This window comes from Macrotis lagotis, chromosome 2 (genome assembly GCF_037893015.1).
Source record: "Macrotis lagotis isolate mMagLag1 chromosome 2, bilby.v1.9.chrom.fasta, whole genome shotgun sequence".
Classification (NCBI taxonomy): domain Eukaryota; kingdom Metazoa; phylum Chordata; class Mammalia; order Peramelemorphia; family Peramelidae; genus Macrotis; species Macrotis lagotis.
In genome coordinates this window covers 252,400,860-252,542,973 of record NC_133659.1, presented here as the reverse complement: position 1 = coordinate 252,542,973, position 142,114 = coordinate 252,400,860, and the positions used below count along the sequence as shown (strand labels likewise).

The 142,114-nt window shown below is 44.8% G+C and overlaps 4 protein-coding genes across 10 annotated transcripts; 1 reads left to right on the top strand and 3 right to left on the bottom strand.

The window, feature by feature from the left end:
* Nucleotides 1-34,521: 34,521 nt before the first annotated feature.
* On the top strand, nt 34,522-56,001 carry COPZ1 (COPI coat complex subunit zeta 1). The gene is made up of 9 exons (XM_074225735.1): nt 34,522-34,732; nt 45,112-45,180; nt 46,604-46,685; nt 47,306-47,397; nt 48,851-48,906; nt 52,317-52,394; nt 52,544-52,595; nt 53,754-53,792; nt 54,563-56,001. Exons 1-9 carry the CDS (start codon nt 34,553-34,555, stop codon nt 54,608-54,610), a joined length of 696 nt encoding a protein of 231 aa, XP_074081836.1. The 5' UTR covers nt 34,522-34,552; the 3' UTR covers nt 54,611-56,001.
* A 10,886-nt stretch (nt 56,002-66,887) lies between these two features.
* Nucleotides 66,888-68,900, bottom strand: GPR84 (G protein-coupled receptor 84). Its single transcript, XM_074220727.1, has 2 exons — nt 68,763-68,900; nt 66,888-68,295 (listed from the first exon to the last, which is right to left on the bottom strand). The coding sequence occupies exon 2, from the start codon at nt 68,264-68,266 to the stop codon at nt 67,082-67,084; it is 1,185 nt and encodes a 394-aa protein (XP_074076828.1). The 5' UTR covers nt 68,267-68,295; nt 68,763-68,900; the 3' UTR covers nt 66,888-67,081.
* Nucleotides 68,901-72,537: 3,637 nt separating this feature from the next.
* On the bottom strand, nt 72,538-99,973 carry ZNF385A (zinc finger protein 385A). 6 transcript variants are annotated; one of them, XM_074225729.1, is made up of 9 exons: nt 99,906-99,973; nt 90,702-90,838; nt 81,849-81,959; nt 79,353-79,515; nt 76,711-76,743; nt 74,494-74,739; nt 73,882-74,051; nt 73,529-73,624; nt 72,538-73,399 (listed from the first exon to the last, which is right to left on the bottom strand). In XM_074225729.1, the coding sequence occupies exons 1-9, from the start codon at nt 99,913-99,915 to the stop codon at nt 73,169-73,171; spliced, it is 1,197 nt and encodes a 398-aa protein (XP_074081830.1). In that variant the 5' UTR covers nt 99,916-99,973; the 3' UTR covers nt 72,538-73,168. The 6 variants fall into 6 exon arrangements, with proteins under 6 accessions (XP_074081830.1, XP_074081831.1, XP_074081832.1 ...); XM_074225730.1 differs by lacking the exon at nt 76,711-76,743; XM_074225731.1 differs by lacking the exon at nt 81,849-81,959.
* Nucleotides 99,974-102,588: 2,615 nt separating this feature from the next.
* On the bottom strand, nt 102,589-141,766 carry ITGA5 (integrin subunit alpha 5). 2 transcript variants are annotated; one of them, XM_074225728.1, is made up of 30 exons: nt 141,375-141,766; nt 135,627-135,757; nt 133,419-133,531; nt 133,196-133,316; nt 132,796-132,857; nt 132,654-132,699; nt 132,371-132,496; nt 131,545-131,589; nt 131,371-131,414; nt 129,891-129,947; nt 129,683-129,735; nt 128,967-129,175; nt 128,366-128,557; nt 127,536-127,581; nt 127,242-127,343; nt 126,956-127,011; nt 124,488-124,642; nt 123,809-123,946; nt 122,750-122,817; nt 121,620-121,770; nt 121,407-121,499; nt 120,971-121,050; nt 120,738-120,818; nt 120,538-120,640; nt 117,767-117,910; nt 111,057-111,137; nt 110,783-110,896; nt 107,731-107,832; nt 107,442-107,564; nt 102,589-106,475 (listed from the first exon to the last, which is right to left on the bottom strand). In XM_074225728.1, exons 1-30 carry the CDS (start codon nt 141,764-141,766, stop codon nt 106,392-106,394), a joined length of 3,312 nt encoding a protein of 1,103 aa, XP_074081829.1. In that variant the 3' UTR covers nt 102,589-106,391. The 2 variants fall into 2 exon arrangements, with proteins under 2 accessions (XP_074081829.1, XP_074081828.1); XM_074225727.1 differs by having other exon boundaries at nt 102,590-106,475; nt 111,057-111,167.
* Between the last annotated feature and the right edge of the window lie 348 nt (nt 141,767-142,114).

The following is a 142,114-nucleotide window of genomic DNA, read 5'->3' as shown; positions in this document are numbered from 1 at the left end:
GAACTAAACAAGGCTTCAAGGCTTCTTCTCCCCTTTAATAACTCAGGATGTAAGGAGTCAAGTTAATTTTTTTTTTCAAAAAGATGATTTTATTTGATTTTCAGCATCAGAAATATTTATTGCAATGTTAAAATAGTTCAAGTTAGCAAATGGCATAAAATATCACAGATCATGGTAATACTGGGAGGTAATGCTAGACAGAGGTGTCTGCCAGACCTCCACTTCCTCCTGCCTTTTACCTAATTCAATTCTCCTTAGACCCTGGCTACCTGGCTAGGGACTAGAGTAGATCAGAAGCAGCAGAGAAGACAGGAGGGGGAAGGAAACAGAGAGAAAAGGGAGCTAGAGTGGCCCACATATGACAAAGGCAGGATTGTTATAGAATGAAGGGCTTGATAGAATATCCCCCTAATCTTCAATAAAGCAAGCTTGCGTTATGGGGCTTTGACAAAGCCCAAGGTGGCTAAAGGGGAGGGCAGTTTAGGCAGGATACAGATAGGTGACCATCACTATCCCCCCCCCCCATTCCCTTTTCTTTCCAAGTCACCTGCTTAAGTATATTGGGTCAGTAACATGTTTGTAATACATGAGAAAGTAGGGGTAGGTAAGCTCTTTCCGAAACACAGTATAAAGGCAGTGCTTGTCATCTTTATCTTCTGGGGGCTTTTCTCCAATTAGTACTTTGGCCAGCACTGTCAAATTTCCATATTTACTGGTATTTTCAGGATATAAAATTTTGGCCTTCAGAGAGAAAGAAAGTCCAGGGGTTTCATTCTTTCCTCTACTAGACAAGCCATTCATTGTCAGCTCCTCAAAGTTAATATTGCCCTGGTAGAAAAGATGGTGCTCCAGAGGACCAGGAAATCTAAACTTTTTTATCCAAATCTTCTCCCTGTGGGCAATAAAGATAGGGAAGATTTGACTTAAGTGTGTTATCTTCATTTCAACTCAATTTTCTACAAACTCTGCTGTTCCCATGGCTTTTCTTCATTTTTTCTATTTACTCTCTTTGGTAATATATCCCATTAAAACAAATATAGTCATTCCTTCCACATCATGATTTTCTCAATTTCAATATATCATGAGAAATTAAAGAAATTAAGATATTAAAATGGGAATTTTGGGGAAGTCATGCAGAAGCAACAGATGACATGTAAAGGCCAGCAAATGACACAGGAAAAAGTTCAGAAGCTCAGAAATGCACAAAATATGTATGTGTGTGTGTATATACATATATATATATATATATATATATATATATATATATATATATAGAGAGAGAGAGAGAGAGAGAGAGAAAGAGAGAATTATATATCTTACAACCAAATACTTAACCCAATTTTTGCAATAATTGTAAGAGGACAAGAAAAAGAAAAAAAATTCTATCATTCTTCTCTGGTACTAAGGGAGGGCTAAAAAAATTTAAGCAAATTTTCCAGATCCCAGGAGTGCAGCTCTAACCCCATGACATGGAAGGGATAACTATATGTAAATGTCTATATGCATATGTATATATTTATCTGTGTAGACATACATATTTTGTATGTCTACACCTCCCCCACTTCCGCAACAGACAACTCAATGCATAGAATCATACCATCTGACAGCGGGAAGACACCTAAGATAACTGAATCTAATCTCTACATACAAGGATCCTTGATCTGTATTGCTCCTATTCCTTCAATCCATTGTGACCCTGATGTCTCATCTGCCCCTCTCATTTCCTCCCACTTTGCACACACCTCCGATATACTTTCCACAAGGAAGGATTGTAGTATCGGTAGATTCTTAAAACCATGGTGGTCTCAGCAGGGATGAATGCATGGAAGAGTTCACAACAATGTTTATATGCAGGTTCTGAAGGTGCTATTTCCATCATTGAGAAGTGATTTTTCTCTATCTCTGTTCTCAAGGGACTACAGTATGGATAGGTCCCTAAAAAGGCATCTGTTGCTTCTTCACCCCACCACGAACAGGTTCGTGAACTGTCAGAAAACCATATCCTGGACAGAAAAAGTGGTCAAGAGGACACGAAATTGTCAGTAACATGGGAGATGGAGAGAAGACCATAGGAAAGAAAGATATCACATAAGTCATTCCCCTTATGCCTCTTCATTTTCCTTTCCCTTCTCTCAACAAAATATGTCTAAATATAAAAACAAATGTTTGAGAGATAAGAATAAACTTCAGGGGCAGCTAGGTGGCACAGTGGATAGAGCACTGGCCCTGAATCCTGAGTTCAAATTTGACCTTAGACACTTAATAATTACCTAGCTGTGTGACCTTGGGCAAGGTAACCCCATTGCCTTGCCAAAAAAAACCCCAATACCTCAGAAAATAAATTAAAAAAATAAACTTCAGAGCTTTTCTAGTGTCATAAAGGTTTGGAAAGTTCTATACTGTATTATCTCATTGAATTTCACAGCAGCTGTGAAAAGTAATAATTATCGTTATTGTGATCTCTGTTTTACAGACTAGGAAAATGGAATGAGGGCTAAGGATCTGGGGAAACTAATCTGTTCCTACTCATACAGCCATTCAGTTTTAGAGGCAGAACATACTTCCAGGTCTGCCTAACTCCTAATTTCATCCCAATAGCCTAATATCTTCCCATCTAACAGACATATAAGCATACATGCACATAAACGTGCAAAAGACATCAGATTTTTTTTTCTTGGACAATTTCCATTGGATTCCTAGTTTCCTTATTAATTTACATATATACATATATGTATATATGTATAACCATGGACAATCCATTTCAGTGGACCTCACCTTTCTTGTTTGTAAAATTAAGAGTCTGGGAATAGAAAATATTATCAGTAGCTTCTAGTCCTATCTTAAAAACTTTGCTCCTAAAGTAGCTGAGAATGAATGGGACTCTAAGATTCATTTTATATAGCACATGTCCAGAGTTTCCCAGGAAACTTTCTGGAATTCTAAAGACATGATGAATTTAGCATGGGTCTTTAGGGGAAGAATATCCTACTTCTGGCCATGTGGTGACCCAGTAGAGAAAAGTATTTGTGATTTTAGAATGATATTGAAATCCCTGAGTGGTCCCTTGCTCTATCTCCTCCTCATGTTAACAAGGAGGATTGTGTGAGCCTGTGTCTATTTCAAAAGAAAAAAAAAAGAAGAGAACAATTTCTGGCTTAGCTTTGTATATATGCTTTACTATGGAAGCGTTGATTATAGAATCATCTGAGTACAAAGTTTAGATGAGGCCCAGATTTCAATGTTGTCATAGCATGCAGATAAGATATACTGTACAGTACCTAAACCTAGACTTAGTTTCCACATTTGTAAAATAGACACAATTATATATTACATATCTCACAGAGATGATGTCAGGGAAACAGAATATTTCAAAGGACTCTGATATTGATTAATAATAATAGCTTTAAGAGTTGCAAATCATTTTATATGTTACCTTATTTATTTCTCACAACCTCACAACAATTGTCTCAATTTTACAAATAAGGAAACTGAGCAAGAGGGGAAGTGACTAACCCAAGGTCATACAGCTAAGAAATGATTCAGGTCTTTCTGACTCCAAGTCTAAAACTCAATCCACCGTACCATCTAATTGCCAATTAGGAATATGTTATAATTTTATCATTTCATCATCTCTAAGCCCCTTACTGGCTGTTTTCACATGGTTCTTTGTATTTATTGAATATCTCTGATATGCCCAATTCTGGCCTATGTCTTTTGGAGGTTACAAGAGAAGTCTATGCCAGCCTCTATATACCACTATTACCAATAATAATGATAGCTGGTAATACTCTAGTACTTTAAAGTTCATAAAGCTGTTAGAAAGATTGAATGAGATAAGGCTGGCAATGTACTGAGAAAAGGGCTTGACACGTGGTCATCACCGTATAAAAGGTAGCTATGGCTGTTATCCTAACAAATGTTAACTCATCTGATCCTCTGAGATTAGTTCTTTTATTGTCCCCGTTTTACAGATGGGAAAAGATTCTGAGGGTGGTGAATGACTTGCCGAGGGTCACCTAGTTAGTCCAAGTTGAGATTTGAACCCTAGCCTTTTTATCATCAGTTCTGTTCGCCATTGACCACATTACCTATCTATTTCTTCATAATTATTCATTTGGGGTAGATGAACTGAGGGGTAATTGAGTTAGAGTGGGAAAAGGAGGAGTGGGGCTGTGAGTAAATAATGTCAATATATCCAGAGGGAGACAAAGCATGCCTAGGTCCTCTATTGAGTAATGGAGCAGGAAAAAAAAGAAGAAATACAGAAGGATTTTTGAATAAAATCAAAGCAAGAGTTTATAAAAAAACATAGTCTGAGAAAGTGTGTTCAAGTGTTAGGGTAGATGACAATGGAACTGTAAACAATTATTTTCTATCAGATCTTGACTCTTTGCTGGAGACTCACTTTTCCTGATTCCTGACTCTACTTAGATTTTCTTAGCCCTACTCCCCTTTTGTGGGTCTCTCATTGCTTATCTTAGGTATCACCCATTTAGTAAGTGAAGCTGGATGTGAACTCGGGAAGATGAGTTTTCCTACTCCAGACCTGGCAGGACAGCACCACCTACCTGCTCCTCACATTAAAACTTGTCAAATGTTACAGAAGAAAAACAAGAAATATCACAAGACAATCTGTGACTAAGGGTCATATAAATGCTCCCTAAATTAGTTGCTATAGGAACTCAGTAAGGGAGTAGGGAAACAAGTCACTGTGGGTTGGGTGGGCTGTGAAAAAAAGAGGTAATGAATGAGGTAGAAGCCAAAGGAGAGGTGATGGGGCGGCTAGGTAGCGTAGTGGATAAAGCACTGGCCTTGGAGTCAGGAGTACCTGGGTTCAAATCCAGTCTCAGACACTTAATAATTACCTAGCTGTGTGGCCTTGGGCAAGCCACTTAACCCTGTTTGCCTTGCAAAAAACCTAAAAGAAAAACAAAAAACAAAGGAGAGGTGATATTTAGATGAGGGAAGAAGGCTGGAGGGGAGGCAACTTGAACAAAGATTCAGAGATAGGAACCAGGGTTATCTGAGGGACAATCAGAAAATCATCTGATTATTTTCCCACAAGAATCTTCTATGTTAAACTTAGTTTCAGAAAAGAGAAAGACCAGACTATGGAAAGCTTTGAATTCCATACTAAAGTATTTGGATTTTATCTTACTGATCATGGGGGGAAACATGGTTTTAGGGTTGTTTGAACATAAGGTAATATATAGTACTAAGAATGCTTAAATGAGAGTCTAACACCTTAGAGAATCAAGATTTATGTATTTGTTGTGTGCTCTGATCTCAGACCTTATTTTGGAATTTTATTTCCTTCTTTATAAAAGGTGAAGGTTCACTCTCTCTAAGTTACCATCCTAACATCTGATGGTTTTAAATGAAGGGAGATAGTATTGACAGAGGGAAAAACTGAGGTGTGTGATGGAAAAAGGACCAAACCTAGTTCATACAACAATATGAACCACAGGAGAAAGGACCTAACATGTGGCCACCATGGCTGGAGGAGCAATGAATGAGACTTGTGATTTGTAGATCAAGTTAAGGGGAACTTGAGCCTTGCCACTATTTCAGTGAATGCTACCAACAGCAGAGATGCCAATGGAAGGAATATGGTTTGCTCATCAGCTCCAAAAAACAGTAGCCTTCAGGAGTACGTTCATGGATTTGGCATCAGATGTGGCATCCAGAATCCAAAAATAGATTGTAGATATTACTAGCAGCTTTACTATTTTGGTACTCAGGGAAAATGACTTAGCTTTTTTCAAGCTCAGTTTTCCTCTTCCAAGAAAAAAAAATAGAAAGTTGGATTCAATGATCTTTAAGATCCCTTCAACCTATAATTAGGAAATCATGGAAAGAGTAGAAAGACCCCTCCAAGAGTAGAAAGCACCTATTACAAATAACATGTCCAAAATCAGCAATCCTTACTTGAGATTTCTTATAATTCGGTAAAGAGGAACATATTCAGGCCGACTAACTATTGAGGGAACTGATTCCTTTTGTTTCCTTTCCAGGAAATTCAATGATAGATCTGTGACTTCCTGGAGAAGAAAGAGAGATATTGCATTAACACTGAACTTCCAAGGACCACTTTCTATGCTGTCCTACCCCTATAGCAAGAATCCAAAAGACCCCCAAAGTCCAAGCTGATTAGCCCTCTTTCCCCAGTGCTTTGTCTGCCACCCAGCCACCCCTACTATTATTACTATTTTATTTTAGGTCTTATTTTTTCCTTTTTTTTGGTTTATGCAGGGCAGTGGGGTTGGGGTGACTTGCATGTCACACAGCTGGGTGATTGTTGGGTGTACAGGACCGGATATGGGCTTGGGTGCTCCTGGCTGCAGGGCTTGTGCTCCGTCTACTGCGCCACCTGGCCATACCTACAATTATTACTATTGTTTTTTTTTAATTTAAATTTAAATTTAAAATTTTTTTTCCTCTCTCCTTTACTTTTATCACTCCAAGTGAGTCTATATTTTTTGGGGGGAGGAGGTATTTTGTTTACTCTTAAACAAGAATATTTTATTAATGTATAAAAAATATTGTTTGTACAAAATGATAATAAATAAATATTAAATTATTAAAGATAAAAAAATACATGACTCACTGAGCTCTTTAGAAAAGAGGATCATATAAAAAAATGGATTTTTTTTTTAAAATTTAAGAATCTTAGATTCATGGACAGCCAAGTGGTGCGGTAGATAAAGAGTACCTGCCCCGGAGTCAGGAGAATCTGAGTTCAAACAAGGACTTGAGTTCTAACAGGCCATGATGAAACTGTACCAAAAGACATTCAACCTCTAAATATTAAATATTTTGGCCTTAATATCTAAATGTTTTCCTTTGGGGCTTTCTTTCAGGAAGTGACTTGTAGATTTTCTATTTGACTACCTCTATTTCTAAGAGTTTGGGGACATTTTCTTCTTAAAATTTGTAAAAATAGACTTTTTTTGATCATGGATTTCAGACAGTTTAAAGATTCTTAATTTTTGCTAACTGAAACCTGGGTTTGACATCCTATCTATCCTCTCCTTTAATGCTTTGCATAGGAACATTCCCTTGGCCCAGGGTGAAAACATTGCACCAATTATACATGGATAAAGTAACAATCCACCCTGTTATTTCTAGGCATTTAAGACAAAACTATCCCTTTATCTACTCAGCAGATCAAATCCTCAGACCATCAAAGAATATTTAATTCTCCTATGCAGCAGTCTAACTCTAAGAATTCCTGTTCTTTCCAGGATGTATTCCCCCCTCCCCCAATTCAAATTTTGTTATACTTTACCGGGCTGTAGGGAACCCACATCCAACCATTATACCAAAACAGGATATTGGATGGGGCAAAGATGATCTCATTTTTGCAGCAAAACCTTCGTGCTAAATCATATTGGTGGGAGTTCAGGATCTCCAATGACTCCATTTTGATTTTCCAGGTTTTATTAAAAGTCCTGGGAAAGGAAACAAAAACTACATGTAAATAATTCCCAAAACGGAGTCTTCTTTCACCAAGCTACCCTTTGGACATCTCATCCCTTCCCATCATTCAAACTCATTCACTATTTAGAATTTTTGGTTGTTTTTTTCCCCAATTGTTTCAGTAGTGGCCAACTCTCCTTGATGCCATTTTGGAATTTTCTTGGTGAAAATACTGAAATGGTTTGTCATTTCCTTTCTCAGCTCATTTTTTTGTTTTAGGTGTTTGCAAGGCAAATGGGGTTAAGTGGCTTGCCCAAGGCCACAGGGCTAAGTAATTCTTAAATGTCTGAGACCCGATTTGAATCCAGGTACTCCTGACTCCAAGGCCGGTGCTTTATCCACTACGCCACCTAGCCGCCCCTCTCAGATCATTTTACAGATGAGGAAGCTTAGGTTGCAACCTGCCCAGAGTCACACAGTTGGTAATTGTCTGAATCTAGAATTGAACTCTGGAAGAGAAATCTTCCTGACTCCAGAATCAGGGTTATATAGACTGTACCACCTGGTTGCCTTCTTTAGAATCTACACAATGAGAGGTGAAAGGGTTTGGTATTCTAAGACATGAATATTAGACATTTCTCAGGGAGAGTTTGGGTTGGCTCTTGGTGCTGGTGTGGGGTTCTCGGGTGATATGAGATCAAAGTCTTATTAACTATGTAATGTATCAGAAGAATACTGTATACAGTTTTAGGAAGTACATGTTCCATGTCCTAGCCCTGTCAGCAACTATTTTTGTGACTATAGTAAAATTACTAGACTTTCTTAGCCTGTTTCTTCATTTATGAAATGAGAGAACTATACTAGAATTTGTGCTCCATTCTACTTCTAAATATTAAATGTTTTGGCCTTAATATCTAAATATTTTACTTTGGGGCCTTCTTTTGGGAAGTGACTTACAGATTCTCTCTCTTTTTTTTTAATACATTTTTTTTTTCAAGGCAATGGGATTAAATGGCTTGCCCAAGGCCACACGGCTAGGTAATTATTAAGTGTCTGAGGCCAGATTTGAACTCAGGTACTCCTGACTCCAATGCTAGTGCTCTATCCACTGCGCCACCTAGCTGCCCCACAGACTTACAGATTTTCTATTTGACTTTCCCTCTGTTTCTAAAAGTTTGGGCAAATTTTCTTCTTAAAATTTCTTAGAGGGGGGGTGGCTAGGTGGCATAGTGGATAAAGCACCGGCCTTGGAGTCAGGAGTACCTGGGTTCAAATCTGGTCTCAGACACATAATAATTACCTAGCCGTGTGGCCTTGGGCAAGCCATTTAACTGTATTGCCTTGCAAAAAATAAAAAAATAAAATAAAATAAAAATCTTAGAGGGGGTGGCTAGGTGGTGCAGTGGATAGAGCACTGGCCCTGGAGTCAGGAGTACCTGAGTTCAAATGTGACCTCAGACACTTAATAATTACCTAGCCGTGTAGCCTTAGGCAAGCCACTTAACCCCATTTGCCTTGCAAACAAACAAAAAAAAAAACCTAAAAAAAATTTCTTAGAATAGACTCTTTTGATCATGGATTTCAGGCAGTTTAAAGATTCTTAATTTTTTTTCCCCTCCTCATTGTTTTCCAGATCAGCTTTTTTTTTTTAACTAGAAAATGCCTTTCATTTTCTTCTATTTTTTCCAATCTTTTGACTTTGTTTTAATTTTTCTTTCTGCTTCATAAAGTCACCATCTCCTATTTATTCCATAAAATGCTTGAACAAAGTTTGATACTTTTGTTCCAAGTTTTTAGTTCCCTTTCAAATTTTTCCATAGCTCTCATTTCTCTTCTATATTTTCCCTCCTAGCACTCATTTCATCAAGATTCTTGAATTTTTAAGTCTTGCTTCAACTCTTCTAGAAATTCTAGTTGAATTTGCATCCCAGCTGATTTTTCTTTGAGGTTCTATATGAAGGGGTCTTGAAATAACTAAACTTTTTGTTGTGGGGTTCTATTTTTGCTTGTTCATTCTTCTGGAATAACTTCAGACTTTGTTTGTGCCAGTCTATGTGTATTGCTGGCGGGGAGATTTAGGGTTCTCCTACTACTGCTTTCTGAGGTTCTGGAATATTGTATTATTCCAGTATCCATACAGCTTAGATTGTGGACCTGAAAGCTTGCAGTGTTTCAAAAATGTTCTATTCTACGGCAAAGTCTAAACACTGCCCACGTGGTTTGAGCTCTGAAGGTTTTTGATCTGGATTTGGGTACTTTAAAGCAGATTGCTACTTAACCCAGCAACCATTACTTAGATAGAAAGCTGTTATTTCAAGGGGATCGAATTACAGATTCTGTTTTGTTTCAGGATTTCTAACCCAGGTTATTTGTTGCAGGCTTCAGACTGCTCTAGGAGCTGGGACTGAGACCCCCCCATCTGTTCCCGGGATTTAATCCACAGTAGCGTCATTTGCTTATGTGCTTTCTCCTCATCTGGGACACAGACCAGGACAGAGGACTTCTGGGCTTAGTTCTTTACCTCAGTCTACGATGGATCTGATACCCAGATTTGAGTAGTAGGTGATAAAACTGCTATCTATCACCTGTTCTTGCCCTGATTCACCAAAGTGTCTCTGGTCCTTGCAATTCTCTGGGTAACCTTGTGCTCCTGTGCCTAATGTCTAGCTCCCTTTGTCAACCTGAATTGGAAAAGTTTTTCACCAGGACTTTTTTCTTAGACATTCCCATCAAATTTGAACTGATGCATATTTTTAGATCTCTTTGGAGCTTTTGGAAGAGGAGTAACAAAACTCACTACATTACTTCCTATCACTGCACCATCATGGTTCCCTATCCGAGAACAATTCAAATAAAAACAATTCTTAAGAAGTTCTTTTTTTTTTGAGGCAATTAGGATTAAGTAACTTGTCCAAGATCACATGACCAGTAAATGTTTGAGTTCACATTTGAACTCGGATCCTCCTGATTCCAGGGCCAGAACTCTATCTACTGTGCCACCTAGTTTTTCGAGTACTCCTGATTTCAGGTTCAGTGCTCTACCTACTCTGCCATCTGAGTTCAAATCCAGTCTCAAATGTTTACTAGCTGTGTGACCTTGGGCAAGTCACTTAACCCCAATTGCCTCACACCCAAGGCCATCTCTAGTCATTTTGATTCATATCTGACCACTGGACCCAGATGGTTCTGGAGGAGAAAGTGAGGTTGGTAATTTAGCACTCAAATCCCATTCACATGCTTATCATGGCATTACCTCCAGAATATCATAGTCTTCTTTGAGAATGAAAGACCAGCATCACCAACATCAAATTACTTCATTATACCATTGTGGCTTCCAATCCAAGAACAATCCAAAAAAAAAAATCCATTCTTAATAAGTTTTTTTTTTGAGACAAATTCTTTTAACTTGTTAACTGATGTTAAAATGTAAACAGGGCAGTTAGGTGGTTCAGTGAATAGAGCACTGACCCTGCAGTCAGGAGGACCCGAGTTCAAATCTAACCTCAAATACTTAATGATTGCTTAGCTGTGTGACCTTGGGCAAGTCACTTAACCCCATTGCCTTGCTAAAAAACCAAAAAACAAAAAGGTAAACAATTATACTTCAGAAACTTAGGGGAGGTTTTTTTGTGATTTGAGGATTAATATTGGTAGCAGAGCTATGAATTGATCTAAAATTTGATATTACTTGAAGAAAATCACTATATTTTAGCAAGAGCAGCTGGAAGAATATGTTAAAGCATTACTCCCACTAATAGAATAGATTGATACTACAAATGCAGAGATGGTTTAACTTTAGGAAGATGTATAATAGTAATTACAGACAATTTTAAAATCATAACTAGAGCAACAGAATCATAAAAAGTCTTTGATAAACTACAAGATACACTCATATAAATATTTAACAAAGCATAGAATAAGTAGACCCTTTCCACGATATGAGAAAATTATCAAAGTATCTGAAATAAAGAGTTAGGATTATTTGCAATATGGAAATACAAGAAAGATCAAGAGGATAAAGCAAGAATATCCATTGTCGCCATTATTACCTAACATAGATCTAGAAATATTAGCTCCAACAGTAAGCCTGCACAAAGAAGAGACAAAATTATCTTTATTTGCCGATATATGATTTACTTTGAAGAACAAGAATTTTGAAGGAAAAATAAATGCAAACAATAATTTCAGTAAAGTAGCAGAATAGAAAATAAACTTACAAAAATCATCACCTTTTCCATATTTTACTAAGAAAGCAGAAAGAGACAGAAAATGTTATTTCTAAATACCTACTAAAAGTATTGAATCTCTTGATATTAACTAATGAATACATATACAATATTTTCTTTACAGAAATAAAGAGAGGCTGAAATAATCAAGAAGATATTAATCATTTGTGGATGTCATGACAATATAATACAAACTTATCTTAGCTAATTTACAGAATTAGTGTCATACTAGTCAACTTTCCAAGGGTTAAATTTGTAGAACTAGGAAAAAATAAGATCAAAATTTCATCTGGGGGAATAAAAAAGGAAATTATTTCCTTGAAGAACAGACATCCTGCCCTTCCTCCCCAAATTTGAAACTAGAAAGGCTCCTTGCAGATCATGATCATCATTTCAAAGTGTTTCTACCAATATTCTGGGATCTCATACACCTTCCCACCCTAGGGCTTTTTTGGTTTGTTTTTTTATATCTCATTCCCTTTGAGGTTATTTCAAGGGAAATGAAAAAAAGGAAGGGAAAAAGCAGTGTTAGATTTCAAACTATACTACAAAGCATTAATCACCAAAATTATTTGATTTTGATTAAAAAGTAGAAAAACCAGGGGCAGCTAGGTGGCACAGTAGATAAAGCACAGACCCTGGAGTCAGGAGGATCTGAGTTCAAATTCGGCCTCAGACACTTAATTGCCTAACTGTGTGACCTTGGACAAGTCACACTTAACCCATTGCCTTAAATAAATAAAAGCTTTTTAAAAAATGTAGAAAAGCTGACCAAGAGAATATACTAAGTAAACAAGATTCAAAAACAATCAACCCAAACAATCTAGTGTCTGACAAAGCCAAGGACACCAACTACTGGGTGTCTCTTTGATTAAAAGCTACAAGGAAAACTATATAGTAGTCTGGTAGAAACTAAGTCATATATCATGTCATATACCATAGCAACTCCCTAAAGGACATATTACCTCAACATAGAAAGTTATATCATAAAACAAAAAAATAACAATAATGACAATAAAGGAGAAGAGGGGAAAAGGTTTATTTCATAACTATGGTTAAGGGAAAAATTAGCAAGGGACATTAATGATCATAGAAGATTAAAAAAAGAATGATTTTGATTATGTAAAATTGCTTTTGCAAACTGAACAAAATTAATACAGCTAGAATTAAAAGAGAAACCATCCTCTCAGGGAAGAGGGAAGGAATATTTTCATAAACAAATGTAATGTAAAAATAAAAGACATTTTTCAAAAAAATTTCAAAGTCTCAGAATTATTCAGTTACAAGTGACTCACTTGCTTTATTTTTTTAATTGTCCTTTCTGTGTAACAAGGAAAGGTAGGTCAATAAAAGGAATAGAAATAACTCATGTCAGAGGACCAAATTTCCTGAGTAGAGGACAGTATTTTCTCTTTGAAAATAGGGTAGAAGCTGTCACAGCAGCTATTTCAACTCTGTAGGCTTGGAAAAGCACAAAAGGATAGCTGCCTTGATATGAAACAACAGATTAAGAATCAAAAATGTTGCTGGATGACAACAAAGACCTCTCTAAAGTAAATGGACATGCAGTTTTAGCTTAGGACATCTTTTAGCCATGCCCCTCAGTACAGAGCAAGGACGGAGAAAATATAGAGGAAGGTTTTTCCAGGGTAGAAAATGGCAAGGTAGGGATGACAGAAGCTAGGGAGGGAAGGTGTATGAGATCCCAGAATGTTGGCAAAAACACTTTGAAATGATGATCATGATCTGCAAGGAGGCTTTCTAGTTTCAAATTTGGGGAGGAAGGGTAGGATGTCTGTTCCTCAAGGAAAAACATTTCAGTGAACTTTCTAGAAGTTCAGTACCCTGGTAAATTAAATATTTAAGTATATACCACCAAATCCAAAGGGCTTTTTTTTTAACCTCTCATTCCCTTTGAGGTTATAGGTCATCCTCCCCCTCTCTCCATTTACCCTCTTGTCTTTTGGATTTCAGGACAATGTGCTCTCTTTCTTCCTATACTGATATGGTTAACTGAAGTCTTTAATTTGAACTTTGAAATGAAAGAGTTAATTGCAATATTACAGCACCAAGCTTTGTGTAGAAAGAGGCCCCATTCAAAGAATTACTTACGTAAGCCTTTTTTTTTTTTTTTGTAAATTGAACCATACACATGAAACTCCAAGGATAGAACTCATCCTTTTTCCTTATCTCCCAAGGCCCCTTGTTCCCCTCTCCCTTCCTGAGAACTCTGTTTTAGGAACTTTGCAAATAGAAAATTCCCTAGCCTAGCTGAGAGTCAAGATTTTTCTTTTTAAAAAGTCCTCCTCTCCTTGACTCCCCCAAAGTCAATCAACTAGTTTTGTCCCAAGTTACTTCACCCTCTGACTTTTGACTTTAAAATGTTTGACTGAACCTGATCCCTGTCTATATTCTCTCACAATCATCTTCAAAGGGGAGTCTGTAGAACCCAAGTCCTTCCTCCAAACAATATTCAACCACTGCTTACTCTTCTTGCTTTTCCGTAAACTCCACATGTGGCCCTCATTTTTCTTAAGATTTAGTCCTGGGGGTGGATAGGTGGTACAGTGGATAGAGCACCAGCCCTGGAGTCAGGAGTACCTGAGTTCAAATCCGGCCTCAGACACTTAATAATTATGTAGCTGTGTGGTCTTGGGCAAGCCACTTAACCCCATTGCCTTGCAAAAAAAGAAAAAAAAAAAAAAAAAAAGATTTAGTCCTGAACTCTTTTCTCTCAACAATCCCACTCTTAGAGACCACAATTATTTGCATGGCTTTAGTTGTACTGAGATCTACATTTTTCCTTTAGTGTTCTCTCCCAAATGCCAGATATACATCTCTAATTGCTTGTGGAACATAATTGTCTGAATGTCCCACTATTTCTTCAAACTCTACTTACTAATCTTTGATTCAACTAATCTTCTTGCCTCTCTTTATTCTCTATCCTCAGAAACCACTACCCAAAACCAAATCCTGCTTTTCTTTCCTTATTTTTATACAAGATCACCCTTCTTCCAATTATATGGGATCAAAAAAAAAATCAGTGGCATCTTTGACATCTCCCTCTTCCCCCCCCCCATTTTTGTTATTAAGTTCAGTTAATAACCTCAGACACATTTGTAGCAGTTACCATTCTACCATTGAGATAGAATTCGGACCTGTGAATAACTCCGTGAATAACTGTGAATAACTATAACCTGTGAATAACTATGCTCTATCTATCCCTCCAGAGGTGGAGCCAAGATGGTGGAATGAAGGCAGGAAATCCCAGAGACTCTTCCCCAGATCACTCTAAATACCTTTAAATCATGACTCTAACCAAATTCTAAAGTGGTGAAACCCACAGAAAGACTGAGGGAAACAATTTTCCAGCCCAAAACAACTTCGAAGATCCCCAACACAGCCTGGGCCACACCTAAGTGAACCAGCTCCAGCCATCCAGGAACCCCACAGGGTATCTGGGTCCCTACAGGTGCTTGGGTCCAGGGAAGCAGGGGACCTGTCAGTCCAGGGATTGCCAAGGAAGACTTGTCGCACCAGCACAGACCTCACCAGAAGCAGGCCTGCAGAGCCACCTAACAGCTGCTTCTAGAGCTCTCAGCCCATGGACAGTAAGGGCTTCAGGGAAGACTGCAGAGGTCTCTTTTCTATCCTTGTTACTTTGCCCATATTCATATCCAGGTTGCAATCTGGGGCCCCATACTGCCATAGCAGAACAGGGGACCCTTCTCACAGTTCTAGGGCAGTGAAGAGTGCTTGTGGTCATCCACAGACCAGAACACTGGTCAGGAGAGCAGTCAGAGCCTCTCATAAGCCTTTGAAGGAATTGAGACGGAGGAGTGTCTGAAAATAACTGCAAAAACCCTCAAAAGCTTGGGGAATACATCCTCCACCCTGAAAGTAGAATCCGACCTTAACAAGGAGTTAAAATCAAGTCATAGACTAGAGAAATGAGCAAACAACAGAAGAAAAAGAATATGACCATAGACAATTACTTTGGTCCCGTGGAGATCAAAATATATACTCAGAAGAAAATAAAGTCAAAGCTTCTACATCCAAAGACTCCAGAAAATTGTGAATTGGTCTTAGGCTATGGAAGAGCTCAAAAAAATATTTTAGAAGTCAAGTAAGGGAGATAGAGGAAAAACTGGGAAGAGAAATGAGAGCAATGTGGAAAAATCATGAAAACCAAGTCAGCAGCTTGGTGGAGATACAATAAAGTATTGAAGAAAATAATACCTTAAAAGCCAGTTTAAGTCAAATGGAAAAAACAATCTAAAAGTCAAAATGAGGAAAGCCTAGAGGGATTTGCATGAACTGATGCTGAGTGAGATGAGCAGAAGCAGAAAAACACTGTACACCCTAACAGCAACATGGGAGTGATGATCAACCTTGAAGGACTCACTCATTCCAACAGTGCAACAATCGGGAGCAATTTTGGGCCGTCTGCAAAGGTGAGTGCCATCTGTATCCAGATAAGGAGCTGTGGAGTTTGAACAAAGTTCAAGGACTATTCCCTTTAATTTAGAAAAACACAGATATCTTATTGTCTTATCTTGTTACCTTTTAGACTTCTTGTCTCTTCCTCTAAGGATATGATTTCTCTCTCATCCCACCCAATTTGGATCAAGGTACCGCATGGAAACAAAGTAAAGAGACAGATTGCTTTCAGTGGGGGTGGGGGGGAGGAAAGTAAGATTGTGGGGGGGGAAATTGTAAAACTCAAATAGTATCTTTAATAAAAAATTAATTTAAAAAAAGAATTCTAACCCATTAGAAACTAAAAAAAAAAAGTCACGATGAGGTAAAGAATGCCTTAAAAAGCAGATGGAAAAAGAGATAAAAAGCTCTTTGAAGAAAATAATTCCTTCAAAAGTGGAATGGAAGCTGATGACTTTGTGAGAAATCAAGAAATAATAAAACAAAACCAAAGGAATGAAAAACTAGAAAAAATGTGAAATATCTTACCAGAAAAACAACTGATCTAGAAAACAGATCCAAGAGAAATAATTTAAAAATTATTGGGCTACAAAGGGCAACAAAAATGTACATACCCTTTGATCCAGGAATACCACTACTGGGTCTATACCCTGAGGAGATTATGAAAAACAGTAAAAAAACATCACTTGTACAAAAAATTCACAGCAGCCCTGTTTGTGGTGGCAAAAAATTAGAAATTAAGTGAATGTCCTTCAGTTGGGGAATGGCTTAACAAATTGTGGTATATGTATGTGATGGAACACTATTGTGCTATTAGAAACCAGGAGGGATGGGAATTCAGGGAAGCATGGAAGGATTTGCATGAACTGATGCTGAATGAAATGAGCAGAACCAGAAGAACATTGTACACCTAAGAACAACATAGGGGGTGATGATCAACCTTAATGGACTTGCTCATTCTATCAATGCAACAATCAAGCACAATTTGGGGGGTATCTACAATGGAGAATACCATCTATATCCAGAAAAAGAATTGTGGAGTTTGAAGACCTAAAACTATTACCTTTAATTAAAAAACACCTGTTAACTTAAAAATTATTGGGCTACCTGAAAGTTATAACCAGAAAAAGCATCTTCATTTTTCAAGAAATTCTCCAGGAAATTGCCCTAATATCCTAGAAGCAAAGGGTAAAAAAATAGAAATTGAGGGAATCTACCAATCACCTCCTGAAGGAGATACAAAAATAAAAGCTCCTAGGAATATTTCAGCCAAATTCCAGAACTCCCAAGTCAAGAAGAAAATATTACAAGCAATCAGAAAGAAACAATTCAAATATTGTAGAGCTACAGTCAGGATTACACAGGATTTTGCAGCATCTACATTAAGGGTTCATAGAGTTTGGAATATGATATTTTGGAATGCAAAAGAGTTTAGATTACAACTGAGAATCAACTACCCAACAAAACTGAACATTCTCTTTCAGGGAAAAAGGTGGACATTCAATGAAATAGGGGACTTTCAAACTTGCCTATTGAAATGAGCAGAATTGAAGAGACAGTTTAATCTTTAAGTATAGAACTTAGGTGAAACATAGAAAGGATGGATAAGAAGGACAAATTATGAGGGATTTAATGATGCTGAACTGCTTGTATTCTTGCCTGGGCAGATGATAACTCATAACCTTTTCAGGGGCAGCTAGGTGGTGCAGTAGATAGAGCACCAGCCCTGGAGTCAGGAGTACCTGAGTTCAAATCCAACCTCAGACAATTAACTAGCTGCGTGGCCTTGGGCAAGCCACTACCCCATTGCCTTGGAAAAAAAATCCCATAATAACCTTTTCATTTATTAGGGCAGTTAGGAGCATATATAGACAAGGCACAGGTGGGAACTGAATATGAAGGTATAATACATTATAAAGATGGAGTTAATAGACAAGATAAGAATGTACTGGGAGAAAGGGAAAGGAGAGGTAGAATGGGCTAAAATATTTCTTGTGAAAGACAAGAAAAAGCTTTTGCAATAGACTAGAAAGGGAGGAAGGTGAGGGAAATGAGTGAGTCTTCATTCTTGTCAGAAGTGACTCAGAGAGGGAATAATATACATTCTCAAAGGGGTATAAATATCTATCTTACCCTAGAGGGGAAAAAGGAGAAGAAAAGGATGGGAGAAAGGGAACCAGGGCAGAGGAGGTGTAGGTGATAGGAGAGGGAAGTCAGATACCACACACTTTTGAGGAGGGACAATGTAATAGGAGAAAGAATAGAATAAATGGGGGTGGGGAGGAATAAAATAGAGGGAAATATAGCTAGCAATAGTTGGGGGGGGGGGAACTGAAGCAACTTCTCTGACAGACTTATGATAAAGAATGTGATCCATTCCAGAACTGATGGTGTCTGGTTGGTTCTCGTCCTTCTTTATAGAAGACCAAAATGAAATCACTAATGTTTGAGATAAATTACAGTATCTCCTACTGTGGCCGATCAGACTAATAAGAGCTCAGAATGCTTTACCACAGGTTAGGCACAAATAGTCCATGTAGTCACCTGGAGTGGGTACCCTAAACATACAGATGTCATATTTTCTTTTTGCTCCTTTAATTCTACCTTCTTCATGGAGCACAGCATCCTCACTGATGAGGGCATGCCATGCTGAACAGTCCTATGCCAGTATCTCCCATGCTATACAATCAATTCTAAGGTTCTTCAATGAGACCTTCAGGGTGTCTCAATATCACTTCTTTGGACCCCCTTGTGAGCCCTGGCCCTTTATGAGTTCTCTATAAAAATAGTTTTTTTTTGGCAAGCATATGTCTGGCATTCTAGGAACATGTTCAGCCCATCATAGCTGCAATCTCTCTAGTATTGTTGGAATGCTAAGCAGTTGAGCTCAAGAAAGGAGTTCAGTTGTCTGGTATCTTCTCCTGTCAGGTGATCTTCAGAATCTTCCTAAGACAATTTAAATGAAAGCAATTTAGTTTCCTGACATGGCACTGGTAGACTGTCCAGGTTTCACAGGTATATAGCAATGAGGTCAGCATAAGGGCTCTTGCAGACCTTCAGTTTGGTAGTTAGTCAATACCTCTTTTCTCCTATACTTTCTTTCAGAGCCTCCCAAATACTGAGCTAGCTCTAGCAATACCTGTGTCAACCTTATTGTCAATGTGTACCTCCTTGGAAAGGATACTGCCAAAGTAAGTGAACTTGTCCACAGTACTCAAAAAGTCTCCATTTGCTGTATATGTAATCAATGGTTCTGCATATGAAACTGATTATCAGGAGCTGATAGAGCACCTGAATTTTCTTGGTGTTAATTATTAGACCAAAATTAGCACAAGCAGCAGAGAATTGATCCATACTTTGTTGCATCTCAGTTTCAGAGGCTGCATTGAGTACACAATCATCTGCAAACAGAAGATATGCACAAATACTCCCTCCACTTTGGTCTTGGCTTGTAGCCTTTTCAAGTTGAAGAATTTACCATGTGTTTAGGAGCTAACCATGATGCTGTGTTCATCCTCAGTGAAGGCATTTGATAACCTGGTTGAAAACATCATGCTTAAGTATGGGAGCAAAGACACATCCTTGTTTTACTCTATTGGTAACTGGGAAATCTCAAGAGCGTGCTGGGCAAGCATGCTGTCATGAAACTGATGTACAATACTGATGAACTTCTTTGGGCAACCAAATTTTAATATAATTTTCCAGAAACCCTCATGTCTGATGGTATCAAAGTCCTTGGTCAAATCTACAAATGTTGCATACAGACCTCTATTCTATTCCCAGCATTTTTCTTAGCCTTGTCAGGCAGCAAACACCATATTGACTGTACATTGACCCTTTCTGAAGCCATACTGGCTCTCAGGGAGGTAACCAACTTCCAGGTAAAGGATCAGTCTATTGATAAGGACTCTGGCAAGAATCTTAACAGCAATGACTAAAAGAGAAATACCCCTGTGATTATCACAGGACAATCTATTCCCTTTACCTTTATAGAGATGGACAATGGAGGCATCCTTGAATTCTTAAGGGATAACCTCTTTGTGCCATATAACCTGGAAAATTTCAATCAGTTTTTAGATGAGCAATGGACCCCCCACTTTGTAGATCTCAGCTGGAATTGAATCAGCACCATTTTCTTTGCCCCTTGAAGGGAGTCTAATGGCATTAAAAACCTTTTCTTCAGTTGGAACTTCAGCTTAGAGACAGATTGACTTCAACTTGAGGCAAATGGCGAGTGGCTTTTGCAAAGGCTGATGATAGTCTATTAAGAACACTAAGGAAGTGTTCAGCCCATCTCTCTAGGATCATGTTCCTATAGTTAATCAACGTGGATCCATCATCACTGAGTAGTTGAGATGTACCATGTCTTTGGCTCATAAATAACCTTCAGGGGATCATAAAAACATTTTGATTTGTTACTGTCTGCATAAAATTGAATTTCATCTGCCTTCCTACTGAGCCAAGTATCCTGCAGCTCTAAGCTTTGCTTGGATTTTACTTTTGATGGAATTAAATGCTGCCTTCTTAGAAATGAACTATCATACTGGTAAACCCTGTGGAATTCTCGTTTTTCTATTTATTAGCTTCTGTATTTCCCCATCATTTCCATCAAATCAATCTTGGTGTTTGCAAGTGTTCTGGCCCAGATGAGTAAATGCAGTACTGTACACCAGATCTCTGAAAGCTGCCCACTCCTTTTCTGTTCTACTGTTGCCAACTGTGTGTAGCTCAGTTTTCCCTGCAAGTTAGCAACAAACTCTTGTCCCTCAGAGAGACACTAATCTCTTGACATTAATTCTTCTAGTAATCATTTTGCCTTGGGGCCACTTCTTTGCTTGAATGTGAATATTTAGCTTAGAGAGGGAGTCTGTGATCAGTCTAGCACTCTGTACCACACATTGCCTTTGTCTGTCACTCTCACATCCTGTCTGTCACTCTCACATCCTGTCTGTCTGTTCTTACAATCACATAGTCTAATGGATGCCAATGTTTGCTATGATGGTGCATCCAGGAAGTTTCATTGCCTTTAGGTAAAGGGAAGACAACGTTTGTGATGAGAAGGTCATGAAATGCACAAGTCTTTAATAGAAGGTGACCATTGCTGTTGCTTTTCCCAACTTCATTCCTTCCAAGGACTCCCAGTCATATCTGATACCTGAGCCTAAAGTCACCTAGAATTATAAACTTGTCTTTTAGTACATTGATGAGAAGAGTGTCCAGGTCTTCATAAAATTTTTCTTAAACTTCATCAGTGTTCATCAAGGTGGAAACATAGGCCCTGATGAGGGTGGCATGGTGTTTTTCTAGAAGTGATAATCTCACATGTCTGTCATTCACTCCTTTTGGTAGACATTCAAGAATGTTGGCTAGGTAGTTTTGATTGCAAAACCTTCCCCAACTTTACAGTGTTCCTTTCACTGTGACCACTCCAGAAAAACATGTGTTTTTCTTCTCTGATTTCGGTAAGCTGGCCTTCATTTGCCGGTCTTGTTTCATTCAGGGCTGCTATGCTATTTGAATACCATACCTGCTGACTTCTCTCTCAACAAGGGCTGTTCGTCTTTCAGGACAATTGGATCTTATGTTGTCTGTGAGTGTGTGCACGTTCCATGCACTGATGGTGAGTGGAATCTTCTTTGAAGAAGTTTTTGTAGATTTTTTTTTGTCTTGACTGCCTTGTGGGATTGGGCCAGGGTTGGGTAAGCAGACAATTTTTAGGGCATTTTTTCTAATCCTTTCCTCACATCAGGAGGTGAGCAGTGCTATCCTTAAAAGGGCTGCTTAGTCACCCAGGGGCTGCTGAATCCCACTGCTGCTTTCAATGGAGAAATGACCCTGTGGCCTGAGCCACCTATGTTGCAGGTTGTGACTACAGCTCCCATTGTATCTGCTGTTTCATCACTAGTCTACCACCACAGGACTTTGAGGAATGGTTATAAGTGATATCTTTTGTTGTGTGCATAAATTGGATTTAAGTGAAATGGAGCTGCATGGAATCAACTGCCTCACTCTCTCTTCTAAAGTCATCATGATCCTACATAGCAAGACAGAGTCAAGACAACTGCTGATGAAGCCAGCTGAAGCAGGTGCTGTGGAGCACTTAGACTTTGGTTAGACATTGAAGATACCAAGGTCATCCACTACATCTAAAGACATCACCAGTTGTCTTGTTAGATCAGACTTGAAGTATACTTTATTTCCTCTCACTTTGTTTTTCTTGAGGTTTCTCTATCTTAGTGGGGACAGGGAGAGATTATGTTTACTTTTATAACAAGACTATTGTGGTAATGTGAAAATAAATAATTTTTTTTAAAAGGAAAAGAAACCACCATTATTATTCCCCCATTCTGTTGAAAGTCCTCTATGGGGGTGGCTAGGTGGTGCAGTGGATAGAGCACTGGCCCTGGAGTCAGGAGTACCTGAGTTCAAATCTAACCTCAGACACTTAATAATTACCTAGCTGTGTGGCCTTGGACAAGCCACTTAAACCCATTTGCCTTGCAAAAACCTTGAAAAAAAAAAGTCCTCTATGGCTCCCTATAACCTAGAAAATAAAAGCTATATCCTCAGTATTTCCCCCCATACCTGAATTTTCAATTTAGGCTAGACTGATCTACCTACTATCCATTCCTTTGCTCTGTGCTCCCTACTTGATATTCTCTTCTTTATTCAGTTCCTAGATAGTCTTTAACTTGCCCCAAGCCCAACTCAACTTCCTCTTCCAATTCAACATGGTCTCTCCTTTCCCTGAACTTACAGAATATTAGAACTCAAAGGGACCTTGATGACTATTTAACCCACTCCCCCAAGGAGAAAAACTATCATGTTCAAGGTCACATGGCCAATCAGTGATATCTTAACCAATATCTCCCACCACATACCACAATAACTCCTTAAAAGTCATATTACTCGAATATAGAAACATAGAAAAAGAAATGATAATAATAACGATAGAGGAGAAGTGGAAAAGTTTATTTTCACAATTATGACTAAAGGAAGAATTAGCAAGGAATAGGAATGATAACAAGACTGAAAGAATGATTTTGATTTTTACATGGACAAAATTGGTGCAGTTAGAAGAGAAAAGCAATACTCTCAATGAAGAAAGGAGGGGATATCTTCAAAAATAATGTGCAAATAAAAGGAATCATAGGACAGATGCCTGACTGTGAAGATAGAACTTGTATGCCACAATATTACATTGTAGTTTCCTCCATAAGCCATTGGCTAAACATCTATTATTCCCTGGTCTAGATTCTGAATGCATCTTTAGTCTGTAACACCACAATCAGTTACCCCATTAAAGAGAGAATACTTGAAACAGTACTTACAAGATTCTAGCAGTTTCAAAATTGGGATCAGAATAGATCATCTCCAAGTGCATTTGGACTCCTAGGGGAACACTGTGCCACAAGTCACTCTTCTTTTGATGAAACTGCCAGTGGAAGGGGAGCAAGGTATGATAGTAGGGGCAGTCCGAATCCTCCTGGCATGTCCCCATCAGGAAATCTGCACATACTTGCAGACATTCCCCTTCCTTAAAAAGTCCTGATGCAGTTACTGGAAAAACGTTCATAATAGATCCATTTCTTATGTTAAATTTTCTGACAGAATATAATTGAATCTTAGTCACTATACCTTGGGGATCCTCTGGACAGGGTATTTGGTCTCTAAGAAGTGATTCAGTTTTGTCTCTGGAACTTATCTGAAGATTGCCTCTTGAAGCAGCCCAGTTAGCCTCATTGAACTCCTGAGAGTCCTCCAAGTCTGTCTTATACAATCCCGGGAAGGGGGGACCCCTGGCTGCCCCACTGGGACCTGGGGAGGGCCCCCCACTGGCTGCCCCGCTGGGACCTGGGGACGGCCCCCCACTGGCTGCCCCGCTGGGACCTGGGGACGGCCCGCCACTGGCTGCCCCGCTGGGGACCTGGGGACGGCCCGCCACTGGCTGCCCCGCTGGGGACCTGGGGACGGCCCGCCACTGGCTGCCCCGCTGGGACCTGGGGGACGGGCCCGCCACTGGCTGCCCCGCTGGGACCTGGGGACGGCCCGCCACTGGCTGCCCCGCTGGGACCTGGGGACGGCCCGCCACTGGCTGCCCCGCTGGGACCTGGGGACGGCCCGCCACTGGCTGCCCCGCTGGGACCTGGGGGACGGCCCCCCACTGGCTGCCCCCGCTGGGACCTGGGGACGGCCCCCCCACTGGCTGTCCCCCAGAGACTCCAACAGGGCCCCCTGCCTGCCCCCCAGAGACTCCAACAGGGCCCCCTGGCTGCCCCGCTGGGACCCGGGGAGGGCTCCCTGGCTGCCCCCCAGGGACCCGGGGAGGGCTCCCTGGCTGCCCCCCAGGGACCCGGGGAGGGCTCCCTGGCTGCCCCCCAGGGACCCGGGGAGGGGCTCCCTGGCTGCCCCCCAGGGACCCGGGGAGGGCTCCCTGGCTGCCCCCCAGGGACCCGGGGAGGGCATCTCAGACTTCCCCATGGCCTCTAGTGAGGGCCCCCAGGCCCCCTGGCCCGACCCCCAGGCCCCCTGGCCCGACCCCCAGGCCCCCTGGCCCGACCCCCAGGCCCCCTGGCCCGACCCCCAGGGCCCCCTGGCCCGACCCCCAGGCCCCCTGGCCCGACCCCCAGGCCCCCTGGCCCGACCCCCAGGAGGGCCCCCATGTCCCCTCACTGGACCCCATAGAGGGCTCCCAGGCCTCCTCACTGGACCCCATAGAGGGCTCCCAGGCCTCCTCACTGGACCCCATAGAGGGCTCCCAGGCCTCCTCACTGGACCCCATAGTAGGCTCCCAGGCCCCCTCACTGGACCCCTGGGAAGATCTCAAGAGACTATGCCTTGGCTCTGCCACAGATGTCAAACTTCCCTGACCAGAACTGGCTATCATGGATATTGGACCAGATTTTACTATCCTTCCCACCACTGATTGTGTTGGCATCACCATGTATGCACCAGCTGCCTGAGATGGCCCCTCCACAGACGTCAAACTTGATTGAGGAGGAACAACCACGCTTGTTGAAGATTGTCCAGTTGGCCCTGCCATGGATACCAAAGGCTCTTGAATATGCTCAGCCATGGTGCCCCAGTCTGTGTGAGTTGTGCCAAAAGTAAACAAGATTCTCTATGTTATAGTAACGATGGGGGTCACAAGGAATGTCTTCCCTTACAGTATCTTCCAAAAAATAATCCAGTTGGGGCTTCCTTAGAAGTTGAGTCTTCTTTCACCTCTCATCTACCTCTCACCTCTCATCTACACAATCTACCAGCTGCCTGCAGAAACCCTCTGATTCTTAAGACCAACCATTGATGGCTAAAGCTTTTCACCTGGGCCCTCATTAGTGAAATAAGTATATCATTTAACTCTTTCCTTACACAACTTCCTCTCCCTCTCCCTCTCCCTCGTCAAATAAGTATATCATTTAATTCTTTCCTTACACCTTACACCTCTCTCTCTCTCTCTCTCTCTCTCTCTCTCTCTCTCTCTCTCTCTCTCTCTCTCTCTCTCTCTCTCTCTCTCTCTCTCTCTCTCTCTCTCTCTCTCTCTCTCTCTCTCTCATACTCAACCAGGATAAAGAAAAGTCTGCTTCTTCTAAAGTTATTGGATGCTATAGAAGAGAAAACAAACTAATCATTAACAAAACCTTGACATCAAGTGAGGTATGTCCTGAAGGCCTTGGCCTTGAAGGAATTTAAGCTTCAAAGACCTTTTTTAGGATCATTTAGGTTATTTTTTTTACTCCTCCATATATCTGTTGTCAATAATACTCTTCCTTGAAGGGGCAGCTAGGTGACAGAGTGGATAGAGCACTGGTCTTGGACTCAGGACTCTTACAAAAACCAAAAAAGGGGAAAGAGATCCACCTGTACAAAAAAACGCTTATAGCAGTTCTTTGAGGGGATGCCCATCAATTGGAGAATGACTGAATAGGCTGATACTGAGTGAAGTGACTAAAACCAAAACATTGTACACACTAAGAGCAACATTGTGTATGACGTATACAACTCCTCTCAGAAGTTCAGTGATCAAAGGCTATCCTTAGAAAAATGCCATTCACAACCAGAGGAAAAAAATGGATTTTGAATGGAGAGCAAAGCATACTATACTCACTTTTTAAAACTTCTTTTATGTTTTTACTTTTCTGTCTCATGTTTTACCCCCTTAGTTCTCATTCTTCTTTCACAACATGACTAAAATGGAAATATGTTAAAAATGATTGAACATGTACAATTTAGATTATTTGCTACCTTGTGGAGGGGAGGAGGGAAGGGAGGATGGTAGAAAAATATGGAACTCAAAAGCTTACAAAAAGGATTAATGTTGACTATTAGCTTTTAATATAATTGGGAAAAAATGTATAGAGTCATAGTAAACCTATTGGCCACTCTAAAACTGAGCAATGGTGGACATGATAGTTGTTTACTTGATACCTTAACAGACTGAACTGAGCAGAATTGAGCAGGTGTGGAAATGCTGGGGTTGGATGAACTCTACTCTGGGGTGGAGATTACTTTCTAAGGAAATGTAGCCCCGGTCTAGTTTGAAGATCTTTCTAATAGAAAACCTGAAGGCAGTGACCATGGAAAATTCACACTGGTAGTGAGGGCAGGCAGAGAAAGAAGGAAAAGGAACCAAACTTGGGCCCACTGAAGTTCTGAAACAGGTGTGATAATCTCCTTTTAGGGGATTAACTAGATCTTCTGAATAAGATACAATAGTCTACCTTCTCTGGAGGGGTGAGGGAGATATGCAGGTGGCAGCAAGTACCACTGACCCAAGGAAGGTCATACCCAACCAGGTAACTACTCTCTGTTGAGAAGTAGAGATGGATGGAGACCTGGAGTCATTGATGTGTATTAGGAGCTCAGTCTAGGAACATCTTATACAAAGAAAAGTTAAAGGTGCTCAAAGGTCCAAAAAAGAATAATTGGGGTAGGATTTGGGGGAGGTTCAAGATTGGTCTCTTCAAAGATAGGAAGCATTGTGTGGAAAACAGATCCAGAAGGGACAATTTTAAAATTATTAGGCTACCTGAAAGTCATGATCAGGAAAAAGAGCCTTGATTTCATTTTTAAAGAATTTCTACAAGAAAATTTCCCCGATATCCTAGAAGCAGAGGACAAAATAGAAATTGAGAGAATCCATGGATCTCCTCCTGAAAGATAGGAAGAATTCGCAGAAGAATTAAAAGGAGTACACTTGCTCTAATTGCTCTATTTGGTTTGAGAGAAGAGAATTGCTGAAAGTTACAGGAGTCAGCAGAATTCTTTGAGAGATTCCATTTATTGTCTTCTCAATGTGAAAAGGGTGCCATTTAGATGAAAAGAAGCATACCTGACTAGTGGAAGTGACCCAAATTGGTATGAGCTTCTTGGGGAGGCAGTAGATTCCCCCTCTCTGAAAGTATTTGAAGCTAAATGACTCTTCATCAGGGAGGTCATAAAGGGGATTCTCATCTCAGGTGTTGGTCAGACTAAATGATCCATCTCTAGAGAAGGCCCTTCTAGCTCTGAAATACTGAGACTATTTTGAGATGAAACCTCTTCCATTTTGAGCACTCTGATATTAGCACATTCTCCCTTAGATTGAACTGAAATTGGTTTCCCTATAATTTTGATCCATTGGTTCTCATTCTGCCCTATATTGCTTTGGTTCTCAAACTTGGTGCTTGGGGTGGATCCTTTCACTTAAAATAAAATTTTGATAAAACCATCATAATACACTTTTAATTATTTTTGAAAATGTTCACTCCTACTAACAACTAATATCAGGATAATATTAAAAGTAGCAAAATAAATTTTATTGGATAATAGAAGTCACCTTCTTGCCAGAAAGAACAAGCCTGTGTCTGTAAGATGCTGTGAATGACATGGTCCCTCCAAAGTTGTAATGTCTTCCTGAATGTGTGCCCTGCTGTTAAGAAGATTCGACCATGATTCATTCAAACTGCTGTCTTTTTGGCTTTATGACACCTCCCAAAGGACTTTGGAAGGTATGTTTGGGGTCAATGAAGTTTTGGGTAACAAACTGAAAGACTTTGCAACCTGGAATATTATGGATTGTATGTACATTCAGAAAGTTTGAATATGTTCATGACCTTGGGTAAGTCAATCCAACTTTGAATCTCACTTCCCTCAGCCACATACTCAATTAGCTGCCAACTCCTATCAGTTCTATACTACAACCTCTCACATCTGTTCCTTTTGCTCAATTTTCACTTTTAAATTTATTTTTTGAAATAAGTTTTGTTGATATATTTTGTTTTTTACATCACTGGTATCAGTTCCTTCAGAGAGGCATTCTACATAACAAATATTTTAAAAGAAATAAGGTAATGCAAAAGATGATGGTGGGAGGGGAGAAATCATCAAAATTGATTACTTCATCAAAAAATCTGAATATATATATATATATATACATATATATATACTGCTTCACACTTGAGGGCCTTCCATCTTTGCAAAGGATTGTGATGGAGATGTCTTCCCACATCTCTTCTTTGGGGTCAGTACTTCAGCTACATTTCCTACATTCTGCAGGAAATCTTCCTTGGTTTTAAAAATGAGTACCATCTAAGAGAATGTCCAATTTATCCAGTATATATTTTGTTCAATATAGATATTTACTCATCTCCTCTAATTATATGGTGGGGGAGGGGTCCTTAAGGGTAGGGATTTTTTTTTATTTTATTTGCATCCTCAGCCCAGTGTCTAGCATTTAGTAGGTAGGCACTTAAGAATACTTGATGATGACTTCATCAGAGGTTGTTCTTTCCACTTTTATTATTATAGTTATTGGCTAAATTGGTTTTTTTAGGCACCTTCACTCTGGATCAATTCATGCAAGTCTTTAAATGTTTTTAATACTTACTGTCTTCATATCATGTGTTTTTCATAGTGCCTGAATATTCAGTTACATGGTTAAGCTATTTTCCAATCCATAGACAACTACTTTTCCCTCAGGTGTTTGCTATAACAAAAAAAGTGTTGTCATAGATATTTTAGTTGATATGAGCATTTTCTTTTATCAATGACTGTCCAGAGGCATATAACTAATAATGTAATTTCTAAGTCAAGGCATATACAGGTAAATTTATTTACATAATTCCAAATTTACATTTAAGTCCCCAGATATGTAAGACCCCAATAGCAAAGGAGTTGGTAGGACAGTCTTGTGATGTTGTGTAACTGTAGAAAGATGTGAACCTGGACAGACTGTACTTCTGATCCCATGACTAGATATAATGAGAGGGAGAGAGAGAGAGAGACGAGAAAGGAGACAGGAGACAGATGAGAGGTAAGGTGAAAACTTTAAATGGTAGAAGAAAAACCTCACAGGAGTTCCCTATTTGTGGGGAAATTGGTCTCCCAACATGTTCTTTAATCCTCCAGAATCAACTATTCCAAGACACTGCTTAGAGAAATCATGATTAATGGTTAAACTGAGATCTGATCTTGATTCTGAATCAAATAGTCATTTATTCTTGTCATCTATGCTAATTTACATCCTGCTTGTATGGGAAAATTATGTGCTCATTCTTAGTGATTATCTTTCATGTAACAAGTACTTTGTGGGAAGAAGCTAAACTTACCCTTCTTGCAACTTTCTGCCCCAAACAATGAACCAGGAAATTTTATTCTAAACCTTAAAATAGAGACTTCTGAAGAAGTGTTACCCAAGAGGAAATACTTTGACCTGGGGAATCAAAGGGATGATGAGTGGCAATTAATTTATGTTCCCTTTAATTCCTGTTTCCACAGTCAGAGGTAGGAAGGACTGGGAATTGAGTATATGTGTTGTGGCATGGCTACTATGGTGAATACACACTAATCAGAAGCCCAGAGGTTTAGACCTTTAGTATATCCAATTTCCTCAAGTGATCTTTATCTGACAGACTCAGAAAGTGGTTTTCTTCCTATAAACACACTCCAACCTTAAACCAAGATACCCAAAGCTAAGCATGTGGGTTATGACAAAGGTAGCATGGGATTATCACCTCCATATTCCTAGAAGCTATTCAACTCTCCTAATGCTGCTATATGAGCTTTCTGGGAGACCACATTGGACTTCTGTCTTATTGCCCATTAAAACTCTCAGATCTTTTTTCAGAACTGTTGGCCAAGATACCAAAATAAACTCAGTGAGTACATTATTTAGACCTAAAGGGAGATATCATAAGTAAATTATGAAAGCATGGGAGAAAAATTATCTCTCAGATCTATGGATAAAGAAAGACTTCATAACCAAACAAAAAATAGAAAGGATCATGAAAAGTAAAATGGATAATTTTGATTATGCTAAATTTAAGTTACTTCACAAACAAAATCAATGCAGCCAAAATTAGAAGGAAAGTAGAAAACCAGGGAGAAATGTTATGGCAAGTTTCTCTGATAAAAATCTCAAATATATACAGGGAACTGAGTCAAATTTACAAAAATAAAAGCCATTCCTCAGTTGACAGATGGTCAAAGGATACAAAAGACAATTTCAGAAGAATAAATCATAGCTATCGCTATAACAATAAGCAGATTTGAAAATTGCTATTAAAGCAAATCTGAGACTCCAAATCATATCCATCAACCTGGCAAAGATGACAAAAGATGAAAATGTAAATGTAGGAGAGGCTATAGAAAAATAGACACACATGTAGTGTTGGTAGAATTGTGAATTGGTCTAGCCATTCTTTTTCTGTGCCCCAAAAGTTACCACACTATGCCTACTCTTTGATACAACTATACTATTATTTAGACCTGTGCCCCCAAAGAAATCAAAGAAAGAGGAAAAAGGATTTATGTGTAAAAAACTTTTCATAGCAATTCTCTTCATGATAACCAAAATTTGGAATCCTCCAGGGCTATCTTCCTATTGGGGAATGACCACACAAATTGAGGTTTATGAATTTAATGGAATGTTATTATGCGATAAGAAATTATTAAATGAACAACCTCAAGGGAAACTTAAATGATACATATTGAAATAAACAAAACAAGGAGAAAAATTTATACAATCATAACATTATTTTTTCAAAAACTTTGGAACTCATGAGCCCAAAAGAATGACAATGAAACTGTCCACTTAAACTTAAAATGCAGAAAGAGATATATATCTTTGGACAACTAATGGGGGAATTGTTTTGTTGGACTAACTGAGTAGCTATGCACTGAGAGACTTGTTTTTCAAGGTTTTTTAAATTTCACTCAATGGGTTTTGTGTGTGTGTATGTGTGTGTGTGTGAGAGAGAGAGAGAGAGAGAGAGACAGAGACAGAGACAGATAGACACAGTCAGAAAGAAAAGAAAGTGAAAGAGGAAAGAGAGAGAGAAAAGGGAGAGAAGGAGATGGGAAAAGAGACAGAGAAGGTGAGGAAGAGAAAAAGAGGGAGAAAGAGGGAAAGAGAAGAGTGGGTGATGGAAGGAGAGTAAGGGGGGGGTGGTAAAGGGACCTTGAGGTATTCCCTCCTTTTTACTTTTTTACTAAAAAAAAATAAGAAAGAAAAAGAAAAAAGAGAAATAGAAGAGTAGAAGGAGTAAGAGATGGCTTAGGTGATGACCAATTTCTAAGAGTAGCCCTCTGAGCATTTTTTATTAGTTAAATTATAACTTCTTTTTCTTTTTTTTTTAATATTTAAGTAGAAATCCTGGTTCTTGCCTTTCTCCTGGTCAATAGTTCAACACAGAAAAATAAAAGTTATGTTCAATTATTTCCATAGCAACCACCTCAGATGGATCTGCTTTCCCTTAAAGACTACCTTCATTTAAAGAGATTCTAGACCTGTCTAGCTGTTATTGCTTTAAAATATTGTACTAAGGCTAAATTAAGCTACTTTTTTAATAATAATTTTGACTATGATTTTTGATATAACTTTTTTTAGGTTTTTGCAAGGCAATGGGGTAAAGTGGCTTGCCCAAGGCCACACAGCTAGGTAATTATTAAGTGTCTGAGTTCAAATCCAGCCTCAGACACTTAATAATTACCTAGCTGTGTGGCCTTGGGCAAGCCACTTAACCCAACTGCCTTGCAAAAAAAAAATCCTAAAAAAAAAACCCCAAGACTAACAGACTGCCTTCTGGGGGGGGGGGGGGAGCGAGATTAGGGGGGAAATTGTACATTTCAAAATAAATAAATAAATACATTTTAAAAAAATAAAACTCAAGTTCCATGTTAGCATTGATTTAAATCTTAGGAGAGGGCCAAAACACCTCTCCAACACATTTCAGAACAGTTTCCTGGAGCTTAATATACTGCTGCTTATCCCCTCTGGAGAAAATATAAGCACAACTTATTTAAGTGAAGAAATGTAAGCTAACTTCACTCTTCCTGTTTTGAGTACAGTATCCTTTCCATATTTTGGGTATTAGGGGCAAAACCCTCCCTCCTTCTCCTCTCAGCAATCTGGGAAAATTGAATAAAATGTTTTTGGCTCTCTATTTGTCCCAAAGAAGTCTGAATTTTTCTTTTTCTTTTATGTGTGTTTTGAGTATCTTATTGTAAATTTGGGTTAAGTTTAATGTTCCTCTATGTGATTTTTTTTCTGTCCATCTTCTAGAATTTTATTCATCTCATTCTCCTCACTTGGAATCCTCTTTCCCTTCTTTGCCTGCCCAGTTCCTTTCAAAACTTTTAAAGCATAGCTCAAGTATCTCCTCTAGCTCAATGAGATCTCCCTCCTCTAAGTTCACAGGACTATTTTAAAAATCATGAAATGTTGAGAGGAAACATCATTTAGGCAGACTTCTTCATTTCTACCATTGAGGATGCTGAGGCCTTCCTTAATGAAATCATTCTCTCAAAACCACTTGGTTAATTAGTCACCTAGCTCAAATATCATGACCCTTAGTCCTGACATCTGTCTTACTACATGCCGATTGTTTTGTGTATTATAGCCAATCAGCCAGTGAAAAGGAATAGATCCAGGAGGCGGGATGATTTGTGTAAGTATAGCAAGAAAGCCAGTGTCTGTAGTATATAGAAGGGGGGGGGGGGGAGTAAAAGAAGCCCAAATAGATAGAGAGGGGCTTCTTGGAAGTAATTAGGGAATTACAGAATCAGGGAGTGAGATGATCAGACCTCTAGAAAGATCTTCAAAGATGGGGAAGAGACTCCATTTGTGGCAGGGAGATCAACTTGCAGTCTTTTGCATTCGTCCAGGAGTGAGCTGATGGAGGAGGACTTGTACCAGAATAGATGCTGTTTCAGAGGAGATAAGGCATATACAAGAGAATAATATTCCAATACTGACTATTTAATATAAATGAAATTTGCTCTATCATTCTGTGGTCATTTTGGTTTAGTGCAAAAATCACAGGACTTTCTGTTGACCTCAAAATTTACAGAAACTGAGTTCATTTTGAAGTTCTGCCAATTTATTACTGTTCAACATTTTTTTTTTGGACACAGAGATTGCTTTGTCAAATTGACTTATGATATGAGTTGGGGAAAAGAGCTAAAACAAGAAAGACAACACTGGGAAACATCCAGAAAGACTTTAATGAGAAGCGAATAGTTTAAATTTAAGTGACAAATGTAAAACCCTGAAACTTTAAAAATTTTTATCTTTGTCTTTTTAGCATATTACCAATATTCTTCCCTTTCCCACTGTCAGAGAATAACTCTGTATAACAATATTTTGAAGACAAAACAAATAAAAAATAATCAGCCTAAATGATCAATACATGGAAAATGCCTGATACCATGTGTTTGGCAATATACCCCACTTTTGCAGAGGGGTGAGGGTGAAGGAGTATCAGTATCCACACTTCCTTTTTTTAAATTGATATTTTGTTTTCCCAATTACAAGTTTTAGACATTCATCCACATGCATATGCATATTTTTAAGTTACATCATTTCCTTCCACCCTCCCTTCCCATCCCCCTCCCCACAGCTGCGAAGTCAGGTGGATGTTGTCCATACACATTTGTGTTAAACATGTTTACAGATTAGTCCTTTTCAGGATGAGGAATTGGGTTTAAAGGAAAAGAAAGAAATTCATGAGATAAGAAAGAAAAAAGATAAGAAAAATTTTGATAAGATGAAAGAAGCGATCAGATTCAGTAGGGGTTTTTATGGTTTTATTTTGTTTTGTTTTGTTTTTCTTCCTCCGATGGGGATAGCATGGTCCATAGCCAGTGTCCTAGGGTTGGCCTAGGTTTCTTTCCTGTTTGTTTGTTTGTTTGAAATCAGCAGACTAAGGTGGATTACGGCAGGTAAAACAACCAAAAAGAAAGGCTCAAAGAGTACTGCTCAGAAGCCACCTTAAAGAGGAAGAAGGAAGTATTAAAACTTCTCAAGTAAACGCCCCCAGGGCTGACTTGGAAGGAAATTGCGTCATGAAAATCACGTGCCGTTACTTCTTCCAATTGGAACTCAGCTGTCCCCGCTTCCCCTGATCCCCATGGAAACAATCACCGCCCCTTCTCGATCATCCCGCCCCCTCGATGATCGGCTTCGGCTGTGCTATTGACTCTTCTAGATGTCAATCAAGAACCGCGCTTGTTTTGGAAAGACTTGGCTGAAAGCCCTTCCTTCTCTGGGGAAATTGTGCCTTTCGATTCGCCAGCAGAACCGGGGCCTGGAACCAATCATCGGCCTCTTCGGCTCCGTGGCTCCACGTCGGCAGCAACTTCGGGGCAAGATGGAGGCGTTGATTCTGGTAGGAGTTGGGGAGGCACCTGGGACACTGGGGTCCCTCGGGAGGCCGGAGTCAAGGCCAGCCTTAAGCGTGGGGGGATCGGAGCGTCGGGGGGAAAGGGATAGTCGGGAACAGTCTCTAAGGGACCGGCCTCGCCGCGCGGAACGTGCGGCCTAGTCCTGGCCGAAGCCTCGGACTCGAGTAGAAGGCCCAGCCGGTAAGGGAGCGCGCTGTCAGTTGGGTCTGGCATGGTCAGGAGCCCTGATGCAGGAGGAGGCTCTGGAGCAGCCCGAGCCGGGGTTCCCCCACCCCTCCCCAGTAGCAGTTCTGAGCCCCGGGGTGTGAAGTTCCCAGAACCCCCTCCCCGGACTGGGAGGGAGCCGGAGCCTTGTCATCAGCTCAGGCTTCCCCTTGGCCTTCACGATCTTTCACCCTTGGACTCTGGCCCTGATTTCAGACTTTTTGTTCCTGCCTCAGCCCCTTTCTCTCCTTTGTGCCTCTTCTACTTGGAAATGACTCTTGGGCCCAAAGTGCAGTCAGGACAAATGGTCTAGACTTCCAGAGCTGTCCAGGCTTTCTCTCATTCCCCATTCTCCTGCTGTGGTTTGCAGACAGTTAACATCCTTCCTTTCCTGGAAGAGCTTGAGTATGTTATCACGTACATATGTTGGGAATTTTCCTTTTAGAGCTGAGTCTCCAACCGACATCCCTGAGCATCCAGCTATAATCTCCTAACAAATCTCTCGGATCATCCTCAGGTATCAGAACACCACGTTTCCACTCTTTTCTTCCCAAGATGATTAGTCCAGGGGATGCTTGTTTCTTTTCATGAATTTAGTTTAGAGTTGGAAGAGTCCAAGTGGAAAAATGTGAAAATTAAGCTGCTTTTTTTTTTTTTAAAGATTTTATGCTTTTTGAGATTTGAAGGAATCTTTGTTCTTAACTGGTGAATGGAATAACTTCTTTCATGGAGATCTTAAAAAATAGATACACATTTCCCTTTGTTTCTTTTTTCTTTTTCTTTCTTTTTTTTTTTTCAAGGCAATGGGGTTATGTGAGTTACCCAGGGTTATACAGTTAGGCAATTATTAAGTGTCTGGGACTGGATTTGAACTCAGGTCCTCCTGACTCCAGGGCTGGTGCTCTATCCACTGTGCCACCTAGCTGCCCCAAAGGTGTCTTTCTTGAAGCACGATTACTATAGACCCTTTCAAGAGTGGGTATGTAGTGGTTGAATAAGAAGGATGAAATTATTGGGGGGGGGAGATTTTTTTAACTTTGACTTTCTTTAGTTCCTCTCATTTTATTGTTGTTTTTTTTCTGATATAGCCCTCCTCCTGATCTGTACTTCAGATAGGTGCTAAGGAACACACTAAAAGTAAAATTATGAGTTAGACCAAAGTTTTACCAACACATCCTTCTCCTAAATCTGGATTTTTTCTTTCTTTGACTTCCATATGTCAACATCATCTTCCCAAAGCTTCAGTTCTTTTGGAGCTTATTATTAGAATGTGGTAGGGCAACTAGGTGGCACAATGGGTAGAGCATTGGCCTTGGAGTCAGAGGACAGTTCATATTCGGCCTCAGACATTTGACATAACTAGCTGTATGACCTTGGCCAAGTCATTTAACCCTGATGGCCTCAAATCCAGGTCCAATAGTCCTGATTCATATTTGGCCACTGGATCCAGATGACTCTATAGGAGAAAGAGACTAATGACTTAGCATAGCACCCCATCACTCAAATCCATTTCATGTGCTTGTCACAACATCACTTCCCTGATGTCATGGTCTTCTTCAAGAACGAAGGACAAACATTATTAACATGTGGTGCTTCTGGGGCACTGTTCATCTGAGTTCATCCATGTGAGTAGAAGGTCTCAGTTTCTTCAGTTTTACCAAATTTTCCTTCCCTTGAATTAGATCTTGCAATATGCACTGTTTGACCTCCCTTTGGAATATTTTCTCTCTCTTGGTCTCATCGACAAGGTTTTCCTCTCCTGTCAGGAAATCTCCTCTCTTTTTTGTCCTTAGTGATGCCATACACCTTCCAAAATAAATTCATTTTTTTCACTTCTGAATCCCTTTATCAGATTCTTTTGATGTTTGATTTAACTCAAGAAATATTTACCAGAGTAAAGCACTGGTTTTTGTTTTTCCACTGTCTCTAATGAGCAGTGCCTACTGGTCTTGAGAACTCTCTCCTTGTTCAATCTGTGGTGCTGAGCTTAAATAACTGTCTTATGTGGATAGTATTTAACAGTGCCCCCTTACCTGGAAAGAGCCAGTTGCTTTCCCAACTCCCTCTGTACCTTCCTTTTTTCACATTACTTCCTGGTTTGATTGTTGAGAGCCCTGATCCAACATCTGGAAAAATCTTTGGTGCTTAACTTAAGTATGTTGTTCTTTCTATACCCCCATTAGCACAGTTTTTATGTTGTTGTCAGTCGTTTCAATTGTGCTCAACTCTTCATGACCCATTGGGGGTTTTCTTGGCAAAAAGACTGGAATGGTTTGCCATTTCCATCTTCAGCTCATTTTACAGATGAGGAAACTGAGGCAAAGGGGCAAAGGGGTTGAAGTGAATAGTCTAGTGCTTTCTGACTCCAGACCCAGTGCTTTATCCACTGCACCACTTAAGCTGCCCTCCACAGTTGATATAGGGTTTGCTCGTATGGAAGGACTCTGGTTCTAGAATCAGCAAAGGTTATGGTTGTGGCAGTTTTTGAATTCCAATATGCTTCTCTATTATTTAGGATTCCATATTGTCTTTCCCTATTAGAATGTAAGGTTTTGAGAATAGGAACTATTGTATTCCCAGCATTTAGCCCAATGTCTGCACATAGTGAGCACTTAGTTGAAATTTTTCATTCACTCATTGTTTTTATTTGTGGAAATCTAGCTTTGTAGAGTCTTTGAATAATACAGTCCAACTTCTTCATTCTCTCCAGAAGTGTGTCTAACCTACACTAGATCACCTTAGGAAGGAAAATCCTCATTTTCTATTCTTAACAATTCTATTGATAAGTCAATCTTGTGATTACTCATTGCTTGTTCAGCTGCTAATGTCATCCTTTCCTTTTCTGATTGGAAGAAAGAATAGGTAACTACCTTCCACTGCCTTAAAGATGGCAGTTCAGTTTCTTCCTCCTTTCACCCTGCCCTTCTAAAACAATGAATCATCTTTCTTATGTAGGTTCTCCCTTGGATCATTGGTTTAGAGTGTGAAGGTATCTTAGTGGGCTTCTAGTCAAGTCCCTTCCATTTGCAAAACAGCAAACTGAGGTCCAAAGGACTTTGCTCTGATTTATACTGGTTAGTAGGTAGCAGAGCTAAGATTTGAACTTAATGTTGGATTGCAATCAGAGACCTTTCTTTTGCACCATTCTATCTTTTGGATTCTTGTATGTAATCCTCACTCTGCTCTTTTAGTATCAGTTGTCTAGACTTTCAGAGTTATTTACTTTTTCTCTCATTCCCCATAACACTGCTATAGTTTCCAAACAGTTAACAAAACTCAAGGTTCCAGACCTTGTTCAGAAAATTAGGCCATTTAAGGGTAGTGAAGATGTGTTATATAGGGAGGAGGGAAACTGAAAACAACCCAGTGAACCTAAGGTTTGATGTTAGTCTATGCCCCTTGGTTCCTGAATCATCTTAATGGGTTTTTTGTCTAATTCCTTTGGCACTAACAGCGGAGGTACTTGCCCTAGAATGCCCCTTCCCCTGATCCAGCAAAGATATCAATTACATTAAGCCCCTAAAGCATTCTCATCTAGTTCCAGGCAGCCCCCATACCCCTCTCCCAGCTGTGTCCTTGCTGCTGCCGGGCCTTTCCATTTAGTTAGGAGAAGTAATCTCCTTGCTCTCGCAACGTGGAGATATATTTCTTGACTGGGGCGAGAACGGTGCCAGCACTGCCCCCGGTGAGGTCCCTGGCAGCCATAAAAATTTTTATTGTGATTATGCTGGTGTCAGGGTGTCCATCTGGGTTATTGCACACCTAGTTTAATTGATTGAAGTTTAATTTATTGACACTTCAAATTAAATGATCAGAATAAACTGTGCTGTTACTCTGGCCGGCTTGTTTTAATGGTTGATTGCTGGAAGCAGACCTCAGCTTGAACTAAAGCCCCTGAAGAGCAATTGATGCAGCTTCTAACTCTCCTCATGCCTTGCCCTCTGAGAAGACCTCGTTATAGATTTCCGACGTATTTATATATTTTGTTCCCTTCTCCCTCACTGTGGTGGGAAGGAGCCAGTCCCTGGCAAGGTGTAAATTACCTCAAAGGTCCAAGGAAGTAGTCACATGGTCAAGAGAGAGAGAGAGAGAGAGAGACCTCTAGATTGGAGAAAAACAGACTCCTAAGAGGCCAGGTCTACTGGCTAGATAGAAGAGGCAATTATCTGGTTAATTAAAACAGTCAAATAGCTTTGCCTGAATTATCCAGGGTTGGTGGGAAAGGTAGTTGAGAGAGAACAGAGAAAGCAAAGAGAGAGAGAGAAGGTAATTAAGAAAACAACAGATTTGGGCTTGGAATTATCCCCATGCTCACTCCAGCTTTTCATTTTACTCCTCTTATGTAGATATAATCATTGAGAGTTCTGGTTTTTAACAAGGAAAGCTGGGGGGTGGTCAATGAAGCGGAATATTGATGAGTGACTCCAGAGAGATAATGAATCAACCCTTCCTATCTACCCATGTTAGTCTCCTGTCTCAAGTAGGAATGACAGAGAACTTAACAGAAGTTGCAATGTTGTCCCATAGGATAGTTGATGAAGATGGATTTGTGTCATGAATGCATGTCAGCCATCTCATCTTTGAGCTCATAGGGCCCCCCCCCCCCCAAATTGTCTTGTCTTCTCACCTGTAGGTACAACAAGCTTTTCTCTAGTTCTCTTATTTCTACTCCATTGTTGGACAGACTTTCCTTTCAGAAAATCTTTCTAAATCACCAAGTTATCCTACCTAAGTCATTCCTGCTGCAATTGAAACTAATTTTCTCCTACCTCTTCACCATTTTCTACCACTTGATTTTATGATTCTATACAAATTTATGATCATTGAGATGTTGCAGGTGATCTCACTTTATAGGTAGTCCTTAGCAAACAAGTTTTCAGAGAAAGGCTCTCTTAGAGCCCATGTCCCAATGAGAAGGGGAAACACGAAGTTCCCTCGCTCCTAGCTTGGTGTTCTCTGATTTGGATGTGGGGTTGGCTTTTACTCCCTCTGCTGGCTGGTCTTCCATTTAGTCCCTCAATCCTCTTGTCCCTTCTCTGAGCAAACACTGGCAACATAATTCACATTGTGTAACCCTTTAAAGTTTACAAAGTTTTATTCCTCACTCTACTGTTTTAGTATCAGCAGCCCTGGCATATGACTTGGTGGTGCATATAGTATTATCTTTTTTTTTTGTCTTCCACGAGGCTTGATGATGCATGTTACCTTGTTTTACTGCTCATCTTTATAGTAGCCAAAGCTCAGGTTTTCTGAGTCCCAGTCACCACAATGACTTTTCCACTATCTAATACAGTCTCTACAGTAATAAATAAAACATAGTCCCTTCTCCAAAAGAATTTATAATCTAATGGGATTGTTATTTTGGATGGAAAAGGGATCTTGTGTAGTCCAATCCCTCATCCTATTGGGGCTGATGTAAAGTGACTGGCTCTGGATCATAAACACAGTGAACAGCAGCACTGGAATTTTAACTCTTGTTTGTTTTTTGTTTTTTGTTTTTTTTTGCAAGGCAGTGGGGTTAAGTGGCTTGCCCAAGGCCACACAGCTAGGTAATTATTAAGTGTCTGAGGCTGGATTTGAACTCGGGTCCTCCTGAATCCAGGGGCAGTGCTCTATCCACTGTGCTACCTAGCCGCGCTGATTTTAACTCTTGAGAGCACCCTCTCTCCATAATATTCACTCAACAAATATTTGAATAATAAAAATATTTTTATGGTGCTTCTTTCTCCTGATTCTCTTCTGACATTGCTAGTTGCTCTTAGTCCCCTTTTCAGGATCTTCCTTGCTCCTCCTGGGCCTTTATCTATATCTTTCTCTCATTGTCTCTCTCCATTCAATCCTGTATCATACTCCATAAGTACTTGACAGCCCTTCCAGCCACCCAGATTTGTAGCCTCAGTCTTCTTTTTCCCTTCATGGCTCACCAATTGCTAAGGCTGTCATTTCTGCTTCTCTACTGAATCTTGCACATGTGTCCTCTCCTTTCATGCTTTCACCATCATAATTCAGATGCTTTTAATATTTCTTGCCTAGACTATGCAATAGCCTTCTAATTGCCCTCCTTGCCTCCATTCTCATTCTTCCTGATCCATCCTCCACAAAAGTACATCCCTGACCCTGTCAACCCTACTCAGATGGTTCCCTCTGGTTACTCTTCCTTCCCCCCCCCCCCCCCCCCCGCCCCCCAGCACACTTGGGCTTCAGCCACCCTATCCAAGGGATTGAGTAAGAGTGTAAATCTTTTACACTCTTACTCATTTATCCACAGGGTCTGCATACGTGTGTGTGTGTGTGTGCGCATACACTTGCACATTTACCCACACACACACACACCTCTCACCTCCCTGTTTTACAGAGTGTCTGCCATTCCTTGCTTTCTCAGCACTTCTCTCCTAGGCTCCCTATCTTCCTTTCAGGTGCCACCTCTTTTAGAAACTTTATCTTTGCCCTTTCCTGAAAATCATTTTGTTTGTATTTAACTTTATCTCCCACCCTGGCCCAAGAAATGCAATGTAAGTCCTTAAGACCAAGGACTCATTCATGGTTGTCTTTACCTCCTCCCTGACTAGCACAATGCTAGACTATGCTTACCAAGTGCTGTCTGGTAAGAACACTCTCAAGGTAGAGGGCCTGGGTTCAAATCCTGCCCCTCCTACTTATTTTTGGGCAAGTCATCTTATCTCTTGGTCCTCAGTTTCCTCAACTATATAATGAAAGGCTTGGACTAGATGTCCTCTGAGGTCCTTGGCAGTTCTCAGTCTGTCATTTGTAATAGAAATCAAATTTGGGGAGTGACTATCCACAACTTGCTCACAGTGTTTTCCCCAATGTCCATTCTCCTGCAGACCTTTCCTTCCTTTCCTTTTCTGGCCAGGTTTTGGTCTGATAAAAGTAGGTATCATTTGAGGAAGATTCATGAGGACTCCCATTTCTGGGATCCCAGTGTCTCAACAAGGTCTTAAGCCTTACTTTTCCTCTGCTGATGTTTAGACGGCTTCCCCACAGTTTTCAGCCCCTTCGTTTCATGGATAGATCAGTTAATTAGCTTCTCAGCTATTCCCATCCAAGTCCATCCTCAGAAGGACCTTCTGAAAACTTAGTATGAGGCTTGAGCGTGCAGCTGCCCAGCACTGTAGCATTAGGCAAGAGACCTCTCCTCTCAGGCTCACCTCATTGTCCCTTCAGATTTCTCTCATTATCTAACAGTGCTTGTGGTGGGCATCTTGTTGCTCACAGCTGTCTGCTCTTCTGCTTATTGAAGCCTGGCAAAGAGAGGCTTAAGAAGCGTGGCTGCAGATAGGTGGTGAGACCCCTAGGGGGCAGCATAGGCACCGTCTGACCCACCAGTGAGCAGGTTAGGAGACAGGCAGCCCCGAAGTTGAGGTGGGAGCCTTCCTTGCTCCTTCCTTCTGCTCTGTTAGAGAGCAGGTCCCAGAGCTTCCCTGAGAAGCCCCCTGTCTCCTGGGCTACCCCTCAGCTCCCTTCCACCCACCATTTTCCAGGCATCATTAGCATTTGAGGTGAAGTTCTGTTATACACTCAGACTGTGGCTCTCTGAAAGTCAGTGCATCACAGAACTTTGTCTCGAAAGCTTTCAAGCGGCTGTCTGTTTGGGGGGAGTGGAGCAGAAGGACAGACTTCTGAACCCTCCCAACACCTCCCCAGTCCAGTAGTCCTATCTTGGCAGCCATCTCTAGCCTCTGTTCAAAGGTCAAGCCTGGTCCATTGTTCAGGAAGTACAGTCTTTCCTGATAGCAGGCTGTTATTTATAAACCTGCCCTTTTGCAAAAATTTCATATGAAATGACATTATCAGTAATGACTTCCGGAGGCTTAGGCCAGTCTGTTTTATGGCTGGAGACCTCTGGGACCTTCTGCTGTTTGAGAGGTAAGGGCTTTGGGTGGAGGCAAAGGGAGACTCTGCCCTGAGAGCCCACCAGCAAAGAGTCAAAACAGGAGAAGGAACTTTTTGGGAAAGCTACTTGCTTCAGAGCAAAGTTGAGAATTAAGGTAGGGATTGAGTCATTAGGGAGGCCTTTTGCTGGAATTACCTGCAAATTCATATCCTTGCTTTAATTCAACCTCCAAACAATTTGAAAAAGCACACTACTTCTTCTTAGGACCTTCTTTCTTTCCAGAGCTTTGGAAAGTCTTTCTCCTTTGTTCTCTTTATCCTTCTCTTGTTTATAGTAGAACACAACAGGTCTAATTTCATATGTTACATTACTGAGACTTTCTAGTAAGTTTAAGAACAGAGCCAGGAGGAGAAACTTCTTGCTCTCTGCTGAGCCAGGTGAGCAGCTGGACTTAAGTATCCAGAAGCCATGAAAATTGTAGTTGCCCACAGCACTTCTCCTTCCCTTTTCTTTTGGCTCAGTTTCTTCATTTGCCATGGAGAAATAACCTCTTTTGGCTCTTTTTTTCCCCATAGTAGGCTATTTAGGTCATCAAGGTGAGTGGGGCAGGGCTGGAACCCACTAAATCACAGAGTTCCTTTGTTTCTTGTATTCTACTACCTCTGTTCAGGGAGGTTTGTTAGGGGTGTGTGCAGGAGTCGGGAGTAGTTGTCTTTTCTATATGATCAATATTGGGATTCGTTGGCAATTATTTAATTTACTTAGACAAATAGATCTTCTTAGAACGTTTATCTAAATTTGGAGATTTAGGTGTAGAAAGATTCTGTAGATGAGTTTTGATTTTTATCCCAGGGTTCTTACCACTTAAAGACTGGATTCTCTTTACTCTTCCCCCAAACCATTCCTATTCCCTGGGGTTGGACATGCTCCAGTGGTGACCCAAAGACCCTTGGAGGTCTATTTTGGCAATTTGCCTACTCCAAGGCATTTGACTCTTGGCTGTATCTTTTCCCCTCCCTTCCATTAGCTTATTGTTAGCCTCTGACAGGAGCCAGGCCTGTTGGAAGGATGAACCTGGCCCTTTCTAGTACTGGTGGAGGTTTTTTAGGCAAGAAGAGGCAATATCTTTTTTTCTTTTTAAACTTAAGGTTTTATTGAATCCTTTTGTTTTTGCCTCAGTCATTATTCGTTTCTTCATAAACACGGGAGTACCAATGAGAAAGTGTATTGATTAGAGAGTGAAGTCTTAGAAATCTAGGAGTCCCTTCCATGGGGATACTCTTTGCCCTGCCCCCAAAGAGTCTATTTCCTGAAAGCTTCAAAGGTGCGGGTCTTCATGGCTATGGAAAATTGTAGGGCCTGGGAAAGGGGTTGTATTATGTTTGCAGTAAAGGAAAGAGTGATTCCTTGGGTGCCTTCATCAAGGCCAACCTTCCTTCACAAAGAAACTGATGAACTCAAAGCTTGGCAGCTCAGAGGGAAAAGAAACTCCCCTTTTTACAGCTTCTGCCTTCCTTAGATAGGTCTCCTCCTTACTTTATAATCCCAGAAGTGCAAGGCAGTTTTGTACCTGCATTTTTTAGTAGTACTGATCAGGGGCCCCAGTTAAAAATTGAGATGGAAGGGAAGATCCAAGAGGCTGCCACAGGAATCCCAGGTAGCATTACAATAAGGGGGAACTACAGTGAGGAGAGAGACAGACAGAGACAGAGACAGACAGAGAGAGAGAACGAACAAGAGCATACAAACACCCCAGTTCCCTTCAGTTTGGAAAAGAAGTGGCTTTCTTAAAGGTTACTTTCCTCCTCTGCATTGCTGCCGCACTGGAGGTCTGCATTGCTGCTGCAGCCAGAGCATATTGAGTATGCTCCTCTGCAGCCCTTGTTAATCCCATAGCAAAGAATATTTCAGATTGACCTTTGGCAGTTTTAGATTGGATGCTGGGGAGGTCCTGAGCCTGGGGTTCAGCATGTTTCCTGAATAGGATTGCCTCTCTGACCTGTCTTGATCATTGCTCATTGGTGATTGACTCCTGCCCTGGGCTTTTCCCTGGAGTGATGTGCTTTTCTAATGCTTATTAAGAACTTCTTGCTAAAATGGGCCCCCATAATTCTTAACTCTGTAAGCATACCCTTCTGTCATGCTGGCCCCTTACCCACTGTGATCTGAGATGAACCTGGGAGAAGGGACTTACAAGGACACTCAAATCTTCCATCAACATCCCAGGTGGGGGAGAGGGCCGGGATCTGGGCTGGCAGCATTGGCAGGAACCCCTGCAACTAAAAGCAATCCCTGTCTCTTCAGGAACCTTCTCTGTACACAGTCAAAGCCATCCTGATCCTGGACAATGATGGAGAGCGGCTCTTTGCCAAGGTGAGAACTCAGACAGATTTATATACACTGAGAATGCTGCCCCTGCCATCTCCTTCCACTCCCTCAGGCAAGCAGAGCTTTTGAGCGTTTTCCCCTCCTTGCCTTGCAGCCCTCCAGATATTTCTTCCCAGTTACTCTTATTCCTCCTCAGTTTCTCTGTCTTTTAGTCCCTTCCTTTAACTTGTTTATTTTTCCTTTCACACTGGAGAGAATGCATGCTTTTTTTTCAAATGGAGACAAATATCACAATCTGAACAAGGAAATTCAAAGTGCCCAGAAGCTCCTGCCTCCCACCCTTCATCTGTGGGTCTCATGTATAGAATTACCATTAGCTCGATTACCCTTCAACCATCCCAAAGTAAAGCTTTGGATCTGATGAATGGGATGGGAAAGGATGCTGCTTCTCCTTCTCTTGTTCCACCCCAACCACCTTCTCCCCCTTCTGGAGAAATTCCTTCTGTCCCTGGTGTATTAACTCTGGGTGAGCACAGCATAAATCAATCAGCAGGTAGAGATTAGTTTAGAATTCACCAGCTGTTCCTCCCTGTAATTGGATGTAACTATGCAGGACACCTTTTGAAACAGTTATCCAGTTACTAAATGCCAGATCTGTCATAGGTCTTCAGTTGACTGCGACGGATTGGCCCCTAAAGAGCAGAACAATTTTAGCAGTCCGGGTCCCTGCCCCCTTGTCAGAGGGAGCCTAGAGTGGGCTCAGTAATGTGTCAAATTGGCTTCTGATTCAATTGCTTTTAGAAGTCAAGATCTGTAGAATGGAAAAGAAAAGGGAAAGAACTTGCTTTTCTTTTGGGAGGTTATCGAAGCCTTTCCCTAAGCCTTAGCTCCCTATAGTGAGGAGTAGGAACTCAGATCTGAGAGAGATGCATCACTATCTCCCAGGGTCTTTTGTGCCCGATAGTGACAAAGGCACAGTGTTTATTGAGTTCCCTGGAAATCAGAAGGGGCCAGGCTGACATTTCTGCCCAGTCTTGCAGCAGCTCCCAGGAAAAAACACTTGCCTGGATTGATCCCAGGAGTTTTTGCTTGAGCTGAGAAGGAGCCAAGCCTTTTCAACTGCCCTCTGAAATCATTGCTTGGTGGGACCTTTGGGTTGGGGGCTTTGTGGGAGAGTTCTTCTCCCTCTTCCCTTCAGCAAAAACTGTACAAGGTTACACTGCCTTTTCCTTACCCCTCCTTTTTTTGGTTAAGTATCTTTCTGTTTTCAGTATCCTCTCTTGGATTTGCTGCTCTCTACTTCTAAACTGGGGGAAGGGGGAGGTGACATAGGAGGAAGGTCAGATGTTAAAATGGACAAGACCAAGACCCCAGAGGCAAAGCAGTCAGCATTCAGTCACTCTTCCCTGGGTGCCCTACCCTCCTCCCCCAGTTTTTCTGACTGCCCCTTCTTCTTCTCTCCTGCCAGTACTATGATGATACCTACCCCAGTGTCAAGGAGCAGAAGGCTTTTGAGAAGAATATTTTCAACAAGACCCACCGGACTGACAGTAGGTCATTTCTTTCCCACCCCTTTGGAACCAGGACAGAAGTGGGGCAGAGGGATGGGGCTGCAGCTGCTGCTCAGCCTTCTGGTTTTTTCTTTCTCCTTTTCTCCCCCCCCCCCCCCCAATAATAAACTCTTCAGAAATGGAATGGGGAGGTGAGTGTCCCTCACTCGGGAATACTGTACTGGAAGGTTGGCTGTTAGCTACCTGTCTGCTTCCTGGATTTATGAGCCTCACTTGACAAATTTAACTGCAGCTCTGCTTATTGTACCGCATCCATTAGGGCAGGTAAATGGAAGTCTGGAAAGGTGACCGCTCTGCATTTTCACCTCCAAAGAATTGACTGGTTTCCCACCTCATCCACAAGGAAGGAAATATGGGAAGGCAGGGGGAGAATTCTGGCTGAACTCCCCTGGGCTCCATCCTCCCACCCCTACTCTCTGTCTCCAAAGGGAAGAAAAACTTGACTTTAGGAATTTGTTCCCCTTGCCTTATTCAAGCCCTTGGAGATAACTGTACACCAAAGCATCTTTAAGTAGTTGGGGTCTCTGCATGAGGAACCCCTCTTAGTTCCTCCTTTCATTGCCCCAGGCCCTCAGATCATCCCTCTTTCTGTTTTCCAGGTGAGATTGCCCTCTTGGAAGGCCTGACTGTGGTGTACAAAGGCAGCATTGACCTTTACTTCTACGTGATTGGCAGCTCCTATGAAAATGAGGTAAATTCCCTCAAGCTCTGGCTTGTTAATCCTGAGTCCACCTGTTGGACCATCCCTCTTTTCCCTTCTCAACCCAGAAAACAATTTGGAAATCTTTCAGGACCCTGTCTACTTTTAGCAGGACCAATGAAGTCAATATTCACACCCAGTCACTTAGTTTCCGAGGTGAAGGTACTTTTTACCAGTTGACAGTTTTGCCCCTCCCCACCTTTTTAGCAGAAGTGTCTAGGTCCAGGGAACAGAGCTTAGCTTGGAGGCTGGAGACCTTGAAGCTGTCCTGAACCAAGTCATTAGCTGTGGAATCCAAAGCAGACCCCTTAACCTCCCTGAGCATCAGTTTCCTCATCTGTGAAATGGAGATCCTAATATTAACACAGCCTACCTCACTGGATTGTTGAGGAAAACCAGTTTGGTAAACCTGTAGAGGACCATAGAAATGGGAGCTCTTTCTTCTCTTAACGGCTTCTGTCTGATCTTCTTTAGTTGCCATGGCCAACCTTCTGATAAAGAGCCTCCCCAGATTTAAGTAACCAGGTCTTGGATGACAGTCCATCAAACTAGCCCAAATGCAAAAATTTCCAGTCTAGTAGGAAAGCTACACCTCCCCCCTGCCCCAGTTTGTGTTCTAGTAGCATAATCTTTGGGGGGTCACCTCCACACCAGAATGAGACATTGCAGTGGGCCTTTATTACTATGTCAGCTTGAAGTTTATAAAGTACTTTATATTCATTCTCTTATTTGATCCATGGGAGATAAGGATGCAAGTAGTATTTTCTCCATTTTACAGAAGAAGAAACTGAACTCAGAGATCATATAGCTAATGAATGGCAGTCAGGATGTGAACCCATGTCTTCTGATTTCTGGTCTGGTGCTTTTTTTCATTATGCCACATTAATAGAAGTTAGCCTCAGAAAACAAATCATACAGAAAGGTCTTCCCAAAATAATCTATCACCTCCAAGTAGAAAGCATTGACTGTATTAACCATTTACTTCTGTGTATAAAACACAAGCTCTTTGATGGTGAGTGGCCATCAGCATGCATTATCAGAATTAGAAATATAAACTTTGAAATGGATCACATTTGCTGTAATCTGGGTCAGTTTGTTCATTCCTTGGTTCATGCTAGTGATGAAACCTCCTCCCCCTCTCATTTCAGCATGATGTTTCATCTTACTTATCATCTCATGAGTGGAGAGAATATGGAAAGGATAATTAATTATTCCCCACTGGCTGAGGTCAGACCTTCTGTCCAGTGACCCCAGTTGAGGGCCCCCACAGAGGCTATGACTAGACATTCTGAGTAAAAGTAGCTAAAAGTGACAGAATCTTCTCCCTCTAATCCTCTTTCCACAGTCCCCATGCTTTGGGGCTTCTCTATGTGGACCATTTCTCTCTTTCAACAACATTAGAGAATTTAGTCAAACCTCTGCCTTCCTCTGTTTGCTCTCACAGTTGATGCTAATGGCTGTTCTGAACTGCCTCTTTGACTCTCTGAGCCAGATGCTGAGGTAAGCCAGGCCATTGTGGGGGGGGGGGGGGCAACATGTGACCACCCTTTAGGACCCAGTGGGGAATTGTTTCAGCTGAAGTTCCTAAGGAGGAAGCAGATCTGCCCCTTCAATTTAGTTTGTGACAGAATGCCATCTCTTATGAAGATAGTCTTCCATTTAAAGATAGGAAAATGGCACTGAGCCGAATCGGCATCATCTTTTGTATGTCCCAATCAGAGCTACTAGTAACTTGAAGAATAATGGCCCACATTTCTGTAGTGCTTTGCACTTTACACAGTATTTTACATACATTCTCATTCCCTGACACTCTAATGAGGTAATCTAATTAGTATCTCTATTTTACAAACAAGGAAAAAATAAGGCTTAGGTTATAGGATTTACTCATTATCCCAGATCCTGGTCTCTGAATCCAGATCAACTCAGTTTTCTTTGCATTACCTGCTGCCTCCTCTTCCCCCGTGCATGTCTGGAGGGGGGAAAAATTGTCACAGAAAAGTCATTTGTGGATGAGGGTTTATTACTTTGAACCTTGGTTTAATTTGGCTGTGTCATTTCTGCCTTCTGATACTCAGTTTTCCCCTTTAGTGGAATAGGGATGCCCTTTACCCTACTCTTCTTGCCTAGCTGAATTCATGTGGAAGCTATGAATCTAAACAGGGATACAAGAAGCCTTTTTTTTTTAGGGTTTTTTTTTTTGCAAGGCAAATGGGGTTAAGCGGCTTGCCCAAGGCCACACAGCTAGGTAATTAAGTGTCTGAGACCGGTTTTGAACCCAGGTACAAGAAGCCTCTTAAAGAAAGGCAGTGGTGGGGCGGCTAGGTGGTGCAGTGGATAGAACACTGGCCCTGGAGTCAGGAGCACTTGAGTTCAAATCCAGCCTCAGACACTTAATAATTACCTAGCTGTGTGGCCTTGGGCAAGCCACTTAACCCCATTTGCCTTGCAAAAACAAAAAAAAAAAAAAAAAAGGCAGTAGTTTTTTTTGGGGGGGGGGGTAGTAAAGTAAAAACTCCAGGATTTTTGAGGAGAGGGTGGCAGTGACCTGATTAGAACCCACTATGGTTCTCTCTCCTCCATAGATAGCTTCCATTTCCTTTCAGCCCCAGGTTATCAAGCTATCTCCTTTACAGAGGGTACAGATAGACATTGGCTTCTTTTCTTAAAATCTTGGGGGCAGCTAAGTGGTGCAGTGAATAGAGCACTGGCCCTGGAGTCAGGAGGACCTGAGTTCAAAAAAAAAAAAAGATCTCAGTTGCTGTATTTGTCCATTAAAGACTAAGTAGGGAGGTGGATAACTCCCTTTTGTTCGGGAAGGTATTGATTCCAGATGAAAGAGTAGTTAGGGAGAGGGCTGTCCCCAGCACCAAATTCAGTTCAGACTGGGAGTGTCCTTGGCTTAGGTTTCCCCTGGAGGCCCTCCATACCTTGCAGGAATGTAGCCAAGGTTTTGAGATCCTGCTTTTAAACGAGGTCTTTGGGGAGCTACATGTGGGAAGTAGGGTAAATAGATTACTGTATTCCCCATTCAAATTGGATCTCCTTTTATTTCCCCTCTATGTCCACTTAGGGTTTTAGATCATTGCAAATTCACTATGACTCCACAATGTGGCCTGGCAGCTAAAAAGTTTAACATGGGGGTGTCTAGGTGGTGCAGTGGATACAGCACTGGCCCTGGAGTCAGGAGGACCTGAGTTCAAATGTAGCCTCAGACACTTTTTATTTCTTAGCTGTATGTCCTTGGGCAAGTCACTCAACTCCCCATTGCCTTGCAAAACAAACAAACAAAAGATTAGCACAGTTATAGATGATGGTTACAAAAATATCAAATCCAGAACAAGGGAATTTCAGAACCTCCTTGGTCTTCCCTAATTAAGTTGTATCTAGAGCATTGTGTTTGGTTCTGACGGTCATATTCTGAGAAGGATGCTGTCAAACTGGAGTATGTAATTAGGGGAGGGTCATCAGGATGAATATGAATCTCATAATCCTGTTTTAAGAAGATAATTTGATGCCCTGGAAGTGTTTTGACTAGAAAAGGGATGTCCCTTTTCATGTCCCATGAAAAGGTATTTTTGGTAGCTTAGAGCAAGACTGTTCAACCTTACTTTTAAAAGTTTTTATTGAGACAATAGATAATATATTTTGATTTGCCATTTTAGTGGGAACTTTGCAGTAGCTCAGCTTCCTTTACTAAAGTATTTAGTGAAGCCACAGGCCACAGCTGAATTTTGAACAGCCCTGGCTTAGAGGACAGAAGTGGGATTAGTGAATAGAAGTAGGGAGACAGATTTGGGGGTGGTATTTAAGAAATTCGAATAACAGGAGCTGAAATTATCTAGGCTGCCTCAAGCTCTTAGAATGTTCAAGCAGAAACCAAACAACCTTCTTTCAAAAACATCCTAGAGATAAGATTTCTCTTTCATCACACTCAGTTTGGATCAGTGTACAATATGGAAACAATGTAAAAAGACTGACAAATTGCTTTCTGGGTGGGGGTGAGATTGGGGGAAAAATTGTAAAACTCAAAATAAATAAAATCTTTAAAGATAAAAAATCCTAGAAGGGATTTCAAGTGATGTCAGTGGTTCGGCGGCATAGAGGGAAGAAACAAGAGGTGGGACTGCTCAGGAATCAATCTTGTCTTAGTCACTGGCAAGACCCTTAACCTTTCTAATCATCAGGTTCCTCTTGTTAAACTGGGGATAATAACAGCATCTACTTCATAAAGCTAATGAGATGACACTTGTTAAGCCCCTAAATGCTGGCTGTTATTATATAAGGATATGATATTGGGCAAGTTGGGTTACCTTCCCTTGGCCTCAGTTTCCTTATCTGAAAAATGAAGTGGTCTATAACTCAATTGAATTAGAATAAGAGCCTTTTGATAAATGAATAAAAGATATGAGTAGGGAGTTAATCTCTCTAGCCATAGGAAAAAGAATGCCCCAGATCACCAGTAATTAGAGAAATGCCAGTGAGACAACTCTGAGGTTCCATCTTACTCTCATCAATCTGGCAAACTGACAAAAAGGGAAAAGAAAACTTGTTGGAGGGGCTTCAGGAAAATGAGCCTTTCAAAGTACAGCTGGTGGAGCCTTGAATTGGTGCAGCCATCCTAGGAAGCAGTTGGAGCTTTGCCCCAAGTGTGGGGCTTCAATTGAATGATCATTAAAGCCCTTCTCAGCTCTAAGTCAAGATCTGGGTCTCTGAGGAAGGACAAGGCCCTGGTTTACTCTGCTGTGAGAGGGTGCATTCTCTTTTTCTCCTTGCCCCATTCCCCCTCTGGGTAGGGGGTGGATGAGGGGTTCTTTGATTTTCTTGGAAAGATTGTGAAGAACTCGCCAGCCTAGTACCCTCAGATTCCTCCTTCCAACCACCTGGCTTCTTTTTTCTTCTTTTGCACCCAGGAAGAATGTTGAGAAGCGAGCCTTACTAGAGAACATGGAGGGACTCTTTCTGGCTGTAGATGAGATCGTAGATGGAGGGTGAGTCTTATGGCCAGGCTGTGGTTTGGGGGGGGGGGTTGGGAGATTGCTCTGACAGAAGGCATTGTGTTAGGGGAGAAACCTCTGTTCTTCCTAAGTGGGTCTTGTCCTGGCCACAGTGGGTGGAAGTTTGCTGTTTATCTCCACAGGGTAATTCTCGAGAGTGACCCCCAGCAAGTGGTACACAGAGTGGCATTACGGGTAAGTGCCTTCCTGTCTTGCTGGGCCAGACTCATTCCACACCTGAACACTTTCTGATTTAACCCTATTTGAGAGACTAGATGCAAAAAACCCATCCCTTCCTACAGTTCAGTTCCCCTCTCCTTTGGTGTCACATAGAAAGGGAAAGGAAGGAGTTTCTCTTTAATACTTATCAGGACTAAGGCACCTTACACATAATAGCTGCTCAATGAATATTTAAATGAATGAGTGACTCTATAGATACATAGAGCTTTGGAGCTAAAAAGAAACTTGACAGGTAATCTCATTATTCAGAGATGGGAGAGCACCCCAAATGTCTTCTGAGTTGGATTCAGAGTCACCTACCGAGTTACCTTTCCTGACCTTTCTAGCCAGAAGTCTTTCTTTCCATCTTTCCTTTTGCTAGAAATCCTAAAAAGGAGACACTTAGGGTATGGGAAGGAATGGAGGGGCTAGGGAGACAAATTTGAAACCCCATTCTTGGAATGTCCCGACTCTGACCTCCACCAAGCAGAAGCCGATAGTGCTGGGTAATGGGAAATGTCTTCTCCCTTAACTGCCATAGGCTCCATTTGCATAGTTTAATCTTCTTCTCTAACATATGTCTCCATGTGGAAAAAGGGAGGGGCTTCCCCACCCCACCCTCGCTCCCCCCCTTCCTTCTTGGGCTGCTGTTGCAGCAGTTTATTCAAATTAACATGCTGTTGTTACCCATTAGGCTTTGCAGGATCCGTTAAACTACCTCTCCCTCACTCCTCCCAGCCCTCCTTTAATCCTGTCCCCAAGTGAGATGGATATTCATGGAAAAAATTTTCTCTAACTGGGGGAGTCAGTACCCCCCCTTCCACTATAGGTTGAGATCAGAGAACCCAGTTGGACTGGGTCTTTTATAAGATCATCCTGCCCCTAAAGCAGGGGGATGGGTGAAATAAGTTCCTTTAATCAGATTCGGCCCTGTCAAAAGGTGCAGCCTGTTCTATGCCCCTTTCTCTGGGATGGGGTGGGGAGACACAGAGTCAAAGTCATCTATGTTCCAATTAGACTTCAGTATGAGGATAGTCTTTTTTCTCCACTAAAGGGAAGCCTGTTTGACTTCTTCCCCCCCCCCCCAGGAGTTTTGCTGTAGCTTTGTACTCTGACTGCTTGTCTCTGTTATAGGGTGAAGATGTCCCCCTCACGGAGCAGACTGTGTCTCAGGTATGTTCCTGACTTCCTTCCTTTACCTTGACCTTCCACTTAACAGTAGAAATGGGAGATGAAGGAATCTCTGCCTTACACTAAGACAGCCTCCATTCTTCTCTAAGCCCCCACCATTGCAGAGACCTGAATCATGCTTTCCACTGGGATTGTCCAATCTCCTTCCCCACAACCTGCACCCCAGTTTTCTGTGATCGATGGCTCTCAACCTTTCCCTGTACCCTTCAAACCCTCCCAGCCTGCAGCCTCACCCTGTGATTTACTCCCCAGCAGAGGCTTGCCTTAAGCAGATGGTCTTTGTGCTAGCGCTCTCTTATTATTCAAATGAGGACAAAGCTGGGAATGCACATTCCAGAATGTGCAGGTTTGACAGATCCATCCTTCCTTGGTTTCAGCTATCACTTGTCTTACCTGATACAGGAGAGGGACTTTGTTTTCTGCCTGATGGGAATTCTTACCAAGAAAATTTTACCTCTGAGCCCATTTTTCTTGACTTTTTCCTATGTTCCCTGCTTACATGTTCTTTTTCCTCAAGTTTTTTTTTTTAATGGAGGGTTCAGAAAACTAATAGGCTATCCGTATCTGCTCTGCATCTTAGATTTGGATATGGCTTCCCATGATCACCATAACATTTTTAATATCCCTTCATAAACTTAAGACAATTAGACTTTGGAGGGAGGTAAAGAGAATAGAAAACTCAACCCAAGAAAATTGGTCACACCCCCCATTTCCCCACCAGTTCTTACTATGGGATACTCCTATGCCTGCAGGTATTACAGTCAGCAAAGGAACAGATCAAGTGGTCACTGCTTCGGTGAAGACTCCATCCCCTGCCCCCGTCGTTCCTCCCCAAGCTATTTGTCTACTGTGATGCCCCCACCCCTCTCACACTGCACTGATGATCTCAGGGCCAGTTTAGGAGAATGATAGGGGCCTTCTCTTCTTGCCTCTATTCTTTACCTTCTCTTCTGTTTTTTTCTGCTTTTCCCAAAATTATCCTGAAAACCATAAACTAGGTGATATCCTTCCAGCTTTCTCATCTCTCCTATCATTCAAACAGTAAGCTTCCTGGAAATGGCCCAGGCATAGAGCTGGGAACAGAACAGGGGGACCGGATGGCACTGCCAGATTAAAACTTTAGGAAAAATAGTCTGTTTTCCTCTTCTGATCTCACCCTGCTTGGGCCTTGGCCCCATTCCCAAAACAGGGAGAAGAGGAATAGTTCTTTCCAGAGGCCCTAGATTTTATCAGCTACTCATGTATTTCCTCTTATTCCTGCTGAGAAAGGAGGCAAACAGCTTAGGGAGAGAAAGGCAAGCAGACAGTGGCTGACAACTCTTTGAAATAGGATGAGGTTGGGAGAAAAGGGTGGCAAGTAGACCCTCAGTTATTTGCTATACCTCTCCCTAACCCCAATTCCAGGCCTTATTTATAGGCCTAAACTTCTGTGGCCTCTGGGAGAGAGCATCTTGGGGGTCTCTGTAACCTACTCAGCCCCCCATAAATCTCTACTCTTTCCACAAAGAGTAGAAACACCATGTTCCCCAGTCTGAGACAGCCAGACTCCTGTAGGAGAAACCTCGGGCTCCAATCTGGAAGATGGGTTCTCTGCTTAGCATTTGGGTGAGGGTTAGATTTATGTCTCTCATCCTCTGGGTTCCTTCAGCCCCCTCATGATCTTGTACGTTTGAGATATATATTTCAACCTTGTATCTGTAGACCCTTTCCCCATCTTGCTGGCCTTTTCTCAGGCCTGCTGGGCACCAGGAGGTGGAGGCAAGGAGAAAGTTAGAGTCATCCTTATGAGACTCAGGTTGGGGTAAAATGAAGATTAATCTTCAAAGGACACCAGAGGGGGCTGGTTTGGAGCTTTGTGTTCCCATTGTGAAGCCTCTGTGTGATGTAGTCACCTTGGGTTAAATCAGTGAGCTTTGAGGTTCCCAGGGAAGTAGAAGATGAAACCACCACGCTTTGGTGTGACCTTGCTCCTGGACATCAGCTCCCCTTAAGAAACAGGCCTCTGGTCCCTCTTGTGCTATTGCCCTAAGTCTGAGGCCTTGACCGCTGCCCACCCTGGCTTGACCACATTTCAACAGAAAAGAAGACCCGGAGGAAGAGATGGGGACAGGGCAGGCTCTGGGAGACAGAGGCCCCTGCCCAGGATCCTATTCTGCACAAAAGACTGGGAATAAAGCATTCCCCCCCCCAATTGCTTCTGGTGTGTTTTTGGGGGGAGGTGCTTCTTTTTTGCCAACTACTGTGCTCCCATTAACCATTTATCACTTCTTCCTCCCATCTCAGGAATTCCCCCTTACCCCTTTCTCTAGACATAATTTTCAAGGATTTTTTCCCTCAGCATCCCTCTGTCTTTCCCCTAGAAATGCCTGCCAGGGGTGGGGTGGAGAGGAGATGGCATTTTCCTCTGTCTGGGACCCAGAGAACTGAATTCTTCCTCCCATCTTCCTTTCTCCTCCACCTCCTCCGACCCCCCCACCCCTCAGCTGCCTCCTTCCTGTGCCATCAGTAACCAGGAGACACACACCTGCACCACGGGGGCTGCTACAGCAGACAGCCTCCCCTTCCTGCACCCGAGCCCACTGCCCCCCCTAAAACGGTGCTGAGCGGGTTATTTATCGGAGCCAGCGCTGCTCCAGAAGGTCAGGACGGCGGTGTAAATAACCTCTTCTCACAAGCTCCCCTGTGCCTCCTGAGCCCTGCTTCCCCCTCCTTCCCCTTCCTCCCCCCTTCCTCGGCAGCCCCCTCCCCCACCTTTATTTCGCACAAATGAATGTGGCTTGGGCTGGCGCAGAGCCTGGCCCTGCATGTTAATGGGGCGGTGAGCTCACCAGATAGATTTAGCCGGAGCTTTTATGGTTGCCTCGGTGACAGAGTAAGCTTTGTTTCTCTCCCCACTCCTATTCTTCCTCTAATCTGTTTTGGGGGGCAACCACCCCCCTATAGTACTAATCCCCACATAAGAACTAGGAAACTGACTTTGATGGTAAATAAGGCCGACTGGATATAGGGTTTGGGGCTCTTTGTGAATCCAGTGAAGGTGGGGAGCAGAAATTGGGGGACCCCGGGCAAGGTTGGCTTCGGGTGCTTATGACTTTCTGGGCAGTTGACTCTGCTCCTCCTGAAGGCTCACAGCTGGGCTAGGGGCAAGCTAAGAAAGTCTTGGGAATTAGACTAGCTCCCAATACCTTCCCTACCCCTCCTGCATCTAAAATACGGGGTTCAAGATGGGGTAGGCGCCACTTCATGGGTCTGATGGTTAGCTACCAGTGCCCTCTCCTGTCTGAGCTTAGGAAATGCAACTCTTCCCTCCGAACCCCTTCAACTCCACTCTTGATTTGCCCTGTAGGTTAGGAGCTCCACCTTCTACCCCCACCCACCCACCCCGTCTTCCAAAGCCTTACACGCATGACTATAGAAGAACAGATCTGGAAGCCTAGAAATGTGGGGCCTGCTCAGACCTATCCTTCCATATTTTTCTAGCCTAATCAAATCTTGTCTGTCTTCCTTCCTGTCTCCCCTCCCTCCCCAGGATTAAAACCCCAGAATTGTAGCACCCTTATCTATCATCTGCCACTATTCCCCCCAAAAGCTCTGTCCACAGTGGATTGAGGAAGGAGACTAGAAAACGGAATGCTCCATTTCCTACTCTCTAAATGACTTTCATCCAGAGTTTGTCTTTGTCTGCCTCTGTCATTTTTTTTCTCCGTCTCACTGCATCTCTTTGCCTGTCTCTGTGTATGTCTTCTCATCCCTCCCCAATTCAGCTTTATAAACTTAGCCTCCATCAACCCTGAGGGAACTCTGGCAGGTCCTCTCCCCACCCCCCAGCTTTTTTGGCTGGGAAATCAACTGCAGATTTAATTGTGCCAAACACCTGCCTGCCAGATGTGGCAATTCCCCCATTCATCTCCTCTCCCCCCCAATTCTGCCCTTTCCCCACCCTACTGAGCACAGACAGGGTGATCCCCCCCACAGGGTGATTTAGTGCTCCCTAAATCCCTTAGATCTCTTTCCTCAAGTTCTCCTGCAGTCCCTACCCCTCTCCCCACAGTGTCCCTTAGCCCTAGGCCCCCTGCCTCCAGTGCTGCAGGCCCCTCTTCCTCTCTTCCATTGTCCCCCAAGGGCTCCCAAGTCCCTGCTCTTCTCCCTGGTGAGGTCTTTGCCTTTAGTCCACCCCAGTGATGTGTCAGTGATGTGTGAGCCAGTGGGCCATTGGGGCCAGAAGCAGCCAAAGCTGATGTCATTGGGGTGGGGAGAGGGAAGAGGGCAAGGGGGAAAGTCTGGGAGGGGACAGACAGCTTTAGTTTCTGTCTGCAGAGAAGACAAGGGTGTCTGGAGTTTAGCCAGACCCAGCCAAAACCTGCCTCTTCAGACCTGGCATCTGGCTTCTAGCAGAGTCTGGGTTTGTGTCTCTATTTGTGTTTGTCTACCTAAGTCTCAGTCTGGCTCAGAGGATATCTTTCAGCCACTATCTCCAGGGGACCAACACCCCCACCACCCCCACCACCAACCTCCTGCCTCGGCTTCATCTTTTATCCTCTTTCTTATCTTTGTTTTACCCCCTTTAATATTAGCTTTCAGTCTCTTTCCTCCCTTCCTTGCTACATTAGCCTCTTCTACTTGGACAGGCATTTTTTTTCAAGATTTTATTTATTTTGAGTTTTACAATTTTTCCCCTAATCTTACTTCCCCCCCCCCCAGAAGGCAATTTGTCGGTCTTTACCTTGTTTCCATAGTATACATTGATCCAAATTGAGTGTGATGAGAGAGAAATCATATCCTTAAGGAAGAAACAAAATATAAGAGCAAGATCAGACAATAAAATATCAGGTTTTTTTCCCTAAATTTTTCTAAATTTAAGGTAATAGTCCTTGGTCTTTGTTCAAACGCCACAGTTATTTCTCTGGATACAGATGTACTCTCCATTGCAGACAGCCCCAAATTGTCCACGATTGTTGCACTGATGGGACGAGCATGTCCATCCAGATTGATCATCGCCCCCATGTTGCTGTTAGGATGTATGGTGTTTTTTTGGTTCTGCTCATCTCTCTCAGCATCAGTTCATGCAAATCCCTCCAGGCTTCCCTGAATCACCGTCCCTAATAGAACAGTAGTGTTCCATGACATACATATACCACAGTTTGCTAAGGTATTCCCCAATTGAAGGACATTTACTTAATTTCCAATTCTTTGCTACCACAAACAGGGAAGCTATGAATATTTTTGTACAAAAGATGTTTTTACCCCTTTTCCTCATCTCTTCAGGGTATAGACCCAGTAGTGGTATTGCTGGATCAAGGGGTATGCATATTTTTGTTGCTCTTTGGGCATAATTCCAAATTTCTCTCCAGAAAGGTTGGATGAGTTCACAGCTCCACCAGCAATGTAATAGTTTGGACAGGCATTCTTAACGTAGGGTCCAAGTTACATTTTCCTTTTCAGTATCCTCTGATACTTAGCATTTTCTTCAATTGTTTGAAAACATTCTGAGAAAGGCCCATTGATTTCACCAGACCAACACACAAAGAATGGTTAAGATTCTCAGATCTAGCCTCTACTGACCTTATATGACTCAAACATGAAAGTTCTCCCACAATACCTGATTCTTGGGGTTTTTCTGAACCTGTAGACACTAGAATAGGGAAGAGGGGAAGGGAAGTCTGAAAGGGGATAAGAATGGAGGAAGAGGTTAGTGGGATGGTTTGAGTAAGGAAGAAGCAGACTACCAGATGGAGAAACAGGAAGAAAGGGGGGAGAGGGAAGAGAAAAAAATACAAAAGAGATTGAGAAAGGAACAGATTGAGAAGGCATAGGGTAGAGAGAAACACCAAAGAAAGGGGAAGTCTGAGAAAGGTAACAGAAAATATACCATTAAAGAAGGGCTTGAAGGCCCAGTAGGAAGGCTGGCTTTCCTGGAGCAGGCTAGTTCTGATGGCCCATAAATCCTATGTGTATTTTGGGGGAAGGGGCAGCACATTCCCACAGTATTCCCATTATCTGATGACCTTCCTTAGTTTTTTTTTTGCCTCAAGCCCACCCCTCTCCCCCATCTTCCTGGCATTCCTCATGCTGTGGGGGCCATTCCTACGTTTTCCCATCTCTTCCCAGAAATTTCAGGCTGCTCTTTTGGAATGTTGGCAGGCCAAATGCTGCAGCCTGAATCAATGAGGGAGAGAGGCCCCCTTCCCCCTGGGAGGGGGTGCACTTCCCTTTCCCCCTCTCCTCCTTAGCCCCTCAGTGCCTGCCCACCAGCTGTTCCTGACCATCTCTCCCTCCTGTCCCCCCTTCCTTCTTGTGCTTCTGTTTCTCCTACACACACTGATCCCTCCCCCTTCACACACACACACTCGCTCCCAACCTCTGACCCCTAGCCTACCGGGCAGCGGGAGAGGAAGACAAAGGCAGGATTTATTGTTGGGGGGTTGGGGAAGTGGACTGGAGGAAAGGGTTGGGGGCAGTGACCCTGACTGGGGTTGGGGAAACTGGTCGGGGAAACTGGCAGACTAGATGCCTCCCTTGGAAGAGCTCATTCCTTCCTGTCTCCTTCCTTTCTCTCCCTCCCTCCCTTGCTATTGAAGTCTGGGGGAGCAGGGTGGGGAGAGTACTTAGTGATGTACAAAAAGCCAGACTAGAAAGCCAAAGGGGCTAGAGAGACTTCAGACCCGGGGTGGCGGAATGGAAGGAGAGAGTTTCATGATCATGACAGCTTCTGGCTTTCCAAAGCATGGCACCAGTGGGATGAGACAAGGAGATACTCTTCTCCATCCCCAACCAGGGCCGGGCAAAAGAAATTGGACTAATACAGCAGGGGGAGAGACAGAAGTGAGTCGGGGGAGAAGGGGGTCCTTCGCAAAATCTTTTCAGCAACAGGAGTGGGCAGCATGAGACAATGAAAGAACAACAACCTCCCCAGAAACTCTAAAAGCTGAGATGGGCCTGCCTAGAGACTGGGAGAGCACTGGGGCCAAACCTTAGTCCCCTTGAAGTAATCCACAAACACCCGGCCCCCCCCAGATCCTAGGCAAGTGGGAAGGAGTTGCTGGGGTGTCTGTGCCTTTACAGTAAATAGATTGTTGGCTTGAATATTCTCTTGTCAGCAGGATGGGTGGGAGGTGTGGGGGTGGGAGTGGGAATGGGAATGGGTCCGGGAGGAGGGAGATGGGTTGGTCTGGGAGTTTCCAAGAAACTGGACCATATATCTCTCTCTGGACGGCTCACGCCTTTTCCCGAGCTGGCTCCCAAATCAAGCCAGCCTCTAGAGTCCCTCCCACACCCTCCAAAACTGGAGAATGGAGATGTAACACACAGGCATACACATCCATGCACATGCATCTTTTACACACACATATATCTTTTCCCTCCTTACACACACAGACATATACATGAATATACATCTTATCTACACACACCCCTTTTCCCTCCTTTACACACACACACACCCACCTTTTCCTCCACTTCACTATACTATTGCCTTTTGTGATTGAGCAGATCTGAGGCTCTCTACCCTCTGTGTCCATAGTCAGCTTCCTGAAGACTCCTCTCCTTTTCCTCAGCCCTTGAACTTGGAGGCCAGGCCATTTTTTTCTCTAGCCACCATAGTGGAGGCATGGGGGGGGGGGGGCGGGTGGACAGGCCTTATTCTGACCCACACAAAATGGCCTGGGGAGAAAGCCTTGGGAAACTGAATTCAGCTTCCTCTTCTCAGAGAAAAAAATTATCCTCACCTCCCCTTTCATCTTGCTGCAGACTTGCTATGGCCCAGTTCTCCCAGCTGTCTACCTCAAACCTGTCTACTGTATATGTACCCTTCACTTAGAGTCTGGAAATTTCAATGGAAATAGGATTGAATATGGATGCGTGTGTGTGTTAGTGGAAAAGGTTGGGAAAAGACAAAGGAAGTGGAGGGGAAGAGGGGAGGAGGATAGGAAAGGAAAGGGAGAAGGGAGAGGGAGAGGGCCACGTGTCTGGTCCCCTCCCCAATCTAGGCAGCAGATTTACAGCCCTGGTTTGCAGTGGGGGGGGGGGGAGGGGGGAGCCTAAGGAAGACAAATCTGCAGTTCTGCCCTTAGAGTGTCTGGGTACTTAGCTTTAGCTCCCCCATTAGCATCAATCCCCATCTTGCTGCCCATCTATCTTCTGACATCAGCTCCTTCCCTTCCCTGTAGCCCAGGCTCTCTGACCCTAAGTGGCTCTTAAAGGGCCAGCCCAGATCCCAACTTGCTTTTTCCATTCCCCTGTAACCCAGTTTTCTTGTGTATAATGCCTGCCTCAGGGAGTGAGGAGGTTAGGATTAGGGGTGAGTATGATCATTTTCTGGAACAGTAGCTTTTTATAGGACCTGTCTGAGTAAGATGCTAGACATGTCCAAAAACATTGGTAGTGGGTCACCCCTACCTCTCTCTCCCTCTGTTCTCTTTGTATCTTTTCTCACTGATTTGTTTCCCCAATCCCAGGACAAGCCCTACATGGGTATGAGAGGGCTGATTGAGAGAATTGGGAATACCTGGGCACAGAAACAGGTGGGGATGTGAATATGACTTGAGCTAGGGCTGAGGAAACAGCTCTCTGGTGTACTGGGATCCATAGAAAGACCTTTTTTTTCCATCTCTCAGACAGCAGTAGATGATGGGGGGTGGGGGTGGGGGTGGGGAGAAGGGATGTTACTGTGTTCTATGAGGCCAGGAAGATGGGAAAGTAGAGACTTGGAGGAGATGTATGTCCTGGCCCCACATTTTCATCCTCTCTTCCCAGCAATCAGAATATAGGAGCACGTGGAAGGGATAGTGTTCAAATCTTTCCTATGGAGAGGGGGTGACAGCAGCAAAGGCCATGACTGTGCTTTTAGCCTCTTTTTTTGGCTACCCTGTAACCGCAGCTCAGAGGATAGAAGGGAACTGGAATGCCTGGGTTCTCCAAGTCATCAGCCTATAGGCATTCTGGGGGAGTTCTGCCTTTAATTTTGGCCTGCTCCAAGAGCTCCCATGTCCTTCTGGGGGAATTTCCTGGAAGGAAGAACCCTCATACCTTCCTTCTTTCCCATAGTTCCTCTATGAGTCACAAGAAGCCCCTTCTCTGGTCAAGGGAAGAGAGAAAAGAGGAAGAAGGTTAAGCTAAGAGCCCAACCAGGGATTCTCATAAAGAGCCCCTAGTTATTTCATCCCATTTCATGACCACTCTCCCCAATTCAACACACAGCTATGATCATATATGTTTTTTCTCTCAAACTCTTCAAAATGACTGGCTTCACCAAGTACATTCACTTTTTCTCCTTTCACTCTCTTCCAAACCATCTTTCTACTTTTATCAGGACTGAACTGCTCTTTCCAAAATCACCAGTGATTCTTTAATTGCCAGATCTGATAGTCTTTTCCCATCCTTCTGGGTCTCTACAGTACTCCACATTATTGATCACCTTCTCTTCCTGTAGTTCCTTTAGTCTGAATTTGTGTGATACCCTTCCCTTCCTGTTCCCCTTACCTATCTGACTGCTTCTTCTGTCTCCTTTGTTGGATCATCCTAACACATTATTACTGATTTGTGTGAATATATCTCAACTCTATCCTAGGCCCTTTTCTCTCTCAACACCTGATGACATCATCGTGATTTTCTTTATGTAGATGACTCCCAAACTCATATTTTAGCTCTAATCTCTCTTTGAAACTCTTGTCCCACATTCCACTGGACATTTCAAAATGGGTATATGGGAGGCATCTCCAACTTAACATGTTTTAAATTATTTTTTCCTCTCCAAAACCCCTCTTTGTCACCATCCTTCCAGTCACCTCTGTTCCCAACCTTGAATCAAGGTATCCAACCACAGAATGCCAAATCTTTTCTTTTCTAATTCTACAACATCCCTCCAAGACACCCCTCTTTTCACATAGGTCATACCCTCAATCACTTCTCACCTGGACAAAAAGGAGGCTATTTTCCCCTTTGGTTTCCCGGTCTCAAGTTTTCGTCTCTCCACACAGCTGCCAAAGTAATTTTCTTAAAGTGCAGATGTGACCACATCACCTTGCTCCTCAGTAAACTCCAGTGGCTCCTGTTACCACTAACATCAGATAGAAAATTCTTCTGTTTGGTCTTTAAAGATGATGCTCCATCTCACACCTCTCTGCCTATGTACTAGGCTGTCCCTCACTTTCATCTCTTGGGAATCCTTTAAAACTCAAGTGTTTTCTGAACTCCCCAGCTTGCAAAGGTCTCCCTGCCTAAACCACCTTTTTATTCATCTGGGACCTCTTCTGTGTGTTCTTATATAGCACATGCTATTTGGCCTGTTTCCTGCCAGCTCCTTGAGGGTGGGCACTGTTCCTCATATTCCTGACTCTTAGCGGTGAGGTAAATAAGAAATGCTTGTTGCCTCTATTAGATTGCTTTCTATCAAGAGGAGTGGTTGGGGAGGGGAAGAAAGGAGGGAGAGAGAAAAATGTGGAATTCAAAATCTTGCAAAAATGATTGTTGAAAACTAGTTACATGGAGTTGGAAAAAACAATATATATAATATATGTAAATATATATTAAATGCTTGTTGAATTTAGAACATAAACATTCCCAAATCCTGAACTTAAAGTCATTAATTTGACTGAGAAGACATTGAGAGCCAGGTGGTGTGAAGGGGTCAGAAAAACCCACCGGGCATCTTTGTCAGGGAAGGAGGGAGGGAGGAAGGGGGTTGTTTAGGGAGAGGGAAATTCTCCTACCCCCCCTTTCCCTTTTGGACTTGACCTCTACTTGTCAAACCTCGCCAAATTCTCTCTCCCTTCACCCCAAGTTTCTTCCCCGTCTCCCCTCCTCTCTGACTCTCGCTCTCGGGGTGGGGGTGGGGTATGAAGAATAAAAGGAAAGTTCCAGTCTCCCTGTCTCTTTCTGGGGTGCCCTTTCTCTGCCCCCTTTAGCTCCCCATTCTCCTTCCCCTCCTCAGAGCCCCCCCTCTCCTCCTCAGCTCTCCCATCTCTTCCCTTCACTCCCACCCCTCCCCGGGTCCCCGTCTCTCTCCGGTACCCCCCCATCTTGCTCCCCAAGTCCTTCCATCTTTTTCCCTGAGAGAGAGAGAGGAAGAGGGAGCCGAGGAGGGGGGTCGTGTTTGGAGAGGGAGGGGGGAGGGAGAGGAGCGAGCCGGAGAAGGGCGGGGGAGGGAGGAGGGAGGAGCCTCCTCTCTCCAGCCCCCCACCCCCCAGCCCTGAGACCATAAATCAGAGCCCGGGGAGGCTCGGCCAATGGCAGAACAACTCGTAAATCGGCCTGTCAGGCTCAGCCAATGGGGAAGGACGCTAAATCAGGCTCTGTCAGAGCTTAGCCAATGGCAGCCCCTGAAAACACCATAAATCTGCCAGAGAGAGACAGAGAAAGAGAGAGCGAGGAGCGAGCGCGAGCGAGCAGGGAGGAGGGGGAGGGGGAGGGGGAGGGGGGGAGGGGGAGGAGAGACATGCATGCATGCATGCATGCATACATACGAAAAGGAAGGAATCTGATGAAAAGCCCTAGAACGGCGGCCCAAATAAGAAACAGAGACAAAGAGGCATTAACGTACACCTCGCAAGAGCCCCCCGGAAACGCGGGCTCGCAAAGCCCCCCACAGCCGAATCAATTTGCCCATTATCCATGATTTGAACCTTCACGTGCTTTACACTTCGGGGTACACACACACACGCGCGCCCATCCTCATTTTCACTGCCATCCCAGGCCCCAGCCCTTTGGGGCTCGGAAGGCGCAGCTTCAGCCCTCTCCCAAGAAGGGGTGCATGGGCCAGTGCTCTCCCCGTCATTTACTTTCTTCCCGGTCTGGGTTTCCGACTCTCCCTGCCACCGAGATATCTCTTACTATTACTGCCATGAATGATCACATTCTCTTGTTTCGCCCAAATAGCCCTTTGGAGACTTTATAATGATCGCGTCCACCTCTTCCTTTTCTCACCCCCTTTCTAAGAGTGCAGATTCTACTCTTTTGAGAAGATTGAGTAATTTATTTTGAGAGGGTGGGGGGGGGGGAGCCTAAAAGATTAAACCTTAGATTGGGAGAGCAGATCCTTGATTCCCCTGAATTTCCTGGCTATGATACTGTCCATATGTTTGGAGGTTGGGGTGGGAGGGAGAAAAGAAGACAGGAGGGTCTGTGTCTGTCTCCGTTCGCCCGGAATTGTCTTCCTAACTCCAGGGGTCTTGGAAATGTTTAAAAGAGGTATATCTTGGTGTCTGTTTAACTCTGCTTTGATTATAGGAATCACCCTTTTCTCTTCTTTGGCTCCTTCATGTCTCAGAATGGGGAACTTCTCCCCGCTTCGACCCCCCCCCCCCAGTCTTCAGGAAATAGGGAAAGAATTGAGGGAGGTGATGGAACTTTTGAGCAGATGCCCACCCCTACCCCCACCCCCCATAGGTGGGAAAATGTGAAACCAGCATCACCTAGTGGTCACAAGTGTTCAATGGCCACACTACCTTCCCCCTTCCCTCATCCTAGCATTGGGAGGCCCAGGTTCACCATATAGACTCCCCTGGCCCCTGAGGTTCCTTCCCTATCATCCAGGCTGTTCCTCTTTCACTTGGCAGGATGGTGCCTGCAGCTGATGGGGGTGGGGTAAACAGTGAAGGCCAGCCGGCTACAGTGTTGGCATTCTACCCTCTCCCCCTAATATTCCTACTCCCAATATCTGTGATCCCTGGCTATTTCTTGCTCACTTTCCTAGCCAAAGACATCTTAGATGTCCAATCCCCAGGCTTTCTACTACTTCTGGATCTCTCAGAATAGGTTGTGATCAAGGTCAGTGGCACCAGAGCAGGAGAGAGGTGTTTGCAGGATATGTTCATCTATCAAAAGAAGGCCTGCAAGGTGGGATATTCTGGAAATTTAAAAAAACCAACTTGCTAACTGTATGCAAATTAGCTTTAATTAGGCTTTGAAATTTTCCAGCTATGAATCTTGGTTGTCTTTCCCTTGCCCTCCTGGGATTATAAGATTTTGGAACTAGAAGGGATCTTAGAGATTGTTTAAACCATTATATAAAGGTAAAGTGATGGTTTTGGGATTAGGCCTAAAACTCAGGCTTCCCAACTTCAACCCAGCTTGAGCCCCCAGCCCTGGTTCCTCTTTGTCAGGATCCAAATTGCAGAAACAGACAGCAGTACACCTATTTATTAATAGTAGCAGATGGGGAAGCAATAGAGACAGGCACAGAAGGGACCCAGTCTATGAAGATGATCACGTGTCTTGCTTGTGCCCATGGCCCCGATGTCCACTCTGTTGTTTAGACACTGCCAGTGTCTAAAGTATTATCGGAGTCTTCGGAAACTCTGGGGTCCCCGTCTCAGGACAGAACCATACGCCTCACGAAACTGACGGTTTGTGGCTGCATATAGCACAGGATTTATGCAACCATTGAGCCAGGTGAGATTGGCTGCAAGCATATGCAGGATGCGTGGAGCCTTAACCTTAGTATCAGCTATGTTAAGAATTATAAAAGGGATATAACTGAGCGAAAAAAAGAGGAAAACTGCAAAACACATCCGCGTCACCCTCCCAAAATCCTGGCTATCCTGTGCTTTCCTAGGAGCTTTCAAAGGTGGCATGCGGGTAACTACCCCATGGCTGCTCTTTTCTACCTTAGACACTGTGTTGTTTTCCTGGCTTCCTATCTTGGATGAGTCACTCTCCAGGGTCTGGATGGTTGCAGTACTGCCTGGCTCAGATATAGGTCCCTCGCTGGCCGTCCCTGATGCTAGACCACTGTCTAGCTCTTGAAAGTGTCCAGATAGGGCTTTTCCATCACCAGCCACATGTTCAGCTCGGAGACTGGCCTGGCGAAGTTTATACTGGTCTAATGCCCGGGCTGCCCGCTTCACTTGACGGTGAATGAGGTAATAGAAGATGCCAACAGAACCAAGTCCAACTACAAAGTTGATGCCCAATAGGATGGTAGTGTAAGGACGGCCCTTCATTCGGTCAAAGCTACATGTACAGACGACAGGAACCAGGACATAGACATTCCAGAGTGGGGCAAAGCTTGACAAGGCCACTACCCATGTACCTGCCAATGCCAGTGCTACTCCCTTGGCTGAAAATATCCGAGGGAAGAAGGTAGGGTGGGCTATGAGAAGGTATCTGCCAAAGGCAATGAGGCCAAGGGTAAAGATGGAGACAGAGTTAGTGGCAAAGAGAAGTAGACCAAAGACCCGGCAAAAAGCAGCCCCCATACGCCAACGAAGATGGAGGTAGGAGTCCACAGAGAAAGGCTGTAGGAAAGCACAGTAGATGAGGTCAGCCAATGCCAGATTGGCAATGAGAAGGTTGAAATGGGTACGGAGCTTGGGCTGGGCACCCAGGATCAGCAGGGTAAGCAGGTTGCCAACAGTGCCAGTCATTGACACCACCACACCCCAGGTCACAGCAATGTAACGATAGTTCACTACTGATTCATGGTAGCAAGAGAAGTTCTCATCAAGAGAGATGTTCAGCATCGTGGACAGGCCAGGTCAGAGCTGAGTATCTACAGAAGGGAAAAGAGCAGAAACTGGGGACATAAGCTCTGTGTCTATCCCCTTTTTGCATTTCAGTGATATATCACCCTAATTTTATACATATTTTACAACTCACAAATTCCTTCACACCTCTTCCTAAGCTTTTTTCTCCCTTCCTAACCCCTTCCAAGATCCTTAACACACTCATTATCTTCACAGGGATTCTTTATCCTCAAAGACTTCCAGATTAAATACTTTCTACTTCCCTCTCTCAATACTGAAGCCAAAGGGATGGGAGTCAGGATACCCTTTAATCACTTCCCTGATTCTACCAGATCCCCAATACCTCAATTAGCCCAAGTCTGACTCTCCTTGGGAAATAAAACATAGACAAGAAAGGACACATAGGTCTTCTTCCCTGGCTGGCTGGCTGGCTGGCTCCCATGTTCTAGTATACTTTCTCTTTTTCCCAAATTTAACCGTAAAATAGACTTACCTAAGTTATCAGCAATGGGCAGTTAAAGACCAAGAATGATATTTAGTCTTCAGCATCTGAGACTGATTTTATACCCCAAAAGTATCTAGAAACTCCAAAGTTACCAAATTCTCTGGTCACATCCTTCTTCCTCTTTCCCCTTCTCCGGCCTCTTTCCTCTATTCCGGTAGGGCTGTTGAAGTACTGGCTATCCTCTCTGTTGAAATCCCATCACCTACTTCCTTGCTCCAGACCCCTCCAGTTCTGTCTGTTCCCTTCCTTAGAATGTAGATTTTCATTTTCTCAATCTCCTCCTTCTCCCCCCACCCCAGCTTCATATAGCAGATTCCCAAGTTCAATTACAGAAGTCATTTAAACTAACCTATACCTATCTGGAAGACCCAGATCTATAGCTCCTTTTCCAATATATGATCATCCAGCTTTTGCTTAAAGCTCTAGAAAAGGGAACTCACCATGTCTGTTTCCAACATGAGATGGCCCTACCCCACCCCATTTTATAAATGAAGAAACAGGTCCAGAGAAATGAAATATTTGAAGTCATATAAGTAATGGGGGGGGGGCAGAATCAAGATTTAAACCTGAAATGATGACAGCTAGATGGCACAGTGATTAGAATGCCAGCTTGGAGTCAGGAAGAATTATTGTCTTGAAATCTGGCCTCACACACTTAGTAGTTATGTGACCTTGGACAAGTCATTTAATTCTGCTTCTCTTAGTTTCCTCATCTGTAAAATGAACTAGAGAAGGAAATGGCAAACTACTCCCAAATCTTTGCCAAGACAACCTCAAATGGGTCATGAAGAGTCAGACACAACTGAAAAACAACTGAACTGATGCCTCCAAATCCATCATCCTGAAATATTATAACAGGTTTCTTGTTCCCTGAGATCAGGAGGCAGCTGAGCTATCTTTTCTGGTAATCCTTTCTCCTGATTTCCTAGTAAAGGAGACCATGTAAGATTCAGGAATCTGCAATCTCTCTCCACAAACATTAAACCCTGGACACTGTGCTATCCACTTCCTAACAAGTGCAAACTTGACTTAGAGCCAAGTGTACGGAAATGTCCTCTACCCACTTCAACCTCACTTGGAAGTGTCCCACCATCTCCCCCCAGGATATTTCCAAACACTTGCCTTCTGTCCCACTGGCATTTCTCTGGCCCCGATTTTTCTCTTCTCCAGTATTCTCTTCCTCTCTTCATCCTCATCCCAAAGCTCTCCTTCTCCCCTTCCTTCCCATCATGCTCCTAACTTTCTCCAATGACCTAGTTCTCATTGAACAAAGTCATAGTTGGACTCTGTTTCTGGGCACAAAATCTATTCTGCCCCCTTATCTTGAGCCCAAAAAAAGGCTTTTGCTCTGTTACTTTCTCCTCTTTCCTCCTGACTGGTCCTATTCCTATTTCCCTAAGACTAAGGTCTGAGTGAAGCAGCATTTGTGAGATTCTGAACTAAGTCTCTCTGCTTCCAATCTCCCAGATTAATGCTTAGATTGGAGGTCCCCAATCTGTTTGGAGCATCCCAAAGTTGAAGGTGGGGTGGGGGGTCAGAAAACTTATCAAGAGTCCTGAGGGTCGGCTAGGCGACTCAGTGGATAGAGCACCAGCCCTGGGGTCAGGAGTACCTGAGTTCAAATCTGGCCTCAGACACTTTATAATTACCTAGCTGTGTGGCCTTGGGCAAGTCCTTAACCCCATTGCCTTGCAAAAAAAAGAGTCCTGAAATATTTGGTAACTATTATCTTACTGAAATTAATCTTTTCATTTTACTTATGTGCATATGTATGGTAAATTCTAGAATGTGTTCTTTTCATATTGAATAGAGGATATGGAAAGATTACTGGAAGCCAAGAAATGGACAAAAATGTCTCGGAATCCTTAGCACTGGTTCTCAGTGTGATCCTTGGATCACATTTTTCACAATGACACTAAGCCCATTAAAAAACTCATCTCTTTTCCAACTGAATATCTGTGTGATTTTCTTCATATATTTCAACCAAAACAACACATGGCAACAGATTGAATGCAGGAGCAAATATGAGAAGCTGATCCAACTGTCTTCTATTAAGTCAGTCATTAAAGAAATTTGCAAAAATATGTAAAAACAATGCCACTTCTCCCACTATTTTTTTTTTGTTTTAGAAAAGTTATTCTTCATAAAAATGTTATGTCAACATGTAATGGGTTTATTACTGTTCATTTTTAATGGCTTAATAAATATTTTTCATTATCTGCTTTCATTTCTAATACAGAGAAAAATATCGATAGATTTTAACCCACAGAAACAAAAAGGTCTTTTGGGGTCTTCAATGATTTTTAAGAGAATAAAGGGATTCTGAGATTAAAGAATTTGAGAATCCTGGGTCTAGACAAAGAGGGGATCTGTTTAGCAAGGGGGTGGGGAGAAGACAGAGTTGAATTCTGAGGGAGACCCTGATTGAAGGCATTCCTCAGGCTCTCTCTCTCACACACATACACATGTTGATTGGGGCATGAATGTGGGCCCTGTGGATCCGTGTGTGATCCTGCACCTGCGCACCGCCATGCACTCCTCTTCAGTTAGAATCAGGGGCATGGCTGTTTGACATCTCCAGCCCCACTTCTGCAGCCCCCGCGGCTCGGAGGCAGGAGCTCAGCTCTATTTGTGTGTCTCTGCCGCCGCCCAGTGGAGCTGCTGTGTCTCTGACAGCAGCCTTGGTAACACGTGTGTGTGTGTGTGTGTGTGTGTGTGTGTCCTTCAATACGGGAAGTGTGTGAGCTTCAATTAGTGTGTGAGCTTCATACAAGAGTATCTCTGTGTATGAGTGTGTGTGAGCTTCAATACAAGAAGTGTTTCAATATAAGAAGTGTATGTGAGCTTCAATACAAGTGTCTATGTGTGTGAGCTTCAAGAATGTGACCTTGAATACGTGTGAGCTTCAATACAATTAGTGTGTGTTTCAATACAAGAATGTGTGAGCTTCAATACAAATGTGTGAGCTTCAACACAAGAAGTGTTTCAATATAAGAAGTGCATGTGTGAGCTTCAATACAAGAGTCTGTATGAGTGTGTGAGCTTCAAGACGTGTGTGAGCTTCAATACAAGTGTATGTTTCAATGTGTGAGCTTCAATACAAGTGTTTCAATATAATAAGTGTGTGTGAGCTTCAATGTGAGAGTGTGTGTGTGTAGGGAGGTGCTTCACTCTCTACTGGAGACATCAAACATCCCCATCCCCTCACCCTCTGGCTCCCTGATGCCTCCCTCCAAAGCAGCAACTATTCCAGAGAATGGGGGGGGGGGTTAAGAGAAGAACATTGAGAGGATGAGGTTCGGGGAGCGAAGGGCAGAACGAATCTGGACTTTATTGTTGGGAGGCGGAAGATGCTACATCATCAAGCAGAAACAGGTGATGGTGGTGGTGCAAATGGGGGGCCGCCTCCCCAGGACTGCAGGAATCAGACAACACCGAGGACAGAGAAACATAGAGGCCCCGCCCCCGCCCAAGTTGTGCATTTGAGGGGGCTAATTGGGAGGGGAGTGAGGTAACTGGGCTAGGGATCAGGGAGCAGGGCTACAGCTCTGGGTGCGAATCCTTCGGCGGGGAGCAAGGGGAAGGGGCTTCTATTGCTTTTTGCTCGCTCACAGTTTTGCGGAAGGCAGGGCCGGGGTGGATTCGGATTGGACGGACACCCCCTGCCCCCCTCAGTACCCCCATGGACCATGGGTGCTGGTGAGAAGACAGTGGAAACCCGGGCTGGAGGAAAGAGTACAGGCTAGGGACTGAGTGTATGTAAGGGGGAGGGTGGGGGGTGTCACTGGATGTGTCCACCCCCCACAGATACTGCCCCCAGTAAGGGTTCGAACAGGTGTGGGGGGGAAGGATAGGCCAGGTGGACACAGTGAGGCTGCAGGCCAAAATGCCAAAGTGCTTATGAAGGACCCCGGATCCCACTTGCCCCGCCATGGGGATGTTCACGGAAGCGCTTCAGTTTGGGGGTATGGAATCCGGAGTCCCAGAGTCCGATTATTGCCAAGAAAATCCGTTCCTGACCCTCACCCCGGACCCCGACCCTGGACATGGCTTGTGAACCCCGTTTTTGTGCTAGGTTTGGGGGTAGGTACTGGATGGACATGGCTTTTGGGAGAGGGGTAATCTCCAAAAGGGCTAGGGATGAGATGCCCCTCCCCTTATGAGGGAGAGGGAGGGGCAGGGGTGGGGTTCCCTGAGATCTGGGGTGCCCCCCCTTCTGAAGCCCCCCTCCCCCGCTTCCCCCTTCCCATTCCTGGAACCCCGTACCTCGGGGTGGTCTGGGGGAGGAAAGAGAGACCCCTTCCCAGGAAAAGCCAGGAGGGGGGCGGGCTTGGGGGGGCCCAGAGCCTGGGTCCCAAGAGGAATGGGGGGGAGGTGGGGGTTCAGGATCGGGGTCAGTAGGGGGAGAAGAGGATGGGTCCGTGCGCAGTTCGGATGGGCCCAGGGGCCGGGTGAAGCAGGGGGTGAGTGAGGGGTGGGCCCTGAAGGAGCGGGGCAGCAGGGGCTGGGCGCAGGGACAGCGGGGAGCCAGCCGCTGCCGCCATCACTGCGGCCACCGCCAGGGGGCTGGGAAGAAGACCGCCGGCCAAGGACTTGGGCAGCTCCTTGGAGAAAGTCAGGGTGCCCTGAGGGGGAAAGAGAGGCAAGGACTGGTTACCCCTTGCCTACTAGCTAGAGCCCTGGCACCCTCTCCCCTAGCCTTGTCCCAGCCCCTCCCCTCCCAGCCCCCCTACCCCCCCCAGCACCCGCCTCACCGCCAGGTCCCCAACGCCTCGAGGCTTCTTGTGGCGGCTCAGAAGGGGGTTAGGTTTGCCAGCCATGCCGTCCCGGTGCCGCCGACTGGAGATGTGCTGAGGGAGAGGAGAGCAGTGGAGAGGGGGCAGAGCAAAACTTTAGGAGGAAATCGGGTGGGGGTAAGAATGCATGAGGGAGGAGGGCACTTTGGTCCAGAAGGTTAGGGTCATTGCTTTTTAAGAAAAAGAGGTGTTCCGACCTTGGAGGATGGAACCCGAGGCCACTCAAGTTCCAAGGGGATTAGTCCTTCCTGGGGGAGCACCCTACCCCAACCCCAGGGAACAGATGCCAGATGTGGGGAAGGCTAACTTACCTGTTTTAACTGGATCTCAGAATTGACCTTAACATTGCAGATTTCACAGTGGAAGGTCCGGTCCTGGGAAGGGGCCTCAGGTTCCCCAGGGGTGGGGGGCCCCAGCCTGGGGTACGCTTTGATGGGGCCCAGCCCACTGCGTGCCTCCAGGATAGTCTTGTGCTTGGTACCTGTATGTGAGATTTGGGGAGGGGGTAGAGAGAGGAGACTGGAGGTTAGATTGCCCCCAGGCCTCCTGGTCAGGCCTCTAACATCCCTGCGGGAGGGCATACAGGTTCCTACTCAACACCTCAGCACTTCCCTCCAGGCTCTAGCCCTTAGGTCCCTCCATTTCAAGATTCTTGGAGCTGGGGGGTGGGGGGGGAAGAGGAAGGTTACGCTAGAGTTAGGGGAACAGGTGCTTAATAAATGTTTATTGACTGACTGACCTACCCAAGGGAATTCAGACAACCAGAGAGATAATTGAGGGTTAAGAAAGAGACGAAAAGGGTCAAAATAGAAGTGGGGGGGTGCCCCAGGGAAGCGGAGGATAAGGTGAACCAACTGGCTATCGAGGTCCAAGGCTGGGAGGGGGCTCCAGGCTGGGGTCAGCTGGGGTCATGGGGACTCTACCTTTGTTATGTGCCTCAAGCTGAGATAGGGAGTTCACCGCCACCTTGCAAAGGGCACAGTAGAGCAGTCTCTTGGCTTTTTCTTCCTCTTCCTTGCTGCCCCCTGGAAGAGGGGCCGGGGCCGGAGTCCTCCCCTCGACCTTGGCCCCAGTTCTTCCAGTTTCCGGGACATTGGATGGGGAGGGGGCACCAGGTTGCTGCTTCTCAGGGGATCTAGGGGTCAGACCCAGCCCATTCTCCACCACAACTGAGAGGAGGGAAAAAACACAGGCTTCACAAAGGTTTGCCTCTTGGCACTGGGGAAAAGTTGAGCCTCCATTCCTTATCCTGAATTTCTATAAACAAAAAACCCCAGTCCCCACCCACCCATCCACCTTTGGCTGGAGGTCCCAGCTCCCTGGGGTATGCACCTAGCTTGTCTTTCCAGGTTTTTACCCTTCTAATTGGTAATGGCCAAGTGGTTCCCCTCTTCCCTCCACTGATCTCCCCTGCAGGGAATGAGCACATCCCTCCCTACTTAGCAGAATCCTGGCAGGCTGCCTGGCTAGGCTGGAGAAGCACTGCTGATCTGGACCCGCCCGGCCTGGCCTCACTCGGCTTCGGGCCTGCTTGATCCCGAGGGCCCTGCCCCACCCCCATAGAGGAAAGCTGGGGGGGAGGGGAGTTGCAATGGAGAGGTACTGAGAAGGGGGGAGATGGGATCAAGGAGATAGAGATGGGATCAGGGAGAGTTAGAGACTGAGAGACAAGATAGACAAAGATAGACGGAGAGAGTGAAGAACAGGGACCAAAGCTGGGCTGCTCTATAATTCATGGTTCCATTAAAGATGCACAGGGTCTAGTCCTGGGTCTGGGCTCCAGCCTCTCAACTCTCAACGGGGGAAACTCCAGCTCCTGCAGATGATCCAGTTTCCAGGTCAGAGGGAGGCCGGGACTTGGGGGTGAGGAAGGTTGATTGAAGAAGGGAACAACACCCTAGAGAGCCATCCCAGGCAAGAGTCTGTCTGTCCAGCCTACTGTTTTTTCCTTTCTCTCCCTGTTATTGTCTCATCTAATAATAACAATGATCATAGCTGACATTTGGATCAGACTTTACTGTTTTCAAAGCTTTATTCCCCATGATTTCATTTGATCTTTGCAACAGTCCTGAGAGGGAAACAAGGAAAGCATCACTCTGCTTCCCTATGTTCCCTCAACCCACCTTTTTTTTTTTTAAGTTGGTGAGAGAATCAAAGCTGAGAGAGGTAAAATGAGGCTCAAAGACAGGAAGCTTTTACTAGATGCAAGGGGCAGCAGTAAAAGACAGCCCTTCTGTGTCTGTCTGTCTCTCTCTCCCATTTCATTTCCCCTTAGCCTTAAGTTCCAAGCCTAGATACCTTCTTCACATCCAAGCTTAGGGATGATGAGTCAAGGAGAGGGAGGAAGAATAGGGATGCCTAGTTCCTCTGGATCAGATTGTGACTGGTAGCTGATGCTATGATATCAGGATAATGGTGGGGAGGATGCCCAGTCCATGACCCCCCCACACACACCTGTTCTCTCACTAAGCTTCCTGACTCTAAACTGAATTCGGAAGGGCAGTAGGCAAAACTGGGAAAGAGGATTGTAGGTTCAAAACTGGAGGGGATCAGGGCAGCTAGGTGGTGTAGCGGATAAAGCACCGGCCCTGGAGTCAGGAGTACCTGGGTTCAAATCTGGTCTCAGACACTTAATAATTACCTAGCTGTGTGGACTTGGGCAAGCCATTTAACCCTGTTTGCCTTACAAAAAAAAAAAAAAACAACCTAAACAAAAACAAACTGGAGGGTATCTCAGAGGCCATCAAACAAATAAGGAAGGTGATATCCACAGACAAGTGACTTGCCCAAGGTCACATAGCTAATTAATAGAAGATCCAGATACAAAACCCAAATCTACTGACTGCCAGTCTAGCTCCCTTTTTTTATTGTTCCTGAATAAATAAGAGTGGGGTACAGAGGAAAGATGACTCAGGATTGATTCCTGGACCTCCCCTCCCCTGTGAAGGGGCCTCTCTTCTTGGGGAGGGGAGCCAGCTCAAGACATTGCCAATTCCACCTCTGAGTCATGGGGCTGGGCTTCAGGGAAGACAGAAGGGACTCTGTGCTAGGAAAAGCTAGAGTGGGGTGTGGTGGGACTAGGGGTGACAGGATGGAAAGTCTAGATCACTGGGGGCTCTGGGCTTGGCTCATGGGCTTACCTGGGTAGGGAGAGCTGAGAGCAGAGGGAGAGACTGAAACAGAAATGTAGAAAGGATAAACCACTCAATATATATGTGCAGGGATGTGCAAATTACTTGGGACAAGCAATAATTTTGATATGTTTTCATATTGTGACAGAATTGATCATTCTTGTGTGCTTTTACTGATTCTAGTCTGCCTCAGAATACTTTCCCTTGACCAGACTGGTTTCCCCACCTTTAGTTAATTCTGTCAGGTGAATGCTAGATTTCATGTCATATATACATATTTTATTGCTATCTTTTGTTGTGTTTTTAATTCTGTGGTTTTTAAGAGTGGATATCACTCCAAGAAAACATGCAAAAGTGTCACTCTTAATGAGCACACTTCAATGACTGTTAGAGATATTACAGCAAGCTATTGGTGTGGGGAAGCCAAGCATTTCAAGGTTCATTCAAGCCCACAAAGAAACAAGATCAGTTGCACTGAAGCACAAAGGAAAGTGAGGTCAACAACAAAAAACAATGCCAAGAAATGGAAAACTATTGCTGTGAAACAGCCTAATTAATTCTCAAAAAACAAGCAAAGACCTTCAGAGAGACCTGGCAGCTGGATGGATTGTTATTGATTCCTTTACAATGCATTGAAGGCTCCTTGAACTTGGAAAAAAAATGAGAAGACAAGTTAAAAAAAACAATTGCTAACCATTGCTATGAAGAAAAAATGCTTGTCATGGGCAAGACAATATAAAGACTGAATAACTGACAATTGAGAAAAAATGAGATTTTTTACTGTGGAAACTTTTTCATTCAAGGATGAATTCATTCACTGAATTCATTCATTCATTCTTTCAAAACTGTCATCAGAAGTCCAAGCAAGCCTATATGACTTAGGCTTCTTCATCACTAAACTATCCACCAAAAAAATAAAGTTTTGTTTTGTTTTAATTTTTAGTGGCCCTTAAGTCTTGTCCCCATTAAGAGAATGATGAAGTCTCTGTTAAATATGATATACTTCAAAAGTTGAATTGTTCTAGAATTATGTAAGTTCTTAAATGGAGATGGAATAACTCTCCACAACATTGTGCCATGATACTTCCTGAAAGGATAAGAAATTTACCCTAGAGATGGAGATAAATATGCCTCAATGACCTAGGAACTCACCTGATGAAAATTCCATTGAAAATCCATCGCCTATAATTAAGGCTCAACTTAGAAATGTGGATTGTTCCTCCTAAGGTAAACTTAATCTCCAATGTGATTAAAATTTAGTTTTATAATGAGGAATTAAAGAATCTGTGTCAAAGTCTTATAAACTCATTGCAGAATCATGTAAAACTACTGATTATGGCAAAGGGAGGTCATATTGCATATTAAAAATTTGTTAAAGCTGTAAAAAGTTGTAAAATGTAAATGTTAAATGTATGTCAATAAATTTTATTATTTTAATTAATCCCAATTTGCACACCATTGTACATACATACATACATATAAAATATGTTGTTTTCCTCTCTACATCTGTATGTATATTCCCTGTCTCTTTATGTGTATATTTGAAAAGAGAAAGGGGAAAGAGGGGGAGAGAGAGGAGAGAAACACAAAAAGAAAGTGAGTGAGAGAGAGAGAGAAATGGGAAGAGAAACAGAGATAAGGGGTGAAGAAAAAAGGGAAGGGAGAAAGGATGGGGAAGAAAAACAGAAGAACAGAAGGGAGAGAAAAGAAGGGGGGAGGGAGAGGGAGGGAGAGATGAAGAGAAGAGAAGAGAAGAGAAGAGAAGAGAAGAGAAGAGAAGAGAAGAGAAGAGAAGAGAAGAGAAGAAAAATAGAAAAAAGAGAGAGGAAAGGAGGAGGAAGGGGGTGAGGAAGGATACGGTGATAGAAGTTGAAAGAAATAGAGGCAAAAAGAACCAAGTACGAACAAAATCAGAATTTCAAAGTTGGAAGGGACCTCAAAGACCCACCTAGTCAAACTCATCTCCCCCAACGAATTCCACACAACCAAATATGTGGTCATTTATCTTTTTCCTGCTGTTCTCTGATGAGGTAAAAACCATTATGTCCCAAGGAAATCCTTTATACTTCTGAACAGCTCTAAGTAGTTTCTCTCCATATTAAGCAAAAATTTGCCTCTTTGTAACTTCTATTGAGTGTTCAACCAGGTTAAATGTCACCAGTTTTTTCAAGTGATCCTCATGTGGCCTAGACCTCAAGCCCTTCATCATCCTGGCTGCTCTCCTCTCGATGGTCTTCCACTTATCAACGTCAATGCTAAACTCTATTTACCACTTGAGATATGATCCAATGAGAACAGAGTATTTATCATCTCCTCTGTTTCTGGAAGATAGGCCTAAATGTAACCTGTTAGCCTTTTACTGAGTTTGAAGTTCACTGAAATCCCCAGATTTTTTTTCCCAGATAAAATATCTCATATATCCTTCCTTCCTTGGACCTGAGACAGAGATAAAGAGCCAAGTAGAGAGAGATAGAAAGACAACCAGGAAGTTTCAGAGAAAGTGTGTGTGTGTGTGTGTGTGTGTGTGTGTATAACATGTATCTATTATATGAATACAATATATGTCGATATAATAGGAACATATAATAGATTTTTGTGTGTATGCATGTGCATAGATGTATATGTGTAAATCACAGGATTGACAGACAAACCTGGACGAAGGGCCCCTCCATCCTCACTGGGAGGACTGTTGTTTGATGGTGCTGGGTCTCCAGGATCCTTGACGACAGGCTCTTTGCCCCGGGTCTTGGCAGCTTCAATGCCTTTGACACGTCGGGCATGCCGGTTGCCCTTGTAGTGTGCCTCTGCCTGGCTCTGAAGAATAGAGGAATCAGAAGAGGGGTTGAGAATCCATTCCTTCCCTCAGGACCTCCTCACCCTGCATCCCCTCTCTGCACTATCCTCTCCCCCCAGAAGTCTCACTGCCAAGGGACTGCCTGGAAGAGGAAGAGAGAATTCTTCTAGAGGATCATTTGTACCTCTGCATTTACAAATGTTTACAAATTATCCTAATTCTCTTTTGGATGTTTCATTGAGGAAAAAGAAGCAGAAATATTTCTTGTACCCAGAGATTCATATTCTCAGGTTCTAGAACAGGAGATCTGAACCTTTTCTGTGTGTCCTGGACCCCTTGGGCAGACTAGTGAAGTCATTAGACCCCTTCTTGGAATCACCTTTTTAAAATGCACAAAGTAAAAATACATGGAATTACAAGGGAAATCAATTATATTAAATAGTTATTAAACTATATGTTATATATACATATATGTATTTATATATGTAAGTATGTTTATCTAGAGATATAGCTATAGCTATCTCTATCTAAAACCCACACTGAGGGACCCAAGGTTAAGAATATCTTTTATTTATTTTATTTTATTTTAGGTTTTTGCAAGGCAAATGGGGTTAAGTGGCTTGCCCAAGGCCACACAGTTAGGTAGTTATTAAGTATCTGAGGCCACATTTGAACCCAGGTCCTCCTGACTCCAGGGCTGGTACTCTATCCACTGCACCACCTAGTCGTCCCAAGAAATCTTTGAGTTAGTAATACTCTCACCCCATCTTGCTCTTACCTTGCCCCTATACCCTGGCCTGCCTCAGACTACCGCTCCCTCCCTAACTCTTGGAGATAGGGGAAGGGAGTCCGTGCCTCCCCAAGAGCAGAATGTCAATCCATTCTTGGGAAGGGCCTGGATGTCATTCTGGTTGCTACCCTCCTCAACTCTGAGATATCCCCACTCCTTATAGCCTAGCCCTTTTTCAGAGTCCCTGTTTGGGCATAAGGTTCAAGGATTGGGTCCAGAGGAATATATGCCTACGTCCCTGTCCTTACTGCCCTAGGTTTTGTTTCCCCTGAGGTCTCCATGGAAGAGACCCTGGAGGACCCTGGCCACAGGCCCTCTGGATCAGCTTTCTAGCTCTAGCAGAAAAAGACAGAGACAGAAGCAGAGACAGCTGTCAAAACAGAACCCACAGTAGGGGGTGGGAGGGTGAGGGTGAGGTAGACAAGACATTGGGGGGAAAGGGGAGCTGTTTGTCTACTGCCTGGATCTCTATATTATTGCTGGTGACCATGGAAAAAGTTTTAGGGGAATTAGATACCTGGGTCCTGTACCTGGGCTCTGAGTGAGTAGACTCATACCCTGGACTTTCTTTACCAAAACTTCTATCTGCTTCCCCTCCCCCAATCCTTTGCTGGGTGAACAAGATCCCAGGAGCCACAAGGTCCCTGGGACAGAGGTAGGAATGTAAGGGGTGGGGAGGAGAAAGCCGACTCAGCAGGCTGGATGGAGAGGAGAGGTTGGAAGACTGAGCCTGGCAGCATGAAAAAGGGAGAAGAGAATAAGAAGGACAGACAGAAACGAAACATTCAGATGTTCAGCAGAATGAAATATTGCTGTTTTCCCCTAAAAGATCTCAAAGAACTTAGATCACATAAAAATTCTTTTTCTGTTCTATATAGCAAAAACTTATTCAGGAGACTGTCAGGAAAGATTAGGCACCTGGGTTGTGTGGGTGGCTCTTTCTAGGTCCCTGGGGCAGATGAGGGGTGTGTGTGTGTGTGTGTGTGTGTGTAGAGTGTATAGGTGTTAGTGGGTTGAAGGGGTGGTGAGGAGATGAGGTGGGTGAAGGAAAGGGAAAAGGAAGCTACATGGGGAAAAGTCAATCATAAATCATAGACTCTCCTTGTTATCATACAGGAAGATGAGCTTCCTAGCCATTTCCCTGGCTTGATGACATATAACTCCTCTTTTACTCAAAACTGATCTCTCTTTTTTTGGAAATTCCTCAGGTCAAGGAATATCTTAGCTTTCCATGAAGATTACAGCCAGAGGGAATTGAGGGGTGATCTTGGAAAGGCCAACTTGTCTGAAGGGGGCCTGAGAAGAGGTTTGCCTACAGGCTCTCCAGGACCAAGAAATAATACAAGTTCATTAGAGTAGCCATTTGTGTAGCTAGAGGGTATTGTCAACTTTGTGTCCAAAGTAAAACAATCCCTGTCCCTCTCTCTTCAGTGTCCCCCAGCTCCCAAGACACCCCCCCACTGTGCTTCCAGATCCCTCCTCTCTCCCACTGATATCCCACCAGCCACCATCCTTGTCAGGTTCTGCCTATCTTTTTCCCTTTAGCCAATTTGGGTCCCTCACCTGGGAATTAAATCGGATCTGACAGACGTTACAGGAAATGATTGGCCGCTTGGTCTTGAGTAGAGGTCCCCCAAAGGTGTGGGACAGCACAGCCTTCTGCACGGGATCCATCTGAGGACAGAGTCAGGGGATGAGTCACGGACCCTAGCATATTGCGCCAGTCTCCAAAGGCTGAAAAGGCCTATCCTCTTTCAGCATCTCCTTACGACAACTTCCATGTTGGCCTTCCTGACTCCCCAACTACATCTGAATACAGTACTCCCAATTTCAATGAATTCTCCTACCTCCAACCCTAGTATTTCCAATCCCAACATCCCCAGCCTTGTCATTCCCGTCTTCATCTCATTCTTTCTGCCATCAGTCATGGCTAGTGAACTTCCAGACCAGTTCCCACAGACTTAAGTGAGATGAGTGAGATTCTTCTCATCTCCTTCTGGGCCCTGCCTTGGACAGGGAATGCCTTGGGGACCTAGGATACATGGTAATGGAATGGCAAAATAAATTACCAATGACCCTGTCTTGAGCTTTACTCTTTACTCTATGCTTTGTGACCAGAGAAAGTCCTAAGATGTAACTGTGGCTGGAATTTAGCAAAAGGGATTGGGTTGGGTGGGGAAAGCCAAGAGACCCAGCCCCTCTCAGAGTTTCCCCTGGCTGAAGGAAGAAAGTTAGGAATCTTGGGAACCATCTCTCTCCCAGAGCAGCAGGGCCTCCAGGGCCAGGGTTGCTGTGCTGGTCAGGATTTGAAAAGCATCTCCCTAGCCTGGGAGAGATGGGCCAGCAGATGTCTTTTCAGCAGCTTGCCAAGAGCCCACATGGGAAGGGGAGGAGATGGGAGTTCCTGTTAAGACATCTTCTGCCACAGGGGGCCAGGAGAGGCCAAAGGATGGAGCCAGGGGACCCCCAGCACTGGACAATAGTTTTTCCTCCCTGCCCTCATTTCTAGCCCCTCTCTTCTTAGGGGGCCTGGGAGTGGCAGGCCTGGAATGCAGCTGGGAATGGGGAGGAATGGGTGGTGACAGGGACCACCCATAGGAATGGGGCCAAGCTGGGGTTGAAGAATAATCATCCAGATGGAGGGGTCAAATGAGGGCGGGTAGCGGGGTTTCAAAATCCTCAGCTTCACGACTGAACTCTCCTTGGCTGATTTCACTCTTTCTGGAGAGATTTGGGGTTTGAAAAGTGAATCAGGGAAATGATCAGAGAAGATGAAGGCAGCTTGGATCCCACCTACCCAATCTCCAGTAACTGCCGAAAGAGGAGGGAAGAAATTTACAGTTGGACCACCAGAAAGAAAGGTCATTGATGTGGACCACCATTCAGTGCCTTCCCCTCAAATTTTGGTAAGGATAGTACTGATAGCCTTAGTTTCATCCAGAAAAAAAAAATGCTTGATTGACAGGTGTCAACATCTACTTTCCCCATCCCCCTGAAAGATCAAGCCCACATCTATGGAAAAGCCAAGCAATGGAAGTGTGTGTGTGTGTGTGTGTGTGTGTGTGTGTGTATGGATTAAGCATGCTGTGATGAGTCTTTGTGTATGGGTGGGACGTGAATGGGTATCATGTGCTCTTTATACGTCAGCTGCTTATCTACATCTATCTTTGTGTGTATAGAGCTGTAGACATGGGTGAATGGCTGTGTTGTATAATCTGCATTTGTATTTATCTGTGTATATGTATAATGTGTATTTGACATTCATATGAGTATGTACATTTATGTGTGTGTGTGTGTGTGTGTGTGTGTGTGTGTGTGTGAGAGAGAGAGAGAGAGAGAGAGAGAGAGAGAGAGGAGTGAGAAGTGACAAAGACTCCCTTTCTAGACCTAGGCCTGCAGAACTGAAACCATCTTTCCCTAAGATCCGAAACCTTACCTTTCCTTTCCCTATTGGGTGGGACCCTTGACCCCCGAGTCCTCTGCTTCTTCACATGCTGGGTGGGGGTTGGAGATTTAGTCCATCCTGAAACTCAATATGGGCCAAGAAACCCAAGTCGGTTGAGCTGGGGTAGAGAGAATTGTGTGTGTGCGCGCGTGTGCGTGTGCGTGTGTGTGTGTGTGTGTGTGTGTGTGTTTTGGGGCTGGGGAAAGAAGGGTGGATGAGAGTTTCTACCTTCTACCCTCAATGCTAAGGCCTCACAGAAATGACAATGATTTTGACAGAGTCCTTTCTCCATCACTTCCCAACTGCCCTCACTCGACCTTTCTTGACCCACAGCTGGCTCTGGCTAAGTCTCTTTCTCCCCTCCAGAAGCTTCCTTATCCTACCCCCAGGTTCTACCAAAGGTCTAATTTAATGCTGTAACTACCAGATTTGGGGGTGGGGGGGTAGAAGGAAGGTTGAGTGATATTCAAGTCATACAATTCCCTTCTGGATATCTTCCTTCCTAGGAAACTGGAATGAATGTCAATCTTGGTGTTAGACTGCCTGGGCCCAATTCTATCCACAGAGAAGGAACGGATCAGGCCAAGGTCAGGGGGACTTAAGTGACCTAGCTCCAAGTTCTGAATGTTCCACAGCCCATCCCCATCCCTTGACTCCTTCTTAAGAAACAGGGTCCTACTCTATGAGGGGGGCTCCCAAAATATATTCCCCCTGATGCCCTCAAGGACTAAAAATCAAAGTGGATTGTCTTCTTGAGAAGCTAGGGAGGAATAAATTAGGAAGGCGCTATCTGTGTGTCTTGGGGTGGGGGAGGGAAGGAAGCAGGGAGAAACCAGAAAGGGAAATTGAGGAGGGGGCTTTGGCTCCTTCCCTTCCATAAGGCCAGGTGCCCTTCTATTGATTCCTTCATCCTTTTCCCAGACCGAACCCCCCCCCCCTCCGCAGAATTAAAAAACAAACAGACCAGGAAAGAGGACGGATAGGAAGAGGAGAAGGCCAGGGATGGGGGCCTGGCGGGGAGGGACAAGCAGGTCTGAGGCACGGGAGGAGGGTGAGGGGCTTGTCTGAGGGGAGCAGGTGGGGGGCTTGGAAGGGCAGGAAGGAAGCCGGGGGGATGGAGAGGGCACAAAGAGGGCAGGTCTGGGGGCAGAGTCCGGGCCCGGAGCAAAGGAAGGTGCAGGGCTGCGGGGCGCGGGCTCTGCAGGGGGGTGGGAGGCGCGGCCGAGGTCGGGGGCGCCCCAGGCTGGGGGCGGGGGCCGCGGGGGGGCCCGGGTTCGGGGGAGGCGGCTCGCGGGGGGGGGGGGGGGGCGGGCGGGGGCTGCGGCAGCGGCGGGGGCCGAGGGGGCGGGGGTCCGGGGGCGCTTACCCTGCGGGACCCCGGGGGCCGCGACTCCATGGCCCGGGCTGGGCGGACCCGGGCGGAGGGGGCCGGGCCGGGCCGGGGACGCGGCGGCGCTCGCTGCCCGTGCGGCTCGGGGCTGTGCGGCCGGGCCGGCCGGGGGAGAGGAGGCGGGCCCGGCCGGGGCCCCGGCTCCGCCTCGGAGGAGGGGCCGGGGGCGGGCCCGGCGAGGCAGGGGCGGCGGGCCGGGCAGCCGGGGCCGCGCGGCGCCCCCACCTGCAGGCGGCGGAGATGGCGCCGGAGCCCAGGGTCGCGTCCCCGGCCCCTCCCTGGACCGGGACCGGGACCGGGGCCGGGCTGCAGAGCGCATCAGCACGGCCCGGCCCGGGCGCCTGCCGGGCCTGGGGCCGGGGCAAGCTCGGGCTCCGTGCTGCCCCCTGGCGGCCGCGTGCGGCGGGGCGCGGGGCCCTCGCATCCCCGCTCCCCCTCCCTCCATCACGGACCCCGGACCCGCGCGTCCTGGAGCAGAGACGGGGGACAAGGCGGGGGCGGCTGGGGGAGGGGCAGGGGGACAACGGGGCTGGGGGGGAGCGCGCAGGGAAGGTCAGCAGAGCCGGGATCAAACTTTTGGGTCTTAAATTATTTAAAACTAGGGGGGCGTCTACACCGGCCCTGGAGTCAGACGGACCTGAGTTCAAATTCGACCTCAGACACTTAATAATGACCTAGCTGTGTGGCCTTGGGCAAGCCACTTAACCCCATTTGCCTTTCAAAAACCTTGGTCCTGGAGTCAGGAAGACCTAAATTCAAATGCCACCTCAGACACCAGCTGTGTGGCCTTGGGCAAGTCATTTAACCCCATTGCCTTGCAAAAACCTAAAAAATAAAAATAAAGCTATCCAGGATCCTTCCTTTAAAGGGTTCCAACTATCAATGATATTAGGAATTAAAATGCGTGGACCCCTGAAAGGATCTACAGACAGCTGTGGAGAAATGAACTAGATTTGGGATCAGACTCAGCACTGCCACTCACTAACCTGAAAGGCAAGCTCCTTGAGGGCAGGGACTGATGATGCATTTTTGTCTTTGGAGCCCAAACCCCAAGGACATAGGATAGATTGGAATGGAGACTCGACCTGTGATTTCACTGGTATGGAGAGCTTCCCCCTGGTATCAAGGCAGGTCAACCCCTTCTCTGCAGGTAAAGCTTTAGAGTTGCCCAGAGAAAGGAGGTTAAAATTGCGCTGGCTCAGTATCACGTGACCTGTAAAGAGTTGGAAGGATTTGAACCAGGGTCTTTCTGGATTCAAAGCCTCTTGTCAGTGTGCTTCTGGCACATTATAGGTGTTTAATTAATAATAAATTGTGTGACCTCATTATGTGCCAATGACCTGGCAAGTCACTTCCTCCCTTTGGGTCTCTGTTTCCTGATATGTAAAATGATAGGGTGGGCCTTCCAACTCTTAACACAATAATAGTGTGTTCTACTCCAGAGCTGACTACTTATCTGAGTTGGAAATGAGAGGAAAGAGTAGGAAAATTCCTATTGTTAGCCTCTGATCTTTCCTAACCACCCCCCTTCCCCCATCCTCTCTGACTTCTCTGGGGCATCTGATACTGCAGACAATACCTTGTTCCTGAAACCTTCTCCTCTTGTCTTTTTTGATCCACCACTCTTCTGGCATTGTCTCCCCCCCCCCCACACACACACAGTCCTCCCCACCTCTAGTTTATCCTTCTCTTTTTCCTCTTAGCTGGTTCTTTTTCCTATTTCCATCTATAGTTAAGTGACCTGTTATTATTATCTCTTTGCAGTTTAAATCAATAATATTCACATATCCAAAGGTTTAATAGTTTACACTAATGGTTTCAAAGTCAAATAGAAAAGGGGAGTCACTAATCCCCATAATGACTTAGTCTTAAAATATATTATCTATGTTTTATTGTATTTGTCTTTATATTTCCCAGTTCAGGCCACTCAGGAGTGTTTAGATTTGATGTCCCTGGTTATTGTAACTTTTTTCCCCCCACAATAGCTCTACTGAGCTGGTAATTAGTGTTTGTATCCTTATTTCCATTTTACAGATGCAAAACTGAGACTCAGAGATGTAAGATGACTTGTGCAAAGTCACAGTACTATTCAGATTCAGAGTACAGATTTATGTCTCCCCTGGCTTCAAACTCTTGCTTATTCCATTAGACTATTTGTGATAGGTTCCAGGATAATAGCTAGCTCTTCTGGCTTTTGAAATAGTGAGAATAACAGAGGACCTGCTGTTCAAGGACCTGGATTTGAATCCTGGCTCCCTTCTTTGCACAGGTAGGGATTACTGGTATGGAATATTATGTACATAGTTACTCTCAGCCTTAATCACACATTGGTTAGTTCTGCTGAGATGCTTTTCTTTTTCTTTTTCTTTCATTTTTTTTATTCCCTGCGATAAGAATCTCCCTCTGGGGATGGGAAAGAGATACATTTGGAAATGCAAGGGATTTATAAACAAAATACATGAATGAGAATTTGTATGTGTGGATTTTTTTGTTTGTTTTGTTCTGGTTTTTTTTTTGTTTTGTTTTGTTTTTTAAGAAATCATGGCTCACCATATTTGGACCCTATTTCTTGAGGGATTTGGTCTAAACTCTAAATGATCTCCCAGCTAAACATCTCTGGAGCACTCTTCTCAGTCCTAAATTTCTAATGCTCTTTTGGGTCCTTTTTATTCCTACATCCCTTTTCATGCCTGAAACTCAATGTGCCTGAGACTAAACCCATCATCTCTCCCCCTGCCCCCAACTGAACCTACTTTTCAACTCCCCTATTTCTGTTATTGTCACCTACATTATTTCAGTCATTCAACATGGAGACCAATAATCAGTCATCTTAGACACCTCCCTATCACTTCAACAATTTTACTTATGAAATTCCAACTCTGTCTGTGCAAGGCAGGATGCTAGGGGATGATGACACAAAGATGAAATAAAACATAGCACTACCCTCAAGGAGTTGGTGAGTATTTGTTAAGTGCCTGAGCACTTGACCAATGTTATCTCATTTGATTTTCACAGCAACAACACTGGGAGGTAGATGCTTTGATTATCCCATTGAATAGCTGGGAAAACTGAGGCAGCCAAATTAAATGACTTGCCTAGGGTCTCACAACTAGATCTGAACTCAGGTCTCCCAGAGCTCAATCCATCAATCTGAGCTGTCTCTAGCTGACAAAAACAAAGATAAATACACAAGTAAACTCCTTCTACAGTTCCTTTCACTGCCTTCAATATACAAATTCACAGCCTGTAACTTTATCCATGTAGAAAACAAGAGATAAGGGAACTCTTTCCAGAAATACACAAATGTAGATCTTAATAATAAGGCTGAGGGGGGCAGCTGGGTGATGCAGTGGATAGAGCACCCACCTGAGTTCAAATCCCAATCTCAGACACTTATAATTACCTGACTGCTTGGACCTTGAGCAAGTCACTTAACTCCATTGCCTTGCCAAAAAAAAAAAAAATGAGGAAATAATAAGGCTGAGGGAATTGCCTGAGGTATATAGAGGTTAAGTGACTTGTCTAAGGTCACACAGTAAATGTCAGCAATCAGGAAATTTGAATGTTTCCCTGACATAAATATTGTACACATACATATATAAATGTGAATTATATTTATGTGTATGTATACTTATAGTTTTAGAGTTTCCTGAAGCTCTGGTTAATTAAATTACTTGCCCCTGGTTACCCAACTAATAATTCAGTCCTGAACTCCAACCATGCTACCAAGACATCATGCAACTCCCCCCTTTTTTTTTTTTTTTTAGGTTTTTTGCAAGGCAGATGGGGTTAAGTGGCTTCTTGCCCAAGGCCACACAGCTAGGTAATTATTAAGTGTTTGAGACCGGATTTGAACCCAGGTACTCCTGACTCCAGGGCCAGTGTTTTATCCACTGCACCACCTAGCCGCCCCTGCAACTCACATTTCTAACCCTTCAAGGGTTACAAATTATTTTCCTTACATCAAGCAGTTTTGCCCTCATTTTGCCAATGAGTAAAAGGAGCTCAGAGGTAGAGGTTAAGTAATTTCTCCTTGGTAATACAATTGGTAAATGTCCATTTATACCATAGGACTAGTTACCCTCTGTGTAACAAAGAAAATACTGTAACACAAAAGTCTTGAACTTCAGGTGTTAAAAGGTACCTTGGGGTTGAGTGTCACTGGTTTAACATACTGGCCTCTCCGAGGGTGGGAATTTCAGGCTACAACAGCCATGCTGGATATTTCAGTCTGACAGAATCTTGGAATTTAGAGCCAGAAGCGCTCTTAAAGGTCACTTGGTTCAACTCTCTCATTTTACACTTTGCCAGTGTTATCTCATTTGTAAGTGAAGTGAAGACCCAGAGAAACATATGAGCTGGGATTGGACGGGGGTCCCCAAAGTCTTAGGATGGTTTCAAGCTAATTAAAACGTACCCTGCCTATTACATAACCAGTTACTAATGTAAAATTGCAAAACCTCACTTTGTAGTCTGATCACCCATTTAAATTATAGTTCCTATAGAACTGTTGCCTATAACGTGGATGGCACCAACATTAAGCTTTTTAAGACCTTTGGTGTTGGGAGAGCTCTCAGAGGCTGTTTAGTCTCATCTACCACCTCCTGGACCAGTAGTCATTCATCCTTTAAAAAGCCTTCCTTCTTTAGGGAGTCTTCTGACTGTTGGTGATTTTCCCTTTCCTTTGAATTTTTTCAGGACTTGTAAGTCTATATAACAAAATTTGGATACTGTTCTCTATTAATTCATGATGGTGTTTCATTTAAGTTAATGTTATCTCTTTAGATGATAAACTCCTTGAGGGTAAGACCTATTCTTATATCTCAAATCAAAAGCATCAGATGAGATTATTTTTTTTACAGTACCTAGCACAGAGCCTTCTTCTTCCCTTCTTTTCTCTTATATTATCCCTCCCAGAACCCAGTACTAGTCTGGGTACATCATAAGCATAAAAGAGTAGTCTTGGTATGGGATTTTAGAGCCAGAGATCCGAATCCAAGCCCAAGGTCTTATATGGATACTAGCTCTGTCTTCATGGGTAAATAACTTAACCTTCTGAAGTCTGTTTTCCCATCTGTTAACTAATGACAGTGATCCCTTCCTCTCAGAGTTGTGAGGAAAACATTTGTGTACCTTCCAGAGATAGAGAAATGAGAATGGCTATTTTTAATATAGAAAGGAGGAGACCTGAGGAGAGATGGGCAATAAAGAGGAAAATATCTGAAGAAGAGAGTGGGGAATTTGATCTAAGGAACTGAGTAGGGGTGTTGTATCTCTTGGCTGCTTTAGGTTAGAGATACAATCCTTTGTTTTTTGCATCTTTATTAAGTAGGTCTTTAATAAAAGTAGCACTGAATTGAAATTGAGGGAAAATTATGCCTTTGGTCTAAGGGGAGAGTGTAAATGTGACTTGAGGGGGAAAACAGGGATTTGAATCTGCTGAGAAGACAAGGGGTCTGAGAGATGGAAAGAGTGGGAGATGGAAGGTAAGGAAGAGACAGAGCTTGAAGAAAGAGGAAGGGGCTTAGAGGTGGAGCCTAAAGGAAGAATGGGGAGGAGGAGGGAGCTAGGTCATCCTTACCGTGCCGAAGTTGCTGAAGAGGCTCAGGGTGGGGGCTGGCTCCATTGGGAAGGGCAAGATCTGCTTGAGGTCCAGGGGGGGCTGCATGATGGGGGGCGGGTGAAGCAGAGGGAGGTGCCCCGCTCGGCTCAGGCTTCCTGTAGCAGGGAGAAGGTAGGTTATAGGGGGAGGGGGAAGGTCGAGGGGTGGCAGTTGTAGACTCTGCCCTCCCCAACTGCAGCCACCTTGTCTGTCTTCTTCATCTATGCCCCTGCCCCCTCCCCTCCATACACACTCCATGGGGCTTCAGCTATATCTGTGCTATATATGGCGACAGAAACAGGGAGGGCACAACTCTTTCTCCCCCCCCCCCCCCCCCCGGCTGGTTTCACTTCTCCCTTCTCCAGAACTCTCCCATCCCCCAAGATCTCTAAGCACTTTTCAGACCCCAAACACCTTCTGCGTTTGATGAGCATGGAACCCAGATTTCCCTTCTCCCTGGCTCTATCCTTCAGGAATCTGGAACTTTTCCTCTTCCCTGAAGATCCCAAAGCCCTTAGCACTCCATAGGAAGAAAAGTCATGGACTCTCCCAGTCAGAAGGAACCTCCAAGGTCATCTAATTCAATTCCCACTCCAATTATGAATCCTAGTTACAATATCCTGACAAGTGGTCATTCCAAGCCTCCATTTGAGGACCTCCCATCATGAGAAACTCACTGCATCCCAAAGCAGCCCCTCCCCTCTGCCCCACTTTTCCAGTAACCTGATTGGTTGATTCTCTTGGCCAGGCTTGGAGAGGGGGGGAGATGGGAGGACAGGGGAGGGAGGGTGACAGGGGCAAGACCTAGGAAAAGGAAATTTGTCAGGCTTGAGGTCCTGGGGCAGGGGGTTGGGAACAGTATTCCAGGGCAGGGGGCATAAGTGGAAGAAAAGGGAGAAGCAGCCCAGAAGAGGGAAGAAAAGAGAAATGAAAGAAGATCCTAGCCCAGGTGACCCTTCCCTCCAATGAAAGGGATTAGGGATGGGATATATGGACCTAGGAAGGGAGAGAGAGAGGTGACTCAGTTCTTCTCACTTTGGGATAGCTCCAATTATTAGTAAGTATTTTCTCTCTGCAGCTGAAGTCTGATTTGATGCACCTTCTGCTCATTCCTCTGCATTTTGCTTTCTGGAACCAAGAAGAGCTAGTCTAACACCTTTTCCCTAATGGCCTTCTTGTGGCATGATTTTGAGGTCCTTAAACAGCCCTCAATAGCAATAAACCCTTTCTAAGAACAACGTAGAACTGATTGAAATATTCCAAGTGTGATACAGAAAAAGTCTCTGGTTTGGCATGGGGGTAGAGTGCAAATCCTAGCTCTGCTCATTTTGACTGCTGTGATTTTAGGTCAGTCATTTCACTTTTGGAGGTCTCAATTTCCTCATCTGTAAAATCAAGGCCTTGAACTCAGAGTCCCTTCCAACTCAAAATTCTGACCTTTAGAATCTCCCCAACCTGAAAAGGAAGACAAGATCTGACCAGGCAGAAGGCAAAAATATCCTCTCTCTCTTATTTAATACTTCTATTAAGAAAACAAATTATGCAGAATACCCCAAATGGATCATTAAGAGTTAGACACAACTTAAAACAACTGCACAACCCATTGCTGTGCAGCAATGAGAGCCCACTGAGGTTAAAAAACACAAATTTACAGCTGATTCTGTCAACAAAAAGCCTTCAATTGGTTGTCCTTTCAGATGATAGATATAGACTATTAGATTAATAGGCATTATTAAAGATATTTCTCATACAATAAGAAAAAAATAAAAGAAAATGAATTAGGGAGAGAGATGGCTCCAATTCAGCTAAATGATCCAAAGGAGAAATGGAGGTCTGGATTTGGGGGGGGGGGGAGAGGTACAGAATTCCTTAGTAGCCCAGAAGAACTCTTAAGTAATGTCTAGGTGGCTGGGATCTCTGGGCCTAGTCAGGAAGATGTGAGTTCAAATTAAGACATTTACTAGTTGTGGGAGTCCCATGACCTCTGTCTGCCTCAGTTCCCTCAACTGTAAAATGGGAACAATAAGAGTACTCACTTCCCAGAGTTGTTTTGAGGTTGCAACGGGATAGACTTTATAAAATACTATAAAATGTCTAGCATAGAATAGGTCCTTAAGAAACATTTGTTTCGGGTGGCTAGGTGGCATAGTGGATAAAGCACGGGCCCTGGAGTCAGGAGTACCTGGGTTCAAATCTGGTCTCAGACACTTAATAATTACCTAGCTGTGTGGCCTTGGGCAAGCCACTTAACCCTGTTTGCCTTGCAAAAAAAAAAAAACCTAAAAGAAAAAGAAACATTTGTTTCTTTCCCCTTTCTCTCATTCCAAAGCTTAATAATCGACAATCCTAAAAAAAAAACCTAAAAAAAGAAACATTTGTTTCTTTCCCCTTTCTCTCATTCCAAAGTTTAATAATCGACAATCCTATAAAATGACACAAAATCAGGAAGAGAATTTTCCAAGAAGAGTGTGTAAATAACCCCTGGATCCTTCTCCAACCTTCTCCAACTTCTTTCCTCCCCCCTCCTCCTTCCTTCCTCCCTTTCCCTCAATCCCAATTGAGTTCTCTCTCACCCAAGCATCTCCTGCTTCTCTTTTGAAGGAGGAAGCAAGTCCAGGGCAATCAGAATGGGGAATGCCTAAGTCTGAACCAAAGGAGGAAATGAAAACCCTAGCCCTCCCAAACCTTGCTCCTCCACCCCACCCCAGCCAATCAAAAAAGACCAACTGGGGCCCACCTAGGCAGCTATTTGGGGGGAGACCTGCAGGGCCTCCACCAGGCCTGGGGGAGCTCCAGGGCCTTTACCAGCTCACCCCACCCCACACACCACCTGCTTTTTCCCAGGAACAAATGTAGAATCAGGAGACTGAGGGCCTGGCTCCTGCCCCTTCTTTCTTTCTTTCAAGGGAGGAAAGGATCTCCTGGGTCCTTTTTTAAACTTCTCCTTTCCTCCCTCTTCCAGGCTTCTCCTTTTTCCTCATAACTGATGGAATTCGTGCCCACTGCCCCAGGCCACTGGCCCCAGCCCCCCAGGGCTCTAGGCTGGACAAATTCCCTTTTCCTGGGTCCTGCCCCTAACACCCTCCCTCTCCTATCCCCCCACCCCCCCAAGCCAGGCCAAGAGAATCGACCAATCAGGATCCTGGAAAAGTGGGGCAGAAGGGAGGGCGGGGGAGCAGGGATTAGGGGAAGCAGAAGAGCGAGGGAGGGGGTGGGGGAGGACTCGGGCTCAGCTCAGGGGTAAGGGGAGTTTGTCCCTGGGGTCCTGGGGCATCTCCTCCGCTCTGATCTAGGACTGTTTGGCCAGGATGTCTGAGGTCTGGTGCTCCATCTCAGAGGTGCAGAGGGAATGGGGGGCTACTAGAGGCTGGGGGTCAGGTTGGGGGGCTGAAAGTGGATGCTTGAGATATTTGAGTTCTCTAGATTAGTGGCTAGGGAGCAGGACACTTGGGGTCCATGCCCTCTGCTACCTCAGATCTGAAGAGAGGAGGAAATAGAAAAGAAAGAAAGGGATGGGAATGCTCAGTGACTGGGAGAGGGATTGGAGGGAGGGAGACAATTTGGAACTCAAAATATTTTTGTAAATGTTTAAAATAAATAATATTTTTTAAAAGAAAGAGATGGGAATAGATACAGGGAAAGAGATGGACAGACTCTGGAGAAATGGTGACAGAGACACTGGGAGGGAAAATGGCCAAATAAGACTGGACAGTAGGCTATGGGGGTACTTTGGACACTTCCTCTCCCTATTTTACGCTCTCCTGCCCTCTTCCTCCCCCTCCCCCTTATCCCTTGGTACACCAGGTCTGGGCAACATTAACTAACCTAGAGTGGCAGCAGGGAATGGTGTTAGAAACCTGAGCTCTCCCATAGCCCCCAGCACCCTCCCTCTCCTCCCACCCCCCACCACAGATGGCTAGGAGCTATCACTTCTACTCCTCCCTCTCAGCACACACACACACACACACACACACACAGAAACTGGAGGCTGCCACTTGGGCCACTGTGCCCATTGCCCAGACTTCCAGGATCTTAAATGCAGTCCCTCTCAGTGATTTCTACTGCCCCTTCTCCCCCCCCCCCCCCCATCCCTAGGATAAGCCAGGACAAGGAGGGGAAAGTATAAACTTGCACCCAATCACACCACTCCCCTCCCAGCAGGGGCTTCAATCCTGAGCTTTCAAGCTTTTAAGATAATTTTGGGGAGAAGGGAGAGGGATGCTTTCTGAATGTTTGAATGTCCAGGGCTTTCCCAAGGAGGGGAAGAGTGGTACCCATCCAACACCATTCCCCATCCTTTTTTTTTAAATCAGATTGCACCCCTGCCTTTATGTATTTGTATCGGTCCTTTTAGATTATGGTCCTCATCATTTGTGTGGGATGAAACAGTAGGGGGTTAGGGGGTGAATAGGGACATAGAGAGAGGCATTGTGGGAGGAGCATTTGGGCTTGAAGTCATGAGACCTTGGGCTCTGATGCAAGCTGTGGGATTATCTAATAATTGTCATTTAACCTCTGTGAGCCCCAGTTTTTTCATCCATAAAGAGAGGGAATAATAATATTTGGACTCTCTCTTGAAAAGGATGTTGTGAGCTTGCCATGCTACAGAAACAAAAGTTATTCTATATAAAGGGCATAGGGCAGGTATGTTTGACCCTATTCCCTGAAATGCCTCTCTTTAGGATAAAAGACTTGGAGGAGGCCTGTGAGATAGTCTAGTTCTGTTCCCTCAGTTTACAAATGGAGAAACTGCGTCCCTGGAAGGTTAGGTGCCCAAGGTTACACAGGTCACAAGAAGCAAAGCTAGGATTCAGAACAGGTCCTGATACTCTAAAACCAGAATTCTTTCTACCCCTCCCTTTGGGGATATTCTCCTATAAACCTGGGGGACCTCCAGGTTTGGTTCGGGGTGGGGCAAATGAAAGACCCCTCTTTCTAGGGACTGAGGACTGCTTCTACTTTTTCATGAGGACACTGGGGGAGGGGAGGAAGTAAATCCAGGATTGATTTTGGGGAAGGTCTCCTACCTAGTAAGAGATTAAATTGGTTGTTGAATAGAATTGGATTTGATTGGGCTAGATGAGTCTGAGTGAAAAAAGCAGGAGGGAACCCAGGTGTCTTGGTAGCCATTTGAGTGGTTTGAGAGGCAGGTTTGGGCTTTGTTAAGTGGAAGGGGTTGTGCAGCTAAAGGGAGGGACTGGATCAAGGCAGAGGCAAAGAAGAGACGCTCATTAGAGTAATTGCCCTTGGGCAGAGAGAGACCTACCCTCTTTGAAGAGGCAGCTGGGTGGCAATAGATAGAATGCAGGTTCTGGAGTCAGGAAGCCTCATTTTTCTGAGTTCAAATTTGACTTCAGACATTTACTAGCTGTGTGACCCTGGGCAAATCATTTAACCCTGTTTGCCTCATCTGTAAAATGAGCTGGCACACCAGTCTACATCTTTATCAAGAAAACCTCTAATGGATTCAAGAAGAGTCAGACAAGACCTAACAACAAGGGCTTTTAAAAACTTAATCTCAGTAGTCTAATCCTAGAGGCAATTTCAGGACTTTTTAAAGATGTCTGTCTTCAACACCAACTTTACTCCTACATCTTAATTTAGCTTCATTTCTTCCTCTATTTTCCTTCTAACATTTGGCCCTCCTCATCCCATCTTATCTTGAGTCTGATCCTCAGAAACCTGTTGGTTCTTGTTAAAACCCACCCCTCAGCCCCTCTCAGTTAGGAACTCGGGAATTTCTAGATCTAGTTACTAAGGCTCTATCTCTTAGTGTCTTCTCCTAGTCCTGGGTATGACCATTCATTCCAACTGAGACAAAGTGGGTAGATCGAAAGTCTTGGGTGGGGAGGGGTGGGAATGAGAAAGTCTTGTGGCCACGTGGGCATCAAAATGAAAATTAGAATTCAGGGCCAAAGATAATTGGAATGGAAAGGGAATTAAGTAGGGTCAGACTCAGGTTAGAGGAAGGTTCAAGCTGAGATTAGGATCAGATCGAAGAACTGAGAGATTCATTTTAAGGGTGGGGGTAGAGTCTAAACCTGGGAGAAGTAAAGGCAATATTAAGATCAGAATATTGGAATTAGGGTCTCAGTAAGAGAAGAAGACACAGTCGAGTTGAAGGGTGAAAGATGAAGATAGAGACTGAGGTCAAGGTCAAAGCCTTGGAGCAAGGATGGCATTCTACTCAGTTCAACAAAAATAAGTAGATCCAAAATCAGTCTGCTTGTCCCTGGGAATTTAAAAAAAAGATAAGCATCAAGGTATTTATTCTCTGATAGTGGGAAAAGCCATGGACACAAATAATCTTGAACTGAGGGAAAATGTTAAAAGTGTTCAGAGAAATCTGAGGAAGAAGAAATCACTTTTATGCGAGGTGGGGGAGGGGGAGATATGAAGGGGAGAAGAGTCAGAGAATCAGTTCGAGAAAGAAATGGAAGAAATAGCTCTGATCTGGACCTGGAAGGAAGAAAGAGACTTCAAAAGATGAAGAGAAGTGAGTTTGGTGGGGGTAACCCCAGTAGTCCTGGAGATTTAAGAGGCAAGACCCCTGAGGAGACAGTTACCTTCTAGGAGATTTGCAGTAGGGAGAGTGAATAGGGTGGTACTGGAATCTTAGGGGATTTGAACTCATTTCCTATTCCCACTCTCTTTCCCCAGTTTTTTCTTATTCCTATCAAAGGAATGTGGGGGGAAGTGATGGGAGTGATAAATTCTTGAGTCAATCTTTCTTTGAATCTTTTCCTCAGTTTCCCATTTCCGGGAAGGAGGCAGATTAAGAGCCAGAAAATGCTTTGAAGTCAAAGATGAAAGGGATAGGGGGATGATTATGAACAACTATTTAAACCATCATTGGTAATAACAGCTCCCCTCCCCCCTCCCTACTACACATTCACACACATATACAGCCTGGGGGTAAGGAAGATGGGGATGGGGGAGGGATGGCCATAGGTTTTAGAGTCCTCTGGGGGATAATCAGACTAAACAGTGAAGGGCAGAGACAACTCAAGAGCTGTCAAAGATCTCTATTTGTAGGTTAGAGTTAGAAACAGAACTGGACCCCAGACCTAGAATCTCTAGCTTTCTCAGAATAAAACACGAATTCAGTCCTGCCAAATCCAAAGCAATCTACAATCTAGGGCTCAAAATCTAAGATTTAAATTATAGAACCTAAAACTCAGACTTTGGGGGCACTTTCTCTCCCCCCACCCCCCCTCCTCTCTCTCTCTCTCTCTCTCTCTCTCTCTCTCTCTCTCTCTCTCTCTCTCTCTCTCTCTCTCTCCCTCCCCCCCTTCCTGGCAGGTGTGGAAGCTTCACCTCACTCCACTCTGCCTCTTCTCTCCCTCTTTTTCCCCACTGTTATGTTTGGCACAGGGTAAGGGGTTATTATAGTGTCTTCCTGGGAGATGTGAGGAAAGGGCACTCTGAGGAAGGAAAGTTGGACCCAAGCTACTGCCCAGGTTTTATGTCATTTCTCGAGCCCAGGTATCTCCCTAGTACTATGGAGCAGTAGGAAAAGAATCACTTCAACCAACTTATCTTGAATCTGAATTTTGTTGTCACTGAGGTCCCAGGTCCCCAGGGTGTGTGGGGTCACACAGGCCTGAGGAATGCTGAGCCTCTGGGCTGAAGGCCTAAGCTTTGGGGAGAGGGGTACTCCTAAGAGGATGAGGAATTTGAGAATTGCTGACTATAACAGTCCCTCCTTCCTCCACAGTGGGGAGAAAAGGAGAGAGAAGGTGAGAAAGAGAGATAGGAGAGACAGAAAAAGAAAGGTGGATCATGAAAGAGAAGAGAAAAATGATTGAGGGGAAGAGATGTAGGCAGAAGAGGAAGAGAAGGAAAGAAAAAGAGTGGGTTAGAGGAAGAGAAAGATAGGATAGGAAGGAGAGAAGGGAAAAAGAGCCAAGGAGGAAAAAAGGAAGGAACAAGGTTACTACTAGAGAGGAGGGCTGCTGTTAGGCCTGGAGCAGAGTCCAGGTGTCCTCAAAGTGGGGGTAGGTTAGGAAGTAAGAATTACAGGTGGCTAAGTAGGGGGAGAGGGGTATGCTTCCCTAAATGGGGGGAGGAGAGTGAGGAACCAGCCTGGTCAGGGCCAGATCAGAGGTCAAAGCAGGGCCTTCAGGAATTTAGAGGAAGGCAACAGAGTGAAACAAAGTCAGAAGCAGAGATAAAGAAGACCAAGAAAGAGCCAGGCTCCCACCCCACCCCCATCCCCCAGGGCTCCTTTCGATGTAGGTCACCAGGGATGGGGATGGTGTTGGCTGTGGGGCTGTCAGAGGCCAGACGGAATCCCCTCCCCCCTTCCTTTTACCCACTCCCCTTCCAAGCCTGGCTTCCCCCAGCCCTGGGCAGTAGTGTAGGAAGGAGAGGAGGAGGAGGAGGAGGAGGAGGAGGAGGAGGGTGTGGGGGTGGGGGTAGGGAGGGTACAGGTTCCCAAAGCATAGAACTAGGAGTGGGGCAGGTTCCAGCCTGTAGGACCAGGACGGTTGCTGAGACAGGAGCAGAGACAGGATCTGAGCCGCCCAGGCCTTTGGGATAGGCAGCTCCCCACCCCCTCCTCCCATTCCCTACAGCCCTACCCCACAAAACCCTCCAAGCCTGGTGACCCCCTTCCCAGGCCTCGGAGCCCTGCCCCTTCCCCCCCACAGCACCCAGGCCCCAGTCCCATTACTCTTGTTCCCCCATTCCCCTCCTCCAGTTCTTCTTCCCTTACTGCACCCATAGTCTTCCCAGACTCGCTACCCCCCCCAGCCCCAATTTCCTCCTTGCCCTGCCTCCATCAGGTCCAAACTCTCCCAGCCCTCTCTCCATCCCCCTGAATCCCCCCTTGCTCTCAGTCTTCTCCCCCCTGACTTTGGCTCAGGAGGCTGTGGATGTGGGTTGTGGAAAGGCGGTGGTGACGGTGCAGTTCTTCCCGCCCCCCAGGCCCCCAAACAAGCCCCCTCCTCAATCCCAGACTGCGCTCATAGAATATTCATGAGGCTCATGAATATGCCACACACTCATTCGAGGAGCCTCCTTCTCCCCTACCCCCATCTCCTCTCGTAGTGGGGGGAAAGGGGACTCCGGGGGGCACAGATGTGGAGCCAGATGTGGGGGGAGGGGGAGCCCGCTCTGACAGCAGAGTGCCGCCCCGCGAGGCTGAGGATGGGGGCGCCCGGGGGTCCGGAGGCCACTCACCGAGGATCATGCTGGGGACGCGGGCGCTCGGGGCTCCGCGCGGCTCGTCCCGGGGCCGATCTGCCCGGCCTGGGGGGGCGGGGGGTGGAGCCGGGGGCGGAGCCGGGGCCGGGCCGGGCGGGGCCCCGGAGCAGGTGAGGAAGGGGGAGGGGGCTCTCCAGCCCCGAATGTGGGTGGCGGGACGTCTGGATGGGAGGAGGGCAGATCTGAGTCTGGGGGATGGGAGGCACGGTTCATAAAGAGAGGTCCGGGCCTGGGGGGGCGGGTAGAATGCCTAGATTTGGGGGTGCTGCCGGGCCGGAGCAGAGACAGGACCCGATCTGGGCCCGAGGACAGCGTAAGTTGGAGTGCAAGATTGGGGGTTCCCTGAGGGAATGCGGAGAAATTTCAGAATGAGTTAAAATGTACCTGGTCCAGGGGGCAGTCCCAGGACTGAGCGGGACTGGGGAGCAGGACATTTGGGTCCTGGAGGACAGATCTGGACCAGGCGGACAGGATGCCTAGGCTCGGGGAGTGGGAGAGTGATGCATTCGCTTGAAGACTAAGATACCTGAATGTGTGTCACGGAACACTATTGTTCTATTAGAAACCAGGAGGGTTGGGAATTCAGGGAAGCCTGGAGGGATTTGCATGAACTGATGCTGAGTGAGATGAGCAGAACCAGAAAAACATTGTACACCCTAACAGCAACATGGGGGCGATGATCAACCATGATGGACTCAATCATTCCATCAGGGTGACAATCAGGGACAGTTTGGGGCTGTCTGCAATGGAGAATGCCATCTGTATCCAGAAAAAGAACTGTGGAGTTTGAACAAAGACCAAGGACTATTACCTTTAACTTAGAAAAAAAACCTGCTATCTTATTGTCTGATCTTGCTATCTCTTATACTTTATGTTTCTTCTTTAAAGATATGATTTCTCTATTTTTTTTTTTAGGTTTTTTTGCAAGGCAATGGGGTTAAGTGGCTTGCACAAGGCTACAGGTAATTTTTAAGTGTCTGAGGTCAGATTTGAACTCAAGTACTCCTGACTCCAGAGCTGGTGCTCTATCCACTGTGGCACCTAGCCATCCCTCATCACATTCAATTTGGATCAATGTATACCATGGAAAAATGTAAAGACTGCCTTCTGTGGGGGGGTGGGGGGAGTAAGATTAGGGGGGGAAATTGTAAAACTCAAAATAAATAAAATCTTTTAAAATAATAATAAAAGAATAAGATACCTGAGCTGGAGCAGAATATAAGTCTTCACCTATTCCTAACTTCTGCTCCTGCTGGCTGGTCTCCAGATAATTAGGTCCTGGAGTAAGGGATGAGACTGTACAAACTGAGGTGATAGGATACTCGTTGGATAAAGTCCCTAAGTCCTGAAGGGATCTCTGTCCCTGAGCAAAGAGTATCTGAATCTCAGGAGGGTAACTCGGGACTTAGGGATGAGACTCCTGGGTCTTGAGTCCAATGAATGAGTTGAGAAATGAGTTGCCTGGGTCCAGAGAGGAAGAATGGGCTAGGGAATAAGATAATTGGGTTCTACATGAAGGGAAGATACTGTGGTGTGTGTGATACTGTAGTGTGTTGGGGTAAGCTGCGTCATAGGATACTTGAGGCACCCAGGTCCTGATAGATCTGAGCCTAAGCAAAATATCTGGATCTCAGTGGGTGTGGAGAACTCAGAGTGGATCTGGAGGTGGGCCCAGTCCACCTGGCTTTTGGAGGGAGAGATGAGGCAGGGGGACAGATCATCTGATAAAGTATGGTGGGCTTGAGAGGGGAAAGGTCCTGCAATATGAGCAGGGATTCAGGGAGACAGTAGAGAAAACAGGGAAAGTTATTACTGTCTGGGACTTGTTGTTACCTGCCCTAAGTAAAGAAGAGAAGGTAAAAAGAAAGAAGAGACTAGTCCCTAAAGTCCCATAATGCTGAGTCCATTCTCTGAATAAGTTGAGTCAGAAAGCCAGAGAAGGTTCCAGCTGTGGGATCTGGAAAGAATAAGTCTGGGGGAAGATAAGGGGGATGGGGATAGATTGGGGGGGGGCAGGGACTGGGGCCGAGTCCGCTCTCTTGAGGGAAGGGCATGGGATCTCAAGACTGTAGTAATCAGAATTAGAGCTGGAAAGAGCCCAGATAGGTGATCGATGGGAGGTCAGATGCTCATGTTCCCATCTTTGGGACACTTTGATCTCCACCATGTCCCCTCTTATCGATCTAATGTGAGAGGAAAAACAGGCAGGCTCCATTTCAAGGACAGGAGGACAGAACTAGGAAACTGAAGTCCTGGACACCTGGGTTTTGTCCTGCTTCAAGGAGGATGAAAGGTTTCAGGACAGAGACTTGGAATCTAGGCTCCCAGGTGTTGGAGGTTAGGGACCAGAAGGACCTCAGAGAAGTTAGATACCTCGTGTTTCTCTTGTGTCCAACAAGGTTATCTATTCAGCCCTCCCCTATTCCTAATTTCTGCTGCTCCTGCTGGTTGTCTCCAGGAAGAAATAAATTTTGATTTCTTAACTTTCATCGGTTGAAGCGCTTCCTTCCTCCCAAGTCACCCCATCAGAGTAGCCTTCTAAAGGCAGGGTAATATACTGGAAAGAGCACTGGCCTCAGAGTAAGAAGACTGAGCTAGCATTTGAATCTTGGTTGTGTTGCAACCCCCGAAGCCCACCTTTTAAATCTATATAATGGGAATAATAACATAAGCGCTGAGTGGGAGAATGTTTTAAAAATCTTAAAGTTCCATAGAAACATAAATAAGCCATTTTATTTTAGAAGAAAAACAGAGGCAAAGGATGTCTCAGATGTTTTGCAGGTAGAGATAGATGAATACAGACAAGAGGGACACACAGAGAGACAAAGATCTTTGACCCTCATAACCCTGGCTCACCCCATCCCTCATCAGAGTCCCTAAGATAAGGAGACAATAGAGAGGGTTTTTATTGGAGTGGAAGGGCATCTGACTCTAGGGAGAAGTGATTGTTGAAGAAGGAAAGGGTGGAAGTTAGGAGGGGGTGACCTTGGTGAGTGACTGGAGTTGGGGGGGGGGAGCATGGGGGAGGATCTATTATTGATGAGTTCTGCGCCCCAGGCTGCTAATGAGCCTGGCTGGCTGCTCTAATTGATGTTGGGAAACCCGAGCCCCCCAGATCAGCTTCCTGCTGGCCAGCTGGTGCTCCCTCTGCAGTACCCCTCTAACATTCAACTACTCAGCTTTCTGGTCTCTGGAACAGAGAGGGTGGGGGCATAGGCCCTCTAAACTCCAACTCCTACCTTCCTCCCCTTTCTTAGGCTCCCTTGGTTTACTCAGGTCTTTGGATGGGAAGCCCCACTCATTCTCTAAATGCTTGGGAGATCTTGGAAAAGTTAAGGTCTAAACCCAAGCTCACTTTAGGAATGCAGCAATTTGTATCTTGAGCTGGATTAAACTTTGAACTGTTTCGGATTACTTGATGCAGGGGAAAGAATTTAGGATTTAGAAGCAGAGGACCTGGGTTTGAATCTTGGCTCTGCTATTTACTACTTGGGTGATCTTGGGCAAATCACATCATCTTTATTTCCTTATCTGTAAAATGAGGAAGTTGCACTTAGGTGATCTCTAAGATCCCTTCTAGATCTGAACCCAAAGTCAGTTTTGACATGTGTTGTGTCCCTGGGAGAGACTCTTGTCTTCATGGTTCACACACCCCTCATAAATAAAATCTGTCACATTGGTCAACCCAGGTCATATTCAGGGATGCACATAGACAGGCACCTTCATATCTGCTTATCTCCAGTCACTCACTCTCACATATGAGACAGCTTGGGAGAGACTCCACACATACTAGACAAGCACAGAAAGGATCTGGGAGGTTGGGGCAGGGGGTAAGAGCCCACACTTTGGTTTGAGCTGTCCCTCAACTTGGGAGGGAGCTCTCTCCTCCTCCCCTACCCCTACATCGCTTGGAAGATTCCCCAAGAGAAGAGGGACCCGGGTGGACTGAATGGAAGTAGCCTGACTCTCCTTGTTCCTACTTTTCCTTCCCACATCCTCCAAGTGCCAATTCTTCAAGCCAGGGACCTTGAGAAGGAATTTCTGAGTCTGGAAAGCATTGTGCAATATAGATGAGGTGAAAGAAAAGAGCATCACTTCCTCAAGAGGGACTACAAATGCAGGTTGGGCTGGAGTGGGGAGCTGGGTCACAGACCACAGAGCAACTGGCTATCATCAGTCTTTGGATTTGTGACTAAGCTGCCCCCTTGTGGTCACATCCTGCCATTGCAACCTCACTCTGCAAAAGGACTTCTACTTGGGACCTGCTGCCTTCAAATTCTAGGGTCTTGAATTAGGAGGCGGGTGCACCGCTGGGCACTCCGGGTCTCAGGCGGATGACCTCCCCCCCCCCCCGCCACCACTCTCAGTGGGTTCCTTGAGGCCAGCCTCTGCCCCCAGATCCCCTGAGCCCTTGTCAGTATATGGGTCCTGAAGGCGAATGGCAATTGTAGAGGAGGCCTCCATGTCTCAGTCATGACATTGGAAGAAAAAGCCAGCCTGGACCTTGTGTTTCTGGCAGCCTCAGCCACATAGAACAATGCTTCTGGGATTTGATCTGCTTCCTTGTCCCTTTACTCTCTGACAGTCAGCTCTGCTTGGAAAATTTTGAGGTTGCTTCACCACCTCTAGTTTCAGAGTTCAGATTTTAGAAGATCTTGCCCTCTTCAGACTTTTAACCCAATAATTAAAGCAAGCAGTAGGGTGAAGACCAGAGCAGATTTTCAAGTTACTACCAAACCTGGAAGAAATTTCAGAGAGTAAAACCTGTGCCCCTTCCCCTTTTTCCTCCCCCATAATGAAACTCTTTTTACTAGGACTATAGGGATGCTTTGTCATTTGGCCACTCCTTTGATGTTGAAGCAAGTTCAACTGCCTAGTAACAAAGTAAGGTAAAAGAGACTTTGCCAAATTTCTACTGGGAAAATAAAAGTGTTCTATATGTGCTGAAAAAAAAACTAGGGTCTCCCACACATCAGAAAAATCCTTCCTCAGATCTAATTTCAATTTCATCTTAAGGTCATTTTTTTTTTCCTGCTACAGGTCCAAAGGAGACATAGAAAAAAAAAGAAAAGAATTCCTCCCTCTTCACCAATCTGATGCTTTGGAGGACTGAAAAGTCCCTGGCTTGACTTCTCCCAGAATTTCCCTGGACTTTTAGCATCTTGTAACCACCACCTGATGTTTGGGAAATGATCATGACCTCTCTGGATCAGCCAGGGGGACCCAGCCCAATCCTTCTAGAACTGAAGTTTTGAGTCCAAGAAAATTCCCTCCCTTTCTCATCAGGACAATTTCTCTCTCCCCAGGCACCTGGGTCCATCAGCTTTTGGATATTAAACCCCCATTCCCAGGAAGATCAAGAGATCAATATAGAAAGTGAGATCAGGGCCCATGATAGGACAGAAGTTGTGTAGGGGGAAAGAGTGGGGTGTGGGGCAGAGTGAGTGGTGGCCCCTAGCCAAGTTTATTGCACTTGCAACTGAGTTTAAATAAGTCCCAGGATATCTCCAGGGCCAGGAAGAGGGGCAGGGAAGAGGAGGAGGCAGCATCACTCCAGCAATAAGAACATTCTTGCTTGGAGAACTACTACCTGGCCCTGGGCAGGCAGGCCATGGGATGAGGCCAAATGGAAGTTCCAGATTGGCAGCTGCCTCTATCATAGTTCCCATTAGGGTCCTGGGCTGCCTGGGCTTCCAGCTTCTCCTGAGTCAGATCCTGGATGTCTCCAGGTGAGCTGCTCTTATCAGTCAGTCTAACCTAGAGTCTTGACCTGGCTGGATTCCTCAAGTAGTCCTAGAAATCCCTGGATTCAAAGTCAGTGCCAGCTCACGATGGAGATCTGTCTTCATACAAATTCTGGCTCCATCTCAAACCGGGTGCTGAGTCCACAGAACGGGCCATCCCAATTCTGAATCAGAGCCTAGGCTCACCCTCCTGGGTCTGTGTTCCTTCTTTACCCAGGGCTGGGGCTTGCCCTGGCTCCGGAGGCCATTCACCTTCCACAGAGTTCCAAGTAGCAATCCAGAAGATTCTCTCACCCTTGGTCTCTCACAAGGGTAAGGGCAGGACTCCCCTGGAAGTTGGGAGAATTACAGATGGTCCTCAGGGAATCTGGCACTGGATTTCCCAGCTCTAGTTCTGGAGCCATTTTGAAAGAACTTTCTGTCCCAAGTCTCCAAGAGGCCAGGGTTGCAGGGTCCTATGTCTGTCCCCATAATCTGGGTCCTTCACAGTGCATTGGGGAGAAGGACCCCTGCTTTCCCACCCCCAGCTCTGCCTCTTCAAGTATGTCTCTGAGCCGGGGTGGGGGAAAACTAAACTCCCCCTTCCCTGACCCTAAGCACCTGTAGGAAGCACCTGCTCCCTCCCCTTCCCCCAGTCGGTTAAGGAGGGACAGGGCCTTTGGGATAAGGAGTCCGGGGCAGGGAAGATTTAGGCATTTGAGGTGGCAGGGGGGAGGTCTTAGGCATCTGAGGTGGCGGGGGGCTTGAGTTGAGCCTTCTCCATGGCAGTGCCATATGGGAGGGAACGTTTGAAGAATCCGAGCTGGGGATATGGGAGAAAAAAAGGAAGTGAGGACCCAACCCAATTTGCAACATATCCCACTAGCTTCTCCCTACTCCCCCCACCTGACTCCAGAATGCTGTTTGTGAAAGTTAGGATGGTCCCCATCAGTCTGGGTGGAATAGAGGGTATGGGATAAGGAGAGCTGGGAACCTCTATTGAAGGTCATGAAGATGAGATGACCTTGGCCATTTATGTATGGGATCACAGAAAACACATCAATGAGCTATCGAAGGTTGGGGGACAGGATAAGTGGGTCCAAGGGAGAGCTATCAGACTGAAGGTTTGAAAGCAATGAATTAAATCCCCCTGGGATCCCCAAGCACCAAGATCCCTTCATTATGATTCCTTCTTCTCTTGCCCAGACTAGTTGGCAGGATTATTTGGTGGAGAGTTCTTGGTTTCTTGAAAGTTAGCAGAAATATCACATGGGATGAGATTCTGCTCTTCTATCACTTTCTTCCTGATCCTTGCTTTGTGAGTATTGTACAATGTTCCTGTCCCCTACTCCTAAACCCTAGCCTACCCCAGGATCATATGCTCTAAGTAGGGCACGTATCAGGATAAACAGAACATGTCTTGCAATCACCAGATACATGCCCAGTGAGTCCTCTGGATAACCTCACTCTGTGGACTGTAATCTCTAGGATCACTGATTGAAGACATCCACAGTCATCTATCTAGTCTTGCTCCCTTATTTTACAGATGAGAAACTGAGGCCCCAATTCATTAAGTGACTTATTCAAAGTCATGAAGGTAGCAAGTGGGCAAGCCAGGATTTGAATCCAAAGGTTTTTCACTGGCTTCTTCCAGATGTTGTGGCTAGAAGTATGGCCATGGCCATCATAGAGGATGTGAGTGTAGTTGTTATGGGGGGAGTGCTCATAATTGGGACTGTTAGACTGTAGCTGAGGGGCTGGAGGGAGCTTGGGTGGGCTTGCCACTGACCTTGTAGAGGACATAGATCAGGAGGCCGAGGAGCAGGAGGCCGAGGAGCACAGCAAGGATGATGATCCAGAGTGGTACACCCTGGTTACCTTCTGCCTTGGTCCACTGCACTGTAGTCATCACCTGGAGGAGAGGAGAAAAGATTCTCAGGAGGCTCCAGGACTCCCCTGCACTTATATCTGGACTTCAAAGCCCTTGCCTGGGTCCTAGGCCCAGGATGGGAGCCCACCTACTCCTGGACACCACGAGTGAAACCCTCTTCCTCTTGAGGTCTGGGTCTCTGACTTACCTGAAGCTCCTTCCAGGGCAGTTGGCGAGGAGGGATTCGATATGGCATCTTCAGTGCCTCATATACTGCTTTGCATTGCAGGCTGACTGGTTGATATTCCCACTACAGGGGAAGAAGAGAAAGTCAGGGCCATCAATTCCCCTAGCGCACAAGTTCAGGGTTTGCCAAGGGGTAGGAAGAGAGATCTTCTGTTTCTCAATTTTTTTTCTGTAGTTTCATGAGCCTCTTCACACTGTCATATCACAGGATGAAAGCAGTCCTTAGAAGTCATCTAGGCAAACCTTATTTTATTAGATGAGGAAACTGAGGTAGTGTTTCTGTCTTTCCAGTCTTCTGTTTCCCTATTCACAGTATCCTTGTGTCTGCAGCTCCAAAGTTATGCTGTCTGTAGAACTTTGATATTCTCAAGTAATGACCTTTCCCTATCTCAGACCTCCTTCAGAACTTTCTCTGAGGGACAGTTAGGTGGTGCAGTGGATAGAGCACTTGCCTGGGAGTCAGGAGGACCTGAGTTCAAATCTGATAATTTAACACTTAATAATTACCTAGCTGAGTGACCTTGGACAAGTCACTTAACCCCTTGCCAAAAAAAAAAGAACTTTGCTTGATCCTCTTCTCATGCATTTTAAATTATAACTTGTATTTCAAATGTTTATTTGCACCTTTCTTTTATCTCTCTATTAGATTTTTTTTTAGGTTTTTGCAAGGCAAATGGGGTTAAGTGGCTTGCCCAAGGCCACACAGCTAGGTAATTATTAAGTGTCTGAGACCTGATTTGAACCCAGGTACTCCTGACTCCAAGGCAGGTGCTTTATCCACTGTGCCACCTAGCCTCCCAGCTCTATTAGATTTTTTTTTTTTTAGGAGAAGCAATCAGGGTTAAATAAGTGCCCAAGGCCAGATTTGAATTCAGTTTCTCTAGCTGAGCCTTCTATTTGCTTTTAACTTCTGTGAGGGTGCAAGATCCTATCTTTTTTTAAAAATTTATTTATTTATTTTGAGTTTTACATTTTTTCCCCCCCTAATCTCACTTCCCTCCCCCCACCCAAAAGAGGCAGTATGTTAGTTTTTACACTGGTATAAATTGAAGATCCTATCTCATTGATGCTTTGTAGCTGGTCCTTCCATCCCCCCACATTTACTTCAAGTCTTCTCCCGACCTTATAACAGCATGGAAGTAGCCATGGGCTCTTGAAGCTCTGACAAGTTCTACCTGGAAAGATTCCAATGGAGGGACTGATGGAGGGACTAATATATATTATATCATCCAGGGACCACTTGGCCATAGGATGATGAAGAGTTAGGCAAAAAGAGGCCCTCTAATGAGGTGCAGAAGAGATGCTACCAGCTGGGTAGAACTTACACCAATAATCTCTGGTCTCTTTTTGGTACCTAGCAAAATATTCTATGCACACAGCAAGGGTTCCCTAAATGTTGACTTGTACTGACTTGTCTCCATTCCTCTCCTGCCTAGTTTGTCTGTTTGGGTATCTCCACGTCCGTCTCTCTCCTTGTTCTGAAGTTCTGCTTCTATCTATTCCTTAGGATAGGCTCCTTGTCATTGAAGAGGTCAGAAAGGAAAGATTGCCATATATATATTTCCCACCAGGTGGCATCAGGAACCAATAGCTCAGACAAAAGGCAGAGAAGTAGGATGGAGTAGGAGGAATAGAATTTGAAGAAGAGGGAGCAGTGGAGGTTGATAGGGTTTGGGGTCCTAGGTTAGGGAAGTGGAGTTAGTTGGAGGTAAAAGGTTAGGATCTTGGACCGTATTTCCTTACTCTAGAAAGTTGGATGAATGTTACATATATTGTCAGATACGGCCACTTTGCTTGGTTGGTCTTGACAACCTGCCTTGCTGGGGGGTGGGAGAAGGCTATAAAAGAAAGTTCACTGCAGGGAGAGGCATGATAGGAAATTACTCTGATGAATGAAAAAAGATATCAACTTTGGGGATTTGCTTTGGACCCTATATTTCATCAGAATGCCAAATATTCTTTTATTCTGGCAACTCACCTATAACTTATTCTTAGGGTATCAGTCTGTGGCACTCTTGAGGCCAAATGATCTGACCCAGATCATATAGCTAATATGTGTCAGAATAGGACTTGAACCCAGGTCTTCTTGATTCCAAGGCTGCTCCTCTATCCATGATGCTGGTGCATCAATAAAACTTTTAAAACTAATGATAAGGGCAGCTAGGTGGCACAGTGGATAGAGCACCGGCCTTGGAGTCAGGAGTACCTTGAGTTCAAATCTGGCCTCAGATGCTTAACAATTACCTAGCTGTGTGGCCTTGGGCAAGCCACTTAACCCTATTGCCTTGCAAAAAAAGAAAACAAACCTAAAAAAAATTACCTAGTTGTATGACTGTGGGCAAGTCACTTAACCTCACTGCCTTGTAAAAACAAAAAAAAAATAAGTTAATCTAAACTAATGGTAAAGGTCAGCATGGAATAGTAGATAGAGAGCTGACCTTGGAAGATCTGGCCTCAAATCCCTTTGGCCCCTCTGGGCTCCAGGCAAATCTCTAGCAGCATAAGTTGCAGAAATAGTGCCAGCTGAAGAAAGTTCCTGACTGGGAACTGGACCCAATGAAATCATCAGGTGAGGGAGGAGGAAGGGGAGAGAAAGGAGAAGGGGAAGCAGAGGTAGTGAGAAGGAAGAAGAAGGAAAAAAGAGAGAGGGAGGGAGAAGGGGAGAGAAAAGAGAAAAGGAGGCAGAGGGAGGGGGAGGGACAGTCAGAGAGGAAGGGGAAAGGAAGGAGAAGGGGAGGCAGAGAGAGGGAGATAAAGGGAGGAGGAAGGGGAAGAAGAAAAAAGGAGAGGAAGAGGGAGGGAGAAGGGGAAAGGAAGGAGAAGGGGAAGCAGAGGGAAGGGAAAACAGACAGGAAGGGGAAAGGGGAAAGAAAGGAGAAGGGGAGGCAGAGGAAGGGGAAGACAGACAGGAAGGGGAAAGGGGAAAGAAAGGAGAAGGGGAGGCAGAGGGAGGGAGAAATAGACAGAGAGGGATAAAGAGGGAGGAAGAAAAAAATCAGACATCAGGTTCTCACCTGCATGAAGGTCTTTGCTTGTACTTGGAAGTGCAACTGTAGACTTAGGCTTTCCTGACTGTGTAATTGTCCTAGTTCACAATGAAACTCGAAACAGTCTGCTTCAGGACATTTCTGAGGAATGTTTAGAAGAGGAAGGTATCAATGACCTAGAAGTCTTGACCTTTAGCTCCTAATCTAACTCCTGGCTCCATGCCCTCCAACAGCTCTTCCATCCCGAGTCTACTCCCCCAATGCCCCCCTTACTTGAAAATTCCCAGAATTCCCAACTTACCAGAATTCGAGTCCCAGGGGCAGGTCCCCGGCTTAGGGCCTCCCACTTTGGCAGTTGATGCTGGGACTCCTCAGGATCCCGCTGGAGAGAAATAAGTCCATTCCCATTTCCCTGTAGAGGTGACCCAATTTTCAGACCTGGATCTCCATTCTGGAGGAAACCTTGTTGAAGTACTTTGATGAGAATAGGGGTTCCTTCCTTTCAGCTCCCTTCATTGCTACTTTTGTTGCTTCCTTCCAGGCTGCTCAACAGTATCTACCTACTTTTCTCTTTTCCTGCCAGCCTCTCCTAGTGTCTTTTCCTGGAATGTCCTCCTTCTGAAATCACCTTTTCCATTCACCCATCACTGCTTCCAGGAAGGCTTCCTTGAGTTTCCTCTCCCATCCTGCAAAGACCAACTCCCCCCGCCCCACCTTACAAGGTATTCTGCTTATAATCCCGTTATACACAACTATAGTACAGAATAAAACATGAAATCCTCATAAGCGTCTAATAATTTCTTGACTTGCCTTTTAGAGAAAATTTCATCCTTCAAAAGGTAGAGGAACCATCCAGGGAGAATTCTATTTGGATATAAGTCTCTCTAAGTAGGAGGAAATAGTTGCGAGGGTGGAAAGAATGGAAACTCGGAAGGCAAATGACCACCTAATCCTACAGGTAATGATAGATGAGAGAGAAATAATCCAACATATACCCTAGATTTTGGGAAAGAGGCTGTGTTGGGATTCAGAGGAAAGGTAAATATGATCTCAAAGACTAGAAATATTTCAAATCTTAGTCCAGGAGGCCCAAGAGATGCTCATGAAAGAAATCTTAACTTCATAAGCAGAAATAATTCCAATGAAGAACAAAAATGAGACTGCTCTAGAGAGTAATGTGGATGCACAGGAAACTCACCAACTGACTTAGACTTTTAAAAGAAAAGTACGGAAAATGGAATTAAGGCCAGGTAGCTTATGACAAATGTAAGCATGTAAATAAAAGTTAAGGGCATATAAATATAAATCCTGTAAAAAAGTATCAGAGTGAGTTAAGGCTGTTGAGGGAAGCTAAGGATGATAAAAATAACTTTTAAAGTTATCTGGGGAGAAAAAGGAGGATCAAAGAGGGTTGGGGGTTGGGATGATAACTGACACCAGAAGGAAAGCAAAGCTGCTTCATTCTATTTTGTTTCTTTGCTGGGAGGGTAGATGGAATGATGATAACTGATGATTGGGAGAAAGCACAATAGCTCAATCTTTATTTTGTTTCTATTTTCTAGGCAAAGGAGAAGGACCTTTTTGTTGTAATTACATTAAAGAATTAAAATGGCAAACAGGGATTTGATACCCAAGATAAGTAGATGAGAAGAGAGCACTTAGTCATCTTTGATGAATTCAAGTCATCTGACCCAGATGAACTACATTCTGGGTCCCAAAACATTGGGGGATGGGCCTGGGAGTCACTATCAACAATATATAGGGGCAGCTAAGGTGGCACAGTAGATAGAGCACTGGCCCTGGAGTCAGAAGTACCTGAGTTCAAATCCAACCTCAGACACTTAATAATTACCTAGCTGTGTGGCCTTGGGCAAGCCACTTAACCCCGTTTGCCTTGCAAAAACCTAAAAAACTCCCCCAAAAAACCCCAATATATAGAAGATCATGGACAACAAGAGAGATCCTGCAACTTTGCAGAAGGGTAAATATTGTCCTAATTTTTGATTAAAGGAAGAGATCAATCTGTAAACCACAGGCCAGTGAGTTTGATGCTTTCTTGGGGACATTCTAGAAAGGATATTAAAAGATGGTTGTCTTATAGAGTGAAAATGGTAAAGAACCAACATGACTTTATTGAAAAAAGTTACAATGGTTGTGGTAGCACATGCTTAGAATCTCTGCTATTGGGAGAGTGTGAGACTGGTAGACTAGTGGAATTCTTAAGCTATAGGATCTGAGCTAAACTGATGTAGTCCAACTGACCAATGTTAGAAAGTAGGCTAAAGTTTCCTTATTGATCAGCATTGGGATTGGAACTGTGAATAAATGCTGTACTTCAAACTCAGGTGACATATGGAGTCCCAGAATTAAAAAAAAAAGTCATGTATTTTTTTTAGAAGATTATTAAATTAGTAAATCAAGGAAATGCTATGGGTATAGTTTACCTCAATTTTAGCAAATCATCTGATAAAATATCTTAATACTCTTTTTTGGAAAACATAAAAAAGAATGGATTAGCTGATAATAAAACTGGATGGACTCAAGGATAATTGTGTGGTCAGACTCAGTTGTTGATGGTCAGAACAGTTGTTGATGGTTTGGCATCAACATGACAGAATGTCTCTAGGGCCCCAGGGTTCTGTGCTTGACCCTGAGTGATTTAACATTTTTATCTATGATTTGGATCAAGACATGATAGTAGAAGATGGGGATAAGAGAGGAAAGTCTCCTAGGTGCTCTCTCATAAAAACTATAAACTAAGGACTTTAAATTTTCGAGAGAACCCACAGAGGGACCCAGTGAGGCAGTTCTCCTACTCAAGGTAACCTGGAAAAGAGCAGAAAGGCTCTGATCCCCAGGGTTGGAGGGATGGCCTGACAGAAGGGTGGCTGGCCAGAGGTCAGAGTGAAAGATCTTCAGCCTCCTGGAGGCAGTCTCAGGGTGCTGGGACACAGCAGCAGAGGAGTTTCCTGAGCTACGCCCCAGGGAGCACCAGGCACAAATTGGGGGATCAGCGGGGGACCTTTGCCAGAGCGAGTACATGAAGCCCAGCCCTCAGGGCACACAGCAAGCAGCATGGCCAAAGCAGGGCAGACCCAGGAAAAAGAAGCAGGCAGAGCAGGTAAGCAGGAGCCCCCAGGGCATGAGCCCATTGAACCTAGGGAGGGGAGTGAAGAGAGAGACTGCAGAGCTCTGTCCTCTGCCTCTGGAACAGGACTCTGGGGTTCTGACCACATTCAGATCCTGATTGCAGTCTAGGCCCCACCAAAGAACAGCAGGGCCCCCCCCACCTCAGCCCCGTGGCAGAGGGGGGTGCATATGGTCATTCACAGACCAGGAAGGAGGACAGAGCCTCACACACTGAGATCCTTGTGGGAGTGTCCCCAAAGCTTAGGAAGCACTCCCAAAACAGGCTAAGGCTGGGAAAATGAGCAAGCACAGAAATAAGAGGAACACCATTGAGAAATATTTTGCATATGAGCCCAAGAAGGATCAAAACACTCAGTCTGAAGATGAGGAAGCACAAGCTCCTGCATCTAAAGACTCCAAGAAAAACAAATTGGGCTCAGGATATGACAGAGCTCAAAAAAGACTTTGAAAATCAAATGAGGGAGTTAGAAGAAAAACTGGGAAAAGAAATGAGAGGGGCGGCTAGGTGGCATAGTGGATAAAGCACCGGCCCTGGAGTCAGGAGTACCTGGGTTCAAATCAGGTCTCAGACACTTAATAATTACCTAGCTGTGTGGCCCATTTGCCTTGCAAAAACCTAAAAAAAAAAGTTAAAAAAAAAGAAAAGAAATGAGAGAGATACAGGAAAAACATGAAAATGAAGTCAGCAGCCTAGTCAAGGAAATCCAAAAGAATGCTGAAGAAAATAGCATGCTAAAAACCAGCTTAGGTCAAATGGGTAAAACAGTTCAAAAAGTAATTGAGGAGAAGAATGCTTTCAAAAGCAAAACTGGCTAGATGGAAAAAGAGATAAGAAAACTCTCTGAGGAATACAAATCCTTCAGACAAAGAACAGAACTCAGGGAGCTTGATGAATTTACCAGAAAACAGGAATCAATACTTCAAAACCAAAAAAATGAAAAATGAGAAGAAAATGTGAAACATCTCATTGAAAAAACAACTGATATGGAAAACAGATTTAGGAAAGACAATTTAAAAATTATTGGAATACCTGAAAGTCATGATCAGGAAAAGAGCCTTGACATCATTTTCAAAGAATTACTACAGGAAAATTGCCCTGATATCCTAGAAGCAGAGGGCAAAATAGAAATGGAGAGAATCCACCGATCCCCCTGAAAAAGAGATCCCAAAAAACCAACCCCTAGGAATATTATAGCCAAGTTCCAGAACTCCCAAATCAAAGAGAAAATATTGCAAGGAGCCAGAAGGACACAATTCAAATATCATGGAGCTGCAGTCAGGATCACACAGGACTTAGCAGCAACTACATTAAAAGATCCTAGGGCTTGGAATATAATATATCAGAAGGCAAAAGAGCTTAGAATGCAACCAAGAATCAACTACCCAGCAAAACTGAATGTCCTCTTCCAGGGAAAAAGATGGACTTTCAATGAACCAGGGGAATTTCAAATGTTCCTGTTGGAATGGCCAAAGCTGAACAGAAGGTTTGATCTTCAGATACAGGACTCAGGTGAAGCACAGAGAGTGGACGAGAAGGGGAAAATATGAGGGACTTAATGATGATGAACTGCATGTATTCCTGCATAGAAAAATGACACTGATAATACTCATATGAACCTTCTCAGTTAATAGAGCAGGTAGAGGGAGCTTTTATAGTTGAAGCACAGAGAAAGCTGAATTCGAAGATAAAATATGGTGTAAAAATGGAGTCAATAGAAAAAAGGGAAATGTAATGGGAGAAAGAAAAAGGAGAGGGGGAGTAGGCCAAGATATTTCATATAATAAGATTTTTCTTTACTACAATGAGCTATTGCAATGATATAGAAGGGGGGAAGGTGAGGGGGAATGAGGGAATCTTTGCTCTCATCAGAGGTGGCTAGGAGAGGAAACAGCATATATACTCAATGGGGTATAGGCATCTGGAGTAAGAAGGAAAAGGGGGGGGATGTGAGTGATGGAGGAGAGGGTGGACCATGGGGGGAGAGTGGTCAGATATAACACATTCTTTTTTACTTCTTGCAAGGGGCTGGGAGTGGATGGCCTCCCCAGGACCATAGGGCCAGGTGGATGCTGGGCCTAAGGGGTGGTATGGGGGCTCAGGGCCTCGTGGCCCCAGGACCAGGGATCTGTCTGTTGCGCCACTCAGCTACCCTACAGCAGAGTCAGTGAAAGGAGAGATAAAATATAGTACATGGTAGTGGAGGAATACGAAAGGAGGGAGTTGCGATCAGCAATGGCAATGGTGGAAAAATATGGAAGTAATTTTTGTGATGGACTTATCATAAAGAATGTGATCCACCCACAACAGAGTTGTTGGTGTTGGAACAAAGACTGAAGCACATTTTTCATTATTTATTATTATTATTATTATTATTATTATTATTATTATTATTATTTTGGGGGGTGCAGAGCAAATGGGGCTGGGTGGCCTGCCTGGGGCCGCATAGCAGGGTGATCATTGGGTGTCTAAGGCCGAATTTGGACCTGGGTGCTCCTGGCTCAAGGGCCAATGCTCTGTCCGCCACCCAGCCACTGCTATTATTATTACTATTTTATTATATTTTGGGTCTTTTTTCTTTTTTTTTTTTGGTTTTTTCAGGGCAGTGGGGTTGGGCTGGCTTGCATGTCACACAGCTGGGTGATTGTTGGGTGTATAGGGCTGGATATGGGCTTGGGTGCTCCTGGCTCCAGGGCTGATGTTCCGTCCATTGCGCCACCTGGCCATACCTACAATTATTACTATTATTTTTTCTTTTTAATTTCAATTTTTTTCCTCTCCCCTTTACTTTATCGCTCAAGCGAGTCTCTATTTTTTTGGGGGGAGGGGGTATTTAGTTTACTCTTAAGAATATTTTATTAATGTATAAAAACCATTATTTGTACAAAATGAGAATAAATAAAATATTAAAATATAAAAAAATTTAGAGGATTTAGATTCTAAAAAAAAAAAAAGATGATAGTATACCCATCAACTTTTCGGATGACATGAAGCTGGGAGGGATAGCTAACACAACAGATTAGGATCCAAAAGTAGCTTGACAGACTGAATCTAATAAAATGAAGTTTTGTAGAGATAAATATAAAGTTTGGCACATGGGCACAAAAACACTTCCCCAAGTAAAAGATAAGGAAAGCATAGATAGAGAGAGGTTTTTTGGGAAAATAATCCTGGGGCCTGAGTGAATTGCCAAAGCTCCATGTGAGTTAGCAGAGTGCTACAGCAACTAGAAAACCTAAGTAAGGATCTTGGGCTCCATTATGGAAGCAGTAGCTTCCTTTCATAGGAATAGGTGATAATCCCACTGTTTTCTCCCTGTTCTGACCTCTTCTGGAACAGTAAGTTCAGTTCTGGACACAAGAAGAATATGAACAAGCTGGAAAGGATTCAGAAGAGGACCCTGAGGATGGTGAAGGACCTGGAGGTCAGGACAAATAGACCTCAAAAGTTTAGTCTGGAGAAGATATGATAGCTGTGCTCAAGTATTTGAAGGGTGGTTATATGACTCATTTTCCTGACCTCAGACTCTTATTAGCTGTGTATTTAACCCTGTTTGCCTCAGTTTTCTCAATTACCTCACAACATAAGTAAAAGTCAGGGTTGTGATGATCAAATGAAATCATATTTGTAAAATATTTAGTATAGTGCCTGACCCATGGTAGGCTAGCTATTAGTATTACTTAGTTTCACAGAAGCTGTTGCATTTCCCAATAATTCCCACTGTCTTTTACATGCAGCAGGCAGAATATAAATGACCCCAAAGTGAACTGAATGAATTAGGGTGTGCTGCCCTAGATTTCCTCCCTAGAGCTCAGATCCCACATTCCTTCATCTCCCCCTGGTCCCACTGCCTATTTCCTTACCTTCAGGTCCTGTGAGTTGGAAGATGTGCAGTTGCCAAGCCCTGAGATTTTGGTGACATGAATGAGTTGCTTATCACCCAAGGCCAGGGGGCAGCTGAGCTTCAGTATCCCTCTGCTGATGGAGCTGGGACCCTTGTTGATAAGCTGAGGAAAGGAAGAATGGAGCCATTAGTGGACATCATTGATCTCAGCTCTGGCACTTGACCAGAGTTTGACCCTGGCACTGAGACCACTGTATATATTTCTAGGTTCCTCTCCCTCTCACCCCATGATTACTTATTTTTCAACTTCTTGCAATCTGACTCTTCACACTTTATTGAAATTGTTCTCTCCAAGGTCACCAACAACTTCTCATGACTAAATTCGGTGGTCTTTTCTCAGGACCATACACCTCCACCTCTCTGCAAATTTTGATACTGTTAACTATCTCTCATTATGGAATACACTCTTCTTCCTTAGCTCTTGGGACATTGCTTTTCTTGATTTTTTTTTGTCTACCTTTCTGACTAATCCTTTTCAGCTTCCTTTGATGGTTCATCATTCATCTCCCCCTCTGAAACTTAGGTTTCCTCAAAGGATTTTTCCTGAGCCCCTTTCTCTTCTTTCTTTCTCTACATTCTCTCACCTACTGAGCTCATCCAGAGAAAGTTCAAGTGTCATCTCTACAAAGATAACTCTCAAATGTATAAATCTAGTCTTAATCTCTTTTCCAAATTCCATATCATTAGCTGCCTGCTGGTTATATCCTCCTTCAGCATATTCAAATCAGATCTTCCCTCCTAAATAGATCTTGCCTTTCACATCCTTATTTCTGTTATGCAAAACATCCCAAGCTACCTGGGAAGGAAAGGCTGAGTGTTTCCTTGAGCTCAGGAATTGTGAACTGACTGTAGGGTGAATTATAGGGTGTTTCCACCAAGTCTGACACTAATAATGGTGATCCTCTGGAGAGTTGGAAGGATGAACTAGCCATGACCAAAATGGAGGTCAACACTTCCATGCTAATGTTTAATGGTGGAAATAGACCAGTGGAAATACAATCTTGGTGGAGCAGTGAGATTCAAACTTAAATGTTACACCATCATCCCAGTCTCTCATATTTGCAACCTCAATGGTCACAGGATCATAGGATTCATGTAGGAGAGAGCTCAGAAGTCATTTCATCTAATCTCCAAATTTTACATTGGAGAAAAATAAGAAAGGCCCAGAGAAATGAAATATTTGTTCAAGGTCATGCAGATTGTAAGTGGCAGTATCCAGATTTTCTTGAGCCGAAATCCAATACTCTTTCCATTGTATCATGAAGATTTTCTGTATCCTATCTGATATTGTTTGTCCTTCATTTTGGAAGAGGATCAGTGGCATCACAGGGTGTTAACTTGAGTTGCTCGTGAATTGAAGTGTAGCAGTTGTGTGAAGTTGTCAGTCTCTCTCTTCCAGGGTCATTGAAGTACAGTGGCAAGATTGGTGGTAGCTTGGAATACAGTGGAAGGCCTTGGCGTCTTTGTCTTCAGTGTCCAACCAAGCTCTAAGTACATACTTTGCAGTGCCCACCCTTCAACCACTTCCTGGTCTTTGGAACAAATTGCTCTCCTCCTCATTCTGCCAGGAGAAAGTCTTCGAATGCTTGGGGTAGCTATCCTATCCCCAACTCACCAATGGGATTAAGGTCAGTCAGTTATCCTCAACCTGATATGGTCCATCTGTCAAGAAGGTTTACCTGAGTGCTGTAGTTTCTTGGTGCCACAGGTGAGAATTGAGGACCAGATGGATACCCAAGATGGATAAACAGCCCTGAAAGCTCCACAAACTCTCACTCCAGAGGATGAACACATCTGTCCCCTGCTCTCCAATCCTAGTCCTAGGACCACCGCCCTTCTTCAAACCTCCGCAGGCAGTCTGGAGAATTGAGCTCAATCTCTTCCTTGCCCTCTCTTGTTCCTCGGAGGACAGCAATGTGCCAGTTTCTAACTTCTGCCCAGGAATCACTGGCACTTAACACTTTCCTCTCTCCTTACCTGCCATCCACTCTGACTCCCATATCACCCCCACCCTTCTGTGAACCATTCATAGGACTACAGAGTTTCGAGTTGTCAGATACCAGAGATCATCTCAAGTCCCAAGCCTTTATTTTAAAGATGGTGTCTAAATTGCCTCATTTTAAAGTGGTAGATTTAGATCTGAAAGACTTTAGAACTTTGACCAATGCAAAGACCAACTATGATTGTTGAAGACTGATGATGATGTTTTCTGACAGAAAGGGAATAGGTTTACTATATACATTTTTGGACATAGCCAATGTGGTATTTTATTTTCCTTGATTATATGCATTTGTTACTAGAACTTTTTATTTTTCTTTTTTTCCCCTTTTTTAATAGTAGGGGTATGAAAAATAAAGTGGAAAGGGGAATAGTAAGAAAACAAAGGGTCATTCATTTTTTTTTTAAATGCAGAGAGGAGAACAGAAGGAAGGGCAGGAAGAGGCATGAACAAGCAAGATATCTTTGAATGGTACAGATTAAATTTTTATACTTAAAAAGAAGAGTGAGAAGCCCTTAAAAGATAACAGCTTCATATACAATCATCTTTTTTTTGTTCTACTACATTTATGGAAATGCCCATTTGATTTGGTGTTTAAGTTCAAAATAAAAAGAAATCAAAAAAAAGAAAAAATCTTTTGTTTGTACTAAATGATCTTTAAATTCTTCCCCCTGACTTCTCCTCCCCTCTCTCCTTCTCCATCCTCCCTCCTGTTATATTTCTCTCCTTACCTCATAGACATGGTGAACCTCAGGGCCAACACTGCTGTCTTCTTGGGGTTCTTGGGGTTGCCAGCCACTCACTGGGAATAGCACCGTTTCTGGCTTGGACACCCTGAGAAGAGAGAGAAGGGTCAGTATAGATCCCAAATACCTCTGAAAGGTTCATCCCAGTCCCCAGGTTGGATCCATAAATGTGCCCCAATACTAACCAGTTCAGGGAAACTTGGGCCTGAGCCTCTACTGAGAGCGGGAAGGAAACCACCTCACTCTGAGAGTTATTGAGATTCTTACTGCAGGAGGGCAAACAAAGAACAAAGAAGGGAGGGGAATGAAAACAGAAGATTGTGAGTCAGGGCAGAGAGGCCTTTGGTGCAGGTGACACCCTCTTCCTCCTCAGTCCCTCTTCTCTTCTCATACCCATAGGACCTGACCCCATCCTTACCTGTGAATCTGGAAATCAAATTGGATGGTTTTTTTGTTGTCCCGGAGATGAGGAACAGTGAATCGAAGGCCCCCCCACAGCTGTAGCCATAGAGAATGAAGGAGGGGTCAGATTCAAATGAGAGGATACATGTAAAAAGCCTTTGCAAAATTCAAAGTGCTGAATAAACATCAGTAAATGTCTAGCCCAATCCTTTTTCTTTCATCAACCCCACTCTCTTTGCTGTCCTTCCTCTTCCTCCTTTCCCTCCCTCAACTTCTCAGGTCTGTCACCCCCATTTCTAGTTCCCCCCCCCCGCCAAGCCCTGTCCTATACCTGATTAATTAATCAATCAACAAATATTTATGAAGGGAGAACTGCCTGAAGAATACTGTGCCAGTGCCCTTGGATCTTGCCAGCTTTGACTCTGCCCCTGCCCCTGCCCCTTCCCACTTACACTGGCTCCAGCCTTCATGGGGTTCCCCAAGTCACAGACAAGTTGACGGCTCTGGTTCACAGCAGAGTAGTCACAACTTAGGCTAGAGAAATTCTTGGGAAAAAGTGTAGTGGTATTAGTACCCTCTCCTGTTCCCTTGGGGTCCCCAGCCTGTCCCTCCAGTCCCTTCCCAGGTAGGTGTCCTACAGATCTTTTGCCTTAAACCTTGCTCACCCCAGGGTGTCGAACCAGTCCTGAATATTCAGCCTCTGGTGGGGCAATGACTCGAAGCTCAGCCTCATAGGCCCCTCCTTCTCCCATATTCTGGGCATGGAAGGTTAAGTTCAGGGCATTCTTGTCCCCCAGGTATACTTCAGTTTGCTCCCTGGCAGGAGAGAGAGTAATACTGTTACACATTAAGGGGTCCAATGGAAATCCTCCAAATCTTAGCAAGAGACCCAGACCCCATCTCACAGTTCTCACTGGTGGCATGAAATTAACTCTAGAGCAGAATCAAACTCGGCCAGATCCCTCATTTTACAAAGGAAGAAAAATTGGGCTTCATGGGGGAAAAATGGCCTGAAGATCTGGGACTCAGAGTCACCCCTAGGGCAGGACCCCTAACGGTCACATCTCTGTCTAAGAGCATTCCCTTCACACAATGACAGGGTATGGAGGAGCAGGAGTTACAGGCAAAGCCTCTGGAACATACGGCAACAGTTTTCAAACTTTTCATTTTCAAGACCCCTTTATAGTCTTAAAAATTAATGAGGACCCCAAAGAGCTCTTGGTATTATTACAAAAAACAGTTTTGACCTTGTGGATCTCTTAAAAGGGACTCCAGATATACAAGGGGTAAGGGAACCACACTTTGAAAACCACTGCTCTGAGAGGACAGGATTCCCCTTCTCCCAGCCCTACTGATTCAACTAAAACAGAAGACTTCCTTCAGTGTACTGAGTGACCCACTCTGCCAAATGAATGACCCAGGGGCCAAAAGTCTTGTTTATGGCTCTGCTAGGACTAGAACCATACATAGCATCATCTATTAGAGCTGCAAGAAACCTTGGATGTCAGCTAGTCCATTCCTCTCATTTTATAGATGAGGAAACTGAGGTCAAAAGAGGTGAAACAGCTTGTCCTAGCCATAAATGGCAAGAGGCATCTCAGAATGGCACCCACACCACACTCTTCCCTATGTCAAAACCCTGGTCCCTGAGGACCCAAGCCTTTCTGAATCTGCGGGCACCACCTCCTCCAGTGCCAGCTCCAAGACGTTATTATCCTCTGCCTTTCACCTCCCAAGCCCCATTGGACATGGAGAGACCTGGGCATCTGAGTGCTTCTACCTCAGCTCCACTTACCCAAACACTTCTAGTTGTAGGTCAGGAACACAGATGTTGTCTTCTCCACAGTCGAGAAGAATCTGAGCCTAAGGAGAACAGGAAGAGGAGTGGGGAAGGAGAGTTTAGGATATGCCCTTCTTATTTAGCAGAATTAGAAAAACCTCAGAAAAACAGCCCCATCCTCCCATGGGCTATCTGTAAACTCCTCTCCCTTTCTAATATGTCAGCCTCCTAAACTCCACCTCCTCTTTACTCGTGGCCCTCTTCCATGTCATCATTGTCATCATCATCATCATCATCATCATCATCATCATCATCGTTACTAGGACCACCATCACTATGATCATTAAATATGCATATCATTTGTAATAATCACATATATATGTCATAATATATTATAATATATATTGTATTACAATAATTATACCACACATAATTATTTTATAATCGTTCAAACTATATTAACATGATTTATTTTATTAATGTTATATATTCTAATATTATACATAATATCCTGCTATAATATAGTAAAATTATAATGAGTTGTGCATTATAAGACTGATTCTTTTTTTTGTTTCTTTTAGGTTTTTGCAAGGCAAATGTGGTTAAGTGGCTAGGTAATTATTAAGTGTCTGAGACCAGATTTGAACCCAGGTACTCCTGACTCCAAGGCCGGTGCCACCTATGCCACCTAGTCGCCCAAGACTGATTCTTTAATTAATTGGTTATAGAAATAATAATATTTATTAGGTACTTTGAAAAATGGTTTCCATATACAGGGTGTCCCACAAGGTTTAGTGCCTCAAGTTTTAATAGCTTACATTTGCACAAAGCCTTGCAAACCACTCTTATTTCATGGGAGTCTCATACCAAATCTGTGAGTTAGATACTACAGATACTACTATCCACATTTCACAAATGGGGAAACCAAGACTCACATAGTATGTAGTAGAGTCAGGATTTGAACACAGATCTTCCTGACTCAAGAGATTCAATCCCACCATGTCCTGACCCCTTTTCCCCCTGCCAGTTATCTGTGCAGGCTCTTCCCTCTCTAAGCCCCTAATCCCCTCTCACCTTGTCCTCAATTCGGTTCTTGCTCTGGTAGTGCAGCACTGGTCGGAGGCCATGGGTATCTGGAGGTGCTTTGGAATCCAGTGAAAAATTGAGGGCAATATGGATTGGAGAGAGTTTGTCTCGAAATTCTGACTCATTCTGGGGAGCAGAGTGAAGGGTATTGAAGAGGGATATATGGGTCCTGGCCCTAGATTCTGGTTACTAGGAACAGCAATTCCTTCCTTCTCCTCCTTTTCCCTCCCCTTGAGTTTGATGCAGACTGGAGGTCTGGGTCCATGTAGGGAATGGTTATCGTCTTTTGCGACTAGACCTTAGGATCTTTCCCTTGAGTATAACTAGTCTATCTAGCTTAGAATGAACAGTGACTGTGGCAAGGTCCTTGGAGACTTGGCTGGCATCTATTCTAATTGAAGGGATATTTTTTTTCTCCAGTATTCAGACAGAAGTCTCCTACTTCCCTACTACTCCCTTCCCACTACAGTGGTCATTTCCCATCCCTACCATCTGCCCCAACGCCTTCTGGTCATTTCCCCCCCTTTTTTTTTTGCATATGCTCAGTGACTCTGTCTCCCCTAAAATTTTTGTCCTGTCTTCCCCAGAAGGAGAGTCTTAGGGCATCTATCTTCTCTAATTCCCTCTACCACCACCAAAGTTGGACTCTGAATGAGTGTGGCCATACCCGAAGGTAGATCTTCATTTCCCGACATTCCTCATGGGCCCCATTTTGGATGAGTAGGGTCTGGGTGTAGGATGCCTGCTGTGAGGCCAAGAATAATGCTCGACGAATACCTCCTTTCTGTTTTTGCCAGTCCAGTTGGAGCTCCACAGTGAAACCTAAATAAGATCAGGGGAGGTGGAGTCATTGGGACCCAGGAGTTCATCTCACTGGACTCATCACTTCCTTCCTTCCCTACTTGGAAGTCTGGACTCCCTGCTTCTTAACTTCCCTAGCTGATTTTCTTTTTCTTTTCTCGTTTGTTTGTTTGTTTGTTTTTGCAAGGCAGTGGGGTTAAGTGACTTGCCCAAGGTCACACAGCCTAAGTAATCGTTAAGTGTTTGAGACCAAATTTGAACTCAGGTCCTCCTGATTCCAGGACCAGTGCTCTATCCACTGCACCACCTAGCTGCCCCTCTCATTTGCTTTTTTGGGGGCAAATGGGATTAAGTGACTTATCCAGGGTGACATTGCTAGTGAGACTGGATTTGAATTCAGATTCTCCTGACTCCAGGGCTAGTGCTCTATCCATTTCACCATCTAGCTTGCCCTAATTAATCTTTCCTTTCTTTTTTTTTTAAACATTTTAAACTTGTTTTCCAATTACATACAATGATAGTTTTTACCTAATCGGTTACCTAACTGATTTTCTTAAAGAGATAGGTGTTATTTGGGTGGCTAGGTGGTGTAGTGGATAAAGCACCGGCCTTAGAGTCAGGAGTACCTGGGTTCAAGTCCGTCTCAGACACTTAATAATTACCTAGCTGTGTGGCCTTGGACAAGGCACTTAACCCCATTTGCCTTGCAAAAAACCTAAAAAAAAGAGGTGTTATTTGTCCCCTCAACTCACCAGAGACAGTTGCTGTGTGACCCTGGACAAGTCACTTAATCTATCTCAGTTTCCTCAACTGTAAGATGGGAGATAATAGTAGCACCTATCTTCCAGTGTTGTAAGAGTTAAATGAAATATTTATTAAAATGTTAACAGAATTAAGTAAATGCTTATTCTTTTCACTTCCCTTAATATCTTTCTATCTGCAGTCTGGCTTCTGACCTCATCATTCCACTCTCTCCAAAGTCACCAATGATCTCTTAATTGCCAAATCTAATGGCCTTTTCTCAAGTCTCATCCTTTTGGCCTAACATTGTCTTCTGAATATTACCTCCTTCCTTCTCTCTAAATTTTTGACTTGCCACTTCTTTTCTGAATTTGCCTCTGGGTCATGCCTACTCACTGTGAGTGTCCCCTCAAAGCATTATTCTGGATTCTCTATACTATTTCACTTGGTGATTTCATCAACTCTCATAGATTCAAAGGTCATCTCTCAGTATATAATTCTCAGATCTGTTTTGCCTGTCCTAATTTCTCTCTTGAGCTTCAGTTTTTCATCACCAGCTGACTACTGAACATCTTGAACTGAATATCCCACAGACACCTCAAAGTCAGCATGTCCAAATCAGAATGCATCTTTCTTCCAGAGCATTCTGTGCTCCTGGTCTCCCTGTTTCTGTGGAGGTCACCACCTTTCCCCCAATCACCCAGGATTACAACCTCTGTGGCATCCCTTGCTTCTCATCCTACTCACCCAAACTGTTGCCAAGTATTATCATTTCTACCTTATAGCATCCCTCATCTATTTCTCTGCTTGCCATATCCCTGTCACCTCATACCTGGACTAGTGCAATAGCCTGAAAGTTGGTTTCCCTGCCTCAAGTCTCTCCCCACTTCAGTCCATTCCCTTTTCAACTATCAAAGTGATTTTCTTAAAGTATAGGTCTGATGGCCCCATCACTCTCCCTTCTTAATAAACTCTATCACTTTCAGGATCAACTATAAAGTCCTTTGCTTGGTTCTAAAGCCTTTCACAACTTGACCCCTTCCTACCTTTCCCATCATTTTAGGCTTATTGCCCCCTATGTTTTCTGGATCATAATCCAGAAATATTGGCCTTCTTTTCAACCAATCAATAAATATCTAATAATTACCTACTGTAGGCCAGGTAGTGACCTATATATACACTGGTGATACAAAAAAGAGGCAAAAGTCAGTCCCTGTCCTCAAGGAACTTACATTCATCTCTTCATTCTGTGTTTTTGCACTGGTAGTCCTGAAATGTTCTCCCTCCTCCAGTCTGGTGTTTTGGTTTCATTCTAGTCTCAGCTCAAATCTACCCTCTATAGGTGGTTTTCCCCTAATCTTCTCCTACCATTGCCTTCCTTCGGAATTTATCTTCCATTTATACTGTATACATAATATGTACATCTATCTATCTATCTGGTAGATTAGCAGTTGTTTCCATGTTGAATGTGAGCTTTTTGAGGGCAGGAACCATATTTTTAGCTTTCCTTGTATCCCAAAACCTATCACATAGTCAGCGTTAAATAAATGTCTGTTGACTGACCACCCTTCTAGGGCCATAAGGAACTCTTACCGATAGAGTCTGGGACATGCTTTCCAGAAGCATTGAGACAGAAACTCAGGTTGATGCTAGAGAAAGATAGAAGGAAATTGGTGAAGAAAGAAGGACTTAGCCCTACAGGCCCACAGTCCTCTCAATTCTCTCCCCACCATGTCTCCCCAATCCCCGCTGGCCAACATGGACACCAGGAACTCTACCTCCAACCCTACCCCAAGGCACAGACCCAAGTATCTAGTTCCTGGAACTGGTTCAACTCCCAACCCAGGCCTGGAAGGGATCCATTCCCCCAACTACATACCAGGACATGGCATTTCCCTCCAAACTGCAGCTTCGTTCCTCAGGGTTGAACATGGCAGGGAAGATGGTGAGGGAGGCACTGGCTGAGATGATCGGGCGGCCCCTGACAGAGGTTTTAGGGTAAGGGAGGAGAAGAAGAGGACTTTCAGCCCTCTACCCTGCTCCCCAACCCCCTGAAAACAGGGGTTCAGAATCCTAGACTCCGGGATCCTTGTATTCCATTCACTTCCCTCTCTGTCACCTGGACTCCCAAAGCCCTAAGAGTTTTCCCATGTCCCCAATCTCCCTCCTTTACCTGTACACCACAGCTTTGTCCACACCAAAGGCCCCCACAATCAGGTCTGCAAGAAAATCATAAAAGTGAGTGAACCCTCAGTTAAAATCTCTCCTGGGTACAACAATTTACCACTCAAAAAATAATGTAACAAAGGGGGATATCAGAGAATGGCTCAACACATGAACAAGTTTTGAGTTCAGGAGATAGGACACATGTCTTGTACTTTTTAGCAGAGGGGTGCTACATTACCAATGGGGAACCAAGGAATAATGCATTGATTTGTCTTGCTTGGGATGAGACAGGTAACAGGAACTTCCCCTTGAACAATTAGAAGACCACCTTCTCTGGATCTTAGTGAGTTGACTTGAGCACTGAGAGGTTAAGCAATTTGCCCAAGGTCAGTCAGCCAGCATGTGTCAGAGTTAGAATTTGAACCCATGCCTCCAAGGTGTCTATTTTGCTTTGTTTGACTGTGTTAGGGAAGGATAAAGTTTATGGAATAGGGTCAGTGAGATGGAACAGTGACATTAAAAAAAGAAGCAAGCATCCAAAAAGCTTTTTAACAAAGAAATTCTCATTGAGAGGATTTAGTGTTCCCCTTAATCTGAGATTTTCAGCTCCCTAAACACAATGGAGACTGGGTTGGAGGGATGTGGCCCTCTGGTGGCCATAGCTGAGAATTACACTTGGAGTCATTTCTCAGGTGGGAGAGATGAAGGGAGATGGGGATGGAATCCCCAATGTCCGTTTGACAAAGAATCTAAGCATTCCCTGATGGGTGATGGGGCTCAAACGTGTTAGGGGAAAGAGATCCAGATGTCTAGTAAAGGGGGCATATTTGCAATTACCTGGATATCCGTTGTTATCCAAGTCTCGAGCCCCTCGAAGAGCAAAACCAAAAAAATCAGGGGTATACCCAGGTTGCCAGAGGGGTAACAGCACCTGAGAGGGTTTTAAACCCAGCCCTTTGGAGCTCCCAGGGTACACAAACACCACTCCTTGCTGATTCTTCCCCCCAAATGGGGCTCCAATGGCCACATCTGAAATACATTCATGAGACGCCCTATTAATACTGCACATTGCTTTCATCAGTATCCTTGGACCTAAATCCTCCCTCTTACATCCCCTTAGGACCTGGGCATCTGGTCCCTAGTTCCACCTAAACCCTTAGACTCACATGTTTAAGCTTCTAATCTCTTTCTCTACTGCCTTTAAATTCAGACATAACTTCTCAAATAAAAGTATCCATGTTCCCATCCTTCTTCCCCTTCCCCTTTCATTGTTCTTATAGTGAGGTCTATACTCATCTACCCAAATCTGTTTGCTATCCAAGGAAACAGAATCTAGACTCCAAATTCCAGGTACCCAAGCTCCCTGATTCAGTCTACTCTTCACCAGATTCAGATTGTTTGAACCCTTTGTCATCCTCCCCAAATCCAAGATGCTCACCATTGTAGCCATCCTGGTCCAAATCTCCCAGGGGGGACAAGGAACTGCCAAACCGTCCAAATTCATCAAGTCCTGTGAGGGTGAGGTCAGGCGTAGGCACCATGCCTGTTGGCTGTTGGAGGTAGACATATACTCTGCCCACTTCCTGAGCTTGTCCATCAGCTGTCCTCTCCATTAGTAGCGGGGCCCCCACTAGGAGGTCATCCAGCCTAGCCAGGGGGGGAAAAGTCAGAATTTCCTGATCCTTAATTCCTGGCCATCCCCCTTCTGCCTGAACCAGAAGAAGCCAGATATCCACGGCCAAATCAAAGGAACTCAGGGGTTTGTCCTCAAGTCCTTATCCACCCTTTCTAGATCCCAAGATAGGAAAAAAGTGCTAATTCCCATACCTCTCCGAATTCCCAACCCCTCAACTCCAGTCATAAGTTAGGACAACTAAGAGTGTGCCCAGGGTACTGAAATTTAGTGGCAGATAACAGGATTTTATTCACTTTTATCAGGTCAGAAACTACCACAGAATGGCCCCCCAACCTTAGGCTGATCTGCAAATGTACTCCTTCCCACACCCCCATCCTCAGAAGCACCTTTACTCATGCCAAGGTCTCAGATGGTAGAAGCCAAGATCTCATGGTCTTTGTCTCTCACCCATTTTCCTGGTGCTTACCCAGGCCCCAGAAATGCTAATGAAGGTTCTGCCCCCCCCACCCCCTACATACCCATCCCCATTGATGTCTGTGGCAGCAACAGCATAGCCAAAATAGGAAGCCATCTGAGGAAGGAGACAAGATGAAGTAATAAGCATACCCTTTTTCTAGAACACTAGAGGGCAAGCTAGGGGACAATGGGTACTGGGGAGGGGCCGGGAGGTTGTAGGGAGTTTGGCAGGTTAAGGATGCAAACAAAGGGTTAGGAAGTTAGCCATACCTGTTCCCCTGAGAAGTTGTAGAGGGACTGGACATCTGAACCATCGAGAATGGTGACCTGGGTGTTGGGGAGGAAATAGTGGTATTGGTCCTAGGATGCACATCCTGGGACTTCCAGCCCACCCAGAGTTCCCTGGAAAGACTGGAGAAGACTCATGGGGCAGCCACCCAGGCATTCGCATTTGTCGGAGCCACTCGGGACAAAAATAGATCTAAGCCTGGCCTCTTTCCCAGGCTGAGATCAGTATTTCCAACCGTCTGTTGGACATTTCCACCTGGATGTCCCACTAGATTGTTCAATTCAGTGCATGCAATGCAGGGCTCATACCCTTTTCTTTGAAATCTATTCTTTGTTTTAACATCTATTTCTACTAATGGTACCAACCATTCTTTTCAATAACCAGACTTGATATCTAGATCTTACTTAACCATGAATCAACCTAGTCACCAAATTCTGTTAATTTTCTGTCTATAGGAGTTTTGGGGTCACAGAACACAAGAGCTGGAGAGGCCTTAGAGATCATTTGAGCCAACCCTATTATTTTACAGATGAGGAAATTGAGGCCTTTTCTTCCAACAACAACCATTCCTGGTTCAAATTCTTATGAATGCTCACCTGTACTATTTTAACAATGTCTCACACCCTTGTTGCCAGATTACAGCAACATTGTAGATTTTAGAGCCAGAAGGGGTTAGAAGCCATTCATTTCCTTTTATAAATAGGGAAACTGAGGCCCAGAGCTGTCAATGACTTGCTCTGAATTCTATAGCTTAGTAAGTGTTTGAGGTAGGACTCAAATCCAGGTCTCTCTCCCATCAACTATATCATGTGGCTCTAGGATGAATCTTCCTAAAGCATAACTAGTCACTTCACTCCTTTCCCTTACTCCTAGACCTTCAATAGATTACTATTGCCTACTGAATAAAATCCATACTTCTCATTTGTCTTTGGGATTTTATTTCTTACTACTCCCATTCACATTCTCTCCATTCTGATCAAATTGGACTATTGATTTGCCTTTTTCCATCTCTGTTTAAAAATATGTAGTAGAAATAATATTAGACATTAATTAAAACAATTAAACTAGCTTGGAAGCTATTTACATCAAAATAACAAGATCCATGGTCCCTTTTTCATCTTTGCTCACACCATCATTATTACCTCTGCCTTCTGAACTCCTACCCATCCTTCAAAGTTCAACTCTGGAGATGTCTGATGAAGACATCTCTGCTTACTCCAGAGGGAAAGGATTTCTCCTCCCACTCCCTTTTACATGAACATGGCAACATATCCTGTCTTCTACTGATAATTATTTGTGTTCATTATCAATGAACACAGGACTGTTAATTGTAGAGAATATGTCTTCGTATGTATCCTCAGTAGTATACAGTAGGCACTCTATAATAAATGCTAGGGAAATGGTGAGTAAATGATGGAACAAAAGGACAGGATGGGGGGAGAGGGCCAGTGGGGGTCTTACATAGCCGTAGGTGAGATTCCCTTTGGGTACACCAGTCACAAAGTCTGCAAGCAGGAAAAAAAAGAATTTTAGAAAGGCAGGTAGGGAAAGGTCATTAGAAGCTTTAATTCTGGACTCTTCCAGTTTGGGGGTTTAGAACCCCTCCCCCAGTCCTGGGTCTAGAGACATCCTTACCCTCTGTAGCATCTCCATTGAATTCTCCCACAGCCACTGAATATCCTGGGAGACATAAAGGGCAGGGTGATTAGAGTTTTTATTCTGAGGAGTTTCATCTATACCCCCCCCCATGCCCCTCTAATTCCCACCTGGTCCACTTGGTTATGAGCATTTTGATTTAAGTTTTGAATAATACTCTCCCAACAGTCTTGAGTACTGCTAAGTATAAATATTGTGCCCATTATTCAACTGGGAGAACTAAAGCCCAGAAAAGGCAAAATTACTTTCTCATAGTAAATTCTGGAGCTACATATGGTCTCTTCTTAAGCCAACGTTCTTTATACTATTCCAAATTGTTTCCTTTGCTACTCAATGAAAATAAAGGCTGGCATTTATTTATGGTTTTAGGGTTTGTGAGCTGTCTAATGTATTTTGTTTTACATAACTTTAATATGTGATCCTTCACAGCTCTAAGTGGTAGGTCCCATTATTATCATCCCTGTTTTACAGGTGAGGAAACTGAGGCTGAAAGAGGTTAAGTGACTTGCCCAGGGTTATTCAGTTAAGACTCTGAGATGGGATTTGAACTCAGGTCTTCCTGAGTGCTAGTCTAACAGTCTGTTCCCTTAGATACCTAGTTTTGCCTTGAGAGTAGCCTCTCCACAATCAGCCAGTTCTCAGGAGTAGACTAGATAGAGGCAGAGGCCTATAGACAGAAGAGGGGCAATTCTGGATTCTGAGGAGAGCCCTAGGGTTCTCATATTGTTCATGGAGAGGGAAGAGGAGAAGCTGGAGTTTTCTGAGTGTCCCCCCTCCCCATGTCCAAGCTACCTTTCTCACTTACCCAGATAGCTGTCATCATAGGTAGAGCTGGCTTGTCGAGTCTGCAACTGCCCCCGGACTTCAGTGATTAGATACTCTGGGTAATAGGACTCTTCTATTTGCTCCTGGGTAGCCGACAGGATCTGCCCTGGATGGTAAGGGGAAGGTGGGAGGTGGGCAGGGGCAGGATGGATCAGAGAGGGGAAAGGGAGGAAAAGCTAGAGGGGGTCCTCAGGTCCTCAGGAAGAGGATACAGAGTTATACAGAGGGGCCAAGGGAGCACTGAGTTAGGGGCTGGGGCTCACCTTGCCAGTAGTAGCTCCCAGGTCCTCCCAGCAACACACGTCCTGTCTGTGTGGACAGAGAGATAGGGAACAGGGGTTGTGAAATGAACCCCCATGCCTGCTCCCACCCTGGTTGTATTCTCCCTTCTCATATCTTCCTTACCTTGGTAAATTCTGCACTGAAACCCCCTTGGCAGTAACCTTGTCCTGTGGCTGAGCTAAAATCTGCAGGGAAAGACGAGGCTCAGTGTAGACAGGGTTACCCAAAGAGGGAAGAGGCAGAAAGAAGTAGGTGTGGCAAGCAGAGGGGGCACATGAACAAGTGAATACAGTCATCTAGTTCAACCTCCTCATTGTACAGAAAGGGAAACTAAGGCCCAGAAAGGGAAAGGTCACAAAGTAGATCTTTAGATTAGTCCAGGTAGCTTAGTCTAGGTCCAATATTCTTTCCTTTGCTGATTTCTAGACAAGTAGAGCTAGAAGAAGTTTCTAGGTCCCAGGTCTGTTCCCACTCCCTTCCCACCCCCCAAGCCATGCTCTTGTCCTCCCCCTTCACCCCATACCTGAGCGGCAGGGTGAATATTCCAGGAATTGAGTGAAGTTGTCAGTAGAGAGGTAGCAAGTGCCCACTGGGTCCCTTAGGGGTTCCTTCTCTGTGCGCCAGTTATATAAGGGGGCACAGGCCTATAACACCAATAGGAACTGCTCAGTTAGAATTTAACTCCCTTCCTAGCCCAGTCTGACTTCCACCCTACCCCCCCCAGATATGCCCACTGTGCCCCTCACCAGGATGGAGGAACCATGGGCTCGGACTGTGGCTCCAAACCACTGCTTGGACTTAAATTCCACAGGCTCCTCCCCTTCAGGACTGGACAAGGATGACTCCAGGGGCCGAGAGCCTGAGAGGGAAGGGCAAGATGGGCATAAGGGAGAAAAGCTTGGGGCCCAGAAGTTCAATACTCTTTGTCTTCTTCACTAGAAATCTATGCCCTGTGGCTGGGCATTCCCATGCACTTTCCAACCTTAGCCCTTCCTGAGTCATTAGCAGACAAAGTGGAGGAAAAGGATCTCTGAGAGACAGTTTCCTAGTCTGAGTCACCCCTCCCCATTCAGAGAGGGATTTCCAGAACTGCCCTCTAGGCTTCCCCTCCCCTGATTTCCTTACTAAAGTAAGGTTCATGATGCCTAGATTCAGTCAAGCTTTCCAGGGTTAGGATTGGGAGAATCTGGAAATTTAGAAGCAATGAAAAAAAATAACCCAGGTTAGCAATCTGTACAACTGGACCCCTCCAACTATTTCTGCCCATTTGTCTTTAAAATATTAACCTTAATGGTTCATCTATTCTTATATCTCTGTATGTTCCTATATATGAATGTTCATTTATATCTATATCTATGTCTACTGGACCCTGTGGTGGATAAGGTGAAAAAAGTATTCTTTGCCCTTAAGGAGCTTACAGTCATTGGGAGAAAATGAGACACTTGCAAATAACCATAACCCAAAATCATAAGAGTGGTCACAAGGAAAGCATAGGTAACTGGGGTAACTTGAGAAAATCTACAGGTGGCATTAAAGCAAAGCCATAAAGGACAAGGATCCTTAAAAGATCCAGTAGGACATTAGAGTCTGTGTGGACAGAGAGATAGGGAACAGGGGTTGTGAAATGAACCCCTGTTTCTACAGGATATAGAATGGCAAGAATTCAGGTTAGAATTCAGGGTTTTGGAGAGTTATGGCAATGTTCCAGAAGATGACATGACTGTATTTGAATAAATGTAGATTTTTGTACATAAGAAAAAAGGTCCAGTAAGAAATGGAAAGAGTTAAAGGTGAGAGGAGAAAAAGGGAGAGCACAAAGGATTATACTGTCCTAGCTGAGACAGGGAGGATGAAAAGCACAATGCCTTAAGGAAACATTTAGTCTTTAGGGAGAGATGACTGAAACATACAGGGGAAAGACTAGCCATGAGAGATAAACCTGAACAGGCAAGTTTTAGAGTCAAATTATAAGGGGAAATGGGGAGACACTGAAAACTTTTTGGGGAAATAACATGATCAAAACAGTGCTTTGAAAATACATCTGAGGTGCAGGGGAAGGGTTAGCATTGGAAGGAAGCAGAGGCAGGAAAATCAGTTTAAGAGGCTGAGTGAGAAATGAGAGAAGGTGGTAGATGCAAAGAGATATTTGAGGGGGGGTGAATTTATTAAAGTGAACTATCAGCATCTCTACTTTTTCTCCAGCTCTCTCCTTTGTGTCTTTGTCTCTTTAACCCTCTTTGTGTATTTTTCTCTGCTTTGCCACCTCCATCCTTTCACACCATCTCTCCTGTCTCTATTTCCTAGCTAATATCTCTAACTTCCCCCTCACATGTCTATCTTTCAGCTCCTTGTGGATTTCTCCTCTGTTTGCATCTCAGTGCTTATCCCCTTCTTGTTCTCATTTCAGTTTCTGTCTTACTCTCTCAACCCTCTATCTCCCTAGATCTCTTTGCTGGCTACCTCTCTCCCCCAGCCCATCACTGGGTGATGGTTTATCATTCTTCCCTCATCTTCTTGCTGACTCCCCCAGCTAGCCCTGCCTCCCTGCCTCTCCTTGTTCCTGTCCCTCTCACTGTCTGGGTCTCTGTCTCTCCCCTGGCCTCCCTGGGTTGTGGGTGATTCAGGGGAAATGAGAGCCACATGTTTCTGAATCATGCCCGCCCCGCCTCGCCGAGGCTGGGCTGGGAACACATCGTCAGAGCCACTGGCAGAAGCCACACAAGGAGTCAGGGAAAAGATGAGGGGCGGAAAGGAAGAAGGGGCTGCTTTCTCCCAGCCTGACCCTAGGGACCCAACCTAGGCATCTACTGGTCCTTCACCCGCTTCCTGGGCTTGTGCATCCCACCCCTTCCCTCAGGCCCCATTCTCTAGACTCATTTTCTCCTCCCCAAACTCCACCCTCTTATCAATCCCCACCCAAGACCCGCCCCCTACTCCCAGTCCCAACCCATTACCTTTACTGTCGAACTCAATGGGGGTACATTGGGCAGAGTTGGGGCCCCAAGGGCAGAGGTAGACGGCGCCGCCCTGCAGGACCCCTGGCTGGCTTGTGTTGGCCTTGGGAGCACCCACCAGGACACTGACCCTGTGGGAAGGGGCTAATCAGGGGGTGGGGCAGCTCCCCAGCTCTGGCGTCCCTCCTCAACCCCGTTCTCTTTATCCTTATCCCTCCCACTTCCTGTCCCTTTCCCCTTATCATCTCTAGGTCTAAGAACTTTAGCCCAGGAAGAGACCTTAGAGATTGTTAAAAATAAGGGGGCTAAGGTTTAATTGCTTTCTTTCAAAAGGATCTTATTTCTGTGTTTTGTCATTTACAAATTTTTTTTTAAATTACACACACACAGTTTATAGAAGAGGAAATCAAGTCCCAGGCAAATGTAATCATTTGCCAAAAGACATACAATTAGTTGCTGGTACAATTAGGAATCACTCAGGTTTTCCGATTCCTAGTTTCATACTCTTCGTATTATATACCACTGTTTCCTAGGCTTTATCTAGTCTTATCCTACCTTCTCCCATCTTACCACCTCCCCCACATCCCCTTTACCTAGGTCTTTGCTCCTTGATTCATTTCCTATGCTTCTAGAACTCATGGTTTTCTAAGGCAAGAACCCTGGAGTTCAGATCCTGGGGTTGGGGAGGGGCAGGTGCCCACTGGGTGGGTATTTATATCTTGGGAGATGCCACAGATGCCAGAGACACAAGCTAGATGGAGTCAGACAGTCCCCATGTGCTGCTGTCACTAACCTCTCCCCTTCTTCCCCCCCAACATAGCTTCTTACTCCCCAATCCTCTCAGTTCCTCCACTGACTCCCTCTCCAAAATTCCCAAAGGGAATCAAACATTCAATCCTGAAAAGGAGAAGGGGAGGACCTTTGGCCATCAGGATTGTGCAGAACCCACTGTCCCCTATGTATTGTTGTCTCTCATCTCACAGGACACCCAACTCTCTGGCTTCACCCAACCATGACTCTGGTACAAATACATTGACACCTCTGCTCACCCTTCTCAAGCCAAAAACCCCTCCCAAGGCCTGGATCCACTCAACCTCCCAGCCTAGCGGGAATGGGAGGAAAATGTGAGTCCTGGAAATGAAAAGGGGGGAAATACAGAAGAGTAGGGTGAAGTGAAGGGGATAAAGAGCTGCTGCTTCCTTGACCAATTTCACTCTTTACTGACCTCCTGGATCTGGGGGCTTGGGTCCTGAAGGTTCTTTTCCTATTTCAACTCTATTTCCACCTCCAGACTCCACTGCCATTGAGTCTGTGTTCAGCTCCTGCTCTTTTGTGTCCTCAAAGGGCCATTACTTATACTTCAGTTTGTTCCTTTTTATGAATGGGATGGGTGACAAGGGATAGTGATTGTGGTCAGAGCTAAAACCCTCAAAGGAATTTTTCTGGATTCCCTTTCTGTACCAGGTGGTTTCTCTATCACTGTTTCTAACTCTCCTTTCTCAGCCTTCTACCCCTCTTCTTGTCTATCTGTATCCATTGATCTGCTTGCCTGCCAGTCTCTGACTGTCTTGCCTTGTGGCCTCTGTCCCTTCTTCCCCTATCCTGCCTGTCCCTCCTTGTCTATTACCATGTGACATTTGGTTGTCACCATTTTTTCCCCCTTTTCTCCCATGTTTCTTTTAGTTTCTGCCATTGCACCTTTGTCTCCTCTCCTGAACCTGTTGTATCTCCATCCCTCTGCCTTTGTTCCTGTTATTGCTTATATCTCTGTTTCCTCACTCTCTCCTCTCAGTTCTCCCTACCTCAGCTTTTTCCTGTAGGTCCAGTTGTTCTCTCAGACCTAGGCAGTGAGTGACTCATTCCAATCAGGGCAGGCTACCTTCCTTCCTGAAGCAAAGTCCCTCTGTGGGGCAAGATCCTAGCACTCAGATACCTAATCCTAGGTCCAGGGAGGAAAGCCTGAGTTCCAGGCTACATTGGAGCTGTGAATAGAATGAAAAGGGAAATCCAGAGACAACCATCTTTGCCTATGGAAGGGTCTAGGAGTTGGGATATGAGCTTAAAGACTGCAATGAATAGAAGAAGGTGAGATGACTGGAATTATGGTTTAGAGGCACAGAAGAAAGGGAGGGTAACAGAGGAAGGGGATGGGGAGTTTCAAAGAGAGAAAATATTTACTACTGGTTGTTTCCTGTTTGTTTCTAACTTCTCACCACTCCATTTGTCTCCCAAGCTTCCTCTCTCCTCTGCCTGAATCTCTTGGGCTCTGTTGCTAGAGTGGTTGGTGGCATGACTAAGGGGCACTTAAAACTGTCTTTCAGTAGAACCCTGGCGCTCTGTCCTCTGAGATGAGGGCTGGTCCTGGCATGAACTCAGGCTCTGATTCCCACAGAACTGGCACCTGACTCTGGCTGGAGGTCAGACCTGGGCAATACCAGGACAGTGGGTCTGGGTCCAAAGCCCCATTGAAGTTGAAGGCTAACTGATGTTACCTCTCCCCTACCAATTTATTCAGTCCTTTTATTCTGTGGAGCAGTCCAAGCAGAGAGAGCTTCGGATATAATGGAGATCATTTGGGACAAGGCAGGAATGAGGTGGGTAGGCTCCCTAACCAGTGTGCTTTCTAGGGCAAAGCCTGTGACACTCAGAAACAGGACCTAGGTTTGGAAGGTCACAGGTAGGCAAGCCTGCCTATAATACCTATGGAGTTGTTGAATGGTCCAGGGTGCTTTCGCCCTTTCCCATCCCCACTCTCTACTCCAGGCTCTGCTTCTTATATGCCAGTTCCTAAATTCCAGGAACAAAATATAGAATCGTATACTTGGGAGAGACCTTACAAATCATCTAGCCCACATCTGCCATTCCCAATTTATATATCAGGAAAATGAAGCCCAGCAGATTGAAGTGACCTGCCCCAGGTTCCCCAAATTAGTGGTGGAGCTTTCAGGGCTACAGACTGATAGTCCAATTCTCCTTCCACTTTTACACAAAACCAGGTCTCTCCCCTCTCCCCAGCCAAGCTATTGATTAACAAATCTGTTCAATACAAGGTTATTTATTATTTGACTCCATTGGCCTGAACAAGGTCAGGGGCCTGGGCAGCATCCAGGAAATGTGACTATCCCCCGCCCTGAGGACCCAGCAGTAACATTAACCAGCACTTGGTTGGTTTTGTGTCCTCGTATCTCTCATTCCTGAAGGTAGGGCTTGGGAGCAGAAATCTCCACAACTTAGTCCACGCCAAAAAAAATCCTTCCAAAGTAAAGTCAAGTATGGAGATGATTGAGACAAGGAACAAAGAAGCCTCAGCCCAGGTCCAGTAGTTATCTAGAGGGGATGGAGGCAGAATCTTCACCTCCAAACCCTAGCTCTAGGACCTTCATCAGGGTCTACCAGGAGAGAAGACCCTGGGGGATGATGGGAGAAGGGATAGAGATGTTCTCCCTCTCCTGAGAGGGCAAGAGCAATCTGGTTCTTCATGATAGGGGTTCAAGGGTATGTGTGTTTCTGGGCTAGAAGAAGGCAGGGAGGTAGGATGTGTTGTCACACCCTGAGAAAGGGTTTTAGAGAATGGTGGAGAGAATTAGAGAGACAAAAAGAGAAAGTAATTTCTTCTGGGATCATACTATCTGGAAAAGAGTTCTCCTTTTCTGACTCCAACAGGAATCAAATAATCCTAATTTCCAGTTCAGCCTTTTCTCCTCTCCTCTATTTTATAGCTCCTTTTTTAAAAACACACACACACGGGAACTATGTACCCCATCCTCACTTCTTTTCAGGTGTCCAACTGCTTTTCCCTAGAGCTCCAGACATATAACTTCCCAGCTCCTCCATTGCCTTTCTTCCCTCCCAGCAGAACCCTGGCCACAGTGAAGTGGCTCCCTCTTTCCCTGCCCCATTGGAGATGTGGTGGGGGGGAGGATGGGGGGGCTGGGGGAAGTTGGGCCTGGCAGAGGTCCCAGGCCAGGGTGATGCAATGGGGTTTGGGCAAGAAGCCAGAGGGGAGGTGGGGTGGGTGTGGACCTCAACTAGCCCAGAGCCAACAGCTGGGGCCTAAGCATCCCCTTTTCTTTGTCACCCTCCTCTCTCTCTCTCTCCTTAGACATCAGGGAAGCCCCCACTTAGGACACCAAATAGGATTAACCCTTTCTTTGCCGGGGAGAGACAATGTGTGTGTGTGTGTGTGTGTGTGTGTGTGTGTGTGTGTGTGTGTGTGTTTTAGATGGACTTCATGCTATGCTCACTGGGAAGCAGTTCTCCCAGTCTAGGGGGTCAAGGGAAAAAAAGAGTCCATTGAAGAAAGCATAATCTTCAGTCAGCCCCCTTTCTCTAAATCTGGAGAAGAAATCCTGGACTCTAGTTTCTTTCAGTCCTGAGAAACTGCTCTTGATTCACTATTGCAGAGGCGAGATTAGAAGCCTGGACTTCTCCACGCCCATCTCAGGTGGGAGGCAGGGGTGGAACACAACGGGAAGATGCCATGGCCAGGAAGGCACCGCATCCCTCCTCTGGGTATCCAGGGTCTGGGGGCTTTTGTCATCTTGATAGTTAGTGTTTGGAGGGAGTGCTCCTCCCCGGGGCCCGGTTTCCCGGGTCCCTCCCTTCCTGCAGCCCCTTTTCTCAGTTTCCTGGGAAGACAGTTATCTGGAGCCCTAGTTTTCCTGGAGGGACCCAGGAGCCCTAGCCCCGGTCCAGAGCCCACTGTTGGGTGACAGGAAATCAGCCTCTTTCTTCCTCCGGAAAGTGAGAGGAAAAGGGAAGCTGCCTCCCCCGCCCCGCCCGCCGACACATACACACTCCCCGCGGCCGGGCCGAGCCCGCCCCCCGGCGCCCCGGGCTCCGGACACCCGCTCCTCTCCGCGCCCTTTGGGGCCGCGCTGAGACCAGTGCACCGGGGATGGAGAGGAGCGGAGGGCGCCCGGGGCAGGGCCGGGAGGAGGGGGGTCAAGGAAGCGGCGAGCTCCCCGCCCTTGGCCGGGCTCACCCCGCATCCCAGCCCTGCGCCGCCGCCTCCATTCCCGGTCCAGGCCGCCGCTTCCTGAGCCCCCCACCCCCGCCCCGAGTTTCCCCCCACTCTCCGGCTCCGACCCCCCCCCCCCCAGCACAATGGCCCGGGCTGACTCCAGGTCCTCAGACCCCGCCACAACGGTCATCTTGGCCCCCAAGCCCCAGTCCCTCGGCTCCCCTCCCCTCCCCTCCCCACCCCTCATCGCGACCCCCGGCACACTGGCCCCACACACCTCTCTGAAGTTCCAGACTCTCGGAATCCAAATCTCCAGCTTCAAGCCCCGTCCCCAGCCCAGCCCAGCCTCGGGGGATTCCCAGCGCTGGCCCCGACCCTGTTTCTAGCCCGGGACCCCCGCAAGCCCCTGAACGGCCCCTCCCCCAGCGCGCGCGCGCACACACACACACACACACACACACACACACACACACACACTCACAGACACACACACACACACACACACACACACACACACACACACACACAGACACACACACACACACACACACAACACACACACACACACACACACACACACACACACACACACTCACACTTCTCTCCAGCCGTCCGGCCACACTCTCCAAAGTCCGCCCTCCCTTCTCCTACCGGACCCTGGCCCAGCCTCCGTCCTCTCGGGGTCCCGCCAGCCCGGCCGCCCGCCGCCCAGCCCCGCGCCCCGGCCTCCCTCTCCCCCCGCCCCTGCGCGGCGGCCCGGGCCGCCCACTCCCCGCCGCACTCACCCCTGGGCCCCGGGCCGGTAGAACTCCACCGAGAAGCCGAAGAAGGATCCCGCGGGTCCGCTGAGCACGGCCGGGGCCTCCCCGTCCAAGTTGAAGCCCCCGACCCCGGACTGCAGCAGCAGCAGCAGCAGCGAGGGCAGCAGGCGCGGGGGGCCGGCCGGCGGGGGCCGGCGCCTGGCCGGGGGCGGGGGGCCGGAGCCCGGCAGCCCGGGGGGCAGCGGGGACCCTGGAGTCCTGCTCCGCATAGCGCCCAGTCTTCCCTGTCCTGGGGCCAGCGACCCGCAGCGGCTTCCTAAACCTCCCAGAGACGAATGACTCAACTCGGGGAGGAGTTTGCCAAACTCCCGGCTGAGCCCTCCCCCCGCCGGCCGGGGGGGTGGGGAGGGGGGCATGCCTGGGTCCTTGAAACGCAGAGCCCACGCCCCCCACCCCGGGGAGGTGGGGTTCCTCTTTGCTCCCCGGTTCCCTAGCCACCCAGCGGAGCTGGCCTGGTCTGGCCTGGGTTAGACCGGGTAGCTTTCAGCTTTCTCCCCCTCCCCTTTCTTGATCCCCCTTCCACTCCCTCCTCCTCTTCCTCCTCCTCTCCTCCCCTCCAGAAGTCGAACGTAAACGCACAGGAAAAGGAGTAGGAAAAAGGGAGAGGAGAATTTCCTAATGAGGAAAGGAACCACCTCAGGAGGGTAGAGGGAGCCAGGGCGGAGCGGGTGGGGATGGGGGGGGGGGGGGGGCTCTAATCTTTT

What these genes read in the sequence shown, in the direction of transcription:
- ITGA5 (XM_074225727.1), bottom strand. Translation starts at nt 141,766, where the DNA reads ATGCCCCCCTCCCCACCCCCCCGGCCGGCGGGGGGAGGGCTCAGCCGG. An exon ending in ACAACTTCTCAGGGGAACAG is followed by an intron (nt 129,736 to 129,890) that starts GTATGGCTAACT and finishes CTCCTTCCTCAG; the next exon opens with ATGGCTTCCTATTTTGGCTA. An exon ending in AAATGAAGATCTACCTTCGG is followed by an intron (nt 123,947 to 124,487) that starts GTATGGCCACAC and finishes TCTGCTCCCCAG; the next exon opens with AATGAGTCAGAATTTCGAGA.
- GPR84 (XM_074220727.1), bottom strand. Translation starts at nt 68,266, where the DNA reads ATGCTGAACATCTCTCTTGATGAGAACTTCTCTTGCTACCATGAATCA.
- COPZ1 (XM_074225735.1), top strand. Translation starts at nt 34,553, where the DNA reads ATGTCAATCAAGAACCGCGCTTGTTTTGGAAAGACTTGGCTGAAAGCC. An exon ending in GATGAGATCGTAGATGGAGG is followed by an intron (nt 52,395 to 52,543) that starts GTGAGTCTTATG and finishes TTATCTCCACAG; the next exon opens with GGTAATTCTCGAGAGTGACC. An exon ending in CGGAGCAGACTGTGTCTCAG is followed by an intron (nt 53,793 to 54,562) that starts GTATGTTCCTGA and finishes CTATGCCTGCAG; the next exon opens with GTATTACAGTCAGCAAAGGA.
- ZNF385A (XM_074225729.1), bottom strand. An exon ending in TCTTCAGCAACTTCGGCACG is followed by an intron (nt 81,960 to 90,701) that starts GTAAGGATGACC and finishes CTCTGTCCTCAG; the next exon opens with ATGGATCCCGTGCAGAAGGC. An exon ending in GAGGCGTTGGGGACCTGGCG is followed by an intron (nt 73,400 to 73,528) that starts GTGAGGCGGGTG and finishes TTTCCCCCTCAG; the next exon opens with GGCACCCTGACTTTCTCCAA.